The 144,179-nt window shown below is 25.6% G+C and overlaps 4 protein-coding genes across 11 annotated transcripts; 2 read left to right on the top strand and 2 right to left on the bottom strand.

Annotated features, from left to right (window-relative positions):
• Nucleotides 1-6,580: 6,580 nt before the first annotated feature.
• On the bottom strand, nt 6,581-20,532 carry LOC145831379 (secretin receptor-like). Its single transcript, XM_082938622.1, has 10 exons — nt 20,283-20,532; nt 19,983-20,088; nt 19,836-19,925; nt 16,217-16,374; nt 15,868-15,965; nt 13,447-13,621; nt 12,801-12,951; nt 11,041-11,171; nt 8,981-9,223; nt 6,581-7,540 (listed from the first exon to the last, which is right to left on the bottom strand). Exons 1-10 carry the CDS (start codon nt 20,448-20,450, stop codon nt 7,106-7,108), a joined length of 1,755 nt encoding a protein of 584 aa, XP_082794748.1. The 5' UTR covers nt 20,451-20,532; the 3' UTR covers nt 6,581-7,105.
• A 24,332-nt stretch (nt 20,533-44,864) lies between these two features.
• LOC145831489 (lysophospholipase D GDPD1-like) lies at nt 44,865-55,396 on the top strand. 2 transcript variants are annotated; one of them, XM_082938762.1, is made up of 10 exons: nt 44,865-45,011; nt 46,082-46,142; nt 46,925-47,065; nt 47,844-47,886; nt 49,111-49,246; nt 49,887-50,063; nt 51,947-52,036; nt 53,321-53,454; nt 54,209-54,314; nt 54,866-55,396. In XM_082938762.1, the coding sequence occupies exons 3-10, from the start codon at nt 46,933-46,935 to the stop codon at nt 55,049-55,051; spliced, it is 1,005 nt and encodes a 334-aa protein (XP_082794888.1). In that variant the 5' UTR covers nt 44,865-45,011; nt 46,082-46,142; nt 46,925-46,932; the 3' UTR covers nt 55,052-55,396. The 2 variants fall into 2 exon arrangements, with proteins under 2 accessions (XP_082794888.1, XP_082794887.1); XM_082938761.1 differs by lacking the exons at nt 44,865-45,011; nt 46,082-46,142 and having other exon boundaries at nt 46,912-47,065.
• Nucleotides 55,397-64,190: 8,794 nt separating this feature from the next.
• On the bottom strand, nt 64,191-82,814 carry LOC145831332 (dynamin-binding protein-like). The gene is made up of 20 exons (XM_082938552.1): nt 82,569-82,814; nt 81,836-81,961; nt 80,571-81,104; nt 79,662-79,845; nt 78,982-79,259; nt 76,801-77,156; nt 76,423-76,582; nt 73,577-73,658; nt 73,097-73,307; nt 70,597-70,728; nt 69,676-69,842; nt 69,013-69,215; nt 68,510-68,684; nt 67,502-67,691; nt 67,093-67,239; nt 66,535-66,678; nt 66,198-66,320; nt 65,846-65,941; nt 65,588-65,762; nt 64,191-65,396 (listed from the first exon to the last, which is right to left on the bottom strand). Exons 1-20 carry the CDS (start codon nt 82,744-82,746, stop codon nt 64,792-64,794), a joined length of 4,266 nt encoding a protein of 1,421 aa, XP_082794678.1. The 5' UTR covers nt 82,747-82,814; the 3' UTR covers nt 64,191-64,791.
• A 10,476-nt stretch (nt 82,815-93,290) lies between these two features.
• On the top strand, nt 93,291-138,018 carry LOC145832736 (uncharacterized). Of its 7 annotated transcripts, XM_082940064.1 has the most exons (24): nt 93,291-93,385; nt 94,975-95,099; nt 104,815-104,881; nt 110,769-110,839; nt 114,493-114,584; nt 122,251-122,416; nt 124,692-124,790; nt 125,317-125,459; nt 125,834-126,007; nt 127,411-127,657; nt 128,067-128,208; nt 128,510-128,657; nt 129,135-129,383; nt 129,578-129,785; nt 129,959-130,140; nt 130,262-130,421; nt 130,598-130,970; nt 131,043-131,270; nt 131,497-131,714; nt 132,020-132,170; nt 132,274-132,473; nt 134,361-134,501; nt 134,942-135,084; nt 137,012-138,017. In XM_082940064.1, the coding sequence occupies exons 1-24, from the start codon at nt 93,361-93,363 to the stop codon at nt 137,325-137,327; spliced, it is 4,068 nt and encodes a 1,355-aa protein (XP_082796190.1). In that variant the 5' UTR covers nt 93,291-93,360; the 3' UTR covers nt 137,328-138,017. The 7 variants fall into 7 exon arrangements, with proteins under 7 accessions (XP_082796190.1, XP_082796186.1, XP_082796185.1 ...); XM_082940060.1 differs by lacking the exons at nt 93,291-93,385; nt 94,975-95,099 and adding an exon at nt 99,752-100,119 and having other exon boundaries at nt 134,945-135,084; nt 137,012-138,018; XM_082940059.1 differs by lacking the exons at nt 93,291-93,385; nt 94,975-95,099 and adding an exon at nt 99,752-100,119 and having other exon boundaries at nt 137,012-138,018.
• The last annotated feature ends 6,161 nt before the right edge of the window (nt 138,019-144,179 follow it).

Below are 144,179 nucleotides of genomic sequence, written 5' to 3'. Positions count from 1 at the left end.
AGAGTTTTTATTAAAATTAGGACCTTAACTAATAACTCTATAACTTAGGAAAAGTTTATATTAATAACATTCATTAAATTATAAATAGTGATCTTTTTTCTAAGTGTAAAGTAACTATTTTTTTTAAAACTTAAGAAAAATAGGTTCTTTATAATATTAAAGGATAAAAGTTAAATTACAAACGTTTTTATACAATGTTAAACATAGCTGACAAAGTTTCAAATTTAAAAAAGTTCTAAAAAATGAATTAAAATTTATTTGTTTTAACTTAAAATATCATCTCCAAGTAATTTTTTGAAGCTTTTCTCATAGAAATCTGGCAGCTGTGTTGCTTAGTACAAACATTTCTTTAAATTAATATAGTCTTTTTTATTTTATCTCCATGTGTAAACAGAAAATTTCAAAGGTTTTAAATTTTTTAAGATTCTAATATTTTAATACTTAGTTGTTTTTAGTAGTACAGTCCTTTACACCGTACTGGAGCACCCAAATTGTCTCTTCAAATTAACTGGTTAAGAAAAGTTACTCGTTATGTTTAATTTAAATCAAACAAACTTTTAACAAAGTAATCAGTATAGCGAAATTTTTATTTATTACTACGGTTATCCCTAAAATAAAAAATATTAGTTTAAATAAACTTCAAGCATTGATTTATAATTTTTCAACTTCAATGCTAGACTTGCTTTTGCTTTATTTTTTTACCGTTAAAACTCCAAATTTTCGATTTTTTTAAGTATTCAGCTGATATTAAGTGCTGCACATGTTTAGATAGAATACAATTTCAAAAACTCTATTACACACGTTCCGAATATTTTTTTCATATACCCTACGTAAAGACAAAACAATTTTAATTTAAACTAAGATAAAGGATTATTTTTATAAATGTTAAGATATTTAGATAAGGCAGATGTGTGTTTTATTATTGATTTAAAGTTTATTTTGAAATTTTTACTCTGATAGCTTTTTAATTTTGTGATTAAACTTCCTTATACAAGCTTGATGTTTTAAGATATTGATAAAGTATTTTAAACTGGTTTAAACCCATATTTATCTTTTTTTTGAATAAAAATATTAATGTCGATCTTATCTACAATTTTTTTCCCGAAGATCAAGCAAGTAAGTATTTTCAATGTTGTTCATCTATCTATTCAATCTAAAAACATTCAATCAACACAAAGTATCTATTTAAAAATTTCTGAATGCTTTAACTTGGTTTAATAAGCTCAAATTCCTTCAGTTTTATCTACAGTACAAGCTAAATGCAACACTAACTACCTCATTATGTGATTGCTTCCACCAAAGTAAGCTTACAATCAACAGTTTCAAAAAGTTTTTTATTTATACAACATGTACGTGTGTCCATTTTAAGAAGCTTTATTTTAAAACTTTGATAAATATATCCCGATTTTAACTTGTAGTACAGTGCTTATTCACTTATCAGTAAAAAAGTTTCAAAAAATTTCAATAACAAACACAAACATTTTTGTGTTATAAAAATGTGTAAGCTATCATGTCCTGGACAACACCTTAAAAGGTATCCGTGGTGTGCGACTCGATAACCGAAAGGTTTTTTCGTGCACCAGGCCCTAGGACCAAATATTTTGAGCATATTTTTTCTCGTTCAATAAACTATATATATGTTGTAAGATAATTTAAGTACTCTACATTATAAACTCTACATTTTATTTCATTGTCATGACTTAATAGTACTACTATAGCTTATATTTAAACTTTGTTCAAAACAATGTTATTTAAAATAAGACTTGAAGTTTTTTATTCAAAACTTTAAAGTTTTTTTGATAGTTAATTAGATTCTAAGTGTAAAAAAAATTAATAAATAATAGTTCTTTTATGTTTGATTTTTAATTCAAATTATTTTATAGAATTTGTTAATTTAAATACTTTTTGTTTAAGATGTGGTGCATGACAATTTTTTCATTTTTAAGTTGTATAAGTTTGACACACTCAACATACCAGATTTTAAAAATGAATAAGACATCAAAAAATAAAATAAAACGAGTTGCACTACTGATTGAAAATAAACTATAAGTTTTAAAATGATTAAAAATATTATGCCAAAGTCTGTTAAAATGGAGCCGTTTAGCATGGGGAGGTCGAATGTGTACGACATTTTGAAAAGTGGAGCTGAGTTTTTATTATTTATTATGCATTGCACAATATACAACAGTTTTTAGGGTTTATGAAAAAAAAAAAAATTTCTACTTATCCGGACATGTTTACACAAAAATCTTGCCCAACATGTCCGGATAAGTGAATAAGTATTGTATATGTAAAAATTAAAACGTTAAAAGCGACCCCGAATTAAATATACTATGTATTAGATTTTTAAGGAAAACTTTAAATTACGTCACGAAATGATAGTAAAGCATTGTAATTTAATCTAGTGTGATACTTATAAGAGTTTTGTTTGTTCACAAATTTTACAAGCCTACTAAATGTAAGTATGTTGAATCGTTTGTGATATTATTAAGTAACTTATATTTTTCTAACCTTAGGATGAATCCACCTGTTAATATTATGATTTTGTTAAATTGATAGTTTTGAATTATAAACGTAATTCTTTTTGACTTTTTACACATAAATGTCAGTTTTATTTCAAGTTTAGCTTAATGTCTTCTAGCGTGTTTACATAAAAAAATTACAGATATTTTTATTAAACTGAGGGTCTCGTTTGAACTTATTCAAACGAATGAAACATTATTTTGACAATAAAATCCAAACATTTAAGTTCGTACTACAATATACATATCCTGTTGACCAAAAACAAAATAAGAAAATTTTTAAGGATTTTTAGAACTTAAACCAGGAATTGGAGGCATTTTATAGATAGTAGGCCAGATTATTTAGATTAAGTCTTTTGTGGATTACGGTAATAATGAAAAATATAAAAAAGAGCACAGAAAACTGTACAAAAGCAAATCTTTTAAGACAATTGTTATTTAATAGTTGCCTACTTACAATTTCATTTAGAGCAAGTTTAAAAATCACTATAAATTATAAAATTTTAAATAAAATTTTTAAATAAACGTAGAGTGCTGTAGAATCATACTTGATGAGTTGTAGTTTGTCAACCCCTGACTTATACTTAGCCTATACGTACGTAAACCTTACGTTAATAAGTCAATGCTGATTGAGGAATAGAACTGTAATATAAGAATCATAAGTGCAATGATTAAAACAAGTTCATACACTATTTACAAAACATTCAATAAACTTTAGCGTTTTTGTTTAAATACTTTCCTGTTAAGAGGCTCTAGACTGGTTTCCTGGAGCATGTACAACCATTAAAAAAAAAACAAAGTTTAGATTTTTTTACTGAAAACGTTTCGAATCAGACCTTGTACATATGTTAGTAATTTATTTTTTATGCTTTAGAAGTATTTTTATTTTGTTAATGCTAAGTGGCACAAGAATGAAATGCATAGCTTTGAAACAGCTGTAACTATTTCAAAAGTTTAAAATTATTATGACACTATTATAAATTTAAACTTGTTTAGAGCCTATATAAAAAAAGAAACGTTTCAATAATTTGCATAATACATTTATTTTAAAATGCAAGCTAGCATATGTAAATAAGTTTATATAATGCACTATTACTAAACTAGATACTTCAAACTTATTTTTTAAATGTTTAAAACTATGTTTTTAAAAGTGATAAGTTAATTCTTTGAAGAAAACAAATTTATGTTATATATAGTTATTTAAAATTGGGCTAATTTAAAGCAGTTTCCCGTACTCTTTTTAGTACAATATTTTTGCAGTAATACTTGATATGTTTTAGTTTTTGATTTTTGTAGTTCATTAAAAACTGACGATGACGTTTAAACTTCTTGACCACATCATTAGTAAAGTGACACTTCAACGTTTTCATACATAGCTACTTTAAAAAGTTTATATTAAATTTATTTGGTATTTTTCTTTTTTTGCCCGATTATTACTGAATTTACGTGTATGTATATAGAGAAAAATTAACCTTAATGACGTAAATAAAAAATTATAGTTTTTAAGTACTTTAAAAAAGTATTCTATTTAAGTGTTGTTTGTTTTTATAAACACACACTACAAAATAATCTTAAGCACTAAACAGAGTCGTAAATTACAGAAAAAACTCTGTTCAATAACATCTCTAGGAAAATATTTTATAGGATAAAAGCATTTGTATGATTTAAAAGTTCTAAATTTTTAACAATAATACATTTAGTACATTATTTAGTACATTATTTAGTACATTCTTAAACGTATAAAACTTAGACAAAGTTTATGAGTAAACAATTAACACTTTAAAGTAAAAAAAGGGTTCAGCTGATTAAACATTGAAAACCATTAGCAATTATTTTAATTTTAATAAACTTAAAATAGGCTTGGTTAGTAATGTACATTACTATGTAGTGTATATATTATGTAGTATTGTAAAATGGTAACCATTTTTAAGTTAACGTCACTAACAATCACTATGTGGTACTAGTTTACAAAAAAGTGGTTCAAAATCTACGTTTTATACAAAGTTCTAGCTCTAACTATATCACTCAATTAAGTAAAAATGTCTACATGTTAACCACAAATTATGGGTTTCGTAGAAAATAAATATAAATTTTTTGATTAATGTTATTCTGTGAAAATTAATTAAATATTCTATTTTATTAGGTATCTTTTTTACTAAAAAACATGTAAGTAAGTTATATATAAAGTTTTAATAAAGTGCAATAGTCTAGCTTTAAAAGTTAGACCTTTAAGCAAGTACATTTTAAACTTATTATAAATGCATTACTATAGAAATATAATACCTTAATAAGTTATAAAAATAGTTTAGTTTAATTTTTCTGCATATTTAAATAGAGTTACAAACATAAAATGTATCTTAATACTTTTAAAATGGTTTTTTCTCACCAAAAATTCTGAATAAATACCATATTTATCGAAAACGGTTTTATTGCTTACAAATCATTGAAAATAATCTAAATTCCTGTGAATCTTAAAAACTTATAAAAGTTTTGTTAGATCACATATAAAAACAGTTATATGAAACAAAGCTTTGATTGTAAAGTGGTTTGGAGACTAAAAAACTTTTGATTTAATTCATTTTGTGAAATAAAAAGTAATAGAATTCAGTACTTGAAATAAAAGTTTACACTTGTTTTTGAATCACATTTGATACACTACATCAATTAAAAAAACTCTTTTTTTTGTATTAACTGATTACCTAATGAAAGTTTAGTTTTATTAAATCGACTAGTATATAGGAGTTTTCTAGATTTTAAAATATAAAAACATAGCTGTATATTATTTGAAATTTTCAATTATGTAATGTAAGTTTCACTGTTTGTTAACAATTGGTGATAAAAAGCTTAGGTTTTTGAAAATGATTACATTTTAGTTATGAAATTACTTTATATTATAAAATCCCTAAAATTAAATTACATTTTTAACAAATTTCATAACTCAAACAAAAATTTATGACAACAGTGTTCATTTTCATTAAAACTAATTTAGTTTTAGCTACTTCGAACAAAGGCTGTTTTTCATTTAAACTTGGAATATTCCTTCAAAGTTATAAATCTATTTTTGATGCAAAGTTCGTGCAGAAACTTAAATTAACTTGCACTTATCAACAGTACAGATAGTTTAAACCAAGAAAACGTTCATTAATAACCAAACGAGCGCTATCTCACCAAGCATTGTATTCCAAATTATATATTGCTAATTGAGTGGTTGACCAGCTTTGCCATCGTTCGCTCACTTACTTTCTAACTTCACGCACATACTTTATCAGTACTAAATCAAAAAATTTTCAAAAATGATCAAATTTGTTCATTAAGCACTAATGTGATGTAGAAACTTTTTTAAAAGTAACTTAAGTCTTAAGCATCTTAAAACCTTTGTGATAGATATATATCTAAGCTGTCATCGATCAGTTAGGAAAATATATTGTATTTTAAAACTTATAAATTTTACATTGTATAAAGAAAATATTGTATTTTACTATTATTTAAAAGATTTTTTTTTCTGAACGTTTGAAAACTACATATATCATATGCATAATCACTTAACATATAATCATTTATATACCGTGTGCCTTTAGTGTTAAAATCTTACTAGAAGTTAAATATTACTACACATGTTAACAGCTTTATACATGAGATTAGGTAATACTTAAAACAATCTATTAGTAGCTTATAAAGTATTAGTACTTTTCTTCTCAAGTTGTGAGCTGTTTTCAAAATAACCATTAGTACTTTACACTACTAATGAATACCACATAAGTTTATTTTGTAACCACAGTATTCACAAAAATGTACGTTAGTATTTTGATTGTTTTTAAAATATCGATGTTGTATCAAAAAATTTTAAGCCTATTTTTATCTGCTTATTATAGTTTATATAAAAGTTCAACTTATATTTTGTAAACTTTTTATATTTTTAATATATAAAACTAAATATCAATACAATTCAAAAGTTTGGTAAAAACTTAATTTTAAAACACAGTTATATTGTAAAAAAAAAGTAATATATTTTAACAACGTTCTCACGTTAGTTTAAAACAATTTACCTAAAATAAAGTATTATAAGTTTATTCAATTTGATTTTTTGTAAACGTATGATATACAAAATTAGCTTTCAATAAAATAAGTAGCAAAGTTTAAAAGTAAAAAAAGCTTTAAACTTTTTATAAAACAAAGTTTATTGCAAATTAAGAAAAATATGGATTAAAAACTTTTATTTTTTAAGAACTTGACATAAAACATAATTTAAACTTAAAGAAAGAACTTTTAGAAGAGTTTCTGAAACATAAATTATATTTTTTATTAATATACTTACAGCGCAGCTCATACATCAACAAAATTAAACCAGGCTACAAATTAAATCTAAAAAATAGTAAATAAATAAATAAATTTAAATTAATTCTTTACCTGTTTAAAATATAAGGCAAAGTTTTATTGTAATGTGTCTTACATCTATAAAAAAATATTTGAAATTTTTAAACTATTTAGATAGTATAATCAAATAGCATATAAAAATTTAACAAACACTCTAATAAAAAAAATGATTAGCGTTGCCACAGTTTCAACGTTGAACATAAAGGCATTTAAGATTCGTGAATGTTCTTTAAACCCGTAGTCCGATCAAGAGATGACTTCTTAATAAACGGTTGTCCGACGTTTGAGTCAAAAATACTATCGCCACTAGAAGCGCTGTCGCCTTGATAAAACGACTTTTTGTTTTCGCTCAAAACAACGTTCGTCCTGCTCGGAGTGAAGCTGTTCTTACGAGTAACTTCGTTGAAGACCGTCGTCTGCTTGTTGCCGGATGAGGAGGGGGTGAGGCCGCCGCTGATCGAAGGGCGACTGCTGGTGGCCGACATGGTGAACTGGGTCTGTCCGGTCTGGTTGTTTGAAAACTTGCGGTTGTTTCCGTTGAACTTGGGCAGTTCCTGACGCCTGCGATAGTTTCTCAGAAGCTTTCGCACTTCGTTCTGAACTTCCGACGTCATAAAGCAATACAAAATTGCAACCATCGCTCCCTAAAATTTTACATAGATAATAAAAAAATGTTTTTAGTTGACCGTTTCACTCGTAGTAACATTAAAATCAAAAAAGTGAAACTGCTTTATATCAACGAAAATACAGTTTTAAAGACTAAAAAACTCTGAGAACACGATTTACGCAATAAAACTTTAGTTTATAATTTATCAATAAATATTAAGTCAAAATAATTACCTTAAGGTTATATTTTTCATATTTTATTAAACTACACTTGCGTAAAATCCGAGATTAATACTTTGATATTCTATTTTTTTGATAGTTTCAGTTTAAGGTGTTTTAGTTGTAGAGTTTGAAGCTTTACTATAAGTTAGGTTTAAGTATTATCAGTTTGTAGAAACTTATACAGAGTAGATATATATAACTTAATTTATTCATTAACAACTAAACAGGGTTTTTATTACCAAAAAAATTATTAAGTTTAAACTTGAAATACGAGCATAAAGTTAATTTTATAGGCAAATTTATTAATTTTTCAAAAAACATAAAACTTTAATGTGAATTATTTTCCTTATCTTAAAAGCTATCTAAAAACTTTTTTTTTTTTAGAGAACGCACCTTTGTCTTTAATTAGAAAAAAAATATTTGGTTTGGGTTTGGAATTATTTCATGGGGTCCCTCCAAAAATAAAGTTTTTTTTTTGTTTTTTTTCATCATATGGTATTAAAACCAAAATTAGATATTTTTTATTTTTATTTTAATTTCTTTTTCCTTTAGTTTGCATGTTATTTAAAATCTTAAATGTTTATTTTATAAATAATGTTAATATATTTTACGATTTGGCCCCAAATCAAAATGTAGTGTATTACACTATTATTTGCCTTGGCCATTTCCTAGATAAAAAATTGATAAAAGATAAAAAAAAGTTAATAAGAATGTGAATTTTATCAAATTTAATTAAAATAAAATAATTTAATTAAATTTGTTGTAACTCACATTATTATTAATTATTTTTTTCCTTTTATCAATTTTTTATCTAGGAAATGGCCAAGGCAAATGATAGTGTAGTATACATCATTTTGATTTGGGGCCAAATCGTAAAATATATTAACATTAATTATAAAATAAACATTTAAGAGTTTAAATAACATGCAAACTAAGGGAAAAAGAAAATAAAATAAAAATAAAAAATATCTACTTTTGGTTTTAATACCATATGTTGAAAAAAAACAAAAAAAAAACCTTTATTTTTGGAGGGGCCCCATGAAATAATTCCAACCCCAAACCAAACATTTTTTTTAAATTAAAGAAAAAGGTGCGTTCTCTAAAATAAAATAAAAAATTTTAAGATAGCTTTTAAGATAAGAAAAATAATTCACATTAAAGTTTTATGTTTTTTGAAAAATTAATAAACTTGCCTATAAAATTAACTTTATGCTCGTCTAAAAACCACCCAAAATTATACTTTTTAAAATATTAACCTGGAATGATGTAAATAGAGTTTCAAATGCCATTTTCACGTAAATATGTGGTGTTTTTTTATTGATATACTTTGTATCTTGATCATTGACAAATACAAAAACTATGTAATGAATTCCAAGTAGAGGTATAAGAGCTAAAGTTGATCTGGCCAGTCTGTATTTATAGTCACTTCTTGCCATATGATTTGCCCGCAACTTCTTAATGATTATTCGCAAAATGTTAATAAAAATTGCAAAGTTCACCTGTTAAAAATATGTTAAAAAGTTTTGTAATAAAATTTAGTTAAAACTACAAAGAAATCTTAAACGATTATATACAAAGCTCTTAAAATTTGAAACTTTTGTGAATAAACTTAATTTATTTGAAAAAAATAACTTAAATTAAAGCTAAATTTAAATGCATATCAAGTAATTTTCAGTTTCATATGCATTTAGAACTAATAAGTAAATTAAAACTATTAATAGATTAAATGTTTTATGTTTTACAATAAATATATTACAATAAAAGTATATTTATAAAGCTTTATACATTGATACACAAGCATAAGTTTTAAAACTTTTCTAAGGCCGGTCGGAAACTCTGTAAGGTTATCTATCAAAAATAAGCTGTGAACAACTAGGAGATTACATAAAAAACGTTTTTATTACAATTTTCAGTATTTAAACACAGTAGTAAACAAGAATAAAAAAAAAACTTATATACCGACCTGAAACTTTGTTAAGCTTACCGTCAAAAAAGTTGTTAACACATAAGAGATTACGTTAAAAAACGTTTTGGTGAAAATCTTTGACATTAAAGCTTAATAAATTTTAGCGTATATATAAAACTATCTTAACTAAAACTCTGTTAGGTTTGCCGTAAAAATAAGTTGTAAAAATATAGGAAATTTTGTATTTAAGTGATGTTTTGAAATTTATATAAATAACTTTATATAGTTATTTGTTTTAACTAAAAAAGATTGCTCAATTTACTGAGTTGTAAATAGCTTATTTAAGTAGAAATATGCAAATTAGATATTTTATTTACAACCAGGCTTCAGTGACAAAAAAATTGCGATCTTTTCAAGTAATATAAAATAGTAAACTGCACATAACAATGTTGCTTATCTATAATGTTATTTAACAACGTTATAAATAAGCAACATTGTTATGTGCAGTTTACTATTTTATTTTACTTGAAAAGGTCGCAATTTTTTTGTCACCGAAACCTGGTTGTAAATAAAATATTTAATTTGCACATCTCTATATAAATAATGTTTAAAAAGTTTAATTAATTATCTCTTTTTTTTCAACTTGTATGTTTAAGACGAAATAGTTTAATGTTTTTTCTATGCACATTAACTAGGGCATTTAGAAATACACATTGTTTTTTAAAAATAATCTTATTTTGTAGAGCTTTATTTTTTCTATTAACCACTTTTAATCTCAAAACGATCCGAAGCAACTTATAAAATATAAACGAGCAATTTAGGTAAGTTAGAGCAGTTCATTATAGAAGACGCTAACTAAAATATCAAAAAATAAATTCACTAAAAAGCTTCTTAACTTTTTAAGTAAATTTTTTTTAAATAGTACTTTATTATTATTAAATCACTTTTTGTAAAAGAACTATTTTAAATGTTGTTTATTTTCAATATAACAATCTTATTTCGTAATGTTAGAAATAAATAAATTCCTAGACAATTAAAATAAACATTTTAGATAAAAATACATTAGAAAGTTTGAGGTTACTAGGTCAAAAAAAAGTAGACAAATTTTATGGTAATTCAAAATTTCCTAAAAAGTTTACCATTAGAAAATTGCGGTTATTACGTTTGTATCGAAAACATTTTACAAAAACCACTACATCTCAAAAGTTAATAAAAATGTTTACATTCTCTAACTACTGACTTATAGTTTATAATTAAAGATTTTGTATAAGTTTTTTATTTTGTAGAAATAAATTTATGTATGCTCCTAATCCGCTTTTCAGCACTCAAGTTACTCAAAGTCTATTACAAACTTACAATAAATTTACCAAAAAATCTAACTTCAGAAAAATACAAAAACAAAAAACATACAAGTATAGTAATCAGAACTGGTCCTTCTATTGTCCACCATACTGCTTTATTATTTAAATATTCCCAGCATCCTACATTTTCTAAATGACATCTAAGAATTACCCACGTGAGAGTAGGTAGTAGTGGTCCACCTAAGAAAAAAAAGTTTTAGTAAATAAAGATAAAACTTTTTAAGTGCTACATTTAAAGTTCTGAATAAATTGCATTAATAAATGGGTAATTAAAAAAAAGTTCTTCATAACCTATTTTTTCTTCTTAAATGCGTTTAAAAACTGTAACATTAAAACCAAATACTGAGAAAAAAATTCATTTAGTTTAAGAAAATACATCATTCCTCAATTACATACTACAAACTATCTCATTCAGCAGAATATCTTTTAAGGTTAAGAAGAGTAATGCCTGCTAACAAAAGTAGTACAGTTCTTCCTCACTTATCCGGTCATGTTTGGCAAGCTATTTTTCTAAATAAGGCCGGATAAGAACAAAGTGTCGTTGTTTTAAATAATCTACCTCTTATTACTAAGTAATGCATACAATAAAACGTAACCTTAACTAGCTGTGAATTTAGTTTACTTTAATTTTCTTCAACGAATCAAAAAACTTAAACAGACAAAAACTTAAAGGAACAAAACTTTTTAAAGTTTAAATTTAATTTATAATAGTCTAATTATATTGTAAACAGTTTAACTTACATCGGAACTCTTTCTTGAAAAAGAAAGAGTGGAAGTTTGTTTGTCATAACTTTTTTGTTTAACTTACGAAATCAGATAAGTTGTGAAGCACTTTTTGGTGTTGTTTCAGTTTTTTGCTTCACCCGGCCGGTTGTGTACTAATTAAAATGTATGTCCTAGCAACGTTCTTAAATACAACATGGTTTCAAAGCAATTAAAAATTTGATGTTTGGAGTAGCCCTAGGTTTAATATTCTTATATTTGTATAGCGCGAAAAGTATGATTTATAACATCTAGTTTTTTTTTTAAGAACTATCACATTACTATAAAATGCTTGCTTACTTATTGATATAAAGTAAAAAATGTATTTATAAGTAAAGCATTAATTTTAGCAGAGTTAAATAAATCTAATTTCCATTAAAACCGACCAGATACGCGAGGAACCGGATAAGCGAGGACCGGATAAGTGAAGAAGCACTGTACCACAAAAGTCAGTAAGGTTTTAAACTAGTTAGTATTTGGTAGTAAAATGTAGCGTATGTTTTAAAAGATAAAAAAGTTTTAAGATTTTTCTGATATTTTAAATGACTTAAAATTTGTGTGCTTGTTAATAACTATTGAAAAACTATTAAATTTTATGTAGCAAACAAATGAGATAATGTTTAACAAAATTAATAAAAATTTTTAATATACTTGATTCTTTAGAAAAGTTTATTTATTTAGTAGTTATTTTTAATAATAATATACTCTCATGTTAAAACTGCAAAAAATAAATATTTGCTTACTTAAACTTATTCAAAAATAAAATAATTAAGAGTAATTAGGATAAAATGGACAAAATTTTCTTACTTCAAACGTATGAAAACTATTTCACTTGGCTTATTTTTTACCAGATCTTAATAAACATTAATCAAATAATAGTAGAAGATTTAATTCATTGGAAAAAAAAATTAAGTATAAAAAGAGTTCATGTTTCTTTTTAAAGTTATTAAATTTGCTGTTATGCCGGTCAATCGTATATTTAGTTGATAGTTTTAAATAAACTTTTTTTTTTTAGTTACAGCACAAACTATCATATTCTAAACGTACCCCATCCGATAGCCATGTAGTGGGAGAAATTTTCTTGGTCGGTCATTGCAAATGATAGTATTGACTGAAGATAAACAGCCTCGATTAAAAGCCAGAAATAGTTGCATAAAACTGCATAATGCATGATAGCGATCATCAAACGACATAATACCTTTACCATACTTAACTATTAGAATATTTTTTTTGCAAATCATACAGGAAACTTATAGAAATAAAAGTTAGATTATAATGCAACCTTTAATTAATTTTTAAGTTTATTTTTGACTTAGTTCGTTTTTTAAATTTATAAAAATAAAACTAATTCCAAGAAGTGAACTTTGTATGAATAAGGTATGTTTAAAACTTATTAAAATTTTTAATAAAGTCAAAACATTTACATTTCTTAGTTTTAATTTTTTTTAAGGCAATACTTATTTAAATATTCGTAAGATTCAGTATATATTTTTTTAGTTTTAAAAAGCTTAAAAGCACTTGCTTACTTTTATTAACTAGTTTACTTTCCAAATTCAACATATTAAACAACGAATTTATAAAACATATTATTTAATAGGCGTTTTCCTTAGGATCTTAAAAAATAGCTGTTACTTGAGTGTTTTTAAAACTAAAAGTTGAGACCAAGCTATAACTAGCTAATTTTAAAACTAACATTAGGGGAACAGTAAAAGTTCAGCTCTGCGTCCGAAAATTCTCTCGGATCAGCAGATGCCGGAAGCTTCATCGGATCTACTAAAAGTTTGTCTTTCACCAGCACGACGCAATAGCGCAGAATGAAGGAAATCATCAAATTCATGTGGACGTAATTTCTTGTGCAATGCAGTTTCCTAAACAAGTGGTTATAAAATTTAAAAAATAATAAAAGTATTGCAAATAAATACGAACGCACCAATGCAACGTATCAAGTAAAGTTTATTCACGTTACTCTAAAAAATGGCTTTGTTGAAACTGTTTAACTACTTTAACAGCGTTATTTACTATTTATGTTCGTCTTAAATATAAGATTAAAATTCCAATTCGGTCAGTTTTAAACCTATAAGAATTTTAACAAGCTTAAATCGGTCAATTATAATCTGTTACCTGTATAATCTTTAAGCTTTAAAAATATCAAACACTTCATAATTTGTAAAAATGGATTATAAATAGAGAGAAAATCAAGCTTACAGTATTTTTGAGTTTCACACTTAACTACTACTCTAAAACAATAGTAAAATATTTTCAGTGTCTAAATACCAATACTCTTATTTTTAAATTTTATTGTACTTATATTATTTGTATTTTTATTTACTATTTTATCTCAGGCACGTTTTTCATTACTTTGATTCGTCTAAATTTTTTTGATCTAATAAGTATACTAAGAAAACATTTTTTTTATTGGTAATAAAATAATTTTAAAAATACTAAACTTTTCTTACTCTATTTAAAAAATTTTAAGTTTTCAATAGTTTTTTTTTTTTCTGTTTTGTTAAACTTTCCAAGTTAAAATAATTCATGGTATATATTTTTTTGGCAGTGCAAAACTACCTCTCATTTATTTTAAATAGAAAAAGTTAAGTAGTATGAAAACTAGTATATCTGTAAAATTATTTATTATCATATCTAGTATATTAACTACTATTTTGGTGTACGACTCGATAGCCGAAAGGTTTTTTTCGTACACTAGGTCCTTAGACGAGCGCTTTTCTTATCGTTCAATAAACAATGCAGGGGCGTGTTTTAACTGGTTTCCTGTTTCCTGTGAACCCCCTAAAAAAAGATAAAAAAAGAAGATTCTTAGAATATCACTAAAAACGTTGTTTATTAACTTTGTTTTGGTTATTTGATAAACTTTGAATAATGAATGTTGAATTTGAATATAATTTGAAAGATTATAAGTTTCCTTAACAAAAAATGCTCGTTTTTGCCCAGCTGAAATAGATTTCAAATAAAACTTTAATTGTGACGTGATAATAGGTAAAAGTTTTAAAGTAGCATTTTATAGCTGGGAAACTTTTTACTAAGATGCTCTTAGTTCTCATTATAAATTGTTACTTAAAATAAATAACTTTTGATTAAGTATTGTTTTTCAACAACAATGCGAACTTAACTGGCAGTGCATACCTAAGAAATGCGTACTTAAGCGGAAAATTAAGAACAACAAAAAAATTGTGAACCCCCTTTGAAAAAAGTCTTGACACGCCCCTGAAACAATGTATAGCATAGTAACTATCTTATTTTTTGCTTAAGTAGTAATCAAATTAGTCTCTCTTTTATAACTACTTAACGGTAAACTTAAAACTTTAAAAATATAAATAGTTCTACAACTAAGGGTCGCAGCCGTACAGGTGAAGGTCAAAGTTTACTTAAAATATTTTTCAAGGCTCACTAATTCTTAAAAAAGCTTAGATTAAAAAAAAATGTATAAAAACAAATGTGTAATGAAATAATCTTAAAATAGGATGTATAGTTTACAAACAAAAAATAAATAAATTTTAGAATTTTATTATGAAAAAGCATAAAATTGCTTAATTAGTTTTTTCCTTGCTATAAAGCACGTCGCAAATCATAATTTTTTGTCTGGCAGGCCACATTTGGACCGCAGGCCGCAATTACTGACCCCTTCATTTAAATAAGCTTATCTTGTTCGTTTGGTCGAAACCCTTTTTTTTCTTTTTTAAGCAATCGGATTTTAACACCTAAGTCAACTCGCTTACAAAAAGTAAGTAATAATATTTAGAAAACACGTTTTTGTCTATTAATTATTGTTTTTTATTTAAAAGAATTTTATAGTTAAAAATTAAATTTTAAAATCTGTTAATAATATTTTTATTATTTAAAAGGAATACAATTATTTGCATACTCATAGTTCAATCATTAATTTATTTTATCAGCAAAAGTAAATGTTATATTGTTTAAATTCTTTATGAAATTTGATTGTACATCAAACATTTATACAAAAGATTACTTCAAAGTTATTTGAGTTTAATATTTTTTTGCTTTACATTTTTATTTCAATTTCATCTAAGAATAATTGAATACTTATACGTAAGTATTTTTTTTTAAAAGCTGATTGTCAACTAAAAAATTTTTCTACCTGAAAAAAGTTAAAATGAGCAGAGCGGACAGTAAAAGAGTAAGTGAGAACGCACACCCGATTTCGTAAACAAGCATTATTCTTTCCAACAAAGTACTCTGTACAAAAGTTTTCATTTTTAATAAGACGATCCAAGAAAAGTTTATAAATTTCTTTATTTTGAATAAAAGCATTGAGTTTTTAGCATTGAATAAAAATTTATAGTTCTTTACAAACTATCGACTTGATCATATTATTATTCTTAAAAACTGTAAACTTTTGATGACACTTTAATTTAGTTTGTAAGAAAAACTCAAAGGCTTATTGTACTTTTAAATATTTAGACAAAATGAAAATAAGCAATACTTACGTCATCGGATGCGTCATAGTCGAATTCGCTTGTTGTTTCGCGTTTTACCCTCAGATGGGAAGGGAAACACGAGCTGTACGTTTTTATGAGTCCAGAACTCCAGTCCACTTGCCAGGTTCCGTTATCCATGCAAAGTCTTTGAATAGAACCGTTTGATGCTAAATAGTTATTGTTTTTTTTTTTCAAAATTGCTAAACAAATTTTTGAAGTCAATATTAGGTTTTAACGGATAATAGTTTAACTAAAAAGCGTTTTAAGTACGTTTGATTACAGAAAAAACAACAGTGTCTACAATTTTGATAGAAACAACTTTTTAGCGATGTACCGTATTAACACTTGACATGAAGATATGTAAAAAGTAATCGTTATATAAGCTGTGCATTACCTGTTTTATGTCTATAATAAATAATGAACTTTACCACACAACCATCAACAACAGTATCCGAGACTTTAACTGTTTTATGTCAATAGTGTTTAAAATGTTATTTTCTTAAAATTTTCTCTTTTTATTCAAAAAAAAAGAACTCAATTATTGTAGGTTTCAGTACTTTTTTAAAACCTCTTAAATCTTTGAGAATAATGTTCTTTTATTATTTTATTAAAGAAAATCTGAAAACTTTTATAGTATAAAATTCAGGTATTAAATTTTAGCTAATGAACTTTTTTTTTTAGATAAATTGCATAAATCATAAAATGCTTACTTTTTATATATTACGAGACAATAAGCTAAACTTAAAATGTGTCTTAAACAATATAATATATAAGAAGAGTTAAACATTTTATTTAAACTTTAAAACACAAACATTTATTGTTGTACTTCTTTATTACTTAATATTGTTTAACTTATCTTTATTTTTAATTAAAGTTATTAAGTACCCTAATGTTTTATAACATTTGTTGATTTTTTTTTTAATCATCTTTTTCTCCGTATTTATAAAAAAGTTGTTTAGTTTATTACCCCGGAAAAAAAAAGTATATGAGTACGAGCTTGTTTTTACTACAGAATTCTCGTATATGTCCAGCTAACTTAGTATAATAATTATACAAGTGTTTCAAACTTATAGTTTTAGTTAATAATATGAATGTGGTTTTATCATTTTTCTATAAGTTCTAATACATTTTGTATTTATTTTTTTCTTAAAAATTCAGTATTTCAAATATTTCAAGATGCGATGTATTAATAAACATTCACTGTGATTTCTCAACTGTATCAATTGAAAACTTTCAGACAGTTGTATATTTTCATAATAAATTTTAAAAATATTCTACTTTTTACAGTTTTAATAATCTTTTTAATGTTTTGGTTTTAAATGTAAACATAATCGGTAATTAAAAACTTAAAATTAAACTAAATTAATGTTTTTGTAAAATTATTCTATTTAAACGGTCAACAGTTTTATATTTTACTAATCTAACAAATCTAACAAAATTATATTACCCTCAACTATATAAACAAACTAATACTAAATTACTTTATAGCGAAATTGATTACGAAATAAAAACAATTTAAACAAAATTTTTAAAAAATTATAGTTGAGGGTAATTGGAAAAGATCATAAAAGTATTACTTTACATATACTTTACTTGAAAAAAACTCTAAAGAAAATTCTATTAGAAGTTTGGCTGATAAACTTTTGATTAAATTTTTCACAATACAAACTTTTTATTTTAACAATATTAAAAATTTATTGAAAAAAATCTATTTTTTATTAAAAATATTTAATTAGAACTAAAAATTTAAAAACTTGATATACTTTAAAATGAGTAACAAAATATACTTTTAATCTTTTACTACTTCAAACACTTAAATTTTTAAAAAATTATTAAATATAACAAGAAAATTAAACATTTTATTAGCTACAAATTTGTTATTTTTCCAAGAAAACAAAAAATTAAAATCAAAACATAACTAAATAAAATGATTAACTATAAAAACAATTCAATAATTCAAATAAACTAGCTCTATAAAAAAAGTTTGTAAAAAATTAATAATTTTGTATACTTTATACTAATCAAAACTTTTATACAGTTTATTCTAAGATTAAAAACACCTTTTGTACATTTAAAAGTTTACTTAGAGTAAATCAGCGTTTAAATATTTTGTTAACAACTTGTTTAAAAGTACATAAAAATCCTTAAAGTATTTTTTAGCCTTTAACTATTATTTGTAGACAAAAAGTTTTTTTTTAAATTCGTTCTTTTTAATGTAATGCAAAAAATTTTTACTAAAATTTTTTTTTTTGTAAAACTTAATATATTTTTAACCAAAAAGTGGCATGTACAATATATGACAAATTAAAATCTAAAATTTTAAATTTTATCAAAAATAAAATTGTTCACACTAAGCTACCTATTTCTTATGTTTAATGTCCTGGACAAGACGTTAAACTGTACTTAAGTTGTGTGCGACTCAATAACCGAAAGGTTTTTTCGTACACCAGGTCTTAGGACCAAATATTTTGTGCGCTTTTTTTTGTCGGTAAATAAACAATATAAATGTAAATACAGACATTAAACTACATGACAATTAAAATTCAAATATTTTAAACTCCGGCAGTTCAGTTTCTCGATAGAATATTTAATAGAACATATCTCAAAAAGAAATATATATTTAAAACGATTAAAAAAAATAAGTATGTTGGTCTTTTGAATATCTACAAGCCAATTTTTTTTTTACAAAATTTCAAAATTTTTTGAGATATTTAAAAAATTAATAAAAATTACAATATTTAAAAAAACTTATTTAGCCATATCTAAAAAATATTTGTAATAATAAATAAAACAAAAAATGACTAGTAGGTATTAATAAGACCTAATAATTATTTTTAGCTTTTTTCAAATAAACATTACTTTTTGAGTTGTGGTCCTTTAATTTTTTTTTAAAACTTGAGTTGTCCGAATTTGAATAGTCGTTCACCCAAACAGAATAAAATTTTTTTAATAATAGTAAGTTCAAGTTATAATAAGCTCTTTCAATTAAAAAATGCAAAAAAAAGAGAGATTATTTAAGAAATATTTTTTCACGTTATCTTTTTTGTGCAAAGTAAAACTACTTCTTTGCAAACTACCATGCAAAATTTCACACCGTGAGAACGTAGTCGCACACTTGTCTAACTATAGATTAAATCAGGTTTCACTTAAAAAACATTAATACTTTTTTTGATTGGAATTATATCAAAAAGTTATTTGAAAAGTAAAGCTCAACGATGCTAAATATATTTTTTCAAATATTATATTTCTCGTATTAACATACTGTTTAAAGTTTAAGTAACTTAGTATTTTCTCATTACAAAGATGATAAGTATTTAATAAAAGTAAAAGATTTATTCTATATTTCATAAATGTAAATAAATTTAATCCTATAGAAATAGATAATAATAAAATTGATTTTGTTGTAACTTTTTTCATGAAATTCTTTTATTAATAAAAAATAGTTTTAAGTTAAACTTTAAAAATTTTAAGATAGTTTATATAAGACTACGTAAAAGTGTTTGATTAGTTTGGACAGAGAAATGCGCTAATTTAAATGTTTTTCTAAATCTTGATTGCAATTACAACTTTTACAATAAGTAAATTATATTTTTTTACCCCTAAGTTTTAACAGCAAAGTAAAACTTACGGAAAAACTTAGGGCATTTATGATCTACCATACCGGCATGAGAATTTTCCCAACAAAATAGTCCGTCATTTTCACCTTCGCAATAAGCTTCTAAAAATGTGAAACTTATAATTTATCAATGGTTTCTATTTATTCTAAAGCACAAACTCGATGTGTTGTAAAAGTGTTTTCTTGTTTCTTGAATTTTCTGATTGCAATCTTTTCGGATGTCATAAAATTTACACAGGAACCCATGAAGCTGCTTTGCTTCTGCCTGCAAGCAAAAAAAAAAGCTATTAAAAGTTAAAAGACTTAAAGAAATCATTAAAAGATATTAAAAATGTTTCAGTACATTCTGTTTTAATTCAACAGTTAGTATTTACGATACTTTGCATTTCTAATTTTTTTATGAATATTTGTTCTAACAATTAGCATTTTTATTTTTGTAAAGATACTTATAAAACTTACTTGTGGTTGACCGATTGTAATAACTAAACAAATAAAAAAATGAATAAGTTTGAAGTTGATAGTTTCGGTTGATTTTAATTTTGCCTTCTGAGAAAGATTTTTTACAAAGCTTTTACAGTCGCGTTCCAACTCTTTGTTAGTGACATAACAATAATTTTTCTGAGACATTACAACAACTTTGACAAACTTGTTTGTGAAGTTACTACGTTTTCAAAGAAATTTTTTCATATGTAATGTAAATAAATGTTAAACAGTTCTGGAAAAATGTATAAATATGAAAACAATTTAACTAAGAATCTTAAGTTGTAGTGTATAAGATATTTATTATTAGAAAAAACACGAAAAGTTTATAAAATAAAGTTCAATTTTCATAAAAATTAAAAATTGTGATTGAAAATAAGTTAGTCAACTAGATTTGCATCTAATAAATTCAGATAAAATCCGTTATATTTATTTTCAAACAATAAACACCTTTTTAGGGACTATTACAAAAATACTAAACGGTATTCTGAAGAACTTAATAAGCTGGACCAGTTCTAACTTTAAGAGTATTGGTACGTTTTATAAATACAAAATATACGATTTAAAAACTATGCTATACCATTTATCAATTTTGTTGCGCGCAGAAAGTATCATTTGTATATTTATACTTAATAAGAAAGTTTAGTCTGGACAAGACATTAAAAGGTTCCCGTGTTGTGCGACTCGATAACCGAAAGGTTTTTTGTGTACCAGGTCCTATAACCAAATATTTTGCCGTTGAATAAACTATATATATATACAGTACACTACCGCTTAAGTACGCAAATTGAACCCGACCAAAAAAAGCGTACTTAGCACGGGTAGTGCGTACTTTTTGACGATATAGTATAATATGAAATTTAGTTGTTTGTTTTCTTTCTTACAACTAGCCACCAAATAATTAAGCCAAATAAACAAGTCATTTATTTTAAATAACATTTAAAACATAATTCTAATTTGCAAATTTTTTTAATAGATTTTAAAATGATTTATTTTTTCTATAAAAAGCTTCTACATAATTAATACATACATTTAATATAGAAAGTCAATGTCAGTCAATGATTTAAAAAAAAATATTAAGCTACATTTTGTTTTGTTAGAGGGAAAGTAACAAACTACTTTGTGTTTACCAAACATTTTCAAAACATCAATGTATGTACATTTAAATTAAATTATGACTTAACTATTTTGTATAAGCAGGTTTTTTTAACTTTGTCATCTAGATTTATTTATTTTATAGCATTACAGCTCAAATATCATTATTATTTTTACTTTTCTGCAACCACTACATAAGTATTTAGTTTGTTAACATTTAATAACAGGACAGTCTCAATCTCAGGCCACTTGGCCTACTCAGGATTACTTACCCTAGTTTAAAAGTTGTGAAAGTATCAGGCTAACTCAGCAGGTTGGCAATTCTACCTGGTAACATAAAATAATCTGGAAAAACTTGATGATTGAAAATTTAGGCAAAAAAACTGGAATTTCTTGAAGTTCTAGTATAACATCCTTTACTTTGTCTTTCTGGATAAGTGTGTACTTAAGGCGTGATGCGTACCAAAAAAAGTGCGTACTTAAGCGGTAGTATACTGTATACATAGTACATATCATTCGCGTCTACAACCTTTCCAAATATCTGTTTCCTACTACTTGTGTGTTATATTAAAAGAAGTAAACTTATTTTAATTTAAAATATTATTATTATTATCATATGGTCTTTTTTTTACTACGATTATTATTTGCTATATTGTAATACAAATTTATGACGTAAATTAGTTTTTTGACCCTTTTTTTATATAAGAGGAAACTGTAGGTTGTTGAAATTCGTTCAGTTTAAATTGTACTTTTCTAAGTATGTTTTTTGCAGTTCTTTTTTACTTTTCAAATTATTCTACTTTGAACGGAGCTTTTTTAAGAACAAATAAAAAATCAACATCATATCAGTCATTATTTTTTTAAAAATTGTTAGCAACCCGTGGTATTTGAAATAAAAACAACGCAGTATTTTATTTCAAACCTCATTACGTATAAAACAGTATCTTTTTAGCGTCTGTAAACACAATCTAAAACAATTTTTTAATTAACTCTCCTTAAAAAAAAAATACATATTTAGGTAGAATATTAATCAAATTATGTCAAGAAGCGTATAATTAGTGTTGTGTTTACACTTAATTAATCTAATTTCAATTAAGTTTTAAGTTTTGAGTATCATATGTTTTACAGTAGGGATGATTAAAGTTTACGTTTTTGTAGATTTTTGAAATAGCTTTTACACTGTTAAACGACTATAAAACTTCTGTTTTGAGAAAACTAAAAATTAAGTTTTACAAAAGGCACAATATAAATATTTTTATATCAATCAAAAACGTTGTTAAAAACCTTTAAAGTAGTTTAAACATTCTAATGTAAACTTGCAAGTTTAAGTTTTTCAAATCTGTTTGTAAGTACCAATAAAAAGTAACTTCATGTAGTCCGGAAACGACTTGGAAACGTATTTTGAACTATAAATAAAATTTGCACAAACCTAAATTACGCATCACAATAAATTAAATTATTTTATAATTTAAAAAGATAAAAACAAACAACTTCTTACAAAGTGGTTTATACTTAAACCAAACAAAAAATTGATTCAAATTATTCTTGATGCTATCATTTTAGATCTTAAAAAACATAACATTTAATTATATTACAAACAAGTTTGTACTAAACTTAAAAAATTGTTGCAGACAAAGTAAATTATAACTAACTTTTAACGCGTGTATTAAGAAAAATAATTAATAAATAAAACTCTAAAAAATCTAGATTTTTAGTTTCATTTGGTCTGTTTATACTGCTAACCGAATACAAGAACTTATCTATCACGTCAAAATACCATTAGTTTAAAATAGTAAACAGATACTTAAAATGTTTTGAACTCAACCACCTAAATTACTTTAAAAAACCTTAGAATAGCTGCTTTTAAGAATACATTATTTGTAGATTGCTAACGATATTTTAGTTACTTTATCATAAAAAAATTTAATATTTTTAGCTTTGACATTAAGATTTTAGTTGAAATTCTAAGCTTTGTAAGTATTCGTTTAATGTAAAATCTTTAAATTAAACCTCATTCTAAAAAATTGTTTTTTTTTTAAATTGTATGTATGTTTAATTTTTAAAACATCAAACTTAAATTGCAACGCAAAACAAGATGTATAAATAGTAAAATTTACAAAAAAAAACTTTAAAGAAACTAACTTTCAAGTTTTGTTAGAATTGATACTCATAAAAATAGTAAAATGGAAGTATCACTTTAGTATTAAAAAATTGTACAAGGTTATGCAACTTATAAAACTAAGAAAGTAATAAATTAACAAAACTTTTGAAATGGTACTTTTTAGCTTTAAAGTATGTAGAAATAACAATGCTTATGAGTTAAAATACGTTTAGAGTAAACTTTAGTCAAAATTTTAATATAACTTATGATTAATAAATTAATAACAGTAAAAAAAAGGTTACCTCTGATAAAAACTTATTTTAAACAAAAGTATATTAAAACACATACTGTTTTGGACAAATTAGATCACATTATGTAACGTTTAACTAGCTTACTTCCTACCTATTAAGTTTGTAACTAAAGGAAACGTCTACAATTAGTAATAAAGTTCAAACTATTAAGTTCATGTTTCAGTTACTTCTTTTATTTTACAGCTTAGAGACCTTTTCGTATAAGCACAAACTTATAATAATGAATTTTTAATTGCTTTGGGTCATAATTTGATATTTTTATAAAAACATAGTTGATTTTAAAACTGCCTAATGTTTTGTATGGCGTGTTAACCATTTAATTAAATAATTTTTAAAATTTATACCTTTTAATTAGAGAAGCTAAGTTTTTACAGTCTTTATCGTATTATTTTGTTTTTACTTTTCAAATTTATTACCAAATAACATTTATGTTCATCTCTTAAACTAAAATATACAACTTACTTTAAATAAAATGTTTGCTTAATATTTTTAACAATTCTGACTGTTATTTTAACTTAATATGTATTTTAGTAACTACATATTGAAAAAACAACATAGTAAACAAACAGTAAATAACATTAACATAATATTTTATTAAATACAAACTAATTTTCGTATTTACACTAAGTTATTTAACTATGTTTTGTTAACTTACAATGAAAACTAGTTTAACTGCTTTTAACATTTAAATATCCAGTTAATAAATAATTGTTTCTCTGTACTAAATTAATAAAATCTTTTTATTTGTTTTAAAAGCATATAAAAAACAGACTAGTACTATAACTACACTTGCTTTATTTTTTTAATCTGTATTTAGAGTAACACAAATATTTACCTAACCTTCTTGAATTTGCTCGATGGTTTATTAATCTCTTAATAAAGTTATATCCTAAAGTCTAAGGTTTCTTAATGTTATTACTCGAGACAAAAAATGAGTAATTATAACATTCTTCTTATAAAAACTACGTTTACAAATTCTTTTGAAATAATTTTTTGTAAATACTTAAAAATACTTGAATGGGCATTGTAATACTTTTTAGAGTTAAGTAAAACCTAAACTTGTCAAACGTAGATTTATAAAAAGTAGAAATTACTTTAGTAAACCTTTATAACAGTGCGGTTTATTAAAAAAAAACTTTCTTTTAATTTGATGTTAGTGTATTATATCTTTATGGTCATAAACTACAAAAGTTTTTGTCCATCATCACTTAATTTGTTTATCATAGTCGTATTTTCGCAACTCCACTTTTTACATGACTAAACGGTGTAACAGAAATTTGTGTTGCTATAGTAAAAACATTTTTATAACTTTTCTAAAATAGTTTAAAATTTGTCAATATGAAAATCAATAAAACGTTTGTGCTGTACATCATTAAGAGACTAGTACTTACAAATAAACAAAACTTGTTAAAAACTTTATCATTTTTGCTAAAAAAAATAATCTAAAAAATAATTTTACTTTTAAACTGTAAAACTGGCTTGTTTAGTCTAACAAACTAATATGGCTTTCAAAAGCATAAAAAAAGTTTCAAATCGTAAACACATAAAATTTTAATGAAGTACAATTAGCTATCTATTGAATTTGCATTTGCTATCATTCGCTGGGTATTCATCTATCTTCTTCTAAATGTGCCTTAGTCGCTACTCTCTTATTGTTTCTTCACTCGCTTACTCATTTTCTTTCACAACGCAAAATTAACTGTAGCAACTTGAACTTGAGAACGATTACTAATTTTCCTACACCTTGAGGTTCTGATTACTTAAAACACCACCTTAGTTGTACCAAGTGAAACAATTGCTAAAAATGGCTTACTACTTATTATCTACCAATTTAGAATGTTTATTCGTTGTTCATTCATTTTTAGACCAAAAAGCTTATTTAATCTCTCGTTTCTTTTTTACCAAGTCATTAGTAACAACTCTCGGCAAAAACTAAGTTACCTTTTCATGTTTTTGTCTATTTACTAAATCACAAATACTTTTGTTGTTTTTAAAAGGATTTGTATACTTATTTTTTGAAAGCTTGTCTTTAAATCTTAATACTTTTTGTACACAAAACCTCTTTTATTTTCTACAAGTCAAAATCTTGTTTAAAAAAAGTTATTTAATTTCCCAAACCTTTTATGCAAAAATGTTTTTGTTTGATTCGTGACTTACAAACTGTGCTTAATTTTTAGGCTAAAGAGCTATATCAATTAAAAAATATAACTCTTTTCTGTTTTTAGTTGACCGGTTTCGCTTAGGCAGGCCAACGCTAAAAATAAAAAATAGTACTAAATTAAATTTGAATCAGCGTTTTAAATGTAAATTAGAAACAACTACAATAATTGTTCCTATTGCTGCAGAAAATTTAAAAATACCAATATTTAACGCTTTATATTTGGTTTAGTTTTGATTTTGCGCTGTTACTTTATATGGCAATTAGTTAAAAAATTAAAAGGACAGCTGCATCACAGTTCAAGCGTTTTTAGTTGCTAGTTTTTGCTGCAAATATTAAAAAAATCAAATATTCTTGACTTTTTTTTTAATATTTGAGTATGTAAAAGTGCTGTTTCATACATTTCAGTATGTACTGTTCTAAAAATTAAGATACTACTTGGTAAAGCTGTACATACTTAATGAGTTTTTATAATTTATAATAGCATAATTAAAAATAAATACCTTTTATTTTTTTTGTTTGTTACTAAACAGTATTCTCTTCTTCAACTCTTAATTCAAGTAAATTGTGACAAGTACAAGTTAAACTTAAAACTTACTTTATTAATTAACCCTGTAATCTGCATGAAGAATTATTTTTTTGGAGTAAATATGAAGTCGATGGTTATACCTTAAATTTCCTTCTGAAACTTTGTCTAAAATGAACGAAGTAAGTCAAAAAATTTCTTACACAAAATTACTAAGCAATAAATTAGAATCAATCTGTTCAGATTATTTCATCAGCAGATACTAGTTACAAATTTTTTTGTGAAGTCATTGGCCAACTTAATAATAAATACCATAAGTAATCAAAATGTTTTGCAAATATAATATTTCCAAAAAAGATGAGATTGATAACTTTGTACAAAAGAGATTATTAGTTTAAAAAATATTATTAATTAAATCGAAGTCCAGAGCCAATGTAGTGGATTTTTTACTTAGTAGTAGCCATTCCTTCTAAAATAGCGGCGAATTAAATTTCAAAATACTTACGTTGAGGAATCATTTAAAATTTAAACTTGGAGGAAATTTATAACAAAATACTTAAGATAAAAACAAAGCAACAAAAAAGAACAATAAACCACCAAGCTTCAAGTAATTCAGTGATGTAACATTTATACTACGTATTAAACATTTACTGGATACAAATGCATTGACAATGAATAGAAGGAGAAACATGTAAAAGAACAAAATAGTTACAATTAACTTTAAAAACTCCACAGATGAATTTAGTTTTAATAATATTGCAATAAAATAAGTGTTTGATAATCGCCTTTCTTAAAAAAAGCAAAAAACTATGTCTAGGAAAATTCTACTACAATTATTACCCTGAAAAGGTTCCTTTTAACAATAATACCTATGCACATAAATTCATTTTAGAAAATTAATTCTATTTCATCGATAAATGCTGAGCTGAAGTTGTGGTTACATATTTTTTTTAAACTTCAGATTTTTCAGTAAACAAAACTAATTTTCTCAATAATGAAGATATTATGGAAAATTTAATAAGTTATGACGCCACTAAAAAAACTCAAGCTTCTCTATACTACATTTATTTAACAATTCATCAAGTTTCTGAAGAATCTGTCAGATTGGTATTCAATAGTGAATTTCAGAAAATTGACTAGACATAGGTGAGTATTTGACAAACGTCAGTACAATTCATCAAGTTTTAGAAGTAATTTTGTTATTCACAATATATTTGAGAAATATATTGTTGCGGTTTTTGTCCTGACTTTGTATTTTTCTTTTTTTTGACTAATTGTACTGTTTTTTTTTTAAGTTTTTTCGGCAGTTTCAATTTCTTATTTTTGAATGCAATTAGTGTAAGAAAAATATTCTATTGTTTTAGTTTCTCTCGGTAAAGATAATCTCATTTATAGTTTTATAACAGAAAAGTAGTTTTTACAGTAATTTGATAGTAAGTCTAGTACTAGCGCTACACACGGTTTGGAATATGTTAAAGCAAATTAAAAAAGTAATAAAAACGTAAACACCAAGAAAACTGATAAAACATTTAATAGATATCCTTTTTATCTAATATATTTTCGAGTTATATAAACTTATGTTACTAAACAAGATTCATAGTACATTACTTAACACAAAATTTAGTTAACTTTTGTTCAGTTTTATTTTCTTTCATTTTTCATTTTGTTTAACTGATTGTTTTATTAGTAAAGATTTGTATATTTAAATGATAAAAAAACTATGTGTAATAGCTCGTAAGAAACTTTATAAGCATGTGGTGTACGACTCGATAACCGAAAGGTTCCTATGTACACAAGGTCATTAGACCAAACTTTTTGAGCGCTTTTTTTATAGTTCAATAAACAATTTAACTACTGCAATTTTTTTTTGCAAAATTAGCAACTTATAAAGCAATAAAAGAAATATTAGAGTCATGAATCATTGCTAGAAATAGAGTTAACAGTCGTGGTAAAAATGCTCCTAACTGCATATAAGTTAATCTAGTTTCTTTGAAATAAATATGTAAGATAACAATTCGTCTTACAACTTTAGAACAGTTCTAACTAGTTTAAAGAAAGAAGATAATAAATGATCTATTAGTTTTAGTTTATTTCGTTAGAATGTTTTAGTGCAATCGTTTTAACTAGTTTCTTAAACTTAAAAAAACCTGTGCTTATTAAAAAAAAAATTCTTTATTAATACTGCTGGCTATTCAAATAAACTATAATAATAGGTAGAAGAAAACTACAGTAAAAATTTTGAAATTATTAAAGCAAAAACTAACCTATGAAAACAGTTTATCGTTCAAAACAATAATTACATGCATGTAGCTTGACCTAATCTGTAACGTTTTAATTTTATGAAACCTTATTTTGATATCTAACACTTAAGAAAAGATCTTCTTAAACTTAAAGTATAAAGAAAACATACTTCTTTTAAGGGTTTGAAAGGTTACAGTTTTGTTTAACCTACGTTGTTACTGCAAGGAAATTTAGAAAAAAAAGTATCTTAAGATAGAATTGTTTAAATCTTACAATTCAAAAATAACATGCTTAAATTATTTTTTTTTAATTAACTCTAATTTACTTTTTACTATTTTTAAATGTACTTTACATGGTTAGAAACCTTATAATATACGTTTTTATGATAGATGCAGTTTTGACAGTTCTTTGCAAAATAAACTCTTAAAATGGTATGATATGCGTAACTTTTAAACGTTTATAAATTACTGGGTTAAACATACTTATTCCAAGTTTCAATGAACAATTAGTCAAAATGACAAGTGCAAAAGTAAGTATTGATAAGCACAATTGACAAATTAGCTTGAAGCGTATAGCCACACAATTATTCAAACATGACATTTAATTTTTTCAAAAATGTTTAGGTACATGTTAAGATAGTTTTAAACTTGAGAACTATTAGATTCTGGTAACCCTGCTAAAAGCTATGAAATCAAAGTAGTTACTAATTTAAAGCTTTAAAGTTATTTATAACAATGTAATAAAAACAATGAGGTTAAACATTAAATACACTTTTTGTCATCAAAAATAGTTTGTAAAATATTTTTTATTACGTTTATAATCATTAGTTGTTAATATCGTTAAAAATGAAAAACAATTTCTACGTTCGGTTCAATTAGTACAAAATAGAAAAATGTTAGTCTAAAAGTGAGGTTGGTAAAACTGCGGTTTGCGATGTACTTTTTGGCTTAAAAGTTTTAAGTTGAAACATACTTTTAAAAACGATGAAAATAATATTTTATAAACTTTTTTTAAATTAATAAAAACTGAAAACTAAGCTCTTAATTATATAACTAGAAATTACTAAAGCAGGGTTTCCCAAAGTGGGCGATATCGCCCCCCTGGGGGCGATTTTAGTAAGTCGGGGGGCGATAATTAGTAAGGGGGCGAAAGGGTGGGCGATAACTAGTAAGGGGGCGAAAAGGGGGCGATTTTAAAGTTTTGGGCTGTCATAAAATTTTTACTTTTTATATTGCTATTTTACTAATTTTAGCTTTCTATTAAATATTTGACCCTGAGGTAAAACTTAAACATAAAAAAGTTTATTTTGTTTATGTAAAATAAAGGGAAAAAAATCAGGTACTTATAACTCCTACTTTTAAGTAAATTACATATTTTCGTTCATATGTTTTCTTATTTAACAATTACATAGATCATAGACGATCGGAATCCCTCTCACCATTTTATAACCTGACATAAATGCTATTTGGGATCATAAAGTGTTTGTAAAAATCTATGTTATATATTATTAAATTTCTAGGTAAACTGGCAACCCTGTATACTTTTATTTCCAATTGTTTTTTTGAAAAGTCACTAAGTTAGACTAAGAAATAAAACTATACAGGGTTGCTTATTTACCTAGAAACCTGGAAAAACCTGAAATTTGACAGTTTAGGCAAAAAAAAAACCTAAAAAATCTGGAATCTTTAACAATTTAACATATTAAGAAGTAAAATTTCGATTTGACACAAAAAAGCTATCATATAGATAAAAATATAGATCTCTTCGAGGCAGATCGTTTTGAAGTAAACGACTTACAGGAAACTTTCTCAGACTTACAAACTGACCTTGAACTTAAAGTAAATTTTTCCAAATAACGATATAAAAGCTTTTGGACTCAACAAAAATTAAGGCAAAAGTATCCAATCATTTGAGAGGAATTTAGATTGCTGTTTATAGTTTTTCCTTCTAGCTATGTTGTTGAGAAAGCTTTCAGTTTAGTTATCAACATCTTGAGCAAAAGATCTAATCTAGACATTTGTAAAGGAGACTTTATTTTACAGATTATGAATCAGATTAGAAAAACTTGCAAGCTGTCTTAAAACTCATCCTTCACATTATATTAGACCAGGGTTTCCCAAAGTGGGCGATATCGCCCCCCTGGGGGCGATTTTAGTAAGTCGGGGGGCGATAACTAGTAAGGGGGCGAAAAGGGGGCGATTTTAAAGTTTTGGGCTGTCATAAAATTTTTACTTTTTATATTGCTATTTTACTAATTTTAGCTTTCTATTAAATATTTGACCCTGAGGTAAAACTTAAACATAAAAAAGTTTATTTTGTTTATGTAAAATAAAGGGAAAAAAATCAGGTACTTATAACTCCTACTTTTAAGTAAATTACATATTTTCGTTCATATGTTTTCTTATTTAACAATTACATAGATCATAGACGATCGGAATCCCTCTCACCATTTTATAACCTGACATAAATGCTATTTGGGATCATAAAGTGTTTGTAAAAATCTATGTTATATATTATTAAATTTCTAGGTAAACTGGCAACCCTGTATACTTTTATTTCCAATTGTTTTTTTGAAAAGTCACTAAGTTAGACTAAGAAATAAAACTATACAGGGTTGCTTATTTACCTAGAAACCTGGAAAAACCTGAAATTTGACAGTTTAGGCAAAAAAAAAACCTAAAAAATCTGGAATCTTTAACAATTTAACATATTAAGAAGTAAAATTTCGATTTGACACAAAAAAGCTATCATATAGATAAAAATATAGATCTCTTCGAGGCAGATCGTTTTGAAGTAAACGACTTACAGGAAACTTTCTCAGACTTACAAACTGACCTTGAACTTAAAGTAAATTTTTCCAAATAACGATATAAAAGCTTTTGGACTCAACAAAAATTAAGGCAAAAGTATCCAATCATTTGAGAGGAATTTAGATTGCTGTTTATAGTTTTTCCTTCTAGCTATGTTGTTGAGAAAGCTTTCAGTTTAGTTATCAACATCTTGAGCAAAAGATCTAATCTAGACATTTGTAAAGGAGACTTTATTTTACAGATTATGAATCAGATTAGAAAAACTTGCAAGCTGTCTTAAAACTCATCCTTCACATTATATTAGACCAGGGTTTCCCAAAGTGGGCGATATCGCCCCCCTGGGGGCGATTTTAGTAAGTCGGGGGGCGATAACTAGTAAGGGGGCGAAAAGGGGGCGATTTTAAAGTTTTGGGCTGTCATAAAATTTTTACTTTTTATATTGCTATTTTACTAATTTTAGCTTTCTATTAAATATTTGACCCTGAGGTAAAACTTAAACATAAAAAAGTTTATTTTGTTTATGTAAAATAAAGGGAAAAAAATCAGGTACTTATAACTCCTACTTTTAAGTAAATTACATATTTTCGTTCATATGTTTTCTTATTTAACAATTACATAGATCATAGACGATCGGAATCCCTCTCACCATTTTATAACCTGACATAAATGCTATTTGGGATCATAAAGTGTTTGTAAAAATCTATGTTATATATTATTAAATTTCTAGGTAAACTGGCAACCCTGTATACTTTTATTTCCAATTGTTTTTTTGAAAAGTCACTAAGTTAGACTAAGAAATAAAACTATACAGGGTTGCTTATTTACCTAGAAACCTGGAAAAACCTGAAATTTGACAGTTTAGGCAAAAAAAAAACCTAAAAAATCTGGAATCTTTAACAATTTAACATATTAAGAAGTAAAATTTCGATTTGACACAAAAAAGCTATCATATAGATAAAAATATAGATCTCTTCGAGGCAGATCGTTTTGAAGTAAACGACTTACAGGAAACTTTCTCAGACTTACAAACTGACCTTGAACTTAAAGTAAATTTTTCCAAATAACGATATATAAGCTTTTGGACTCAACAAAAATTAAGGCAAAAGTATCCAATCATTTGAGAGGAATTTAGATTGCTGTTTATAGTTTTTCCTTCTAGCTATGTTGTTGAGAAAGCTTTCAGTTTAGTTATCAACATCTTGAGCAAAAGATCTAATCTAGACATTTGTAAAGGAGACTTTATTTTACAGATTAAGAATCAGATTAGAAAAACTTGCAAGCTGTCTTAAAACTCATCCTTCACATTATATTAGACTTTAGTAGCAGACATTATTTTTGGAAAGTTTATTTTGTTTTATTCGATCTTTTAAAATACTTCTTATTTAACCTGGTTTGTATTGTATTTAAGTAGTCTTTTTATAATAAAAATTTTATTAAGTTATTTATTTTACAACAGGTTTGCATAATGCCTTATAAATATTAATTACGGTAGAGTTCCTCTTGAGTTCGCACTTTTTACCCAAAAAAAAGTGAAATTTATATTTTCTAAAATTTAACTTAAATAAAGTCTATTACTAACTAAGTATTAACAAAACAAAAAATACATAATATTTAATAGCTTATATAGATCTGTTTTTTAATGAATGTTTCTTTTATGTTTTAGTTGATTTCATGTTTATGCATAACGTTATTTCATATAACATATTTAAAATAAACATTTTGTAAAAAAAATGGTAATAATTTTTGAGTTTGCACTTTTTGATTTTGTTCAAAGTGTGAACTCAAGCGGAAGTCTACTGTATTTATTAAATGGTTTATGTTTTAAATCTGTTAATAGTTTTATTTTGACCTGTATAACTTTTTAGTTTATATTTGTCGTTAAACATTACACTAAAATTTTTATAGCATAGTAATTAAAGTATTTGTTTTAAATAAATTTATTTGACATATTTTTTTATTACTTGTTTAATCTGTATAAATAAAGAAAAATGATAACTATTAAAGTTTTTATTTCAAAATTTTAGTTTTTGGTTTTAAAAGAGTATAGATTTGAGGTCTCTGTTTGAAATGACTTCAAATTTTTCATTTAAAAGATTCTTAAACGCAATTTTATTTTCTTACTTGATTTTTTATTGTTAAAAAATCTATATATTAAGGAATTTTAAACTATTAATACAACTGTTTTTTGTTTTATCTTAATTTTTAATATATTAACAATTAGATTGTGTTGTTTATTTTAATAGTTCTAAACTAGCTTTTAGTTTTTCACTATTTTCTTCTGGTAAATTATTATTGGCTAATAACTAGAGAAAAAATAAATTTAAACAGTATTAAATAAGCCATCAAAAAGAATGCTACAGTTACAAAAAAAATGTTAACCTAATTAAAAGATTTTTTTAATCGATTACTTTCTGTTCACAGAATTAACTGTAAAACTTTTGATTTTTTTTTTGAATTTAAGTTAAAAAAAAAGAAATTGTTAAAATTAAGGTTTAGTTTCCTAAAGGTTATTCCAAGTCAAATACTGTTTAATGGTATTCTACTACAAAACATATAGTTTAAAAACTTTAAAATTAAGTTTTTAATTTTACAACTAACTTGCTTATAATATATCTTAGCATTGAAATTAATAATTTTACTGCATTAACTGAAGCTGTTGATGAAATCACTTTTCATGTGAGATAATCAACCAGTCGGTCAAACTTCCTCAAACTAGATTAGAAATTATATTTTAATATTTATTTTATTATATGTAAAATAAACTGTTCATTCTTTTATAGTTTTTTAATCTCTGGTATAGTAATTTTAGAGTATACCTATTTATAAAATAATTTAAGTATATTGTGCGGCTTAAATAAGTTACTTAGTATTAACTTCTAATTGTCCAAATATGAGAGATTATTATAATGTCAAGTTTAAGTTAAGATTTCAGATAGGTAACTTACGGTTAAGATCCAGTCAAATTTCGAGCCACTAAATAACTTGAAAACTACTTGTGCAAAATAAACAAAATTTAGTTTTTTGATACTTAGTATTTTGAAATACACTTTCAATTTGGTTTCCAGTTCACAATAGTATTTCCTAGATCACAATAATACTAAATAATTTTATTACAATTCTGCTCGAGTTTTTTAATTTTCATATACGTTATTTTTTTTTTAAATTATGCAGCTCGCAATTACATTTTTTTAACAAGTTAAAACTAGAAAAGATTTTATAGTAAATAAGAATTGCTGACTACAAAAGTTGTCCAATACTATCCTAAAAGTTTCATTAGTTTCAAAACATTTCATATTTAAACAGGATTGATTACAGAATACACAAGGCTTTTTTATAATTAAGTATTTTAATACATTTTATTGGGCTAATAAGAAAACAAATGTAACTTATTTTCTCAAGCCCTATAAACTACTTTGAACACAGCCCAAAAAGGCGTGCATAAGAAGTACCAGACTAAATTACATTTCGAACACAACTTTTTCGGCTCAAAAATTTGTACTCAATAGAAAAACTACTTTGTAAAATCGTGGGGGGCGATTATTTTTTAAATTTCTAAAAAGGGGGCGATTTAGAAAATGAGTTTGGGAAACCCTGTACTAAAGTTTTATTATGGCTTATTTTATCACAAAACAATATTGTTTTATTCATTAATTCTACATTCATCTTTGATAACTACAGCCTGCGGAGGCTATACCAGCATCTTTTTAGTCAATTTAAACTAAGTAATTAATAAAAGGTTTCCAATCCTTGGTCTCAAAAACTACAGTAGGTATTTTTTTAAACAAACAGACTTTTCATTTGTTCAACTAATATTTAATGATTATATGTGTGCATTCTTTTTAAGTTTCATATAGAGCATACATATAGTATCTATTTATAAATATTTCTTGCAGTACTTCAAGTGGTTTAAATGATTTGTTGTATACTCAGTTTCATAGGTGTACTTATTAACGAAATAAGTTAAAGAAAAGAAATCAGTTATCTACAAAACAGGTTTATACATAAACTACTAGCTATCTAGCTACGTTGTATTTTGGCATATTTGTTATTAGTAAGATTACCTGGTTTGTTAGTCTTTTGGTTGTTTTTAACATATCATTTTTTTTAGATTGAGTACTTGATGGGACAGTTCGCTGTAAAATAGTTTTTCAAGTAAAGTTTTAATAAAGTTTTATAACAACAATTTACTCTATAACTAATAAAACTGATTTAAAAAATAAACTTTAAATATTGTCACTGTAAACACCTCTAGAATTTTTAAAGGTGTTAAAGAAAACCCTTACTGTGTGTTGTTATAGTAAGAAAGTTTAAAAAAAATATATTATAATTTAGTTTATTTTTAGTTTTAAAGTTTATTTATTATAAGTTGATTTATGTGCCTTTGGTCACAGCTGCTAATGTAGAGATGAACCTAGAGACAAAAATAACTACATCTATTTAAGATAAAACAAAAAAAAAAATTATTTTCTAAATTTAGTATTATTGGTATTATTGTAACTATATATAGTCTTTCTTAGTCTTTTCTTAATTAGCCTTTAATTAGTCTTTCTAATATATTACATACAAATATTTTTAAGCATAATCATAAAATATTTTTCATTAAGTAGATTTTTTTTTTCGAAAAATATAGATCTAAATATATAGGTTTTTGTTGTTCTTAGTAAAATGATATTACAAGTTTAGACTTAAAAATTAATTTTCAAATTTGTATTACAATTTCACTTTGTATAGTTTTATTATTTTACATACAAAAACTATGAAAGTACTAATATGATGTTCAGTTGTACTCTTGTTTTGTATATATCTTTTTGGTGATAGTGTATATGTATATGGTAATAAGTTTTATTTTACACACCACTAGTTTATATCACTAATTCCTATTTCTGCAAAGTAAAACTTTATATAACTAAGTTGCTGTTATATCTTAAATGAAAAGCTCTATTGTGTCATTTTTAACGATTTTTTAACATTTGTGTATATTGATTACTGGTTTATACAGTTATGAGAATATAAAAGGTTTTTAAAGTATTGTAAAGTAAACTATTAAGTGATTTTTTTTTTGTTGTACCAGTTTTAATAAAATTAGGAGCCATTCGTATAGATAGGTAATTTAAAGTTTTACCGAAGTAGTTTGCGTAATAAGTACTAAATTTAACCTATATATAATTAAATATACTTTAATCTAAACAAAAAAAAGATTTCTCTCAAAGCATAAGTTTTAATATATTTACAAGTCCTTACTACAATCAAATCTAACCCGCACAGTTCCCACCCGCGAACAATTCCCATCAAAAGTTTTTTTTTACTTTCTTAACTTCTTTTTTCATTTTGTTCACTTTAATACTTGTATTATTACCCCTATCCCTTTATCAATCGGTAAATAGTTTTCAGATTTGATCGCAGGTTAGAACTGAGCGCTTACCTAAGTTTTAACGAACAGTTTTCATTCTATTTTATAAAATGTTAAACATGTTGACGCTTAAAATTATGATCATAGGACCTTATATAGTAAGACCTTCCGGTCATCGAGCTATACAAAACTTATTAACATACTTTAATTTTTTAGACTTTCAAGATTTAGAATTAAAAAAGATTTTGTTTAAAAAATACATACATAAAAGAATTTTTTTATTAATTTAGCATAAAATAGAGATGGTATTCAAATAATATTTATGTTTTTTCAAGAATAAAATAAACTTAGGCCGAATTAACTTATTTCAAATTGTAAAAATAAAAAAAATCGTTAAAGTTAAAGCCTATGAGTATTCAGTAAAAAGATTATTCTTTTTATCTTTTATAAAACACTTCTTATGTTTTGACAAAAAAACATAGGTATTAATTTAAGTAAAACTAGATAAACTACGCAGAAAACAAAAAAATACTTAAACTGTTTGTATAAAAGGTTCTTCATGTATAGTTTATTAAACGACAAAAAAACGCTCAAAATACTTGGTCCTTAAGACCTGGTGCACGAAGAAGCTTACGGTAGTCGAGTCGCACACCACGGATACCTTTTAATGTCTTGTCCAGGACTAAGAAGAAAATAAATAAAAACTTAGCTAAGACATTTTTTGATTTTTTTATTTTGACAATAAAGTTCTGTTATTTAATAGTGTGACTTAAAAAAAAATAAATATATCAAAATCTAAGAAAAAATACTTGCAGAAAATTAAAAAAAAATATTAATAATATTAACATAATAAAAACTTTATAAAAATTTCAACTAACGGCGTTTCACTGCTCTCAAATAAATTTTAGAACAGATCTACGGAGTCTCAAAAAGCTCTAAGAATGAGACTCCGTAGATCTGTTCTTAAATTTATTTGAGAGCAGTGAAACGCCGTTAGTTGAAATAAAGTTTTAGCACAAGAACATCTGTGGTATACATTCCGATAAGCTTAGCTTATCAGGATCTCCAGGATTTAACGCCTTATAACGTTACATCTTACATATATGTATATGTATTTTTATTAATAAAGCCCTTAAGGTGGGCTCAGTGTGAAAGACTTGATTTATCAAGTTAAATAACTTAATTCTATATATATATATATATATATATATATATATAGAATCAAGTTATTTAACTTGATAAATCAAGGAGAAGAAAAATTTTATATTTCAATGCTCAATTCTGCAAAAGTGTGGCAACACGGGTTGGGAAGCGCTTCCTAGAGATTGTGGACAAAAACTTTACTGAAGACCATCCATATTGTAAAGTAATTTTAAGATGAAATTAAAATTTGTTAAACTTTAAAAGCGACTTTTAAAGTTTAACAAGTTTTAATTTCATCTTAAAATAACCTAAATTTCAATTTGCATCTTAATTTTATCTTTATCTCTTTCAATTATCTGTCCTAATATATAGTTACTCACTGAAGTTATATGAATTTTTGCTAGTTTATTGTCTGTTGGTAGATTAATTTTTGCACAAGCCGTTTTGCATGATTTTTGATAGTTTCAAAATTACGTCATAATCTATTTATGCAAATATTTTTTTACTTTTATTAGTGATTTTGTTTTGTGCTTTATTTTAAACTAGTTTTGAAGCTGATGAGTGAATAGTCACGAAACTCGAGTCCTTTGAGTTTCGCATCTTTAAATAAACCTTTTTATTAATAAAGCCTTCAAGGTGGACTCAGTGTGAAAAATTTAATTTATTAAGTTAAATAACTTAATTCTATATATATATATATATATAAAATAAGGTTAATGTTCAAACTTAAACACCTTCTACTGAGCCCACTTGAAGGGCTTTTAAATAATTTATTGAAATGGCGATTTTAAAATTTCTGGTACATACGTTTCATAAAGCTTTAATTTTTCATAAAGCTTTAATCATCAGCCAGTTAAATTCAAAATAAAAAGCACTGTACTAAACAAAGATACAAAAGTTATGCAAAAAAACAAAAAACAGTATGACGTAATATTGTACATTACAATTATTCAGTACAAAAATCGATCTACCATCTAACTCAGGGGTCGGCAGGCAGTTGGTGGTCGCGGGCCAAATTTCAAGTTTCAAAAAACTTCGCGGGCCGCAGTTTTAGTTTTAGTTACATTTAAATAATCTTCTGGTTTTAGTTTTAGTCACACTTTTAGTTAACTTTTGTAAAGTTTATTATTTGGATTTGCTTTTATTTTTACATAGACTATTTATTAAAAAAAAAAAGGATTTACATTTACATTGTCTAATCTATTTAATTCTTAATAAACTATGTACTATTTTTTTCAGTTAATAGTTTAACTTAATATTTACTTAACTTTTTATAAAAACCAAGCTTGAATTACTTTATGAGTGACTTTTATACATTCTTTTATGTTATCAACTAATTTTTCATATAAAAAACTGTTATTTATTGAAAATAAATTTAAAGTTTTTAAAAATTTGCACTCTTTTAAAAATTCAGTAATTAGTTTACATAGAAATAAAACCTACTTGTATTGAAGAAACCTAAAACTTTTTTTTTACATAATTATTGCTCGAATTCTTTATTACTAGTTAACTAGTCTTTTACATAGTTGGCACTTTAACAACTAAAATGTTTGAGTAATATAAAACCAGTCTAAGTTTACTAAAAGTTAAAAAAGCTTAAAAATTGCTGTTAATCAAGCTTAAATAACTAAAATATTATCATTATTAAAAATTCAAAATGTGTACGTAGCCTAGAATAAATTACAATAAATAAATTACACTACAATCATAAAACTATTATGAGTATCGATAGATTTACTTAAAGAACTTGAAAAATAAATTTCCTACAGACCTGAGTTTTCAATAATGTCTTAAACAGGTTTAATTTAGTCTGAGTACACAAATTTCTAAACTAGGCATTTTTTTTTGCAATCCTGTTTATAACAAAGTTTACAAAAAAAACGAAGTTTATTAACAGATTAAATATAAACAAAAAAATAAACGTTATAAGTCAGCTTGAATGCATATTTAAGTTTTTTAAGTATTTATAACGAAAAAATGAAAAATTATTAACCCTTTAATAAAAAGAAGTTTTTTTTTCAGCATTATAACAAATCTTTATCGCAATAAAAATTTTGCATTTATAAATAGTAAATGTGAAATATAAGACGAACTATAAAAATATAAAAACGTTGGTTAGGAGTTATTGCAAGAAACGAAAAAATGCTTACGTCAGTTTTAACAAAGCGCATGATTATCTTCAGTAACTACAGACTGATCAGAAAATTTTTTCAAGGCATTTATAAAGTAGCAAAAGTAATTAAGAAAAAGGAGATACCGTTTGAACTGAAAACATTTCAAAACATTTGTCTTAGCAACTTAACTTGGTACCACAAAAAAAACAAGTTATCTATGAAATGTGGTGCCATATAATGACACTTGAAACAAAGTCAAAACTTTTGGAGTTTCAGATAAACGAACCTTTGAAACATACAACTAATAACAGATTTTGACTTTTTAGATGCAAATAAAACCCACAGACAATTTTTTTTCTACAATTTTTTGACCTTCAATAGTTATGAATTAAATTTAGATTCTAAAAAACTTACACAAAAAAATTAAGTTAAAGTCTAACGCACATTTACAATCAAAGTTTTCTGCGTGCAATAGCTTGATTGAAGTTGTTATTTTTTTGTAAATTAAGTTGTATCCTAAGTTATCAAATAACGCAAAAAATGGCAAAAGAATTAATAATGAAATTAATGAAGGGAAGGATCATTTGAATCACATACGAAAAAATTATATTGTTCATTTCTGCATCTGTAGCTTTAAAAGAAAAAAACGTTTAAAACCCTTTTTTTAATCTCAATTTCCAGGTTTTTGTAAGCAAATTGTCAAATTCAAGGTATTACGTCAACACTGATTGTTCACACTTATGAATTAATATAAATAATATTTCAAAGTATAGCAGCTGCAAGACTTAAAATATATTATAATCATAATCACAACTGTGAGTATAACAAAACATAAATCATAAGTTTGTTTGCCACTCTTCAAAGCAAAAAAGTTTTGAATGAGTGCCAAAAACTAGCCTGATAACTTAGATTTAAATTTTAGAACAAAAAAAGCAATTCAAGGTAAATACTAAAAAAATGTCTAAATTAGCCTGAAATTTGAAAAATATTCAATGACTGACTTAGTCCAATATTGTGGCAAAGTTAAGTTGCTTAATTGCTTGAATTTGAACTATTTTGATTAACAACTTTTAAATTTATTAAATTTACCATCACTAAATATAATATATCTTAAATACGTAGTTACAAAAAATAGCATATATGTATATTAGGGTGGAAAGCAAAGAAATAAATTCGTTCTACCAAAAACTTTTGTTTGAAAAATGAAACTGTATACCTAACAATTTACATAACAAATAAATTTTTATTTCTGCATATATACTGTTTTAAAAGTGTTTGTAAACACTAAGATTTTCAAGTAGAAAAAAAATTATATATATGATTAAACTTCACTTAATCTAACTTAAGTATTTAAAAAAATGGTTTAAAAAATGGTTCTAAACATCTGTGTACATTGGTATTTATAGCAATTAATTTAAATTGCAAACAATCCTTCTAAAATTTAATATGTTTTAAATGGAAAATAAAATAAACCTATTTATTATCATGCTATTTCAAATGTTTTTGTGCACACTTAGATATAAATTACTGTGATAAAACATTTATAAAAGAATTTAGGTACTAATTACATGTTAAACAAAATACATGAACTATACAGAAAGACATTTTAGTTAAGTACTGTGCATTACATGGAAAGCATTTGCGTTTAGTTTGTTATATAAATAACTAAATAAATTTTATATAAACAACCTACTGCATCCAAGCACTTCTCTTTTCAGCTAAAAATTTACAGATGCAATAAGAAAGTTATTGTGAAACTGATAGAAAATCACTTGTCAAATGCTTATCTGTCTTTTTAACAATTTCAAGTCAAAGCAATATAGTTTTTTAGTTGTTTTAAAATGTTATTCAGGGACTTAAAACAATATTAATCAATCTAAACCAAATTCCCGAAAAAAAATTCACCAAAATTTATTTTTGCTCAGCGGGCAACATTTAGTAGCTCGCGGGCCGCAGAAATTTCTCTCGCGGGCCGCATTCCATTCAAAAAAAAAATGTGCTCGCGGGCCGCAGATTTACCCTTCGCGGGCCGCATTTGGCCCGCGGGCCGCAGTTTGCCGACCCCTGATCTAACTAATCAAACAATCAAAATTAACGAAAACAACAGTTAATTGACTATAAAATGCTTCAAAATTTATTGTATTTTAAGAGAGGCTTTTTCATATGTCGACAAGACGATATAAATTTGCTCCTCTTATTTAAACAACCTTCCTTTTTTAACGCATACATAACGGCTGTTGATTCTTTTAAGCACAGCCTACAAACAGGGTTGTTACCATCTGCTATTGGCTGTGCTCTTTTTATCACCTCCCAAGTTAATTTAAAATCAATGTTTTTGCGCTTAAGGCCGCAAACATACTTCGAAAGCTCAGTTTCATTTTCGTATACACCACCTTTAAAGGATTTTTTATGGTTGGCACACCGAAATCTGAATTGAGTGGAGCATAAGCCGATGTAGAACTTCTTTTCAAGGTCAGAGTTAAGTGTTGCCTTGTAAATAATGTTCTCTGACCGGCAATTGCCCCCTTCAAATTATATTTACAGCCACCGGCGCAATTACACTGATTTTTGATTAAATTACTTTTGTTTAAAATACTTTGATTATGTGACTTAATTAATCTCTCCAAATTCGCCATACATGAATAACTGATTCGCATATTATGTTTGTTAAATATCTTTGATAATGGGTTATTTTTGTTGAAATGTTTTTTTACTAGATTTATAAATTCTCTGCCGATTTTTGTTTTAACTGAAGTACAGAATGGGGGATTATACCAAATTATATTTCGCTTTCTTTTACTTTTATTGGTCGTTTTGTTTTTTTGCTCCGTTGTTTCAAAATTAAGTTTATCATTGTAACCGCATTTTTTCATTATTAGTTTGTAATCTTGCTTTGTCTTTAAAAAGTTTTCTTCGTTGCTTGAACTTTTATTTAAACGTTGATTAATTATTTTTGGTATTTGGTTTATAATATTTTTTGGGTGGCTAGAACATTTATTTATATACATAATTTTTGCATTTTGCTTTTTATAAGCCATATAGGAGAGATCATACAAGTTGATCATACAAGTAGTTTTTTGTTTTTTTGCATAACTTTTGTATCTTTGTTTAGTACAGTGCTTTTTATTTTGAATTTAACTGGCTGATGATTAAAGCTTTATGAAAAATTAAAGCTTTATGAAACATATGTACTAGAATTTTTAAAATCGCCATTTCAATAAATTTTATATATATATATATATAATTTATTCAAATGGCGATTTTAAAATTTCTGGAACATATGTTTCACAAAGCTTTTATTTTTCATAAAGCTTTGATCATCAGATGGTAGATCGATTTTTGTACTGAATATTTGTAATGTACAATATTACGTCATACTGTTTTTTGTTTTTTTGCATAACTTTTGTATCTTTGTTTAGTACAGTGCTTTTTATTTTGAATTTAACTGGCTGATGATCAAAGCTTTATGAAAAATTAAAGCTTTATGAAACGTATGTACCAGAAATTTTAAAATCGCCATTTGAATAAATTATTTAAAAGCCCTTCAAGTGGGCTCAGTTGAAAGTGTTTAAGTTTAAACATTAACCTTATTTTATATATATATATATGTATGTATATAAGATGTAACGTTAAAAGGCGTTAAATCTTGGAGATCCTGATAAGCTAAGCTTATCGGAATACATACCACAGATGTTTTCTTCATTCTAAGAGCTTTTTTGAGACTCCGTAGATCTGTTCTTAAATTTATTTGAGAGCAGTGAAACGCCGTTAGTCGGAATAAAGTTTTAACACAAAAACATCTGTGGTATGTATTCCGGTAAGCTTAGCTTATCAGGATCTCTAGGATTAAACGCCTTTTAAAGTTACGTCTTATATATATATACATCTATATTTATATATCTATCAGTTCTATAAATATCATTTTAACAACATAAGCTATGTAAATTTAAACTGATACGCAAAACTAAAAACACTTAAAATGTTTAAATTTTTATATAAGAATTAAAAAAAAATCGCCAAAGTTTTAGTAAATTAATATTTTATCAATAGCTTAAGTTTTAAAAACGACGTAACAATAATGTTCATCAAAATAAAACACTGTTTTACAAATCACTGTATACCTAAAACTATTTTGTTGTTTTGCTTTGATAGATTTTTAGAAGAGTTTATTATTTTTATACATTATGTTTCACAGTGTTATTTAATGTTATTTTTATTCTAATTGATTTAATTACATTCGTTTAATATTTTATTATTCTATGATAGTTTTAAGAATCATATGAAAGAATAAATTATCTTATAATAATACATTTTATGTTGTATATAAAACTATATATAAACTAATATATTCTTACAAGGAAATTTTAGTTTTAATATTTTATTAAAACGTATTTTAAAAGTTATAAAGAAAAATGTAAAGAGGTTATTTCCAAAAAAGTACAGGTTATAGAATTATATAATTTCTACAACACAAACAAATATGGATGTAGTAAATAAAGTAGTATAAATTTGCTCTTTAATGTTGAATGAAGAAGGTCACATAGAAACATGTAGCATCAAATTTAAAAATGATATGTACTATGTGAGATTTTTACAGACACCACAATAATAGAATTAACTTTGACATTTCAATGTAATTTCATTATTTTATTATATTTAGTTAATAAATGAAACCTTATAAAATTTATTATTTATTGTATTAGACAATTATGTACAAGCTGAGTTTTTCTTTGTAACATTTGGCTGGGCAGTTTATTTCAGTGGTTAGGACAGTGGATTGCAGTCCAGACGTCACAGGTTCAAATCACTGTCTCACTGACTGTTTCTGGATCTTCAGTCTATAGTCATCTGATTTTAAGGTTACAAAGAAAACAAGCATCTAAAATTGAAACTTAAAAATCATCAACAAAATAATGAAATAATAATTAAACATTTGGGTCTTAGTGACAAATTTAAAAACTCTTTGACAAAATTGCAAGAATAAAACTCAGTGTTAAACACATATGAAAATAATACATACTTACAAGAAAAGTAATAAAAAGTATAAGTTGTTGTCAATATGATTGTATTACACTATTTATTGTCTATGCTTTTTGATAAAGATTTCAAGTTAAAGTAAATTGTAAAAGAGCTCAGGTTGTGATAGAACATATTTTAAACATTTTATTTATGTTTTCTATGGTATAAAAATATTGTTTACAAACTTATTGCAATAATAAACGTTTTCTGGGGAAAAGCAAGTGTGTTAAGTCATGTGTAATTTTACCTTCACCATTAATATTTAACTTTTATACATGAAATAAACAAAAATCTATTTTTAAACAAATAAAAAAGCCTTAATGACACACCATTTGGAGAACCCTCACAAAGCTAAAATCTCAACTCTAAAAGTGTGGGTAATCCATAAAGCTCAAATCCCCAAGGTTTACAGGCGCTAAAACTAAAAATAACAAAAATTAAGCCAACAATCCAACCAAGTGATCAATGTCACCAGAGTGAACTCACAATCACTTGTTTAAGAAACACATTAAACTAGTATTATAATTAATACCTTATCATACTCTCTTATAACCTATTCAACAACTGTTTTACTGTAATGTTACTGAGAAATAAACTAAAAACTATCAAGGAAAAATGTAGTTTCTAAAACTTGTATAGGTAGAATAAAATCTAGTCTAATCTATAAAATTTGATTCTTTTTATTTTTTGTTTTGCACTCTTATCAAAAGTGCATTATTTCCAATTGTAAAGATAGTAGTTTTAGAAGATTACTGAAGCATAAATGAAGCATGCTTAGTTTTATTTTTAATTTTATACAAAAATTTTAATAATTGTACATAAAACACAATCAAAACAAAATTATAATTTTATATTATGCTTACTTTTATGCATGCTTAGAGAGTCTTGTTAAAGAATACTATTTCAACAGAATTTTGACTGCTGCTATTATTACTTATGAATTGAAACCTTATTGCTGCTAATTAAAAAAGGTCAGTTAATTTTGTATGATACTTAAAAGCTAGGAGAATAATATAATTTTAGTGTAGAAAAATGTTAAATTCTTGAACCTTATTTATAATCACTTTGGTACAAATAAGTAATCATCATGCAAAATGACTAACTTTTGTTGTAGACATAGTCATAACTCAATTTACTTAAAAAATAAAACTTCATACTTATGTTTATATTATATACTTTTGTCAAAAATAACTTATTGATTGATTCATTATAAATTATTATTAATAATTATAAACTATTATTAATCTGTTTATTTGTCATTTAACTCAAAATAAACAACTTTAAAACCTATAAATATTTTTAGATATTTCTTAATATCTGCAACAATTACTAGAACTTTAAATAGGACACCTTAAGGTTTTATACATTGTTGTTTAATTCTAAAAAAGTTTGTAATTTAAGTTATTTTTAAAGATATATATGTTAAGTATGTAAGTTATTTTTTAAGACTTAAGGTTAAGTTAAAATTTTTTACTCTTAAAGTGGATTGAAATACAAGCTTACAATTATTTTTTATAAATGAAATCTTTTTTTAGTAAGAAAAAAAAATTGCATGATAAATAATGTATAAAATTGTACTATTATACTATTTCAACTTAGCACTAAATATTTAAATAATGGTATGTTTTTGAAGTTTGTGGTGTTTTGAAATTTTACCATGATATTTTTGAATTAAGAAAAATGAGTTATAATTTTGAATGTTTAGTTTTTAATAATAACTATAAACAAACAAATAATTGAATGGCCTTGACAGTCGGACAAATGATTGGATACTCGGTATTAGGCTCAGTAGGAGCTTACGTAATTACTTCTTTAGTATTTCTTAAATTTCCTCTTCTTCTGCACAAAAAGAAAAAACGTCATTTTTACTGCTCACACATCAGTCATCGTGGAGGTAATTTTGAAATATATTTTGAATAAAAAAACAATTTACATTTATTTTTGAAATTGGACTTATTTTTGCTAGGCTTATATAAACTTGAAGTAGTTGTTCAAGTAGATTTACAAAGTTTACATTGGATACCATTTATAATCTTTAAGTATGACCTATAATTCACTTTTTAAGAGATTAAAAACTGTTATTAAATTTTTGATAAATAGTCTATTTAAAAAAACAGGTTTTTAGACTAACAATAAAACCATTTTCAATTTTCTTAAAATTTTAAAAGTTGACCAAAATTCTATCTTAATGCTTTTTTTTTGAGCTGGACACACCAATTTTCCCAAAGTATTCATTTTATATAAAAACTCACAAGATTAATAAAAGAAAAAAAAAGTTGAATTCTAGGACTAAGATTTGCAAAACAAAAATTCCTATTAAAGGAAACTAAAAGATTTTTCCCAAATTTACTAACTTTTCTAGTAAAAGTCACAAAAGAATTGTTAAAATTTAACAAAGATGTGTAAAAAATCGTAGGAGAAAAGTATTTTAACTATTAATATTTAAACAATGAAACTTTTTTGACCAAGATTTAAAGTTAAGTTACTTTTGTAAAAAGTTCATATTTTAAAATGACTTATAAGTTATTAAAAAAATAGTTTAAATTTTAAAGAACAGTTTTTTGAATGTTGAAATACAGTTTTTAATTAATATCATTGTTATATTAATGAATTATTATAGATTCAAAGTATTTCTCACATCAAATTAATTTTGAACCCAATACAATTTACAGGTGCTGCTGAGCAATGGGAAAACACTATGGATGCTTTTCGCAAGTACATATTTTGTTTGTTTTTTAATTTAAAGTAGTTGAAAAGTACTTAATTAAATATTAAAGTAGGTCTAAATATCAGACTTTATAAATTTTTCTAAAATCTTTATCAATGAGCCAAATTTAAATTCAGAGTTTATTAATTAACACAGTGCATAATGCACTTATATCTAAAATCGTTAACAATCTCTGCACAGTCAAATAGTGTAAAAACCTAAGCAAACTAGATATTTACTCCAATTTTATCATGTTAAGATGTTTTAATAATAATGCTATTGTTATTGTATATATAAAAAATGTATGAAAAATATTATGAGTAAGAACAAGTAGAGTTAAATATACTATAGAGCATAACAATAGTTCTCTTAAACAAAACGAGACATTTTAAAATGTATGCCTTGAATCTTTTAAGTAGTTTTTTACATAGAAGTAAAACAATATTAAAGTAGATGTTAGCCAGTTTCAGATTTAATCTAGTTAAACATTTTAGTTTAGAATATGTTTAAAGCTAAGCTTTGACCCAAAAACTGAAAATTTAAGTTTATTAAGTAAGTATAAACTCCAATCAATTCCCTTAACACCAATAAAACTATTTATAAATAAAGATTCTTTAAAGAAGTTTAATTATTCATACTCTATTTTCATCTAAAGTTTATTTTTAATGAAAACAGAAAAATTTAATTGTTGATAAAATCCCATTAAAATTTTGTAGCTTCCAATGGGTTATTGTAATTGTTCATTACAAAAGTTTTGCAAATGATATTTTTTTTATTATTAAAGATTACAACTTTCAGTTTGTTAGCCAGAGGTTTAAAAAATTTTCAAATTTTTTTTATGATAAAATTAAGTAGTAGTTAAAATGTGTATAGAATCATGATTACAGTTTATTAGGTATAACACTTTTTTTTTTGACATGAAAGGATTAATATTAGTATCTACTTGAATTAAAAAATAATGTTTCTCATCATGTTGCATAAAAATCAAAATGTACACATAAAAGCCTTCAGAAATCAAAGTCAAGCTGACAGTTTTAAGCATCAAAAGGGCTGTCAGCAATGTTGTATTTTTATGCAAAATAAGTATTTATGTCTACAGAAAAAGTTGCATAGAAAACTGACAATTTTCAGTTGAACAAAAACAATTCCAAATAAAAGTTTATATGAACTTTCTATAACCAAGAGCATTATTTGTTGACTACTTAAATTTAAACAATAAATTTTTGATACAGTGCTGCAGCAAAGAAAACTGACATGTTTGAACTGGACGTACACATAACAAAAGACAAGAAAGTGGTAGTTGCACACGATAAAAACCTAGAAAGAGTTACTGAATGCGAAGGGGTGATATGTGAATATCTGTATGATGTATGTTAGATTTTATCAAATCCATTTAAAGCATGACTTAACATTAATGTTTGTACATTAAGTGCGAAGGTCACCTTTGCACAAATAGTTATTTTGCACGAATTAAAAAGGAAAAAAAAAAAGAAAATAAAAAAAGTAATAAAAAATAAATTATTAAAAAACAAGTTGACCAAGGGCAAGGGTTAGGGGTAATAATAACAATAGTAATAAAATTAAAGGAAAAAAAAACAATTCTCAACCCGTGCAAAAGTGACCTTTTGTGCATATTAGATTCCTACCCACATTAAGTATATTACATAATAAAACAGTTTTCAAATCAAAATGGAATATTTAAGTAGACTGCTTATATATTTAATTAGTAGTAGTTTTTAGTAGCTTTACTTTTGTTATTGTAATTACGTAATTTTTAATAATGGTTATTTTATCTTTTTTATACTTTAAGTTTTAACCTATTAACAAACACATCAACTTCAATAGTAGTAGCTATTTTACAAAGTGCTATAACTATACTTTTAAAATATTTTTAAAACCATTTTTATTTTTGAAATTATAACAAAATTTAATTGTTTATAGTTTTCAAACTTAAGCTATTGAATTGCTAATCTATTTTGAATATACATGTATTAATTATGTATTTTAGGAATTGCCTCCACTTAAAAACAAACTTGATGTAACTTTTTCAAAAAATATGCTTTTTGAGTCGTCAGACGAAAATGAAAGAAAAAGTTTTGCTTTGTTAGAAGATGTATTCAAAGAGTTTCCTGATATGCCAGTTAACCTTGATGTTAAAGATCATGACCTAGATTTGATTGATTGCGTAAGTATCTCATAATTTGTTTTCAAAAAAAAGAATACTTGTGTTGTTTTTATTTTGTATAAATGGCTGCTGCTTTGTCTTAAAAGTTAAAAAAAATATTTTTTTTTAATTGGTTGGTGAATTTAGCTTTTTAATGAATCATCAGCTTTTTTAGCAAATCAATTAGTTAGGTCTTTATAGTATAACCAAACTTAAACAATTTTTATTATTACATGTAATATTTGATTATTAGTTTTAAGAATTTCTTAGGTTTAACGATTTTTTGTTCTTAAATTACATTACTAAAAGTTTTTTTTAATGATAGTGTTCTTTAAACTTAATACAGTCAATGATATTTTGAAGCAACTAACATTACATATAAGACACATTTTTACATATTAATCTTATTTTAAAGGTCTTTTACTTAGCCAACAGTTGCTTAGTACCGTTTTGTAAAACTTATAATTTTTTTTTTCTATATGAGGGTACAAAGTTAGAGAGCTCATTAGGTTCCTTATGGAAGGACCAAAGTAAAAAGGCAAAAAATTACATTTCATTAAAAATCTATCTTCTACAGTTTTTAAGCGATCGTTCAAAACTTTATCAGTTTATTCTTAACTTAGTAATAAAAATTCCTGTTGTTGGATTTTTTAAAGTTTTTTGTAAAATCTTTTTTTTTGTTTTGTAATCAAAAAATTGATTATGTTTTTCACTTTGATCATAAATTTTTTAAATTTTATCATTATTTTTTAATTCTTACCATAGGATTTTTTTATTAATGCAAGGAACATTTCCAGAAAGTTTGAAAACAAAAAGTTAATGAGATGATACATGTTTAGTGCATTTTTCTAAGTTGAAATATATAGAAAATTTTCTAGACAAGTGACAATATCTCAATATTAATAAATAGTTTTAGTTCTGTGAAAAGTATCTTATAGTATATAGTTATAGCTATCATATAAGGTCTCATGCTAATTTTTGCAAAAAAATGTTGGACCCCAACCCCAATGGCTTTAACTTTATCTAATAAAGTTGATGCTTTTGTTTTACTAGAGTAAATAAATATGTTTTAAGTACTATTAAAGTCCAAAATAAAGTTATTTTTAATGACAATGACTTAGAGGGAGAGATTTAACTAAGGCATAAAGTGAGTGTGCGAAGCAAGAAATATTTTTATTAATTTATTAATCTAAAGTTAAATACTTTTTGTGTCATTTAATCATTATTTTATAACGTCTGTTAGCAACTGTATTTATTATTTTATAAATGTTTTTTTTTCTAATTTATGCAGAAATTAACTTTGTATGTGCTTACTTTTTGTTACTTTTTTAATTATTATTTTTAACAAGAATAAAGATTTAAATAAGTATTTATTTTAAACACATATGTTTATAATAACATGTCTAACGTTATTAAGAAATATTTTGTACTTTTATAGTGTTCACACAGTTTTACATTCTTATGTTATTTTTAAAACACAATTTATAAATTCATAATTCTGTTTCTTTTACTTATCTATACTTGTATTAGTTACTATAAGTTTCTTTTTTTGTAATAAACTTGTTTTTTTCAGCAATTTTAAGTTTTTATGAGTAAAATCTATGAAATTTAAAAAATTAATTTTTTTTTACAGTGCCATTAGTTTTTTTATCTGATAGTACATATATTTTCTTAAGCCAAAACAAATTTATAAAAATTTATTTAAGTTGATTAAGTTGTATGTAATTTCACTAATGTGCATACTTTTAATGTAAAACTTTAATTATTAATTTTTTTTTTCTAAAGTTGAGTCTTCGTTTAAGTTTAACATATATTTGTATTATTATTAGTCATCTTAAACGTAAAATATTAGTTTTAGTTCATAATTTGTACCGAAAAAGTCTTAATCTAACTTTCGATTGTAGGTTAATGATCTGATTGTCAAATACAAAAAAGAAAAGACTGTTGTGTGGGGTAGCAGTAACAAGAAAACTGCTGATATTTTGTATGAGAAAGTTAGTTTCTGTATTACTTAAGGAAGTTAGAAAAAGTTTTTTTTAGATGTGTATAACACATTTTTTTAAAGATCAATCATATATTTTTTTTTATCACAGCTCATATTTTGTGTAAACACAACAGTTTTTCAATGCAGTTCAAAACTAAATTTTCGGACATTCTTAATTATATAAAAAACCTTAAAGAAAAAGTTAAAATAATACTATATTATTAAATACAACCTATTTTTCATATTTTTGCTTACATTCATAATTTAAAATAATCAGTAATATCATTGTCAATAATTTCACTTAACTAAGTCAGTGTGGTTTTTGTAAAATAATGACGTGTTATAATTGGTTCGCTTGTAAACATATTGACGAATATTAATCTGTTTTTGCTTATAAGCCATTGAATAAAATTCAATGAGTCATAACTGTGATGAAATAATAGTTAAATAAAACAGATAAGTTAAAAATTGTGAACATGTAGGATTTTTTCAAAAGTTAATTATAAAGTTATGAACAATGAACAAAACTTGAACTATGAACAAAATTTTGAATATAAAGATTAAGGAAGGTATTTTAAAATAAATATATATTTTTTGTTTAACCTACACGGGACTTTTTGATTCATTATTTAAAATATTACATCATTTAAAATTGGTTTTTACCGTTTTATGATTACAATTAGAGGTTTTCTTTTATATGAGGCTAAATATTAAGTTTTCACTGTTTTTTTTATTGTTGAAAATAAAGTCTTATCTAAGTTTACTACTTAAGTAAGGTATTCATTGACTTAATATATAGAGTCATTAAAACTAAAATTTTGTTTACTTATTGAGTAAAGCAATAGTTTTAATCAAATAATAAAATACTATTTTTGTTAAATTAATTTATGAAGTTTTAATGAGACTAATAAGTAACTAAAACTGATGTATTATTGTTTGTATACAAAACTAAAGCTCTTTTTACACATTATAACAATGGTTTTCATAAGCATAAAATTACTCTGAAGAAAAATCCTGTTCACACTTAATTATGTAGTGTATACTTTTTATTAATAAAAACAATCCTATACAGTTCTATTTTATTTTTTTTAGTATCCTAATAAAGCAAAATATTAGCTTTTAATTTTTTTTTTAATAAGTTAAGAAAGAGTAAATAAATAAAGTACAATAAAATAAAATTTATTTTATTGTCAAATTTTCTGTGCACACTAAATTTATTATTTCACTGAAATAAACACAGCATTAGATATACTTAGCTCTGCAGTGAATAATTTTTAAATGAGTTTCACTACAGAACAAAGACATTGCACTATTTTTCTCTGGAAAAAATGCGTTGGTTCTGTACTTTTATTTTATTATCGGACTTTTACCCTTCATTTCAATTAAAGAGCAATTTTTGGACATTCCCGCCCCCGGATGCTGGAAAAAGTGAGCTTTTTTTGAAACTTTAAAGATAAAATTTTGAAAATCAGTTAAAATTTGTTTTATTTAAGTTTAAGAGTTTTTTAAGTTAAAAAAAAAAACAGCTGTTGATTTATATGATGAGTAACACCTATTTTACTACGTAACATTAAACATTTTATTTTTAAGTTGTAAATTTCAGTTTAGTCAAAATATTTATACTAGAATTTTTGTGATTTAATAATGAATTTTATTTAGTCACCATGACTAATTATTTTCTTCTGTTTATTTATTTTTGTAAACCTTTTCTCTATGTTGGTGTGAGTTTGCTTTTCAATATGTGTATTGTTATTGTTCTTGTGCTAGAAATATGTATTTAATAATACTTTATTTGTATTGGAAAATTCAATTTTTTATTTAATTAAACCTTTTAAAGAAGTTTAAACCTTTTTTGATTGTTTTAAAGTTCTAGAATTTTCGTTATAAACAGAAGCTAATAAAACTTGCAAAAAGTTAAATTTAACTATTTTCTATAAATGTTTATATTTAGCTAACTTATATTGTATAATTAAAAGTTGAAAAAAATTGTATGTTGTCTAGTATTTTTATATAACTTTTTGTAATCTAAATCTTTTCAGTTTTCAAAAAATGTTTTGAATATCTATTATAAAGGATTCAGCAACTAATAGTTGAACAAAAATAATTTAAATTTATTTTGTAAAATTCCTCAATTTATTTTTATGAGCTTGTGTCATATGAAATATTTTATAATTTATTTTAGCACGAAATTGGAAGTGACTGGATTAAAAAGAATTGTTCTTGCATTTTTGGACTTTTTGTTGAGCAGAAAAAGCCTAGTAAAACACCTTCATGAAAGAGGAATACCTGTTAGTTTTCCATCGTAAACAAAGATTATTGAAATTTTGTTTATTATTCAGTTTTAAAACACCAGGAAATTTATGATGAATTTTTCAAAGTTTATAGCTATTACTATTTAAACACAATTAATCGTTTAAGTTAATTTAAAGTTCAGTGTGGTTATATAGAAGATGATATAAAGCCTTTTTGAAATGTAAACACTTAAATTTTATAACTTAGATCTTCTCGGGGTAGTTTGAATATCAATTAGGAAAACTATGGCTAACTTTAACCGATTAATTTTTTAAAAACTATTTTAATTTTCTATTAGTTTACAGCTTTTGAATTATGTTTTAATTGTTATTTGTACTATTAATTTAAATATCATTTATGCAGGTATAAAGTATTTTTTTTTAACTTTTAAAATTTGTTTAATCAAAACTATAGCTATATTAGACTGTTTTGTTCATTCTTTTTTTCAGTTTTGCTAATAAGACTTAATAATACATGTTAAGTATGCAAATAGTTCATTATTACTACCGTAAGGCTAACAAAATATCCACACTAATTTTTGCAACAGACGTACTACTGGGTTTTAAACGACGAAGCCGACTTCAAGCGAGCGTTTGAAATCGGGTGCGAAGGCGTCATGACGGATTGCCCCGAAAAACTGCGCAAGTTTCTCGATGAAAATCCTCGCTACGACGTCAGAATAACCCAAGATGCATCTTTATGCAAAAACAAAGCCGTTGCAGTCGAGAACTAGATATAAAATTGAACAAACCATGTTTTCTTAAAAGTTTTTTTTTAAGCGCAGTAAGAGTAGAGATATTGTAAATGGTTATTAAAGTTTTGTGTTGTTGTATTTTGATATTTACATTTTCATGTGCAATTTTTTTTAGCTGTGATGTTGTTTGTCAAAAGTTTCATGGACAACACCTGATGAAGTTAATATTTTTTTGCTGAAGTACTACGTTACCTTTTTCATAACTTATTGTTGTGTGTACTTATTTTTTGCATGTCCGTATCGTATTGTTACTCGAACCTTCTGAAAATATTCGATTTTAAATAAGCTTTGTCTTTTTAATACAATATAAACATGTTAGTTTAAGTTCGGCTTCTCGTTTAGTTATCAAGTTATTAAATGAATATAGTCAAGTAAGAACAAAAAACAAACTTACCAGGAGTCTAGGGATTAAATTTGTTGAATTTCAAGTTTATTAAATAACAAGTTACAATCCAAAAATATTTTAAATTCTGATTTCAATCACTCCCATTGTCGATAAGAAATTTTTTTTTTTACACTAACTAGCTGCATTTGCTCAATTGAATCTACTTAGTTTTATTTATTAAGCAACATATAGCTAAGTAGAATCATATTAAAAAAAAATTTAGTCAATTTTTGAAATTGTGCTATAACAAGAAAAAACAACAACAACAAGACTGTGTTTTATTGCTTTGCAAGATTAAATTGTGCACGAGTCGAAGAAACTAGAATATATTTATAAAGTAATGCGTTTTTGTTAAAAGGTGTATTTACCAAAAAAAAACGTTATATATGCCTTTAAAATTGTTAATTATTATGTTACTGTAAAAAATAATTTCAGTTTTTAATTATCGGTTTTTGTGCACATATTAAGGAGCTTAAAGTTTATAGATTTGCAATGCGAGACATTTTCAGGGTTGCCACATGGCCAGGAAAAACTAAAAAAAATGACAAAAGTCAGGAAAAAGTGGGGGTTTTTGAAAAAAAGTCATGGAATTTGACAAAATTAAAAAAAAAAGGTCAGATTAATTTACAAAGTTCCGCATTTAACAAAGCCTTCAAATAGTAAAAACTATTTAAAAATCCGACTAAAATTGTAAAATTTTCCTACAAATTTACAAAATTATTTAATTTCTAATGTCTACATGTGGTATAAATTAATAAAATATTCTTTGTAAAACTGCAATTTTTTTGTTAACATATTGAACAACTACCCTACTTGAACAAGCAATTTTTTTAACACTCTTTAGTATTGATGATCTGTGGCAAGAACAATTCCATAGTGAAACTGTGATACATACACAAACATTTTCTTGCATTTCTTTAGTTATGTGATATCTCTTATGCAGCCTTTTTTGACATTGTACCAGAGTACCCTATTGTTGCCTTTATACATGAGAACATTTCGTGCTTGGTAATTAAATTGCTGTGCATCATTATGAAAGACGTGATAGTTATGAACCTCAGCTTAACCAGTCATTAGGTTGAATTAAATGGTCAAGCTTCCGTAAACTTGATCTTTGTTGTGCTGCAACCAATTTGCTTGCAAATTAGAGAGAAAAAGACCTAGTTGAGGAACAAAAGGTCTTAAATTCAACAAAAAAAAGATATTATTTGTTAAAAAAGCGGTTGAAAATCTTCGGAGCAGAATGGCTATTCGAAGTATATATGTAAAAAACATGTCATGCCTAAATCCGCATAGCCTTGAAAAAAATAGGAGTCTCAATTTTTGTTAAGCGTTTTTGCCAAAATTGTGTACTCCTTAACATAGTAAAAAATGTGCTACAACTCTGAAGGTGATACTAGCATTGAACAATTTAGAACTTTGGTAAATTGTCCAATGAATGCAGTAAAGTTAAAGAGCTTCAAACAAATGAAAGATTGTTTGGACTAGTTCTTTTTTAAATTATAAAAATTTATGTTTTTATGTATGCATACAAACTAGAACTGTATCAAGTTAGAATGTACTAATGTTTTGCTGATAGAGCTGTTTATTGCAAATACATCAATCATACACAAATGGTTCAAGTGATGTAATGGAAGTTAGATAATTAAATTTATCAAAAAAACTGTTGTTTTAACCTGTATTAAAAAAGATTGGAAAATTTATATAGTTTCAAATTTTTGATTATGTTTTTTAGAATAAGTTTAACTCAAGAGTTTAGATTTATAAAAGTCAGGAAAATTATAGTTAAAAGTCAGGAAATTTTTCTCAGCTTGGTCTATGGCAACCATGCATATCTCTTCTAACTCAATTTTAATACTCGATTTGATTCGTTATTTAGATTTCTTTTTTTCCTGTTGATAGTTCGACGATTCAGGAACCATGTCTGTAAAAAAAATAAATAAAGTTGTTCTTAATTAAATAAATTTTATTTTTAAGTACATTTATTAAAAAAAAAGAGTGTTGCTGTTAAACATATAAAGAACCAAAACATTACGCAGTAACTGCGAGTAATGATTTTTCGTTTTAAAAGTTACCTTAATTTCTATTAGCACGATATCAGTATACTTTATAAGATTCCCTATCTCAGTGTTACGAACCAGCCATAACATTCACTGTTTCGTTTTATTAAAACATTACAAAGAGTTAAAGTGGGAAGATTTATAGCCTTATGTGACGTCATATCATTCTGTCGTATTGAAAACAGAAAGTTGGAAAAAACAAGCATGAAGTAATTTTGAGAGAAAGAGTTTTAAAGTTGTCTTGCTGACGCACGAGGGGGAGAAGCAAGACCGGGCAGACGTGCACAACGACGCAGAGACTAGTGGAGTCGGCAATGCGATTGAAGCAAATTTAAGAAGGGGCGTTTTTTCGTCAAAAAAGAATAGGTAATTTACATCATCGATTTTATTACTTGGCTATGATAATATACAATCAAAAGAATGTTTAGTGCTTAGTTATCGTGCATACAAAACTCAATTCAGCAGTTGTTGGTAACACTTTTATTGTATTTTGTTTTCTATCACTTATTTCACAATTAATAGCATTAAGTTACTTTCTTGGATTTGTTGAAGTTACAGAATTATACTGACTTTCTTTTTCTGTAGAATATTAATAGTAATAAAATCAGTTGCAAAACAAGTAAAAATAAATAAATATTTAAAAACCCTTTTTTTTAGACTTTTTTAATTCTTTGCCCTCAGATTTCGCTTCTCTGCGTATGTTATGAGACCAAACATAAGAAAATTAACTTTATCCTAGTCAACTTAATAAAATAAAATTTAGTTTATTTTCAATTAAACTAACGTATCTCAAATCTTGGAAATCTTTTTTATCAAAAACATTAACTTACAATTACTTTTTTCTCAGTAAACCCAATCTTATTAACCACAGTAACTATTTATATGTTTCTGATAGACTAATTGTTATTTTGTAAAGTTCTGGTTGTTACCGTCTTGCTATTGAGTACAATATAATGGTCAGATAAACCCTTACTTTTATTTGAAAGTCAGTTGAAGACGTCACGATTTTGACGACTTACGAGGTCTTATGTCTTCTGTACTAGACAAGACATTAAACTGTTCTGGTGTACGACTCGATAAGCAAAAGGTTTTTTCGTACACCAAGTCTTTGGACCAAACTTTTTTAGGGTGTTTTTTGTCGTTCAATAAACAATACTATGTCTGGTAACGTCGTTATTATATAGGTAATTTTCTTGCTGGTAATCAGTAGAACCTTTCTGATGGCCGTTGTAACTTTGTGGATATTGAATATTGTGTGGGAACATTGAAAATTGATTAATTTGTAGTAGGCAATCTTGGTTGCCGGTGACTTCCATGATCATAATCTACTGATAGGTATGTGTTAAAACGAAGGTTTTTATTAAACTAAATTTACTAATAAAACAAACCATGTGTGTTTTATACTAGATTTTGGAAAACTAAACTATATTTGTTTGAATTAAGGTTGTTTTGGTCGGAATAAGTACTCATGTCGCGTTGGAGATATAAACTTTAGTAATTTATATGTTTTAGGGTGCATAAAAAACTATTATAGAATTTAAAACTTACACTAAATATTCTGGAGTTATTGATGAAGAGCAGAACAAAATTTTTTTTTTTTAAGCATACTTTTGAAACTTACAAAAGACAATCTTGATGAAGAGCACGTTTGAGTGGTACACAAATTTTTTATTTTGCTACTCGGGTACACAAACTTTTTATTAGCTCGATACCCACTGATCTAGTCAGAATTAACTGAGTTGCCTGTATTTTTATGTAATTAAGATTTCTTAGTCAAAATAAATACAGTCTTTCTTTAATATTAAGTTGATGTTAGTTGTTTTCAAGAAATTAACTTGCATTATAGTTTTACTAGCAAAAATAAATTTCAATAAACTTTTACTATTAATTAAATAATAATAAAACAATGCATGCTAAAAACTTATAATCTCACAATATCATAAATGTTAAGTTTATATAAAGTTAATTTTTCTAAATATTTAAATATTTTTTTTAGAAAAATACTTCATAAAAATTAGATTTTCGAACTACTATAATTCAACTACTTTATTTTAACACACTATATTAACAAAAAAATAAAAAGCGGTTACCTTTAGCTACAAATTCAATGAAAATGAATAAACAAACACAAATACTATTGTATAGACTTATAACTTAAAACAAAAAAATATCTATGTAAAAATCTCGGTATACTATCAGTGGAGTCGCGTGGTATTTTGTTAGGGGATGCTGCAGATTGACATTGTCAAATTAAAAAATTCCCTAGTTTAGAACATTTATATTAAAATCATAAAGGTAATATGAAGAACTAGCAATTTTTTTTAGAAAAAAATAAAACATATTCGTTTAATTAATTAATATATAAAACATAAAAAAAATTAATATTAAAAAAAAAACTTATATTATGCCTTTGTACATCATCACCCTTTCCTAACGACTATGGCTACTTTAATTTTTATTAATGTACATGTAAGTTTCTGTATTTGTACAATAATAAATTTACTAACTTGGTTTTATGACTTGTCTAACTATTAATAAAAACAAAATCATGCTAGTAACTTCAAAAAACGAGGTTGCCCTGCTCGAAATTTCCCTGCTCGAATTCCTCCTGCTCAAGTTTTTCCTGCTCAAGTTGCTCCTGCTCGAGTTGTCCCTGCTCGAGTTTTTCCTGCTCGAGTTTTCCCTGCTCGAAATGTCCCTGCTCGAAATGCTCCTGCTCGATTTTTTCCTGTTCGAGTTATTCCTGCTCGAGCTTTCTCTGCTCAATTTTTTCCTGCTCGAGTTTTTCTAACTCGAGTTGCTCCTGCTCTAGTCTTTCCTGCTCGAGTTTTCCCTGTCTGAGTTGCCTCTGCTTGAGTTCAACTTGTCTAATTGTTCACGCGTTGTAGTAAATTTTAAACAACAATCATGATTTAATTCACATGGTGCTGAAAGAATTAGCTCCAGAATTAAATTCTTCAACATTTTTTGTATGGAAAGCTTGTAAACATTTAAGATGCAGCCGACACAGATTGAGCTTGCAACTCCAATTTGACGAACATTTTGAACATCCAATATAAAAGTTTGAAAAAAAAAAAAAGTATCGAATTAACGACGTTTATACACACATTTGGCTGCATTTTTTGTACAACTTCATGATAACATAACTTTTTTATTTTTTCAGCTAATAAGAAAAGTTTTATATCATTTTAAAGCTCAACTCCTTAACTTTAAAATTCCTTAACTTTGACGTAGTTTGTGGTTGTACAGCAGAAGCGAGAACTCATTTAAAATAGCGTGTTTCAAGGCTTAAACTCTAAAAATTAAAAAATAATTAGCACAATTTTTCATTTTTAGTTCCATCGTTCCACCCTACGCGACGTCCCTGTATACTATCAAAATCCACCCGCGTTCTAAATCCGCCCGATTTATTTATTTATTTTATATATATTTTGCATTTTTTTATTGTTATTTTTCACTATCACTGTAACCCTTAACCTCGATCGGTAAGCGTTTCTCGAACTTGACTGGGTGGATTTTGAACGTGTCCCAAAAATCTCACAGAAAATTATATAAATAAAATGTTTAAAGAATAAACTGTTTCTAGAAATAGAATTCTCTTGGTAGATCTACAAGATGGGTAAGTGTCAAATATGCGGGAAGGTACATTTTTGCCCGAAGAGTCACTTTTGCACGAAGGATAACTTTCGCACGAAGGGTCACTTTTGCACGAGTTGGATTTTTGTCAATTTTTGTTTATAACAGTAACCTCTCGCTTATTTACGCACATTTTGTCCACAGAAAAAACTCGTAAAGATATGAGAGGTACCAAATATACTTACTATAATGGCTGTGTTTTATATTGCTTCTAGTTACAAGCAGACTGGGGACTTTCCCACTTTTAACAGTTTGTTTACTTTAGTTATAAATATGAAAACAAAAGATAAAACTATACATATATTAAAAAAAAAGAATTTAAATTTATATAAAATAATAATACTTGTAGAAAAAATTTACTAATTTTAATAATAAGTAGATTTTGTCTTTATCTTTATTTATATGTGACTTATTTGACACTTAACATTTATATTCTATTCTACTTAGCAAATTCAATTTATAATTAAGCATTTGTTTACAATTAAAAAATGGTGTGGTGTCTATATTAGAATTTGTTTCTATAGCCTTTTACAAAAATATGGATTTGGTGCTGTAATGGATTTCTTCTTTTGTTCAAAAAATTTATAAAATATAAGTGAATGTTTAATAAAAATTGTTTATGTTGTTACTACAACTTTTTACAAACTTAACAAAGTCTAAAGATATAGAGCGGTGAGTAAGCATTTAAAAACATATTTTAAATTAAAAATATACAATAAACCTAATTTGTGCAGTATTAAAAATTTTTTTTATTTTTTGAACTTTTTAGACTTTTAAAATGCGTAACTAAACGAGAGTGCGTAACGTCACGAGTGCGTAAATATGCGAGAGGTTACTGTAGTTTATTTTTTAATCTTGTGCAAAAAAGACCCTTATGCAAAAGTTTATTCGTGCAAAATTGACACTTCGTGCATATTTGACCCGACTCCCTACAAGATGGACCTAATTATTTTACTTATTAAGCTTAAGTTAATCAATTAATAGTTCAAGTTAATCAGTTACGTTTAAAGCTTCTAACGTGAACTTTTTGCTCTAAGTTCAACGTGAAAACCTTTATTGTTGTTAGTATTTAATAACAAAGTACTTTATTTGTTTCTAAAAAAACTTTTATAATTTAATCACTGATTATATAAAACTTTTTTCGTGATCTGCACAAAATTGGAAACAATAATTGGTTAAATAAATTTTCTAGATAAAACATGCTTTAAAATTCTCAAAGAAAACATTAAACTAATTAATCAAAATATGTTTTTGTTGTTTATATGACCTGTTTAAAATTAACCTTTTTTTGTATGAATGATCCTTGTTATTGTAATACTTAATTTTATTTTAAAAACATAAGAAAAACTTTCATTACACTTTCAAAAAACTTGACAGTAAGTTCACCTAACTTAATAAAAATAAAAACTATTATAAATAAACTACGATTTTAACAACATTTTAACTTATCATAGTGATGGACAAAAACTTAGATATCAATTCTTTATAAATAAAATTGTATTGATATTGTATAATTTATCGTTTAAGATAGAAAAAGTTAATACATGCTCTAGTGTATACTTACTTATTACGAACTTAAATATGTCAAATAAATCTTTTTAATCTTCTTATTTAGAGGTAAATTTCCTTTTAATACTAAGATTTTTTTAGTCTATGAGTAATAATCTCAATAAGAATATTTGTGTTAAAGTTAGGGATTACCACAAGTTAAACATATTTAAGGATTTTATTTATATAGTTATATTTAGCTTAACCCAAACGAAATCTTTCCGTGCACAAACTTAGAGTTAAAAATAAATAAATTGTTTTAATTTATTCTACAAAACTTTTCCCTTTATGGTTCGGAGACTTATTTGGCACCAGCTCTGCAAAACCATCGCCTACCTTCACTGCCTCGTGGATGCTTCTGTTTATTGAAAGAAAAAAAGCGCTCAAAATTTGGTCCAATGAACTGGTTTACGAAAAAACTTATCGGTTATCGAGTCATACACCAGGATACAGTTTAATGTCATATCATTCAAATTTTGACCTTCAAACTTGCTTTGAAAATTAATTTCTCACTGTTATTCTAGCCAAGCTAAATTTTTAGTATGTTCAAAATTCGTTAAAGATAACTTAATGAATTCAAAAAAAAGTGGTGTTTAGTAGGTATAATTTCAATAACCGTAACACTATTCTATTACCGTATAAAAATTAGAACAATTTTATAAAATTACTAGTTGCCTAACTTGGAAAAAAAACCGTTAATATAAAGTTAAAATTACACATCGTACAGTTGTAAATACACAAGTTTTTGAGTTCAACCTACAAGGTCAAAAATTATCAAACATTTAACAAATAGTTAAATATAAAACTTTTTTTTTCAAAAATGAATGACCGTTGTTAAAGCTTTTTGTTATTAACAACCAAATATTCTATTCACACAATTAGAAACATTTTTGACAGCATATTTTATTTATTTTATCATATTATACTTGTACATACTTTGTAAAACTAAAATGTGTAAGTTTAATTCTAAATAATAATGAATAAATTTTTATAAGTTAGAATAATACAAAAAATCATTAAACTTTTCTGATTATGGATTGAGTCATTATTAAAACCATATATATATTTACTCAAGAAGTAAACTGCACTTTATGTTTTTGTATAACCTTGTGTATTTTTTGTGTGAGATACATTAATTCGATCAATTTAATAAGGCTGCAAGTGATTAATTGGCAAGGGATGAATGATAAAACAAAACATCAAAAAAAAAATCAATAAAACATGATTGATATTATGTGCAACAAATGCTAGGAAAAGTTTAAAACAGATTTTAAAAAGTTACAATCATAACTATATTGATTTGATAAAAAGTTAAATTATTTTGAAGTATCATTTAAACAGTATAACTTGATTCAAAAATGTTAAAACATTAAACAATAAAACTGCATTTAATAAAACTATATCTAAAATATTTGAAATAATCAACACAATGATCTCAACTTTCTTAAATGTTTGAAACTGATTCTCAAACTTTTGAACAAATGAAGAGTAAAAATACATCATAAAAGGAACAATATTAGTAAGGGTTGTTATTTGAAAATAATTAATTAGGTTGTATGAATTTTTAATAAATCTCATGTTTGTTTTTTTTTGACAAAAAAAAGAACTTGGATATTAAAATGCAAGTTTTGAGAAATTATAGTTTTAAGATTTAATCCGTTAAAAACAGTTCATTAGGTGAAAATATATTTCAAATTCTTAGAAAAATTTTTGCTAACAAAGGAAATCCAAATACAAGCAGATTATTAAGAAATTTTTAAAACAGTTCACAAAGAAACAAATATGAAGGCATAATTTATAAGTTGATTTAAGTATAATCACGTTAATCAACAGACCCAACAACCCATACTACGTTTAATTTTGAAAAAAAACATGTATTACAGAAAAATATTAACTGCAAACAAGTTGAATTGATAGGATCTATAATAACTAGCAAACATAAAATTAATGTTTTGACATTTTAACAAAAACAATTATGCTAATAAGAGATCACTTGAAATCGGACAACTCAAACACCGCTTTGTTATTCTAATGTTAGTTAGTCTGCATCAAGTAGCACTATCGCTCGTAATTCAAGCAAAACTAACGAGTCACGTGACTTTGGCCAGATAATTGGCGGGCACGTAACCCTGCTTGGAGCTATCGACGGTTTCGACCAACCACCACTCGGCGTTTCCCTCGATGTCATGGCAACACACAACGCGCACTCGTTCGCCTTCCGCCACTGACAGCTCCAAGCTGTTGGACGCTTGGAACGAGTACTCTGCACGGTATGTTGGTTTCAACTCAGTAGAACTTGCACTTCTCGAAACAGGAACTTTTGAAGTGTCAACGGCAACACTACCCAACGTCTCATATTCATCAAACGACACGTTAAAATTTTCCAACTCGTCCGCATTAGCAGCTAGTTTTTTATTTGTTCGATCGGAGTTGCTTGACATTTTGAACTTACTTTTCTGATTTGTTTCCCCGTAAGCGTTTGAATTGTTGTTGTTGTTGTTTACTTGTTGGTGTTGCCCGTAAACACCTACTTCTTCACTCAAGTTACGGGCACCAAACGCAATAGGCCCGTACACTTTGTTGTCGTTGTGGTAGTTTTTGTAAAAGTTTGGAGAGTGCTGCTCTTTCGTGGACTTGAAGTCGAATTCCGGGTCGAAATGTCGAAGTATGTTGGATGGCAGGACCGTTTGTAAAACTGTTGAAGTGGTTATTAGTAAATGTTTTCAAAAGAGCACAGTTAAAAGAAAGAGTAAAAAACTACTAATTTAAAAGTTTGTAACACTGTTTATATAGATATATATTACAAATTAGTGTTAAATCAAAATTTAAAATAATTTGTTAGAGCACAAACAATACTGTTTAAAATAAATTATAAACACAACATACCACCATTATCAACCAACAACTTTTCCTTGCTCTTTACCGAAACAACTGCAAATAAATTTCCAGGTTGGCAATTGATTACGCCATTACTGTAACTTTTCGTTGCAACACGAAGGTTTATGACGTCATACTTCATCATCAAGTTTTCCTTCATTTCCATTGTTTGAATGAGTGTGTCCTGTGTGAAGAAGTAAAAAAAGTAGTAGCATAAAACAAACAATAAAAACAGAAACAATTTACGCATTCTATTTTAAGTTATACCTTTTGGCTTGTAATGCTTTTACGACGTTGTGACATTGGACTTTCGATTGTAAACGACTTCGGAATAAATGAATATTTTGCAAGTTCGTTTTCAACCTGAAAATATAAATAAAATACAATTGAACAGCAGGTTTATTTAATGTTTTATATAAACTAAACGAATTATTTCTGACTAAAATATTCTCTCAATAAGAAATATCATTCATAATTTCAGGGCAAATATTCCATTTTCAAAACGTTATTAAGCCTTGAAAAACAAACTCGCTAAAAAATTGTAATATTATATAGTTTTGACTAAAGATTAAGTTTTTAAATAATCATCTAATAGACAATATGTTGAACAAAATCTAACCAAAGCGGAACGAGCTCTGTAATTCTGCATTATTTTGTATATAGATTCCACTGTGTTATTGTAGTTCATATTGTGATTTTGTAATGGGTGGTTGCTGAATTCATAACGAAACTGCGCCAATTCCTAAATATATGTAAAATATTACAATCTATCAAAAAACAACTTGATAGAAACAAATTCACTTTACTTTAACTATAATGTTTTGAAGTAAAACTTCTTGAAAAGTTGATAAACAATGAGCATTTGATGAACTTTTATCAAAATAAAAAACATTTAAAACGATTCTTATAAATTATAATATTTAATAAAAAATTTAAAGATCTCATTCTACACTAACTTTAATGCATGACTGGACAAAATCATAGTGATGCTTGTTAAAAGTTTTGATGCATTTGTTTAGCAAACTGATTGATAGATTACACAACTTGGGTAACTCATCACACAGTTGGTTGTTTAGCGCTAAGTAGTCGTTTTTATTTGCCTGTAAATTAATTACTTTTCTTGAAGTTAAAACTTTCGAATCATATATGGAAGTATATATTTAGCTTAATTATCGCTACTCAATAATAAAATAAACAAAAAAAAAGATTAAAACATATTTACTTTTTACATACATACAAAACAAAACTACAAAAAAATAAGTTTTAGACGAGTTTTTTATAGTTTAACTAATTAAGTTATTTTATATTTAGTCAGTGCTAAAAAAAAACTTCAAGTTTTCTTTTAATAAAAAAATGGTTAATCTTTACCGCTAAATTCAATAAGTTAAAAACTTAATTTATAAACACAGCATCTTTAAATATAAAACATTATTTCAAAGAGTTAAAACAAATAAAAGCATCACTTAAATTTTTACAACCTTCACACAAAGTGATAACTTTATTCACAAACGCACCTGCATGACTTGGCCGTTGTCCCCTCTCATTGAGACTTCGTAGTCGAGCAACTTGTCGTTGCGCTTTTCAATCAGCTTCCACGGAGACTTGTACATTTGAGTCAGTGCGACGAGCGGTGATATCACTTCCAACTGGACTTTAGTGTGCTGTGGAAAAAAAAATATTTTGATTCACAAAGCTACAATACATAGGCTATTTTAATTCAAAGCTATACATTATAGTCATATATTTAAAAAAAGCTCACAATTATTTTTATGTTGTTGTTTTAATAACCTATTTCTATGAAATAAAACATTTAACAATTGTTACTTAACTCTTAACTTAAAATATCTATGGTAGCAATTTAAGCTACAAAACAGTATAGAAGTTAAACACAAACATAGTTTGATCAGTTCAAAAGTAACTAACAAACTGCCGAAATATATGCTCGGATATTCTGCCGGAGGACTGAACGTACAAATCAACCGAGTTGTCGTCGTGAAACCGGTTGATGGTTGCGGACAGGTTTGCGTGGTTGTGCAGCACGTCCCTCAGTTTGCACAGGTACTCGTCTATGTTGTGGTCAAACTGCTTCACTTTGTTGTCCACTTGCTTGAATCTGCGTTTTAGAGATTATGAGTATTTGAAATTAAGTTTGTTTAAACAATTTTAAGTACAGTCGAAGTTAAACATTTAGTTGAAAATACTTTTTGATTAAATAATTTGAAAAGCTTTAAGTAAGATTATTTAAGCTTGTGAAAAAGTGCACAGAATGAATATGAAATAACACTAGATAAAATTTAAGTTAACCATTTAAGTTAACAACAAATAATTTTAAAAAAGGTTGCAAAAACTCATTCTCAATTATCAACATTGTTACTATTATTTTTTTAGTTGTTAAAAGCTAACTGATAAGTAGACAGTGATTTTCATAACTAATCCAACAATTTACAAAAATAAAAACTGAAAAAAAAACTCTCTGTCAAAATTACGGTTCACGAAGTAATAAAGAGGAAATGGTGAACTAAATGAAAATATTTAATTGGCACTTTGGCACTATTAAGTATTTCACTCGAAAGATGTGAAGCATTATTGAGATAATAACAAGTGCGTCCAGTAACTTAACTGTTGTCACCACAAGAATTCAAAAGTTGTAAAGAACTCGCAATTAAAATTCATAAAGGTCAACAAAAAAGCTAACTACCAAAAGTAGCATTTAAAATGAGCTTGACCACATGAAACAACCGGTATTTTCAAAAACTGCTCAAAAGTAAAACAACTAACACTACAGTATCTAGATCTTTATTTTTTAATATCTATTGAGGTAAACCAGTGTTTGTTCGAAGTACGCAAGCAACACAACTTAACAACATTCATCACGCAAACGTGTTTTATTTAATATTTAACACAAAATCAAATAATATCATTACAACGAACCTGTTCTCGACGGCCACAAACACGGGGTCATCGTGGTCGGCATCGATCATGCCCGCCGCTTTCCTGATCGACTGCGCCGCTCTCGAGTACTTCTTCTTCACCGTTCCGAAGCTCAGCTTGCGCAGCTTGTCCGATATCTTTATGTCCAACGAATTTTGCTCTTTGTAATGGCGAACTGTTATGGCGTAGAAAAGATAATATTCAACAGACTATGAATGTATTAAACAAAAAGATCATCAGAAATTTTTTCAATAAAATTCAAACTTTATAGTGCTTTAAAAGAAAATAAAAATTATGAAAAAGTTACAAAACCACAGAGTACAAATACAGTAATGTGTAAACTATTCTTTAAAGTAAATACTTTTTTTTTAATTTAATACCATTATATTAAAAACTAAACATTCCCTAACAATTATACATTTATAAATGAAAAAAATCCTATGATTAGTAAAAGAAATTTCAAACACAGTTATATTTATACTCATCATTAGTTTGGTACTGACCAAGCTCCTTTTTCCTCCGCTCTTCGTTGATCTTGTTGGCGACGTCGTGTATCTTCTTGCTGCACCTGGCCACGTCGTAGCACAGCTGCCCCTCCTCGATCAGGCACTTCTTCATCACGTTGTCCACCAGCAGCGGGTACTTGAGCACCCTCTGCACCGGCTTGATCAGGAAGCTGTCCAGCGTGAACACCGTCGCTTTCTTCCTGTGTGGCAGCGACTTGTGTTGAAATGAAAAGTTTTAAGAGGATGAACAGTTTGTTATATTTGAAAAAAAAATACCTGTTTACGATTTGGGAGACTAAATTTTTATAAGATTTCGTTCAATTAAAACATTATTTCTCATACTTAGAAAATACTTACTACCTTAATTTGTAACAGTATACATTTAAATACAAATATTAATAAAGAAAAAATAACACTTATAGTTCAAGTTTTGATGAATTACTGTAGAGTTATTTTAAACATTTACTATAATTAAACAATATTGTTACTACACGTACAATAAATCTAAATTATAAATTATTTTTCTAACTAATCAAAAAATAAATTTAAAAAAATAAGTATTATTTCAAAAAATAATTATTAAGAATTCTAAACCTTAAAACAATCAAAAAAATAGAGTGAAGCTTCATCTTAGAAAATACAACCAACATTGTTATTTACCTTAAGTCTTGTAAAATATCAGAAAAAGCACTGTTAAATGTTCCTTTGTTTTTTAGATTTTCAATTTGCATCACCGATTCGTCATAATTTCTGCAGTATATTTTGTAAACAGCTTCTAAAGAGCTCATGTGTTGAAGGAAAACAGTGGCGACATTTGTATTTTCATTCTGTGTTTAGAATGTTATTTGAACTCAGTGCATAAGTGGTATGGTGTTTTGTCTAAACTTTTTTTAACTAGAGCTAGATAAGATTACTTTTGTGTTCGGATTTTGTTACAAAAAGTAAAGCTAATCAAGGTTAAAGTAGCTTTTAATGCTGACTTTAACAACAAATCACAAGTCAAAATTTAAGACAGTTTACAAATGGAAACAAATGTGAATATATGATAAGAAATTTTTGTTTTGTTTAAAATATTTTGTCAAAATTAAAAAAAAAAGTTAAAACAAATATTGTTTATAAAGTACGAAACAACTTAATTATTAAAAAAAAGGTCATATTTTGCATTATATTTTAAATTTATACATTACTTTCAAAATAATGTGGATAACAAATTGTAGAAAAACTAAAAAATAAGGTAAAGTGGTAAAATTTTTCAAAAAAATACTCTTTAAATTTCACTAAATTTAATAACCCTTTAAAACTTATAAAGAAAATACTTCAACAAAAGTGAGCAATAATCTTTTAATTTGGAAGCAAACAAGTGAAAAACAACAATGCCTACCTCATAGGAGAAAAGCTGTTTGTGATCATTGTCTGACAAACAAGACAAATAACTTCAACAAAATCACTTTAAAAAAGTTTTTCATTCTTTGTGAATACAAAAATATACTTAACAAAACACTAACAGTTTTGAAATTAAAGCACCCTTACTAACTAGTTTTTTAACTTTGTGGGTTTTAAAAATAAAAACATATTTAAAACCTCTACAACACTTTTTTTTCCGTTTTCATCGACGATAATCAATTGGTTGAGATCTTCAGAAAACCTGCTTGTGAACTCTAGAACATCTTCTATGTTGCTAAAAATTTTCTTTGCACTCACTTCTTCTTCAAGCTGTAAAAATTAGCATTAAACACGATACCAGTTTACGCAAATAAACATAATTGATATAACGACAAACTTTTACTGAATAACCTTTTTTTTACTACCAAGTTGTTATACAGTGTTGGTTAGATGTATGCATTACATATTGTATTTATATTTTAGTCACTTCTTAGCAAGTTAAAACTTATGAAATTAAATTAGTTATAACAACCTTGTTAATCATTAAAACAGATTTCACAGTATAATAACAACTCTTTCAACTAATTTTTATTAATTTTATAGTAGTTTTATAACTATAAAAACATTTTTACTTATAATAATATTTCTTACTTCACATAAAATTTTCATTTAATTAGTTTTAAATTAGCTTAGAAATATTTATCATAATATAAACTACTTAAGTTGCAGCGTATTGAATAAGTGCTAAGTTTTCAAACATTTTATATATATGTTTTATAATAAAATTCTTACAATAGGTTCTTTTTGCACAAGATGCAAAATAAAACTTTTAAAGCCAGAATATTCACTTATCCGGACATGTTGTGCAAGATTTTTCTGTAAACACGTCTGGGTAAGCATTTTTCCGGATAAGTTTATTTTTTTTTATTTTCGTAAAATAATATAACTGCCGTCTATTATGCAATGCATAACAAATAATAGAAGCTCAGCTCCACTTTTTCTGCTAGTTTATTTTCAATGATTAATGCAACTCGTTTTATTTTTATGATGTCTTGTCCAGCTCTAAAACCTAGTATGTTGAGTATGTCAAACTTATTTGACTTTAAATAAATGCTGCCGTGCACCTCATCTTAAACAAAAAGTGTTAGAATTAACAACTTTTATGATATACATGGTTGCCACTGATCAAGCTGAGAAAAATTTCCTGACTTTTTTCCTGACTTTTTACCAAAATTTTCCTGACTTTTCTGAATCAAACTCTTAAACTAAACTTATTCTAAAATACATAATCTAGCACTTCAAACTATATAAAGCTTTCAATCTAATTTTTCTACAGTAAAAACAACAGTCTTTTGCTGAATTCTATCATCAAACTTCCAGTACATCTATTAAACCATCTGTGTATGATTGATGTTTGTAATAAACAGCTCTATCAGCAAAATACTTGTATTACTCCCTTATAAACACAGCTTGTCTGAAAAAAGACACAATTTTTTAGCACTTCCTAGCATAAATGTATCTAGATAAACAAACGACACATAAGGAACATTTACAATTAAAAGTTTAAATCAATAAGGAAATTTCACAACTCAATCCTTAAAACAATAACAAACTTTTACAGTTAAAACATTAAAACAATAAAGAACTTAATCAAATACTGTTTTTTCAAATGTATGTACTAAAAATTTTTTTCTCCGTTTTTTATTATCACTTCAACCTCTTTATCTAATGAAGGTATGGTTTGATAACTTTGGTTCTAAAACTATGCTAGATAATTTTTTGTGTATATATCACAGTTTCACTATGGAAGTGTCCTTGCTAGAGATCATCAAAACTAAAGAGTTTTAAAAATCTGCTAGTTCAAGTATTGTTCAATGTGTTAATAGAAAATTTTTGTAGTTTCATAAAGGATATTTTACTAATTTATACTAGATGAAGGCATTGGAAATAAAATATTTTTGTAAACTTAAAGAAAATTTTGGAATTTTTTTCTAACTGTAAAGGACTTCTAATTAATTTTTACCATTTGAAGGCTTTGGAAAACAAGGAATTTTGTAAATTTAAACTGACAAAATCTGACTTTTTTTTTAATTTTATAAAATTTCCTGACTTTTTTTCAAAACCCCCCATATTTTCCTGACTTTTGTCATTTTTTTGAATTTTTCCTGACTTTTCCTGACCGATTGGCAACCCTGGATATAGTTGGAATTAAAAATCAAACATGAATGAACTGTTATACATTCATTTTCTACAAAAATTAGAATTTAATCAACTATCAAAAAAAAACTTTAAAGTCATATTTTAAATATCATTGTTTAAAAATAAATTTAAACCAACTTACTAATACAAAGGTTTATCACAACTAAACTAATTTTGAATAAAGCTTTAGCAGTATTATTACGTCATAACAATGAACTAAATTGAAGAACTTATAACATCACCTTAAATTTTCTTACAGCTTTTCTTACAACCTTAAATATTTGTATCACACAAAAATGTTTGTGTTTAACATTAAATTTTTTTTTGCATTTTTTTTTCTCAAATGAAACTTCCTGAATAAGTGAGCGTCCAGATAAGTCAAGTTCAGATAATTGAATAAGCACTGTACTAGCTTTACAGCAGAAAAGATTTTAACAGGTTAGTTTATTTTATTAATTATAACTCATTCTTAAACTTGAAGATACAACAACATTCAAACATTTTTTCTCAAAATCGGATAAAGTAAGTCTTCAACGATAATCTGAACGTCTTTCAAATACTGCTTTTCGGTTTCGATCAACTCGATAACAATGTGGTTTCTCTGCGTTTTGCGCATCTCATCACACGATGTGGGGTCGGCAACATAATGTTCCTCGCCAGTGCTCGCATCTTTGTGTGCTGATGTGCCTTCGTCGGTGTGCTCGGAATTTCTGTTTATAGTTAAAATTTTATTTACACTTAACCAGTTGATACTAATAATAACAACAAATAATTGGTAAAAAAAAACTAAAGAGTTTGAAATTTTTTGTTTGAATATTGAATACAAAAAACATCTTTATAAAAATATGTTGGTTTAAATTATTAAAATAACAATTTTCTTTATTTATACTGTTACATTTTGTTTAAACTTTTAATCCTTTAAAACTTTGGCATGACTAGAGCTTAACTTTTGTTTTGAATGTTTAAAAGTAAGACCAACTCTTTTGGCAGTTTTTCCTGCGATTCATCGATTTTGAAATCGTCAATTGTTTGGTAAATATTTTCGCTGTTGTCAGAATTACCTTGAAAAAAGATTATTCAAAATAAATATAGTTTACTTTTTTGTGTACTACTGTTATTTAATTAATAAAACTTACATTTATTTTTATAACTTCTACATTCGACAAAACTAAATAAAAAAATAATCAAAATGTGTATATTTAAAGTAAAACATATGTAAACCATGCGTAACTCAGTAATTGTTTTATATTAAACATATTCTGCTCTACTTTATCTATAAAGTATCAATCACTTTAAGCAAAATTTAAACAAAACAAAATATTACTTAAAAATACTTATATAATAAAGACAAAAAACATGCTAAGTAAAACTTTAGTTTTGCTTTATTATAAGTAAATTAAAAACGTTAGAAACCAATAAATTTTGGTATATGTTATAACTAAAATAAAAATTGCTTCTATTCAATATTTGATAATTAAAAAAATAAGTTTAATTTATTTTCCATTTATATATAAAATACTGTAAGGTCTTTTACTTTGGTCATCATCAAAAATGATATATTCATTTGAAGTAGGAAGTAAATATTCATTTTCATCTAACAAAATATTACTTTCCAATGTAGGGTAATCATTTACATTATTGTCTTTAGGATTGTTTTCACTCATGTTTTAATTAAATTACAACTTGATTTTTACGGGTCTAAATAACTTATAAATATAGATTTTTTTTACAATGCATAATTTGTATAACTGTGTAACCTACTATGCAGTATAAACTTTTTCAAACAACGTTAGTATACATGTTAGATAATTTACTTAAATGTTAGATGATAAGTTTAAAACAATATGGCTCTACTTTATAGACTTCCTGTTTTCGGTAAAAACATATAAATTTTATCATAAGTACAATAAGTAGCTAAAACAGTTGTACTTTGCTAAAATATAGTTTTAGTTATAACCTATAACAGCATATGCATTTTCTACTTATACTTTATACAATTTGTTTATTTAATTATGATTTGAGTTATTGATGAACGTAACAGTTTGTAGAAGTTTTAACTTGCACAAAAACATAAATCAAACATAAAAATTGACGCTTTTAAAACAACAACTAGTTAAAGAAAATATTAAATTTATTATTGGCAAAAAAACTAATTGAGTTTCAATCTTGTTTAACTAATTTATAGCTTTACACTCAAACTAAGGTTAATGCCTAATAATATTATTATAATGAAGTTTAATAAAATTCACAATTAATTAAATAAAAAAAAAACAAAAAACATAACACAAACCAGGACTTAAAAAAACAATTAAGCAGTCTTAATTCTAAAACTATACCTTTGAGGTATAACCATTTTATTACTTTTATTATTATTATTATTATTATTATTATTATAACTGCTTAAATCTATATATATAAACATATGATATGAAAAATTCTTGTTTTTATAGCTTTTATATTTGTTCTACTACAATCTAATTAAAAAAATTTAACGTGTTTATCATAAGTTCACTTTTAATTGCATTAAACATGTATGAATTGAAAACTACTTACAACAAAAAAACATACTCTTGTCTAATAACCTAACTCATTGTGTTATACTACAATAAAGTATGTTTTTAATTTTATGATTTTATTATTTAATGGTTTTTAGTTATACCTCAAAATAATAAAGCAACATAGTTCGCACTAACCAAAAATAGTCAAAACAAAAATACAAAATGAAAGCTGTATAAAAATAAACATCTCTTTATTAATAAAAAAACAGAACTAACTGACCTAAGAGAACAATTATACACTGAAAACATAACTACTTAAATATGTAATAGTTGAAATTAAAAAAAAAAGATCGGAGATAATGAACTTCTGTTAAGTTAATCAACCATGAAACAAAGTAAGGCTGAAAATTCACATAATAACATGGTGAATTCCATGGTCTATCAGCTGAAACTAAAAGTATAAATGCAAAGTTTTGTTCTGCCAGTACAAAGCTATACTTTTCATAACTATTTGGAGTGTTCAGCTATCATTGTGTTAAGTAAATGTAACGAAATAACCTTAAGCAAGTTCTTAAAATTTTAATTTTAAATTATACTACATTTTTTTAGTATATTAAAAGTAAAATTTAAATTATATAAATAAAATAAAAAGTAATAAATGAATTATATTTTAGCCTCAGGGAGTATAGACGGCATTAATTTTAGAATTAAAAAAATTGCATGTGGTAAAACTGCAGATTTTCTCACAGTAATATTGAAACGTAACTTTAACTTAAACACTAAGTTAATATACCAAACAACTAATATTAAATGTTCTCAAAAATTCTAATTTTTTATTAAAATTTACTAAGAACAAGAATGTATTGAATTATTCTAAACTATTTAAAACAATTGAATATGATTTTTTTAATCACATACTTTTTAATTCAGTCAAACTAGACTCTTCTTAATATTAATAAAAATATAAAAAGTATATAAATTAAGCTATTGCATTCAGAGCAAACAAACTTCGTTCTTTCTATCTAAACAAGCTAGTACTTGAGCGTAGTATACCATAATTAAACTTCTTAATAAAACAAAAACGTAGCTTATAAGTACTAGTTCTATTTCAAGCTAGTTGACTTGTATAAATCACATGCATAAACTTAAACCAAAGTATTTTTATTGTTTTACTAATTGTTTCAACTTGTTTTCTCAGCAACTAAGCCAAAAATATGTCGATACAAACTACAGCTTGAAAGTATAAATTCTAAATAAAGATTTTTTTCAAAACTTTTGTAAAATAAAACTACATAAAGGCATAATTTAATTTCACTCATATACTAACTGATAGTTTGCTCCAGAGCGGTTTGCATTCTTTTTAGCTTAATGTAGGCGAACTGCAACTTATTAGTAAAGTCTTTTTGCTCCTTGCCTGTAGTTGAGCAATCGATCATTCGCTTGTAATGCTGAATTTCTTTGGTGATATCTTCTATGTGCTGTCGGGTCTGTCAAACATTAACTTGTTATTTGAGCATAAAAATAAAATGTTTTTATATTTATTGGCAATTAAATAAAATAAACAGTAAAAAGTTTTTTTTTTCACTCAAACGTTATAAGGTTAAGTAGCGAAAAATATTTTACACTAATTAAATACTCTTTTTTTGACTGAAACGACCAAAAACTATCAACTTTTCCAAGTTGAAATAAGAACTTAAAATTTTACTTTTTCAATTTTAATTTTGTTCATTTTTATTTTCTTGTAAGAAGTGCGCACACTCAAGCTTCGCTGCAAATGGGGTCTCACTGACGACATCATTTCAACGTTTTCAGTGACAGATGAGCCTGAAGACGATGACGTCATGGTCTGTGACTCCAATGACGTCACTGTGATGTTGTCTTCTGCTCGCGTTCTCCTGCGAAGCGACTTTGTTCTTCCATGTAGTAAACTTTTGTTTTGTCGCGTTTTTTGTGAATTTTCATCAAAATTCACACTCATACTATAATGATTTAGCGGTGATTTTTTAGGAGAACTGAATGCGTTTCGACGAATTATGGTAGTTGTATTTCTTCGATTGTTTCCTAATTAAGTACAACAAATTTCAATATCTTAGTTAATTATATATTAAAGTGTTTACTTAGTTGTTTAAATAAAATTTAAGGTATGATTAAACTTTTTTTTTATTCACAAAGTATTTAAATATGTAGTCATAAAAAACATATGGATTTCTGATTTTAATCTTGGATTAAAAATATCATATTTTACTTATGTCAACATTTGCATTAAAATAAAAGATGTAAATACTATAGTAGCCAATCGAATACTTCATACAATATCACGTGTTCGTTAAAATAAATAAAAGTAAACAAAATTTGTAGTGTGTCCTCTCTAAGCCTTTTATTTGAATAGCTATTAAATTTCAAGTGTTATTTGATCAAGTTGGGTCTAAAATAATATTCTTAGTCTTGACTTATGTATGTTAAAATTTCTATTTTTTTTTAAAGTGTTACAGATAAAAAAAAAAGTTAAAGTTAAACGATCAAATATGTATAACAAAACTACTAGTAATGCTATAGACTAGGGGTGGGCAACGTACGGCCCGCGGGCCGGATCCGGCCCGCAGAGTGAAAATGACCGGCCCCCGACCGTTTTTTAAACTTTAATGGGATCCGGCCCGCAAATGAAAATGACCGGCCCGCGAGCAAAGTTACAGGCCTGCGGAGGGTCAATACTACAAAATTTTCATAAAACTTTTTATAATACTTTTACAAAACAAAACTGTGAGAATTTGACTTTAAGATATGCTAAAATAAGACTTTATAAACTAATGTGTACTAATAAATACACTATTTTGTCCTAATATTTTGTGTTGTTTTAACTTAGTTGGTATATTTTCATGCCAAATTAGCCCAAGCAAAGTGTTTTTTTAAGTACGGTATTTGTCAATTCTATTTATAGACATAATTTAAACATTTGACACGTCTTAATCTACATCTTAAGTTGTCAGACTTGAGAAAGTTTTTTGAATTTGAAGGATTCAAAAAAGTGATCAACTTTATCCATAAAATTAGAATGCGGTTGGATCCAAAACTTTAAAAAAATTAAAATCCGAACGGATCCGGATCTTGACTTTAAATTAGTATCCAGACGGATTCGGATCTGAAAAGTTTCGGCTGGATTCAGATACTTGATCCGGTAAATCACATATTCGAAAAACTCCGGCCCGCAAAAGACTTAATTTTCCGGATCCGGCCCGTTGATTGAAAAACGTTGCCCATCCCTACTATAGACTAATACTATGACTTTAAAATTAATTAATTTCACAATAACTAGCAAATTAGAGAAGGTTAGCCGTCATATTGTCTTAATGTATCAAAACTTTACCTATTTTGAACAATATTTTTATGAAAAATTTTAAGACTTACAAAAATTAGAAAAGTTGTAGCCGCTGTTTAATTTTTTGAGCAACTTTTTTGTACATAAAAATTTAATACTGCAAAAAAAAACACCACAATAAACACAGCACCAATTAAAATTAAAGTATATCCAATTTTATTTTCTATATAGCGGTAAAAAAACTTATTTCAATTAATAATTTAAACAGTGACAAAAAAGAATTCTAAATTCATAATTATCTTTAATTAATCAACAGAAAAGGTTAAAAACCACAGGCTTTTTTGACACATAAGGTTTTTTCACAGCCCAAATTATTTAAAACTAAAAACAAAAATATTATTTATTGCATACTACCTAAGCTTGTCTGACACTGGCAACAATATTAAAAAATGTTTGCAGTATAAAATAACTATAACCAGTTATTTTTTACTATTAAATTTTATGAAAAATTTAAAGTTATTTACATTCTAATACCGATATATATATGTGCATTACAAATAATCAACTAACTAGTTTGTGTTTGCTGCTTGTTTAAATCGGCTTCCGTCCTCGATCGTAATAAAACTTTTTTCTGAGTAGTTAAGTTTTTGCAGTCAGAAACTTTATGGTTGTCTACTTGTGCGTTTTTCAACCCAATGCAGGCTAGTGGGACGAAGCCAATTTGATTTAACTGGTTTTGAGCTTCGCACCAATCTTCGTTAACTTTCTTTATCAAGTAAACTTGTTCGTTTTTTCTAACAGTTAGATCGAAATCTGTAACTGCTTTTACATCATAATTCACCTTGAACCTGAGAATTAATCTGATGTAACGACTAAAATTTTAAATATAAACAGCTTTTTTTTTTAAGTTATCAATAACAAAACTAACAATTTAAATCTATAAATGAAAACCTTAGTTCTTTATAAGACATTTTTAGTAGTTGCTAGTTTAAAAATATTATAATTAAAACTATATAAATATTGAAAATGTTTTAAAATACAAAAAAAATTAGTGTTTTACATAGAAGTTAGTATTAAATTAGTTTTAACAGAATACTTGTAAGCAAAACTCTTTTTTGTTAGATACTTGTTTTTGATGGTTAAATGTATAAGTTTAACCAAGCTCATTAGACCAACAAAAATTTTTACAAAATAAAATATTTTACAACCAAGTATTAAATATCAACAAAATTATTTTCAAAATGATAAACCAATTCTGTTGAAAGTTATTTTCGTAGTTGTTAGCAAATGTGAGCATCTTATCAACGGCTTTTGTAAGTTTTGTTGATTGTGATTGATTATTGCGCATGCTTGTTTCTTTTGATTGATCAACAGGGCTAATAAGCGAGTTCGAGCTATTTGAGTTTTGTTCACTCGAAGCAGAGATTCTTTGCACTGTGATTTACAACTTAAGTTTTACTTTTACATAGTGATATTTTACTTTTAACAAATGTTACAGTATTTAAAAAACTTCACAGTTTTAAGCTTAAACAAATTAAAATGTAATTTGTATATTTAATATTATAAGAAATTAATACATGGTTATTTATTTTAATATCTAATTAGGGCTCAAACTTTAATATAGTTGTAACAAACTTTATGACTTTTAAGATAAACTCGAAAAAATTTAACTATAACAAAAAGCTGTATTGTTTGCACCTCAAACACAATAGAACTGCTTTATTTTCACACAAATAAATAACTAACTTTAAAACACTAAGTGTGAAAGTTAAAACAGTATACAATGGCAGCTTAGTATAAATTTCTAAATCCTTAAATTGTATTTTAATTACTTATGGAAATTTGTAAAAATTTTTTTTGTATAATAAGTATCTCTTTAAACTAACAAAAACTTTACAAATAAACACTGAAATACTTTACTTATAACTCATATGTCTAAATTATTACGGCTTGAAAAACAAATATGAAGATCAAAAACAGCATACATGCCTTGAAGCTTTATAAGCGATTGAAAATTATTTACTTAAACTTTTTAAAATTTATAGCTGAAACTACTTGTGCTTTATTAACTTTTGTTTATAAAGCACATAGTTTACTTCCAATAAATTATGGTGGTTTAACAAATAGAATTACTAAAACAATATCACAACTTATTTCACCTGTAGATGTTTGGTGATCACTGTATGTATTTAAACTTTGAAGGTTAGCTGCATCATTAACTTTGCTTAAGTCTGTTCTGTCATATGTACTAGACGAATAAGCAAAAAAATTATTGACATTGCTTTTACTATCTGAAGTGTCCTTATTGTTTCCACTTTGCTCCATTGTTTTATTTTTAACAATACCAGTAGCTTGTTTTGTCGTACACCTAACAGCGCTATCTTGTGTTTGCTTTATTTGAAAAGGTTTTGTAAAGGCCAACGGAAACTCTCCTGATTCAAAATTACTTCCAGTTTTAAACCCTTTCGCCCACCCGTCATTTAGTTTTGAAGTTACAGTAACAACATCATGCACAGCTAAATTCAGCTCACCAGGTACATTTGTGATAAAATTATCAATACAGATGATGGAACTTAATTTTTCACAGCTAAGCTGGCAAGTGTAGTTGAAAGGAAACATTCCACTACTGTTTAAACAATTCCTTCCCCATCCCCAGCTTTCATCCACAAATTTTTCGCATGATATTATTTCTCCTAATTAATTTGTTAAAAAATTATAAATTAAAAAAAACACAAAAGAGTAAATACATAACAAGTATATAACATTCTCTAAAGTTTTTTGTGACAGATTAATACGCATTTCTCTACTTCTCATCAGAAACTTACAGTAGAACAGAACATAAAATTATGAATAATTTTTTCCCTTAAAATAAAAAAGTTAAAACTAACAATTTAATTAGCGCAATAAATAATCAGTGTAGAGTAATCATTAATTAAACTAAAATATTACTAACGGAAATAAAATAGATAATTTAAGTAAATAAAGACACTTGGTTATCAAATTCTTTTTGTTTGTACAATTCTGGTTTCTTTAAAAATATAAAGATAGCCTCTAACTTAACGAGAGCAAAAACACTATTACAATGATGAACTATTTTAAATCTATATACCTCATATTTCCTAGCACAATCTCTATTATCTATTAAATGTTTTGCAACTTAAGATCTTTTAGCTGCGCTATTGGTTACCGTTGTCTAACTTCAGGTTCTTCTTTGATAAATTTTAATACGCAAGCAGGTAAATGTAAATTTATTGAAAAAAAACAAAAAGAACTTGATTAATAATAATAATAATAATAAGAAAATTAATAATTTTTTAAACTAAATAACTGTCATATGTTTATATATAAAACTTAAAACATAACGTTTTACGTGTATAATACTCGAAAATAATATTAACTAAAAGCAATTTAAAACATTACAAACCTTTTTTAAAACTTAAATCATTATCCACATCAGAAATGTAGTCCTCTATTCCAAACAGCAAGCTTTTAGTATTTTTATTTTGTGAAGGTAAAGTAACTTCTTTTACAAAACTTTTTGGAAGCTCTCCTGAAATTAAAATATATTAAAACTTTTCTAGAAAAATATTGATTTTATTAAATTTGATTTTTGTTTGTTATAAGTATGCTTCATTAGCAGCAGTCACTTCTAAAACTTTAGGTTAAATTATAAAAAAGCTTGTGAAAACAAATGTAGAGAATGAGAAAAGAAAGAAATTTTATTAAAATGAAATTTCAAGTTTTTTTAGTTTTAACAAATGCAAAATTAAAATTTCTTTGTTATCAAAATATCATAAAGTAATAAAAAAGTAATGAAAAATGTAATTTAAACACTCGAGCAAAGCTTTACAGTTTGTACAACTTAGTTTTGCATAAAAATATAAAACAGTAGTTTGAAAAACTTTTAAATACATACTTTCAGATACAAAGATTACCCTAAACAAGTCTTAACGAATAATTGCATTTAAGTTAATATGTTTGTATAAAAGTTAAAATACGTTTTGAATTGATAAACTTTCTTAAAATTTCCTTAAAAATTATACAAACTAAATAAGTCGTTTTTTTTAATAGTTGTTTCATAGGTAGTTTTGATAATTAAATAAAAATTAAAATATAAATAAATTAAACAACACTTATATGACTTGTTCAACACAAACCTTCATTATTATTTATTAGATTTTTTCCATACAACCAAAAGTTATCAATTTCACAGTAGATTCTGACTAAATCACCAGAAGATAACGAAATTTCAGCTGCTGACTTACTACTGTAGTCTGAATAGGCAACTACAAATGAATCAGAGCCATTTTGCACAAATTGACAAGAATAATTCATTTGTAATATAACCTTCAGTTCTGAGCTTTTCAAAGAACTTTTATTATGCTTAAATATTTAATTGTATGTATATCTATAATACAAATAAAGTTAATAAATAAGTAGTTTTTGTTTCATAGAAGATTTTTCTTAAATATCTTTTTTAATACATATTTTTTAAATCTAATACAAAAAACTATAAAAACTATTGTAAAAAGATTACAAAATAACCATAAAACTTTGAATTTATTTATATATAAAATAAAAAACATGTAATCTAAATTTTGATATTGTGAACCTGAAAATAAGATCAATGTCATTCATTTTAAAAAGTATTGATATGTAATTGAAAACTTCTGCTACTTTCTAAGTGAAAAAAAATTATGTTTTTGTTAAAACTAAAATAATTGTAAGTTTAACTTAATTGTATTTTAATACTAAAAATTTATACACTGAACTTTTGTTTTAATTACTTCTTTGTATTGTTCGAATCATAAGTTTTCTCAAGTTCTGAAAGCATGTTCAAAAAGTTATTAACTGCTTCAGATACTTGATTTTAAATTTACAAAATCAATTTTTACTTTGTATGTTGAACCAATAAATTTATTTGATTTTCCTAATCCCTTTTTTTCAACTATATGAAATTAATTTGAAGATTTACTCTATTTCAAATAAAAACTATAATATATAAACGCTTTACAACAAACACAAGTTATAAAACATTAAAAAAAAAAACCTGTTTAAAATTTACAAAAGGTTAAAAGAAAATGACAGCTTTCTCTAAAAGTCCAACAGATTCACTAATAGTTTTTATGGTGTATTTTTATATAAATGATTCAAAAAGATAAACTTTTCTACCTTGATTTATAATTAAAACAAGTAGCATACTAGAAAAAAAGAATTTAATAGAAAATACTTAGTTTATTAATATTTCTAAGTTTGGGATGAAGAACTAAGTCTTAATTTGTTAGTAATGAGTTTTGGAACATGTGACCAGTAATTATACAATAATTTACACAAGACACACAATTTCAAAAACACTAAATATATTTCAAGCAATTCTCATCAGTAGAGTACAAAGCTAACAAGTAATAAGATTTAACAAACTTATATAGTAACCAAGAAATGAAGTAATCATAAAGTAATCAAGAGATTAATAGAAGACAAAAACAATTAGTAACAGTTAAAATCAAATAAGTTCACCTACATTTTAATTGATCTACAGTAAAACTAAACATAAACAAAATGAAAACAATCCTTATAAAGTGTTACAAAAATAAAGAAACAATATAGTCAAAATCTTTTTGATTACATTAAACAGGTTTCTTTAACAAAATACAAATGGCTTCTAATTTAATCAAATTGAAAACATTACTACAAGTTTTAATAGTTTTAAATCTATTTATATTATAACTATTTGCACAAGTTGAATTATCAACTGAATGTTCTGCTATTAACTAAATTAATAGATGAACACTTAGATGTGTTTATAACCTTATATAGTTTACTAAAGAAGATCATAAATCTTAAACAGTTTAATTATAATAGATGTAAATAAATTGAAAATGAGTCAAATTTTTGAAGTTAACTTTAAATTAAGTTTTGCAAAATAAAAAAATAAACTTACAAGTTAAATTAAACTATAAAACAGTAATAAATTCATAATCATACTAATAAGCCAACACAAATTAAATTTCCTTGTCAACAAATCAAAACTAGCTAAACATGTACTAAAATTAACACATGATAAATACCAACTAAACATAATTAGAAGATATCCACATGCAGACAAATCACAAATATAAAGCTTTCTCAATTTACTCATTATAATATCTAAAAAAGTTTTTTTTTCTACAATACTAAAACTTAACATCATTTAATTTTAAAGGTTTTCTGGAATGCTTGACAATACCTTTGGACTAAAATACTTGAATGAGTTTGGTCAAACCCTGTGCTAGGTCTTTAGAACACTTTTTTTAATGTCTAATGTCTTTGTAAAAACCATAAAAACTTATGTAAATCAGCTGTGGTCAACCTCAAAATTTCTATAAGTATCAAAATCAACTTACAAACTTGAAAACTGAAAACTTGAAACTCTAACATCTTGTTAACTTTCAGAATATCAGTTTTAACAAACAAGGAGTTTGTTGGAGTCAGTGCAGGCATGTAATAAACATATCTTACAATTCTTTTTTGCATACTAAAAATTGCTTAGAAAACTAGAAGCAGCATCATGGTACATATACAATATTGAGTATGCTGATAAAATAAACTGTAATACATTATTTTTATGGTAGAAAATCATCAGTCTTACTCTTTCCTCTACTTACCTTTTTCAAAGTACTACTGTAGTAACTAAGTCACAATTTTTACAAAACAACTTTGGAGAGCTTAGATTTAAGGCACTTTAAATGTGCCTTCTTATCTAACTTGTAATCTAACACCTCACATAGATATTTAGTATTATATATCTGCTCAAATTAAAACCATTTATTTACACCAAATTCACTCTTTTTTGCAGTTCTATTAAACAGTAAAAATGTTGCCTTTGAATAGTTGATTAACTATTTAATTTTACTCTTTAACATATTATAATTATATTTTGGGCATAAAACATTGCATCAGACGTTTTTGATTTTCTTTTGCTCTTAATTTTCTCTTAATTAAAAACTATTCTTGTAGCATCATAAATAGTTTTTTGTTGACTGACTCTACATACTTGACAGTTAAAACTATGAAAAAAATGTAAAAAAAAAAAATCTATTTTTTCAGTAATAATCTATATAATAACTTATCATTTACATATTAAAAGCTTGTAATACTTATCAATATATAAAAACTGTTGAGAAATATTTTCGTTTTAATTCCAGGTTTTTCAACTACTCTTTCTTTCTACAAATTTCAGGTTTTGTAGCAGCCCTGTTTCTCAACTCCATATTTGTAACAACATTCACATGGTCCAGTGTTGATAACTCAGCAAGCATCAGCTGCAAAAATCTCAATTGAATCTTAATAGCTATAAATATGCCATTTAATAAACAACAAAAAAGCAACACAAGAACCCTGAAGTACCCAGCAGTCACAATTCTAAACTAAAAAGCATTAGTATTTATAACAGTAGACTAACTTTAACTTATAAATAACTTTCAATAATTTAATTTAGCATTGAGCATTTTTTACTGCAACCTTTGATAGACTTCTTATCAAAAGACAATTGTGTTTGATAAAGTTACTACATGTATGGAAATGAAAGTTTGTCTAGTCACTAATGATGAACTGAATAGCAGCACTTTTCAATTTTAAGGCAATCTGTTGAGTAACTATGACATCACAGCAAAATCTTGTTTTTAGCATTTAATTATTGAATAAATCTCATTTGACAAAGTTACTGAATGTAGAGAAGTGAAAATTTGTAAACTCACTAATGAAAACCTGAATTTTGTCACTTTTTATTTACACTTTGCTAAACAATTTGATTTAAAAAACATTTTTTAATATGGGGTCATAATTACTCAACAAAAACTAAAAAGTGACAAAATTCAGGTCGTCATTAGTGAGTATACAAATTTTCACTTCTTTACATGCAGTAACTTTGTCAAATGATATTAATTCAATAATTCACAACTTTCCTTCAAGTACTCTTTGATAAGAAGTGAATCAACCTTTGACTTTGTTAATAACAGTATTTAAAAGTCTTTCCAAAAACAACCGATCCGAAAACACATAACAACTTACCTTTGTTTTAACTATCTTTAGTTATATTATTCTTGTATAAGTGTTAACCAATTGGTTTTGAAATATAGCAACAATCAGCTTAAATAGTTTTTAAAGCCATCATCAGGACCCCTACCATACCAGACCACCAAATCCTAAACAATCAAATTTACTGCTGACTCAACCATACAATTTTTGATAATTACCTAGATGATGTCACACCAATATTAAGCTGAAATTTGTTATATTTGATATCTTTCTTAACCATAATTTTGAGATAAAAACTTATATTTTATACATACATAAATCAAACTTAACTTATTTATCACAAACTAACAAAACTAAATTATTTAATTGTTTTTATTTGACAAAATAAAATAGTTATATCATTACAATTATCTAAATTGATTATGATATTGTAAACTAAAATCCATTAAATTATTTATAATAATTAAATTTAGTTCTGGCTATGTATTATTAAAGTTTGATTAAGGGCATAGGGGGGTTAAACACCCTTTTTTGGTTTTTGATCTTATTTTTTAACTTTTACTAAGCTACAAGATGCTTTTTACAGATTTTTAAAATTCAAAAAAAATTTTTGATATATAGCCGGTCAAAGTTGGAGGCAACAGTAGGATCCTTATGGGAGGTGCAAAATAAAACGACAAATAACTAGAAATCACTAAAAATCTATCTCCTCCTACATTTTTTGAGATAACTACCTCAAATTTTTAGGAAATGTTCCTTGTAATATTTGAAAAATTCTGTCGGAACAGAATTTAAGAAAATAAAAAAATAAAAAAGTTATAACAAAAAATCTAAAAAAACTGTTTTTTTTTGTTTGTTTTTGATATATAATTTTTTTATTTTTCAATTTTTAAAAAATTCCTTCTGACATAATTTTCTAAATATATCAAGGAACATTTCCTGAAAATTTGAGGTAGTTATCTCAGAAACGTAGGAGAAGATAAATTTTTAGTGAAATAGTCTATATTTGCCGTTTTAGTTTCCGCCTCCCATAAGAAACCTATTGTTGCCTCCGACTTTGACCGACTATATCTCAAAAATTATTTTGAATTGTTTAAATCTGTAAAAAGCATTTTGTAGCTTAGTAAAAACTATATAAAATAAGATCAAAAACCAAAAAAGGGTGTTTAACCCCCCTATGCCATTAAAACAAAGTATCTTTTTAGATTAAACAAATTAGACTTGAAACATTAATATTTGACATAAAATTATTGTTAAATAGACATTGATTAAAATATTATTTTGGCTTGATATTGGTGCAACATCATCCTAGGTAATTCCCCAATTTACTCTGTACCCATGTCTTTAAAATACAGTAAATTATTTGACAGAAAATAACCATTTAGTCTCATACATATCAATGAGTAAAATTTTCTAAAATTACTTTGAAGATTAGTTTATAGAGTTGCTATACTTTTGTAAATAAAACTGCTTATTAGCTAGGGAGTTAACCTATATCAGTAGTCTTAAAAACAGTGCTTAGTTTGTCTACTTGAAAATGATGAAATTGATTGAAACTCACTATTACTTATGATATACTATTATAATATACTATTGCTGTTAAATAATCTGTACTAGGTCTAAGTTTTAATAGGATAAAAATACGTCGCACTCGCAGGCCAGACATTTTTGTTAGCGGGCCGTACATTGTTCAGCTCACTTCTAAATTAAACTCTATACTTAAAACAAACTTCGAAAATTGTTGCTTCATTTTTTTAATCTTTTAAAGTATTTTTAATTACTTTAAATTATTTAAGACAGTTAAAACAAAACTTATTAATTTTTCTTTAAAGTATTTGATTCCGGTTTTTCAAATGTCAGTTTTAATAATTACAGTTTGCTGAGATTACAAAAGACGCTAAAAATATTTGGTTCTAGGACCTGGTGCACAAAGAACCTTTCGGTTGTAAACTATTTTTTGATTATAATTGAAGAAAAAATATTAATACTTAAAGTTAACTAAATATTTTTTATTGTTTATCTTTTAATTACATCGGTTTTTGATTTTAAAACAAAATAGCGTTAATATTTAAATTATACAAATTAAAATTATATTTGCAAAGAAAGTATGGTTGACTTTTATTGAACATAAAAAAATAGTTCAAACTATATTTTGCTTAGATTTTAATACGTATGAATAATCATATATTTAAATGATTTTAGATAAAAAAATATACATACTTTTAGCTTTAGTAGTTGTACTTGAAGATATAGTAAATAACTTTGACTTTAAAAATGTTGATTATAATAACAGTTTATTGAACGACAAAAATACGCTCAAGTTATTTGGTCCTAGGACCTGGTGCACAAAAAACCTTTCGGTTATCGAGTCGCACGTTACGGATACATTTTAGGTCTTGTCCAGGACAAATTAATAATCATTTATTATTTGTTTACAATATTGATTTATTTTAACGTTAGTCGCACTCACCACAACACAATTACTCAACCATTGATTAAATAAATTTTTAACAGTTTTTCGTCTTTCCTAATTTTAAATATTTTTAACTAAACTTTTAACATAACATAAAAGTTGTTGTGCAAATATCAAATATCATTTACTTAATATTCTGTTTTTATTTGTTGAAATAAACAAGCATAAACTTAATTTAATTTTTAAGTTTAATTACGTATTTTAACTTACATTTAAAAGAATTCCATTCGATACTAACTATGAAAAAACCATATTAAAATACTAAAATAACGATCCATATAATTTTATATAGAGTGCTTCAATACTTAACTATATTTTCTAAAATTTTTGTAACTCATACAGATTTGTTTAACATTTTTGGTTTTTTTTTTTGTGTCTGACCGATTAAAAAACAAATCTAGCCAACTTGTCATTAAGAAAAAAGGTATGCTAAAATTTCTAAACAATATAAAATATTTACGGTAATTATAGATTTTTAAAGCTTTATCACTTCTTTTGTAAATATCTTATCTTAAATTAAAGAATAAAATATACATTACATGCAATCTGGTTTTTAATTCTAAACCATTTCTATGGTTATTAAACTCGACATTTATAAGTATTTTAAGTATTTTTAGCAAATTTCTATATTTTAATAAAAATAAGATGTAAAATTAAGCTTTGTTACAAACTATTTTTTTGATGAACAAACAGAAATAATGTTATAAATTAAATGACCAAGGCAGATTAGATTGTTTTTACAACTAGTAGCTTTTAATAAACTTTTGGTATTTTAGTTAAATTTTACTTAAACATAAAACTATCCGCGAGAAACTTATAATGAAAGTAAAAAAATAAAATCTGGAGTATAGGAAATATTTTTTATAAAGATTATTAAAAAACTTTAAAAAAAGTGAAAATATATTGAGAAATAGAGAGTAAAAGGACTTAAAAATATATGAAGGAAAATAAAATAAAAACAAACTTAAACAGTTTAACATTTCGGTACATTTAAAAGCATTTAAGCAAAATAAACTTTAAACTATAGCTAAGAAAAATAACATTTTAAAACTAAAGTAGAGCTACTTTCAAACTTGTTTCGAAATTAAAAAATTCAAACACCAGTTTAGACTTGTAAAATAATTAAAATGAGCAGCGACGTATATTTAGTTTTTGAGAAAGTAGGAGCAGGCATAGAGAAAAGCGCATTTACGCATGAATGATTTTAGCAAAAGAATATGTTTGTAGAGGGAAGCAGCTGTAACTAGTAAGTTGGCAATGTGCTTTTTATTTTTTAGGTCTGAAACTTTCAGTGATTTTGTTCTTGTATAGATTTTATTCATTATTACATAGAACTGTATAAAATGCATTAATTTGTTTAAATTTTTGAAATACTAAATTATTATGTTATATTATTGTAATTGTTATTGAATTTTAAACATAGAAAAAGTTAAAAAGTTTGATTCATAGAAGTATTTTATAAAAGATCCTTATAAATAGCTTTATTTTTAACCCAACAGTTTTAATAATTTTTACCTGATTTTATAACGAAATATTTGGACTTAAAACTTAGAAAAATTAAAAAGAACTTAAAACCAAAGTAGTGAGAGGTATATTGTTTCAGATAGAAATAACTATATTTTATACAAATTACAATACAAATTTTTTTAACAATAACCAAAATAACGAAATCAATTATTCAAATAAAACTTTAATTCAAGTTTAGCTATTTTAAAGTTAGTATTAACTTTAAATTTTAAGTTCATCATCATTCTTACATTTTTTTAGCCAACTAAAGTTTTTTTTTATAAATACAACTTTATTAAATTGATCCACAAATTTAAACAGATTTTTAATGTATTTTGTCAATTTTTAAAATAACCATTGTATAATTCATACAAAAGTTTCTTAACTAGGTGAAATATTATTACTATATTTTAAATTTTTTATAATTAACACTTAAAAACATCAACATATATTGATAAAAACCTATTTCAAATTCACTAAACAAAGAAGACTAATAAAAGATAATTTAAAGTTTCAAACAATTAAAAACAGCTACATTAAATAATAAAAAATAATAGCTCATCAAAGCATAAAAGTTTAATATGTACTAGCTTTAATATAGTCTACCATTTAAAAAACAGCTAAAAAGGTGACATAGCTACAGCTAAACTAAAATAATTAAAAACACTACATAACTTTCGAAAAAACTATGATTAATTTTTGTTGTAAGCACTTTAGAAACTTTTATTAATCTTAATATTCCTTAATAAGTCTAGTAAAGTATGGAAACTAGACTAAAAAGGTGAGATTTTTAACACCTACAAGAAATTATAAACAATTAAACACTATAGGTTTTATAATTTTCTACATAAGTAGTGAAATTAAAATCACTGCAAATAGTACTTTTTTTTTCATAACTCAATAGTTTATTTAAGATACTTGTAAGCATAACTTTTTTCTAATTTATGACAAAGCAATAAAAGTGATTATAAGTTTTATTTTCCAGTGATTTAGTTTAAAAAGTCTTTTGATACTGGGTTAAAAAAAGTATAACACTTATGTGTTATTAAATGCTTTTATTTTGATAGCTTAAAGTTTATTGCTTTAACTTCGTGATTAAGTTTTGATATAGTAGTTTAGAACAATTTTTATTACAATTTTTAAAATTTAAACAGAAATTATCTATACTAAAATACTTAAAATCTATGTATTGTGTAAATTTAAAAAACTCTATCTACCTAAAAAATTTTCGATTCATTAAAGCCAATGCTCTTTTCTTAAACGACAAATTATTGCTGTTAATGAAAGATTTGATGTGTTTAATTTTTAAATTATATAAGAGAAAAATTAGTGCACTTTTTTGTTTAATTAATCTGTTTATGTAGAAAAGAAAACTAATTTAATTTAATATTATAACTAAATTGTTTTCTTAAACGCAGATTATGTTACTGAATAATGTAAGAAGATTAAATTAGAAGCTTAATTATATACAGCTACAGAAATTACAGTGTTACAATAGGTTTAAGCACATTGCCTTATTAAGTATTGTAATTGGTTGAATAAAACAATTTTAACTTTCTTAATAACGTTTATGTTTTTTTTTAAATAACAGCAGAAAAATTTGGTTGTGAAAAGTTCTATTTTCATTTAAAAATACCATCATACTGAGTTAAAGCTACAAGTAAACATGTCATCGACAGATATATGTTGTTTATGAATAAAAATAAACATAATAAAAAAACATGAACACTTAAGCGTTAGAAAAAAATAAATTTAAAATCAGTTTTAATGATTTTAAAAGTTTTGCGGCGGATAATTTGTTTACTCAAAAGTTTAGATTGATTATTTAGTATAGTAAACTAATATAAGAGATAACTTTTAAAGTTTAATTTGTTTGTTTATGACATTAAAAATAAGAAAAATCAGTAAATCAGTAAATCGCTATAAAACTTCATAATTGTAGATTTTTACAGAATTTATTTAAAAATATCTAAAAAACGATAGAAAACGAACCTAATTAAAACAATAAACTCCTTATCTATTTTTAACATTATAAGTAGCTGCTTTGTATATAACAGTCTAACCTTATAATTGTTTAATCTCTATTCACGTAAGATAAATTATTTAATGTATGATTAACTTTATATATATGTATATGTTTTGAACGGTTTCAATTTCTCTATATTTATAATATGTTGCATCATAGAGTTTAAGTACGCATTGTTTGTTTGCAAAATTAAGTAAAGCTGTTTTGTTTTTGAAAACTTTATGAATAATTTATCGATGTTTTAACTTTCCAAAAATATGTCATTAATTTTCTTACTATCAAAGCATAAAAGCTTAAGTAGCTCATTTTATGTTGAAAAGGTACTCGTAGAGGTAAGTTAAGCATAAGTTGTAAAAAAAATTTTAAAAACACTTTTGATTAGTTTTATGTTATTAAAGCAGCAAACTTTAATAACTTTATTGCAAGCTATAAAATAACTTCAATAAATTCGCCATCCAAAGTGACCAAAGTAACTGCATGCTTGCATAAAATAGTAATGAAAAGCTTCTCTCTTCTTTAATAATCAATTTTTGGTCATTATAAAAATAGAAAAAAGCTTTAATAAGAGTACAGACTTTAATAAGCTTAGGATAAAAAGAACAACAGTTTTGAAATTACTTCTTACGAAAATTAAAGTTACAAGAATTTTATAAAATTAAATTTTTCTGCGACTAATTATATGGTTTCAGGCAGTGTTTAAACAAAACAGTAAGTTTGATCATTATTTAAACATTATCAAAAATACGTAGCTTTGTGTCATTGATATTAAACTAATTATTTATAATACCAAGCTTTACAAGAAAATTGATAAGATTGTTTTTATAAAATTAACATCGCTTTTATTAAACTATGTTTCAGATTATTTTAAAATAGTTCGTTTTCGTACAATTGGACCAGATTTTTGAAATACATTTAGCTCTTTACCATTATGAATGGGGAGCTTGAACTTTATGGTTGGTTTGTTTTCTATTGATCGTAACTAAACACTTGTAGTGTTTAACTTTTATAGATTTATTTTAGAATGTTTTTTGAAAAGATATCTATTTGTAATAAATAAAATTATGTAGTCTTAGTTAAATTGTATTTTATTAGACAGTAATTGAGTTTTTAGTTTTGTAGCCTAAGAGTTAGGTTTTATTTTTTGAACTAATATAATGATGTAATTATTTGAAGATAGCTGTAATTTTTGAAAAAGAATTTAAATACTTTTGATGTAACTAAATTGTTAATGAGTTTTATTATCTACCAAATTTAAGCTGTTAGCCGTATATATTTAACAAATAAAAATGTACATAATAATGTAATATCATTTTCAAACGTACAATAGTCTCTTAGTATATTTCTTTTTATTAGCTTTAAAACGTCATAATAACTTGCTGCTTTATTTTCATGTTTCGCAAACGTGACCGTACATTTTTAGCTTGTTATACAAAAACATATGTCAAGCTGAAAAATAGAAAACTTATGTTTGTTTTCCCATCCGAATGGCAGGAGAAATTGTCAGAAAATCTTTATCGATTTTGAAATTGAAATAGTAGAATTTTGGACAATCACTTGCCAGTTCTAAAAATATAGCAAATAAAATCTAAGTGGGTTGATTAAGGGTTCTATTGTAGATTAGAAACTGAACAGCAAAAATCATAAATTACTTCAAGAGTCCTTTGCTTTGTTGTTGAAAGCCTTAAGCGCTTTAAGTTGGGCGTCTTTGTTTGAAGTAGTAAATATCGATTATTAACGTAAAAATGTAACCATTTAAAATTTGTCATATGCTTTATAGCTTTTGGAAGTCATGAAAGCTTTGATTGAATATTTCACTTTAATATTTGTACATACTAAAACAAGCTAAGCTAAAGTTCATCTGTCTTAATTAAAATTAAGTATTATCTTATACTTTATCAAGACATTGTAAATGTAAAACGTATTCTTATAGTTCATATTTCTATTAAACATATATTAATTTTAAGAGTGTTTTACGCTCAGAAGGTTTATGTGTATTTTATAATCTGTGTACAACCTAAAATCATAGCTGCCATTAATTTTGATTTTTTACTCTTTTTATTAAATATAATTGAGACATTTTTGTTTTTCACCTGTTTTTGATTACTGTGCGTAAAAAGCAGCTTTATAAAGTTCAAAAAATACGAATTTTTTAAATATGTAATCACTCAGGTTGTAAATTGTATTTTAATAACAGTTTATAAAATAGTATATGTACTAAACTGAATTTGAAAGAATTTTTTATTTATATTTATTTGACACAAATCTTTTAAAAATGATACGATAAACCCCATAATTTATACTCAAATTTTTATTCAGTATATAATATATATAGTTATACGCGTTTTAAATGCATCAAAAATTAGTTAAGTACTACCTTGACTTAGTTTAGTTTTAAAGATGATGTTTTATTACTTTGAATAGTTTTAATATAAAGTTATTAACTCAATGCCATAAAAACTAATTATACTATGCTTAAACACTAAAACATTTATATTATTATTAATTGCGATTTTTACTAATGAGGTTAACCTTCTAAATTCAGAGTGTGAAGGACTGCTAACACACGAGCAGTCACAAGGCTCTTCTGAGCTGCAGAAGAAATGGGTGAGGAAACTAGTTACTTTGGAAAGAAATATTATATGGATATACCCTCTTGTATCAACAACAGTAAGTAGTAGGCAGCTGTTCGAGTAATTTCTATTAAATATAAAAAATCAACATACTATTATACCTACATTTTTGAAAAGCAAATAACTATCCTATTCTTCTTTAGATTTAGAAAAAAAATATTTACTACTTATCAACACATTTTTTTAACTAAAAAAATAAGTAAAACGAATAATAATCTAATGTAAAATATAGTAATAGTATTTAATGATTCAAATAGAAAGAATTATCTACTAATTTATATAATACTACAAAAAAAAATTTAACAAACTTTTAATCAAACAGTGTACAAAGTATCAACTATATTACTTTAATAAAATATTAAGACTATCTTCAATAAAACAAACTTTAAAAACATTTTAATATCTTGTTTTTAGTTTGCTCGTTAATTATGATTAATATCTTTTGTAAGTATACTTTTAAAACAAATCTGGCATATCAAAATTAGTTATGCTTATTACTTCTACAACTTTTTTTAATGAAATAAAACCAATAAAAAATTACAATAACTTTATTGACAACCAATATTTTATATACTTTTATAACTAGTGCTAGACTCGGAATTAATTTTCGTAAAATATAAACAACAAGGAAATAAAACTTTTCCCGTGAAACATCTACAATTGGTTATTGTAAGCTAGTTAAGTTAGTATTATATCTTTTTGCTCTAAAGAGTTGTTCACCTTCCGTCTTTTACTCAAGTATTCAATACAACGAACTATATTTTCTTAATTATAAATTTAATCTTAAATATTATTATTTTTTTACTGCTTATTCAGTAAGTTATACTATAGAGTTTAGTCTTTTTTTAAATTTGACAAACAGTAGATGGAAACTTATAACTGATTTAAACTGTTGGTTTTAATTTTTTGATCTTTGAATAATATTTACTATAAAATTGTTGAGTCTGCCTTAAAAACAATACTAGTATTACTCAGGTCCAGTAACAAACAAAATAAGTTATTCAACTATAAATTATTGCACTACTTACTAGTTGTTAATGCTACCAGCAATACAACCTCAAGTTGAGTAAAGCAAAAATCATTATTTTTTTAACGGATAAAAGTATTTATGAAATATATACAATATATCCTTGAAAAGATTATAGTTATATTTTTGTTTGAAACCCAGAACTTATATTCTAACTTTGTTAATTATTTGCGTGTTTAATAATATAAATATATCTTTAGTAGAAAAAAAACCTTGTGGTGTAATTTTTAAATTATCTTTACTTTAATATCTAAATATAAAGAAAAGTATAAAAATAGTTAAAAAAATATGTTTTACTAAAGACTGTTGAGTATGGAAAATATGTCCTGAAAAGATTTATTCAAAAAAAAACTTCAATTTGCACTTAATAAGGAAGTAATAAAAAACTTATCAAAAATTAAAAGTCTTATTAAACTGTAAAAACTGTTTTAATCCTTAAAAATACTTTTAGTTTTGTTTTGTTTTTGATAAAGAAAAAAAAAGTAAAGAAATGTTTTTAGACCTCATTTTTAAAACAAATTAAAAAAGTTTTAGTCAAAAAAATACATCACAATAGTTATGAAATAAAAAACCTAATGATGTTTTATTAAAATTTTTGATAGTATACTTCTTTAAAAAATTACAAATTAAAAGTAGAATAAGTGTCTAACAAAACTTGTCATACATACTTTTTATTAAAAGTGATAGAGAATTATTTAAATAAAAATTAAATTAAAGAAGACTTTTAGTAAAACTTTGTAAACTTAATTTTATCATTTATTCAAAAAATATTGTATAAATGAAATAGTTCAAAGAGTTGTTCTATGTTTTGTTTCTTATCAATGTGAACTGATTGGTTAAATATAGCTTAGTGGAAAACATAATTTTTTTAAACAAGTATCTGATATAAAATAAGTTTTATATACTTTAAATTTTTCATTAATTTATTTGAAATTATACTAATAAAATGATTGCAGATATAAAATTAGTTACCTAAAACTATATTAAGTTCTGCGCAGTATCTTCTTACAGAAAGTGTTTTCTTGAAATAAAAATAACCGCTATACGGTTCAAAGAGTAAAAGCAAGTTCCATTTTTTTTTTACCTTTAATTACATATAGATTAATTAATTTCATATAAACACTTGGTCTAACTCAACGGAAAATTTTTAAGGTATTAGTAAAACTAAAAAAATGTTTTTTAAAGAAATTTATTGTTTTGCCTTCTTATTAGATAAACACAACCTTGTTTCATATTATTTTAGCAAAAATAGACCTAAAAGTCGTGTGTTGTAAATAGTTAAATGCTTATGAATCGATTTTCAAACTAGTAAAGAAATTCATAATACAAAATAAGCATGTGCTTATAATTATTTTGTTTACATTTTTCACTCAATTAAAAAAAAAAGTTAGAAATTGGAAAAATTTTAAAAAAATTATACTAACTATTCTAAAAGTTTTGATATATAAATGAAAACTTGTTTAGCTTTTGAAAATGGGAGTTACATAGTTTACTTATAAAAAAGAACTGTTTTTATTTTTGTCTAAAAGCATTTAAAAAATTGATACTCATTTCCTATCACATTAATTACATTTTACAAAACCACTAACTTTTCAAAAAAATAATTAAATAAAAAGTTTAAAAAGGTTAGCTTGTATTTAAATCAACATAATTAAACACTGATATTTTTTACAAAAAAAAATGTGCGTAAATAAGGCTACATTACGCAATGTGGTTATGTTTGTATTTTTTTAAGCTAAATAATTTATAAGCTTTTCTTTATGGTTGGAACTTTCTTCTTAAAGTTTATTTTTTTTCCATTCAGCGTGAGCTCTAATAGGCACCAAACCCACACTCGAGTGCAAAGCTCAAGAGCAGGACTTGTACATTCTTACTGATTGAGTCGTTTCATTTAGACTGAGTTTAAAACTATTAATAGAAGCTAATTTATACAAAATTAAAATAACTACATGATGAATGCAAATGTAGAATATATTGGTTACAAATAAAAGTTCAGAGTAAAACTTACCGAAAGCTGTTGTTTTATAATATTTCACTTAACTATTTTAGTTTTTGAAAATATCACTTAAAGAAGTTAAAACATACTTCGCGAGGTTTATATCCAATTTAAGGACAAATAGCTAAGCTAATTCGAAAAAAAAAGAGAGTTAATAGTTTTATTTCGATAAAGACCGGAAGTAGTTTGAAATATAAGGTGCAAGTTAGCTAGATTACAAACGTGAAATAAAACTTTCTCAATCTATTAGCAGTTGGTTACGTCATACACCGGAAGTTAAGTAGCAAACTGTTATTACTTAGTATTACAATAAAATTCAAGTGTGTAAGCTTTTAATTCTAGTTTGTATATACTGCATTTAAAGTTTACTACATTTTTTGATAGAGCTTGTTTAAAAGTATGATAGTATTTTCTTTATATTTGTATAAACTTCGTTTCGATTTTACTGAGCTGCAGTTAGCTGTTACTTTTAATTCGAAAAGATTAGTAAAACTTCTGAAATTGTTCTAGATCAAATCGTTTCAATATCTTTCATTTAAAAAACAAACTTGTAGTTTTTCTAAAGCATTTAGCTAAAAAGATAATTTTTTGGTTGTTAATTTAAAATATTTAAAAAGCTTAATTATTATTTTGTTTGTAAAATTCTTTTTTTTCAAATAAAAAACTGAAATTTTGCTTTTCAAAAGACTTAATTGTAGAAGCTAAAGTTATCAGATTACTTATAGTAAATTAAATGTTGTTAAAGTAACGCGAAAGTCATTGTTAGATAGATTTAGTCTATGTAAGAAAATTCGAAACACTTAAAAAAATGAATGAAAGATATACAAACTCACGTTAAGCATCGATATTTGAAATCAAAGGTGTCTGTCGATTTTCAAATATTGATAAGAGAATCGACTACCTTTTACTTTTTCGTACTTAAGTGTGGGTATGTTTAACAGCCGGCCTTTTGATATTTATCAACTTACACACTTGCATTTATTTTTCTTTTGAGATAACCATCTGGAAAATTGAGTTTTCTTTCGGCTGTTTTTCGCAAAGTCTCTCTCAACTTTCATGCGACTTATCTTGAATTAAACAGACATAAAGTGTAATTTATCGACAGTTAGTTGCTGTGGCTTTTTTTTTTTGCACTTTTATTAGAGCGTCAGTTAGTTGTTAAGGGTTTCTAAGAAAATAGTTTGTAAAACTAGTTTGTTTATAAACACATGAAAATAATAAGTATTCTTGTTGTATAAAAGTTATCTAGTTTTTTTTTACTAATAACTGCAGCTGTATGTTTACTGAACTTAGTTTTTTTTTAAATTGTTTTTAAGTGTTTCTCTTAAAAATTTTTAATTTATAAATTCTAAACTATTTTCTCAACTTACATGTCGACATATTTTTATGTATAAAAAACTTTGAGAAATGTTACACTTTTTATTGCATAGCAGTTTTACAATAAGAATCAGTTATTTGTTATTTTAAAGCTCTAATGACTAGCTATACAAAGATTAAAAAATAAATTTTTTATAAGTATTTCTAACATTTTAATCTAACATTTATAAGCTTTAGTATCAAAAGTCTAACTAAACCTACAGTTGGTAACATCTCAGCAATTATACACTAAATAATCAAATTGTTACAAAAAAATAGCATTGACATTCCTTACTTGTTTTAGAAAGTAACTAATATATAAAATGAAGGCGAAATTTTTATACAAGGCGACTTGAGAACCAAACATAAGCTTTCATCCCGATGTTGGTACTCATTAAAAAACACAACTGACCTTAACATCACCAAAAAATGCCCCGGACCAGGCTCCAGACCTGTCCGGAACACGGCTCTCGTCACAACACGCTGAGCATGAGCCACAGCATGACCATAGAGGAAGACGACGTCCTCAGCAACCGTTCCAGTTTCAGTTCGGCCGTCGTCAACTACAGAGCTGCCATGAAGTCTCCTCGCAGGCACACGGTCGACAACACGGCAAATGCCGCCCGCAAACGGGAGGATTTCGAGGGAATAAAAAAGTTTAAGAGGAGATTCATAAAGGTTTTTCTAGTCTCTTAAGATAATCTTTGCCGGCTTAAGATGCAATTTAAGGCATGTTACTTGTACAAAATTTAAAAAGGGTTTAAGCATTTTTAGATGCCGTTTGAAAAACGTTTATTTAGAAATTATATAGTCTCTGACTTCACCTTAAAAATTTCTTTCATATTTATAAACAAATATTTATTTGTAAAACTAAGTTTCACCCTTTAAGGAATCTTCAGTTAAAATTTAAATCTTATTCAAATAGATAGATCCTCAAATATAAATCTACAAATATTTAATTACTTAATATTAGAGTTCTAAAAAAGGTCTTACAATAAATATAACATTAAAGCTAAGGTTTTTTTCTGAAAACCTCAAGTGAAGTTTACAAAAAAGTTCATAGTATAAAATATTGCTCTTAATGACTTTAATTTTTAAATGACATAAAAGAAAAATTTATATTAAAAACTGATAAAATCTCTCAATATTTATCTATAAAGTTATGTAACAAACAAAGTAATTAAATGATAATTTTTATAATAGCAGTACAATAAACTATGAAAAACTTCGAAATAAGTTTTTGATCAACCTTACTTAAAAAAACTAAAATAGTTTAAAACAAAAATTACATAGCTAAAAATATGTAATTAAAAAACAAAATACAACTAAAAAAATCTAAAAAGAAAAGAAAAGTTTTAAGTAGTTAAGATAACAGCAAAGTCAAATTATTTTTATCTGCACAGTTATGGTTTTCCAGAAGTTCAAAATTAGATACAAACTGCTTTAAGCTAACCAAAAAACATTTCGCTTGAACTTTTAAATATCTTAAACAGTTATAAACTGTAATAATTTAACATTTTTAAGTTGTTGAATAAGTACTCTGCTATAGTTAAAAGTTTATTTTAGCAATTATAACGTGAGATGTGCTTAAACTCTTTCTTTATCACCTGAAACATTTTTTTCATGTTTTTGAATATATTTTTTGCTCTTGTCTTAAAGTTTCCTGATGTTAACCCTATATATCTGATCTAGCCATGCCAACTAAATTGGAATGTAACCTTACTTTTCTCAAAATTTTGTATCGGATCTTTACCTTTAGGTGTTACTAGTGGAGTTGAAGTATAAATTACTCTAAGTTTAACCGCAGAATATGAACTCTTAATTGCTTGTCTGAAGTTTCTCTCTAAAAGTGCACATGTAGTTTTTATAAACGAAACGTTTAACGCACTTACACACTTTTTAAGACTAAAATTCTCTTTTACTTCTGTTTAAAATTAAAAATATGATTGTTCAGTTAACTAATTCTTGAGGTATCTATTTTCGTTTAACGTTACTTTTGTGAATCTTTATTTTTATTAAGCTTTTCTTAGTATATGTTTATTATTTATTTTTATTTATCTTAAATATTTTAAAGTTTATATTGTTTTCTTTGATCATGATTGATTCTTGACTTGTTTTAGAAAAAAAAACTTTTATAGATTATTATATTGCTATAATACATTAATTAAGAAGTTTGTTTGATGTGTAACTGCTAATACGAATAGTACAAACTTTTTTCAGTTGTAAAATTTTAGTTTCTATATATAACTTAAATACCATGTTATACTATTTATAACTGAAGTATTATGGATAATTTAAATTGAAATGATACAAAATCTCAATAAGTCCTTCAAAAATTGTAATGCAATAATAAACGTTCACAGTTTCTAAAATTATAAAAAATCACTGATTTATTGGGTTCTAAGGTTATGCGATCTAAATATGCCTTAGTATCACTATCTTATTATGATTTTTTCACAGATCTCTAGTTTATTAATAAAGCAAAAACATTTTAACTTTTTTGTTTTATAATTTAGGTTTGTGACTAAAATCAAATATTTACTGTAAATTATTTCTATATACGTTTTCTTTTTATTTTTCTTAGGTCTTCTGTGATTAGTTGTATCCGTGAAACTTCTTTAAATAGCCGCTAATAAATTTGTTTTTAATCTTTCTTAGCCATATGCTTATTCGATTGATTTTCCATACAAGTATGCTGGTCAGGACTTTACTTTGATATTTCGTTAATCGATAAAATTTACAGATCTGCTTGAAAAATTAATCAAAACATTATTGGAAGTATTTTATTCTACTAAATTTACTGCTGCGTCAATTTTTACAAATTGTTCGTATTTTAATGAAAATGGGCAAAATTAGTTAAAAGTATTGTATGAAAACTCTTTAATTATTCAAGATTACGAACTTAAAGTATATTTTCATATACAGAACCTTATTTTATAGCATACATAGTTTTAATTCTACTAATTTAGTTTTAACTTAATTAACGTTGTGTTAAAAATGCAAATAGTAGAGCACTGCTAAAATTAAAACACTTGTTAATGAATCGTGCCTAAAGTAAACTCAAAACCACTAGGTACCAATAAATAATTCCTAATAATAAGTTTATTTGTATTTATTTTTCTAAGAATAAACGTCAAAGTAATCAGCAATATAATGTATAAAACTTATACTAGAATTTAACAAATGGTTATCAAGTCTTGTCTTTAAACCTTTTGGTAGTTTACATTTAATATATTTGTATAATTCTACTCGTTCAGTTGACATCGCTAAGGCTATTATGCGTGATACTTTGTCAAAAATTTGTACGGTTTTAGTACATTCTTTTTCAGATTATGAAGCAGCATATTGAAAGTTTCAGTTATAATCTTGTAATTTATAATAAGCGTAACAGGAACCTTGCGTTTTTGTTTCTTGAACATTGTTTGCTAACTATGTGTAGACTGTTTATATTTTAATGCTACTGTGTTCATTTATCTTCATTTCAAACAAATGAAACAATAACTATTGAGTATGTAAGTATGATTTAAGCTTGTACGTCTTGTAATTTTTGAAATCAAGTGTTTCTTATGTTTCCAAAGGTTAGATTATACTATTAAATATCAAGTGCAGTAAATAAAAGTATTGCTAAAGAGACCTAAATTCTTTAATTATCAGAGAAACGAAAAAACGGTAAACATTGTTCTAACAGCTTGGTGTTCTACTTAATCTCTTTTTTTATTTTAACCGTATAATTATTATAAACAAAATAAAATCATATGAGCAGTTCATGTTGTTTACGTTAGTTTAATATAAAAACTGAACGTTTTTTAGCTGTGCCTGAGTAATTGACCGCGAAGAAAAAGTAATAACATTACAAATTGTTTATTTTGTTAGCTTTTTGGCTTAAATTAACATAAAAGCTAATCAAATTTTAAAGATATCTAATTTCAGTAAAAACTGTAATAATTAAAATTTACTTTCTCTTGAGAGTCATTTTTATTTAGAAAATTTTGTAATTTTGTTTAAATATTAAGTTGTAATATAACTTTATTAATTTAAACATGTAAACTATGATTTAGTTTAGTAAAACAAACAATTAAAAATTTTAATGCTTAATAAATTCAATACTTAATTTATTATTTATTTGAAAGTTTAATCACTAATTAATAATTTAAAAAATATAATCAATATTTTAGAATTATTTAGGAGATTTAGTTTATTTAGGCAATAAATAAATAAGTTGAACAAAATTTTTAACAAGTTGCTTTAATTTATATATATCATAATTAGTTCCTTGCATAAAAATAGGTTAAATTTAATATACACTGTTTTTTATCTGCGCAATAGTTTCTTTAAACAAAATAATGTGTATACTAGATTAAAATCATCTATTTGACTTTTCTAAGACACGAAAGGATTTTATTTTGTTTCTCTAGCGCCGTTTACTGCATAAAAAAATATGTAAAAAAGCTACACTATTATGTATGATAAAAAATAAATAATAGGTGTTTAAAATATTTTATAGCTGTAATTTTTCAAATAAATTTAGAAAAATTCAATGTAAATTAAAAATTTAAGTTTCTCGTATTTTAAATCTAGCAAACTACGTTCTAATGAAACTAATATAATTTTAATAAGAGTTTTCAACGAATAATATATTATTATATGATATATGTAATAGCTGTAGTCAGCTATTTAATAAAGTATGAATAAACTTAAAACATTATAGTATCGTTTTGAGATTCTTTTTCGAAGTTTGCACAGAAATTGTTTTACTGAGCACAGAAACTTTACTAACGAGTAAAATTTAATTTTTAACTTTTACAATATTCTTTTATTTCATTTTAAAAGACATTTTTAGTACACAATAAAATATTTAATAACTGAACAACATAATTGTAAAAATAAAGTTTTATGATATAAAAGTTACTATATAAGATAGTTACACAATTTTTTTCATTGCATACAGTGCACAGTTTCTAACATTTAGGGAATCATTGTAAATGATATAAGAAATGTTAAAAAAATATATACAAACTTAAAATAGCTGCTTTGTTTTTAAACTCTGCCTCAGTTGTATACTTACATTAGGGTTTAGATTTAGGTTTAGAAATATAGCTTCTAATTAAGTAATTTTTTATGTATTTTCTTTATTGTAAATAATATTATTATTTTTTATATTAGTTACTTAGATTGGTTTTTAAGATTAAACTTGTTTTTGAAACTAAAATTAAGCTCGAATTTAAGTTTATATTTACGAGGTTTACCTTGCTTTGTGAATTTCAACTTAAATGTTAAAAAAAAATAAAATAAACAAATAACTGATAGCATATAAATAGTAGTGTTGTCTATGCAATTTTTATAATTTAAAAATTAAAAATTTAACTTTTACAGTTTTTTCAAGAGTCAAGCAACAAAACACCTGAAACGGAAGAGGTTTTTACTTTTGAACTAAGTTCAGGTAAATAAAAAATTCTTGTAAAGTATATGTTTAGTAGAAAACATTGTAATAAATTTTATTTGTAAACATTAAACTTTAAATATTCCAAAGGGAGTAAATAAAACACACTGTTGTTTACCTTCAATGTTTACTATCTGACAAAATATGATTGCATTGTTGCAAAGAGTTATAAAACAACCATATGAAGCTTTTTATTTAAGTTTTTCATATTTTTACTTTAAAGCTTTTTCTTCTTAAAATTCTTATGTTCAATGCGTGATAATAGTAAATTTTGTTGTTTTGATTATATATCATTTACAACTATTTGAAAAATAAGAAGAACGTAATATATGTAGTATATAGTTACAGTATGTATAAAATAGTGTTCTAAACTTTCAATGTACGAAAGTAAGATAAAAAAATAAACAGATGTACTTTATTTTGTGTATGACATAGCTAAATTTGGGCACAATACATTAAAATACGTTATAAACGATAAACGAATGGTTCCTTTGTACACCAGGTCCTTAGACCAAAAATTTTGAGCACTTTTTTTATTGTAAAACAAACAATATAGTAGTAAAACAAAAAAAAACTGCAAAACTTTTTGGTTTCTATCATAAAAGATAAATCAACTAATTTGAATTAGGTATATTTGGTGAATGTATTGTAAAACTGTAATCTATTTAAATAAGTTTAACACAAAACTGTGCTAATATTTATTTTATTTTACAAACATCATCTTAGTTATCTAACTGTAAAAAAAAAACTTAAGCTATCAAGTTTGCCACTAATTATGGCTGTTATCGATGCTAATCCTGCAGGCTGATATAAAAATAAAATGTTTAAAAACTATGATAAAGTAGTTTATTGCAAAATAAAAGTAGGTTGTTTTCTATTTGAAATTGTAAAAAATTTCTAGTTTTTAACACAGGTTTAAAATTTCTTTAATTACTTAAAACTAGTTTACGTTGTCCTATGTAAAAAAAAATATTTTAAATAAAGTTTTTTAGTGACAATTATGGTTTAAAAATTTTAAAACATATAATTACACTTAAAAATATTAAATTAATGTAAACTTGATGACTAATAACTCATATTTGTAGACTGTAAAAAAATACGATTAGGCGAATAGGTTAGGCAAACCTTACGTACTATAGAATTTAACCAATGGTTACAGTAACTATCTGAAATAGTTTTTCAAAAAAGTTGTAGATCACCATTTTTTTGTTTAAAAGCTTCAATTTTTATGTGTTGTTGTAAAAAATCATTTTTGATATGATAAACAATATTTTATTATACGACACTGTATTTGAAAACTTGTCGTTAAATAATCTTTTTTTCTTACTGAAAATCCAGAAAAGACACAATTTATCATCTGACGATGACATCACAAAATTTTTATTGCACACTGACTGTTATCAGTAAGCAAAAGGCTTTTTCTCTTTACTTTGCGCCGAACCAATTAGTGTAAAGTTTAGAAGACGCAAAGAGCAAGTGGCTAGCAAAAGCAAACATTTAGAATTGTTTAAGAGAGACAAGGCTGGAGCTGACGGCAAACATTCGAATGGCAAAAAAGAAAAGTTTATGCCTGACTGGCGATCAAACTCAGTTGGTTACTCTGTTTCTCATTCTTTTGAATGACTAGAGCTGCTGTGTTTTAGAAAAAGTGTTTGTGTTATAACAGTAAATACTACTAGTGTAGCAAGTAGCAAGCTGATGATTTAGTTTTGAGTTAATAAATGAAACTTGTACGTAAACGATGAAATACAAAGTAGAAATTAATAAAGCATTGCTAGTCAGTTAAAATTTTTTTTTTATTAATTAAGAAACTTGTGAGTTAAGATTTTTTTTTAAATTTCAGCTGTTAGATGAATTTTATTAGTCGATATTGTTAGTAAATTATTTGACTATAGTTTTATTTATTTTTTAAGTATAGCTAAACTAAATAAAAAGTATGTTTTTTAAACTACATTTAATTGTGTTGTAGTTTAATTGAAGAGAAAAATTAGAAACTAATCTTTTCTTCTATTTGTTTGCTGAGAAATATTAAGAAACTTCAACTAAAATTTAAATTTTTAACAGTTTATTATTAGTTTTCAAGTTTTAGCGTTAAGGTTACAAAATAAAAGTTTTCAAAAAATTTAAATTGTTGCATTAGTTTTTAATTTTTTTGTACATTTTGAAGTTTTTAAACAAAATAATGTCTTAAATATAATTTTTGTAGAGATAAAGACGTTTTCGATTTAAATTTGACTTGGTGTTCACTAATATTTTTATAAATTGTTTTAGTCTTAATAAAACATAGTTTATACTTACTTGATTGGTCAAAATATTTGTTAAGTACAACTTATTTTTATGAGTAAGAGGAAACAACTTTTAATTTAAAGATTAAAACAAAAAAACTATAGTAGTTTAAAGCTTTGATAAAAAAAGATGTTCCTATTTATTAGATAGTTTGTTAAACAAACAGATCTACTTTGTTAGTTTTTACCAAATATAAATTTCAGAACTAATTTTAAAACATAACAGTTTTATATATCGTTTTTATAAAGTACAGAGCAAAGTTGGTTGAATACTAAAAATTTGTAAACATTATATACTTATAAACTAAAATAGATTAAAAAACAGAGTCATCAAATACTAAAGTGGAAGTTTCTAAACTGAAATTTTTAATATTTTTGATAATATTAAAGTTGTAAGACTAATTTACATAAGTCTTACTGATAGTTTTCGTTTAAAATATGTTTGAGTATGTAAAAAACAGTTGGCTAAACTTCTTGTTGTTATTGAGTGTTTACTATGAGCCTTAACTAATCAAAATACACCTGAATAACACAGTATAAAACAAATTAAATTTAAAAGTGATTAGCTTATTGAGTATTGTATAAAAGATCTTTCCATATAGTTTAGAACCTTTTATGTAATTTTGTTTAGCTTATATTTGTTTATTATACATTTGATAAGTTTTGTTATAAAAAGAGTTAAGAGGTTAAAATGTTATTTAAAGTAGTTTGGTTTTTTTTGTGGTTCTTTGTTTAAAAAACAGGTTTTAAACATAGTTTGAAAGATAAGTTAAAACTTTTTATAGGTGTCAAATTATTAAGCTATTTTCATCTTAAAACACTTTTTTATGTATCTATTCTATACTAACCAAAAAATTTTCGATTAAACATGAGAATAGGGAAAGGTAAAATCTATTATCAAAATTATATGTATATTAACTAGTGTTTTTATGAATAAATGTTGATAATATATCATAAAATATGTGATTACAGCTAATGAGAAGTTTTTGTTACTAAATTAAAACTAATTATAAAATCTTTAGTTTGATTACAAGTAAAGTAAACTTTTATGGTATTAACTAGTATAATAAAAAAAAATAAACATAAAAAAAATATAAAAACTGAAGTTCATAATTTTTACAATAAAAAACTAGTCTGTTGAAAAAAAGTTTACTTTTGAAAAAGGAAAAAAAATACATTTGTGCTTTGACTTTAAAATTTTAATCAAAAACTTACATTTGTTTTAAGTTTAGAGTTTTTTTAAAATTTATTATAAAGTTTTTGTTTAGTTCCGGTGCTTTATAGACACATAAAACATTAAAAGTTTTTTATGAGTTTAAATTTTGCGACAAATAGGAAATAATTTACTTGTATTGTGCCAAATTTATCAAAAGTGTCAATTAATCACTTCTTTTATTAGCCCTATTGTGTGAAATTAGCATTAAACCGATGCTTATCTAAACAAATATGTTTAAAGTTTCCTAACATTTTTAAGCCTTATGTTATGTACTTAAAATTGTTTTGAAATAGTGTGTGGTTAACTGTTCGATTAGATTAAAAAAAACAATTCTTACTGCTATATTAATTACTGGAATTAATATAAATGCTATCTAAACTGTTTAGTACGTCTTACATGTAAATCCTAACCATCTAGATTATTTACAGTTTTACAGCATTTAAGTTTAATGAATAAGATCAAAAAACACAAATACAAGTGTTTGTTGAAAAGCTGTAACATTGTTTTGATTTAGTTAAAAGAAATTTAATTTTAATAACTTAAACAGCTTAACAACAAGCCATTATAAATTTTTACATTTATATATTTGCGTTCAATATTCCCATCAAAAAAAAGTAACCGTTAGGTGATGTTCTTTGTTAAACTTGATCTTGAATTAACTTAACAGTTAGAAGTTTCTATTTTCAACTGATTGTAAGTTACAAAAACTGTAAAGTATTAAAAAGTTGATTAACTTGTACAAAGCTTTTAAAAAAGTAAATAATTAAAGCTTTTGAATTAAATTGAAAACTTATTTAAACTTTTGATTGTAAAAAAAAAAAGGTTTTTAAAATACCTTTTTGATTAATTTTTTTTTTAATATATATAAATTTCAAATAAATCTAATGTTTTAAATATTTGATGTTTTATATTTCTTGCTTTGGATTATGATATTCTATGGCTGAAGTAAAGATTGTATAAATGATTAAAAGTAAAATAAGACCTTCTAGTTTATTCGTAAGCATACTGATGTTGCATTAGTTTTAGAATTGTATTTCTAATAAAAAAGTCATTTTAAGTCGTTTTCACTTATATTGATTATCAACTAAGAAATTAATAAACTCTAAAACTCAATAAAGAACATTAGTCATATACGAAAATACGTCAACACAAAACAAACTACATATAAAATAAATCAAGAATAAAAATTTTGTGTCATATACTGTTATCCATATAAAATTAAGATCTTTTTATGCCAGTATAAAATATTGTTGTTTCAAAATTTCAAAGTAAAGTAAACACAAATAACTTACAACCAACGTTAACTAAACTACTTTTATACTTGAAACGTATAAACTTTCAGAGTATTAATCAAAGTAACTAAAAAAAGGGCTTTAAATCATACCCAAAAGTGTATTCTAAAAAAAAAACTACCAAAAAATCTTGCAAAACACGAATAACATGCTGTCAAACAAACTGAAGCACTATGAGTCATCGGATGAGGACTATGTTGAGATCGTAGATCCTTACGCTCCTCCGACCAGAAGCCGAAATTTGAGCACATCTTCCAGAAAATCTCGCAGTTTGAAAAAAAGTAAGAAGAAAAAGTCATTTTTTGGCATCGGCTACTCTGGAGGTTACAAAAGGAGCTCTTCCAAAAGGAGGAGGACTCAGTCGAGAAATAACTCTTTAAAAAGGAATCACACTAAAATAAGTAAATTCGAGCAAGTAAATAAAATAAAGGCTAAATAGTGATACAGATTATATTTTACTAAAATAAAATTGTGTTTGTAACTTCATTAGTTTTAAAACTACAATAGACACCAGTAACTATTTTGTTATGCATGTATTTTTACTAATTCACGGAAAACTTACTTTACCTGTTCATATTATTTTGTGTAACAATTTTATGACTCAACAAGTAACGAAAGTTTAAAACATGTTTTGACAATCTGTTTTTCCACTCGTGACATATGCTATTAGCTCACTACATTCCGTTGGATTAACTTAAGATTGTTTAATTTTTTATTGGATTTTACCACTTTCACATTACGTCATAAAAAAGTGAAATCATAGTTTTAAGATACACCTGTTTTAATAGTTTTTAAATTTAGTATTATTTTTAGAAAATTAATTTTTGTGTTTTTTATGATAAAAGAAAAGTTAAATGAGTTTAAAATGTATAAAAAAAAACTGTTACTTAAGATAAACTATTAGTGTCATAACTTGTAAATATAGCTTTTAGGTTTAGAGCATCATAATGACAAAAATTGTTAACAAAAATAATTATACAAACAACATGTTAAGTCACGAAGATAATTTAAGCGTCATAAGAGATATACTTAAAGGAATCAATATTAAACTTACATAACCTAAACATTTATCCTGATTTATTTTTTCTAAACAGAATCAGCATCTTCAGGAAGACACAAAATGACTGGATCTTCTTCCTCTCAGCCACAGTCTGCAAACATGCAAGTTTGTGTGCTTTTATACTTAATATACGCTTTTGTTGTTTTTTTTTTCGGTGCTTTAATTTAAATGTTAAAATTACACAAATCTAAACTAGCGTGTGTAACCAAATAACCAACATTAAAAATGTAATTTGTAAAAAAAATTGTTAAGTAGTATTAGTGTCATTACTTTTTTGATCAAGTGCAATATTTTCTTTGCTTATAATACGTTATACTGCAAAGTATTCTTATTTTTTCAGAAGCGACATTGTGTTCTTTGTTTAATAAAAAACAAAATTTTATAAACCTACATTAAATTGTTAGTAGTTCTCAACTAACTTACTTTTCTGTCTTAAAATATTTAGTAGATGTTATTACAACAATTTTAATAAAACAATAACTAAAAGTTTTATTTCTAATACTCTCTTAAATTTCTTGTTAAAGCTTCATCAATACTTTTTACTTTTTGACTTTTTTTTCTACTGACTAGTATTTAATTCTTAGTCTAACTCATAAACTTTAGTTTTAAATGCACACACACACTGAACTTAAATTTGAATTAGTGTGTAATTGAACTATATTAACAAGGTTTTTATATGTAGTCTTATCTGACAATTAAACATCAGAATTTTTACATTATATAAAAATTTTAACTAAGTTTAGCTTAGATTGAAGACAAATAATAGAATTAGTATGACTTTTCGAAGCTTTGGAAATTAAACCAGAAAAACATTGTATAAGTAAAAAGTATAGTGAGTCATTTAAGCTTTTTATGTTTTAGTACATACCTTCAAAAAATTATATTTTTTAAGTTAAATTACAAATTGGTTTCAAACTTAATTTTATTGTAAACATGTAATTTAGTATAATATATACTACTAATTAATTTTGACAACTAATACCTAATATGATAACATTTTACCCAACAAGACTAAAGTACAAAACTATATACTTAAATTTTTAGCATAAACAAAATGCTACAAAAAAGAGTAAATTTGTATTTCTATCTACTGAGTAGTAGGTGACGCACTTCCTATGACGTAACAAAATCGTTACGACGATAAATCTGTTGCAAGTACTATAAATTAAAATGACAGTAAACCTTTGATATTAAAGTACTTATTGTTTTTATCGCAAAAGTATTTGTGCACTAGTTCATTTCAGATAAAGCTGTAGGCTCGCGTAAAAATTGCAGTAATAAAATCCTTTCTTTTTTTTGTAATTTTTTTACAATGCCTATTGCTAAAAAAAACAACTAGTTTTATTCAATTTTTAATGCGACGTGCTGTAGAATTGCTTCCTATTGTGCAGAGCAACGAATTTATAGTTTTTAAGTTGTTTATTTCATTCATTGTAGTTTTTAGTTCAAGGAATTAAATGGAGTTTAAAGATCTGAATGCGATCTCTTACTTTTACACTTTAAGTTGATTGATATATGAATTTTTATTGATACTACATCAATTAAGTTTTTTTTTTGTTTTTCTAGCTTTTATTGAAACTCTTTACACACAAAACTAACTTGTATTTTTGCTTCAGTATATGTGTTAATTATTTTTGTGATGAACAACAAGTCTTTTAATCAGTAACACTTTCAAACTCAGCATAAATGCATAACAGTTTTAAAATAAAAAATTTGCAATGTTTCAGTGTTTAAACTGGTAAAAAACCAAAAAAACATTTTCAATAAGTTTCATTGTTTTTTGTTTGCGTATCATAAGCATGTTCATAAATTCTATAGAGTTCAACTGTAAAACAGGTCTAAACGGCTGTTAAATTATAGTTTGTTTTTTACAAAATTATACAGCATGCTTTCAATAAACTAGCATAACTAACGAGCTATTTTGAACTTGCTTAAATAAACTTTTCAATAGCAAACAGCTCCACCTTTTATTTATTTTCCAACTACGCAACTTCCTCACTTTCAATTTTATTCATACGGAAATGTTTGCCTCTTTCATGCTACTCTGCTGTCAATTTGAATTTAATGTTGAGAAAAAAGTGCTTTAAAAAAGTAAAGAAAAACTTAGATATTTATTTTTTTCTAAACAGCATATGTTCGTTTTTTGGATAGGAAGATTTAAATTATACCCTAAAATTTACGTACAAAACGTTGCAGAAATGTGGTGTGAGTGTAGTTTTCAAAATGTTCCAGTTTTTCTAAAGAAAAAAAATTGTAGATAAAAGAAACTTCTTTTTAAAAAGCTTTAAAAACTAGATTTGAAAAATCGTGCAATATAATCAAAAGAGGAAAAAGAAAAGGCAAAATGAGAAACTGTTTTTAATTGCTTATTAGCGTTCACTTGTTAATATGTCAAATAAAGTCACAGAATTAGCTGCAAGAAAGTTTTTTTAAACTTGTAGTATTATAGAAATCTATAAAAAGTGTCTATTTCTTTTAGTTTTAATATTTTTTGGAGATTTCTCCAAAATAATTAGTTGTATAGGTGTAGACAAAATTGTTTGTTATAGATAAGTTGATCGAGACGTGTAGCTATTACTTCTAAATACATTTGTAGAAAGTAAAAAAATAGATGTTTTAAAATTTTTTTAATTTTATTCAAGATACTTTTTTTTATAATTAAAAAAAAATAAATTAAAAGGTATTACACTGTACTCCTAAAGTTTAATATACATTATAATTTGAACTAACTAACCGTGGAAAAATTTTGTACGCCACAAAGTAAGCACATTAAATAAATACTTTTTACAACCCGTGTGGCTAGCTTTCAGCTTACATAGAAGTCTTTTGAAAAATATCATTAAAACATATTAACAAAAGATGTTAAAGTTTCTTGAAAAAGTTCTTTTCTACAAAAAACAATTTCGTAGAATTTTATAAACTTTAAATGAGGAGTACTGCTACTCCACACCCACCAACAGCGTTTGCAGGCCACCGCCTCGGAAGAAGCTTCATTCATTCCAAATCCAGAATTCCAAAGGAGCTGCGCAAAAAGAGCTTCGAGGCCGAAGACGGACCGGCGTTGATGAGAAGCTATTCGTCTTCCTCGACAAACAAGTACAGGTTGAGCTACAACACTCCGTGCTCAAGCTCCCCGCTGCCGAGAAGCAGTCCTCCATCGTATTTAGACCGTCGTTTGCTTTCTCTGGGCGACGAAGCCTACCAAAGAAAGCAACCCGACAGTTTTTTCGAATATTCGTCGCCTTTCCCTTCTTTCTATCAGGCTCAGACCGTTGAGGTAAAACGGAACCACTCTTTGAAAGTAAGGAGACTGCAGCCTTGTTGGGCTGTTAAAAGTGTTTTTGGTATACAAATATGATTTGATTTAAATTAAAGAAAATGTTTTGCGTCATATCCGATTTTGAAAGTTTTGTTTGTTTGTAGTAGAATGACAGAAATATAAGTAACACTACTACAAATTTTATTTTAGTTTACACTAAAAGCACTTGACATTATTTTATGGTATAATGCTTACTTAATTAAAAGACTTTCTAAAGTTAGTTATTGTTTGTACAAATAGGTCTAGAATTAGGAGCCAATCAAATTACGAAGTAAATTTCTAAGAGTATAAAAAGCTCCATTATGTTTAGTACAGTTTGTAATAATGAACATTGCCTTGTGCATTAAGCACTGTGCTTTTACTCAACTGTAATTTTTAATTTGTTAATTAACAATAACTTAATCTAAAAATTAAATATTAACTATAAATATTATAACAGAGTTTTATACAAAAGAAGATCCAGCCTAATGTAAGAAGAAGCAAAAGTACAAAGATAGGGAACGGAAAAGAAAACCGCCCTTTGGATAAAAAGTTTGTATTTTTTAGTAAACTTTAAATAAAAATAGTCAACATTAGTTACAAGTATCGTAAGTTGAATAATTCATTTATTTACTTCAGTATATAGTTGAAATTTCGAAAAAACGTACTAAAGAATAATATTCTATTCTATGACAAACTATCTATTTAATTAATTATCTAATTTATTAATCTGATAGTTTTATAGTCGTTAATTACCTGTCAATCTCAAAACTTTTAAAGTAGTTACTACATATTTATTAATGAAGCTCAGTAATATCAGCAACACATTACCTTTTTTAAGTAAATTAATTATTTAAAGCACAAAATCTTACAACAACGTTTTAGAATTAGATAGCACGATAAGCTAGTTTGCACTTGTTAGTGGAAGTAATTTCACTGTGTCTTAGTTTTTCATTAAAGAATAGTCTGACTCTACTGAGAAATTAAAGCTAACTAAACATCATTATATTATAAAGCTAAATATTAGACCCTACAATTGATGTAAAGCGAGCAACACAACAGAGCGATTTAACTTGCAAACTATAGGTTTTAATTTTTCTTTAAATGTATAATAAGCATTAGTTTTTCACCATTTTTAGAACACTGTTTTTGAAAAAATCTCTTGCTTATGTATATAAAAACCTTTGTTAACAACGAAGTATGAAAAATTTAACATGAGCGCTTTAAAAGAATATAAATTATACGCTTAAATATTTAGTCTTATATTCTTTTAGTTCTAGTATGTAACAAACAATGTAAAATATTATTTTATAAAAAATTAAAAGTCGTATATCTTTTAACTAGTTTCAGAATTTTTGTTCTAAGTTTTATTAGATAGAGTATTTTAAAACTGTCAAAAGTATAACTTTTCAGCATAAATAAACTCGTACAGAACTACCGTAAACTAATTTAGATGGACGATTTTTATATACAGTGTACCAATTTTGAACTAAATAATGTACAAAAGTTTTTGAACTGCTAGTTTATTAAAAAAAATTAAAGTATATAAATTAAAAAAAAAGTCTTTTAAAACTTAAGTTCTAAATTTTAGCTTAAGTCTACAATTTTTAATGAATTGAAAAAACAATATATATAGGCTAATTTAATTATGCGTTATAAACTGTTAAAAAATATTGTATCACTTTAAGAAGAAAATAATAAAATTAAAACTTTTACCAGTACTTTGTTTTAAACTAAACACGTTTTATATATACAAGATAGTACTTACTAGTAGATAGGTAAAAAAAAAACTAGTTTTTTAACATTTATATATCTTACTTTTTAAATCTACCGTTTTTTTAGAATATATTTATTTTAAAAGTCTTTAGTTTATTATCTTAAATGTACTTTGTAACTGTTTTTTGCTTTTTTTCAAGTGTAGATCTAAACTTACAAAAGTGTATACAAAACGTAATAGTTCATATTTTTTATAGAGTTTTAAGTTGCTCAGTCTACTGTACATTTGTTGTTATAATTTATCCAAATTTATATGTATTAATAATTAGTATACTTAAATCGATACATTGTAAAAATTTATACTACTTAATAAGCAATTTTTTGACTAGAGTGATGATATATGTTTTAGCTTATTTTTTTACTTACTTGAAAACTTTAAAATGAGGTAAAAAACTTATGGATTTGTTTAAACTGTTATTCTTATTTAGAATTTTCAAACACAAATTCATTAACATTCTTTTAACTGTTTAGTATTCTTGTTTAGATAGTTAGACAATCTTAAAGCACAACATATCAAAAAAAATTAACAATACTGTTTTTAAACAAAACGATTTTCTAATATTTTGCAAACTACTAATAAAATACTTTGATAATATTGATATATCTAAGTACAACAACAACAACATTTAACGTTCAAACTAACAACTAAAAACTGAACTTCTTTATGTAAACAATATTATTTGTCAATTTAAGCAACTCAACTAATACTAATAATAACTAGTAATAACGCTAAAACGTATAAAAGATGTTTTCGTTTGATTTAAAATACTAAGCGTAGTCAAAACATGTAATGTTTTTTTTTTGAGTTTATTTCGTTTACATATTTTTTTTTATTAATTTATTTGAGTATTTTAATTTTTAAGTACTAGAAGGCTACTAAGCTTTTACTTCTTGAGGCTTTGAAAATTCTCGTTATTAAGCTTTTGTACAATTTAATACTTGATTAGTTTTAAATGTAAAACTTTTTTTATTTTTAGGAATTATTCTTGTCAATTATTTTGCATTACTGCTCAGTCAAGCAACTTAAAAAGTCGTTTTATTTCGAAGATGTTCTTTAATCTAATATAATAATTTCATTGTAGTAAATTATTATTTTTAAATCTTTCACATGAGCACACCGTGAAGACCACTGGCTTATGGTACAACTAAAACTTTAAATATTTTTCTGCTTTGTGTAACTTATTACTTAAAAAAATTTAAATTACTATAACTACAACTTTTAAACTCTAAAAACACAGTTAGTCTTAATTTAAGTATACAAAAAATTATTTAGTTTATCAAGTTATAGTTTAATATATATGTAGCTGTTGAAAATTCAAAGTAAGAATTTTGAAAAAAAAGTAACAAAAAATATCTATAGAGCAATTAATAATACTGATTTAGTTTAAAGTTGTTAAATCTTTATCAGGTTGAACATTAGTAAATTTTTATATATTAATACATAGCACGTTGTATTCCTCAGCAGTAAATAAAGAACCCAGTAAAAAATTTGTTTTGAGCTTTTTTTGTTTGAAAAGACATGCATTAAGAAAAAATAAAACATGACAAGAAAATTGAAGTTTTTCTTATGGTAAACCAAACATTTTCATTTAAAATATGTGTAAAGGTGTAAATTACTAATGCAGAATAAAATTTTAATTAAACTAGCTGAAAACTTTATTATAACAAGTAAAAATATTTTCAAAGAAATTAGGCTTAAATGTTTAAAAAACTGTTTTTGTTTTCAAATTATAATTTATTTCAACATTTCTCAAGTGTGATGATAATGTTTTTAAGCTATTATTTCTAATGACTTATTTAGCTTTTTTTTTTCCTAGAATCGTTGTTATAACTAAAATTATAAAAACAAAAAGTTAAAATAAAGGTATGTTTTAAAACTTTTGAACTTAGTTTTGGATACAAAATAAGAAGTAAACTAGTAAATTAAGGAAAGATAAAAACAACTAGCTTATCATTTTAAAGTTATATTTTTTTTAAACTTCATCATGTTAAACTTTCCATCCTACTTTTAATTCTTTACATAAAAGTTAATATTTTAAATAATTAATGAGTAGCAGTTTGTTAAGCTTGTAATATGGCTGAAAATTGAAAAATAAAGTCTTAGATTTATATATTCTTTAATATTTTTGTTGTGTTAATATGATATTTAATTATTGTTAAGTACTACTTGTTTTAAATATACTGTTAACTGTATATAACTATATACTTTTTAATGAATAAGATAACGCCAAAACATGATTTTATTAGCTCAATTGACAATTTAAAGAACTATCGTGAATTTATTTTAAACAGTTTTAAAAAATTATCCAGGAAAATAAATTTTGATGTCGTTTAATTAAATATTTATGTATATTTTGTAAATACTACCACAACTATAACTTTTCTTTCGTTAATTTTATGGTTATCCACTAGGTAGCGATATACAGTAAAGTTAACTATAAGTTTTGTTTAAGGGAAAGACCCATTCTATTTTTAATTTGCATTGTTTTAACACCAGTAGCAGTTATATAGCTTGTTAACATAATTTAAAGCAATTTAAATAGTTGCACCTAGTTATTTAAAAGTTTAAGTACCTTAAGGTATCAAATAGTTCAATAAAGTGTTATTAATTAGTGTTTTTAATCAATTTTTTAAATAAGTTTAACACAAAAAAAAAGGTTTTTATGGCTAGTTTATAAACATTTAGAAAAGTTACAGAACGTTTAATTAAATTTTAAACTTATTCTATAAATAGAGATACTCTTAGTAGCACTTTAATTTATTATATTTAAGTCACAGCTTATGATTTTTATTCTGAAATTTTTTGTTAAAAGTTTATGTTGTATTTATGCATTTTAGTTTTTTCTCAAAAGCTTTATTCTGCTAATGTTAGAGATCTTTTTATAGTTAAAAAAAATAGTATGGTTAGTTATTTTTCTTTTAATTTTTCATTTATTTCAATAAAAGTTAGTTATATAAAATGAGTTTTAAAAACAAAACGTTTTTAATAATTAAAGTAATTTGATTCTTCTTGCGAGATATCGAAAATCTAGCTATTTGAACAGTTTTATTTACCAAATTTACCTTTAGTATTAATAAAATTTATTTACTTTATCTTATTTTATAATAAACAAGCTACTGAAAAATTACAAGTTGAGTTTAAAAGCAATCTTAAATCTATTGTTAAAGATTGTAAATGACAACAATGTCTGAAAAAATACACTAAAACGAAACCCTACGAGCCTTTTAAAAATAAGGGAGACAGTAAACTTTAAGTTAACTTGCATTTAAAAAATAATAATTATAAAACTACAATAAAACATAAGTTAGAACATGAATCTTATTTTTTTAAAGAGCTAAGCAGACAAAAGTGTTGTTAGAATATTTTTGCTTTGCTAAAAAAATTGTGTGAGTAATGATTTTTGTTTCATTTTAAGAATTTATCTTATCCTAAACAAAGTACATTAAATTTTGTACTTTTCCCTGGTAAAAAGCAACTAAGTAACTTTGAAATAGGTAGAGTAACAAATTTGATTAATCCTACAAATTAAAAAAACTACTATTAATTTGTATACAGACTTTGTTATTTGGTGTGTACATAAAAATCAAAATCCTGTATTACAAACTTTCACTTTTTTAGTCTTTTTTTTTTATTCATGTAGTTTAACTTCTACAATAAAAAGTTTTTGTTGACTAATAAAAGTAGTAACAATAAGCTACAATTGTTTTAAATCATCATATTAGGACTTTTTCAACTAAGTATTAAGAAGTTAAGCGAAGGTTAACAAAACTTATTCATTTAAATTTGATGCTGTAATTACTAGTAAATTATGATGTTACAATTACAAAGTCAGGTGCCCAATTGTTCTCTGGAAAATTTAATTATCTTTTTAAGTATTTCTCGTTTTGAATAGTTTAATATAAATCAGTTTTAATAAATAAATTGCAACTAGGTTGGTTTTCACATTAGTCTCAAAAGTACTTAACTGATAAAAAAACAAAATATTATAAATGGCTTAAAGTTTTTTCATCTGTATTACCTTTTTTCTTTTACTTCTTGATAAGTTAAAAACAACTTAGTTCACAATACATACTCTTTAATGTAAAAAGTTATAATGTCAACTATACTTACTTTATATCGTAGTGTTAACAATCCAAAAAAATGTTGTTTTATATAATTTTTAAATTGCAGCATAGAAAACTTAGCATGTAACGCGTCGTTTCACGTCTTTGATGAAGTTTATAAGAGCTTCCTGTTTTTAGTGTTGCCTTTTGTGTAAATTAAAAGTAGCTTAGTTTAGTTAAGTTTTGAGTTTTTGTTTTGGGTTAACATATTTACAATTTTTGTTCAACTAAAACCAGCTAGTTTAACTTTAGTTAAAAGTTTACCCTTTTTAAGTTTTGTTTTCTAAAACTTACTTTGTGTTATAAAGCTTTTAAAGTTGCTCACTTATTTTCTCGTTAATTCAAAACATTTGTTACTGTTACTTTAATCTTTTAAGGAGTATAAGTCTAAGACTAACTACTATCATTCTTTAAGGAACCTATCGAGTTAATACAAAAGTAAAGCTTTTTTTCACTATAATTGCATCTAAAACAAAATATTATTTTTAAACTTAAACTACATTTACGAACGGTGTAGTCTAACTTGTTAAACGTAATTTGAAAATTAGAATTTTTTTAAACATTAATATAAGTTATTTCCAACTAACAGGAAATTTAAACAACTGAAAATAAGATAATAATAACTAAATAAAGAAAAAATAAAACGAAATAAACTACTATAAAAACCTTCGAACAAAAAGGTTTAAATTTATTATAACTGAAAGATTCCATTTTTTAGATAAAAATGTGTTTTGTATAGTCATTATAAATGCAAGTTGCTTTCAATACTGTTGAAAAAATTACTTAGTTCAAGTCGTCTCCGATGAGCACATCGCATTCTAATCATTTCACCTTTGAATTAATTACAAATTGTCTAATGGGCTGTTTTAAACCTGATACTCGTTCTAATACTAACAGTTTTATTCAAAAAAATACATGTAATCAAAGAATTCTCGAAGATGATGATAATGATGATAAGTCAGTTCATAAACTTTGAAAAATTTGTTAACTTTCGTTAAAGAATTATTTTTTCAGTTTTAATTATGTATAAAATTAAACTGCTTTATTACTATAGTAATTGTAAATTTATAAACCATTAACTGTTAGTGGTTTTTTTAGCAGTTAAACATCTTATATTATTTTTAGAACAAAAGCTCTAGAAAAAGATTTTTTTACAAAACTATCTTGCATGTAATAAATGAATTTTTTGTCCCCAATTTAATCTTAAGCTGAAAAGTATTCAAACATGTCAAGAAGAAAATTTACTACATTAATTTTTAATACTTGGTTAAAGAAATAAGTTTTAACAAATAAAAATGGTTTGAAGTATTAGACTTCAAACAGTTTTCAAAAAATCTCATTGCTTTTTTTTAACTTTTTCTTAAAACTTTGCATTACTAAGCTAACTTGGTACAATTGTACTAAAGTGTTTAAAGATATATAATTTGTTTTGCAATATCTATTTATCTTGATATAACTATTGCAACATGCAAAAAAAAAAACAAATCCTTGCTAAATCTTATAAAATACTGCTGACCATTTGTTTTTTAGTACTTCGAATTTTTAAGTTAAAAGATTAGTATCAAACTAAATTTAAAGTTATTTTATCTAAAAAGCTTTGTACAACTAAAATTAATAAATCTAAAAGTCGTTCAACTATTTTATTTTGTAATAATAGTAATACAAACAGGTATTACTTTTTTGTAATAAAAAAATTGTATAACATTTTATTTGTTCAATTAAAATACAGTAATTAATTTTATTAAAATATGCATGATTTAATTGCCTTCATTTAGTATGTCTCGATTAAGGTAAATAAATAAATAATTATGCTCAAAAATAAAGTTAACTATTTTTACCGCAAGTATAAACTTGTAAAAATTTATTAATGATTTGAGGAAACTTGTTGAAATAAATATAATAGTTTTCTTAATAGAGATGTTTATGAATCTAACTTGTTATAGTCCTGTTATTTGATCACATATGTTTACTTAATTAAAAATGATGATAAATTATTATATTCTGGATGCATAAGAAACTTCATAGCTTTACTATTTTCCGGCCAAAATACGATAAACTACTATGTAAATTAAGAAAAAGAGTCAAAACATAAAGTTTGTGCATAAACTATGAAGTTTATATGTTAATTCGAACTTATTCACTACGTATATCTACATAACTTACACAAACAGCTGTGGTTTTTTTCTAACAGGTTTTAATGGTATTCAATCGAACTTATCAACGAGAGTCAAATAAAAAGAAAATAACTAAGTGTGAATTATATAACTATAAAAAAATAAAGTGGTATCTTATTAAAAAAAAAACTACAACTAGCTTATTGTAAACAAAATTCTTACAGTGCATTCTACGCGCCCGCTAGAAACGCGTCTGAACCCGACTTGCCCTTCTTTATGCCCGCCATTGAGGATGCAGACTGCTTGGACCTCTCGTCTGAACACTACGACCAATCAACAACAGTGCGCTCCCTCCATAGATCCATACTTAAGAAGGATTACTGCTTTGAAGTTAGTTGTTTTAAAGGTACAAAACTTTGCAATCTTTTTATTTTTTAAGCCACGCTGTTAAACTTTAATTACAGCTGTAATGATTGCATTAAAAAAAATATTTTTTTTAATTTTAATTTTATATTAATCATTGTTAAATAAAAGTATGAAGTTGTGTAGTACAACTATATTAACAAGATGAATGAAATTGAACACTTATTAAAGTAGTTCTAAATAATAAAATAAAATTTATATTTAAAAGATAAATACAACTTTGAAAGTTTAAAACTGTAAAGAAGGTTGTAAGAACATTAACGCATATCAAAATTTAAAGATGTATAAAAATTTTATCAATTTTAGTGTAATACAAATGACGTTTTGTAAAGTTTTTTTTTTATATCAAAACATTTTTTTTTTAAATAAAAATACATCCATAAAAAACCATCAAACTTTACCTCACGTGTTTTTATTTAAGTTTTTAGAGTGAGTACAACTTTTACTTTTACTATAATGTTTAGATCATTTCGTAAATATTATTAGTGATTTTTAAAGATGATAGTGTTGGTATCTTTAGCCGAAGATTAGTATCTTCTTAAAACTTTTAAAAGCGCTTACTTAAATCTAATTTCTATTAACAACCATATAAGTTCAAAACAAAAACATGTTAGGGAAGGTTTCTATTTTTTATCTTTTTGTAAAGTGTTCAAACTCTTGTAAAGGTCTAATATTAAACAAAATGTTTTAAATTACTTTTTAAAAACACATTTACTTTTTACAAACTTACAGTATAACTATAAGGTCATAAACTGTGTTCAAGTATTTCTTAAAAAGCAGTTTTATGTATAGCAATTATAGAAATGTGATGTTACAAAATTTTAAACTAAATTTAAACAAACCTTACCATAAGCGCATGAGATTTTTATCTCATGGTAGGTTTGCTAAAATGTCTTTTTATTTGTTATTTACGTAGACAATGCTATGAAGGAAAAGTACTACATATATAGATAAACATAATACAGTACTTCCTCACTTATCCGGTTCCTCGGTAATCCAGTCGGTTTAAGTCAGGAAGTAGATTTATCTAAATCAGCTAAAATCATTGCTTTACTACAAATAGACATTTAATTTAATTTCAATATCTAAGCAAGTAGTTTATAGTAACGTGATAATTTTTGATAAATTAAAATTTATGTTATACTTCACATTTTTGCGCTATACAGGTATTAAAGTAGTATACCGAGTTGTATTTAAGAATTTTGCCTGGACATACCTTAGCATTAATACACAGCCGGCTTAATGAAAACATAAACAGAAACTTATCTAGAAAATGTTTCACAACTTATCTGATTCCATTAGTTTTTTGCTAAGAAACATGAAAGCCCTGTTAAACAAACCTCCAATCTATATTTTACGAAAGAGTTCCGGTATTAGTTAAACTGTTTACGATGTAAACTGTTTTCTTTAAATTAATTTTTAACTTTTCAAAGTTTTTTGTTTGTTTTTTGACTGCTTTAATTCGTTTGTTCATTAAAGAAATAAAAAATAGAAATGAACGTTTTATTATATGCATTAAATAATGTTAAGGAGAAAAAAAAAATTGTCTTTATCCGACCTTATTTACGAAAATTCTTGCCCAACATGGCCTGATAAGCGAGGAAGCACTGTTCTATATTGTTTGTGTATTAGTTACACTTAAGAGTTTTCACAAAAACTTAATAATTATTGTTTTTATATAAAAAATTAACCCATGCAATCTGAGTACCAGCGTGAAAAAAGTTAATCTACGTCATAATAGCATTTCACCATTAGTCACTAGTATTCTCATACACGTATATGTATGTTACATGAGTCATTAATGCAAAATCGTCATAAAATAACCACCAACAGTGTGTTTTCTAATAAAGTTATTTTTCTAATGTTCTGAATCAAAACTTACACTTTACGTGTGATGAAAATCTGACTCAACATGTTTTGATTGAAAGGTATTATAGGTACATAACACTAAGGTATTGAAACAAACAACTGATTTACCCCAATAAAGTAAAAAACAATTAGTCACCCTTAAAGTATGTTTTGTAGTTAACTAAGTCTTTTATTATTTTTTTCTTTTGTTAAAAAATCAAAACTATTATACAAGCTGATTTCAATTTCTTATTAAGTATTAACAAACGTCAATAAAACTTGTTTCTCTCACTTATTTAGGATCGTGAAATTCGCTTTTGTTTTAAAAAGTCTTTCTTGAAGTTTACTTTAATTAAACGTTCTTCAACAACTCAAGCAATTGAAAACTTTTCAGGTGCTAACTGCTACTCAGACAAGGTGCTTCAAATGCGGTTCAGCGGGAGAAAGGGAAAGGTGGATTGAGAAAATAAAACGAGCAATCAATCCAAATTTAGTATGTTTGTTTTATTAGTTATCAAATACAATATTTTTTTTAAGTGTTTAACACTCATCAAGTTTGAAAGAGTGCGTTATTTCGAATTTATTAATGTAACACCTTTACTTGTATTAAAAATTCTCAATAAAGTATTACTAGCACGAATTGAGTTTTAACTATTTACTTTTAGTTTTTGTTAAAATAATAAAACAAATATAATCTCATATAACTTTTCATGTATTATTTTTATTACAACTATTTTAAGTTTAGGGTATCAAAAAGTTCTGTAAAGGTTTGCAAAAGGTAGTTATTTCTAAACTAACAATTAACTTTCTATTAAGTAAAACAGTGTTGTATTAGCATATTTTTGCAAACTTACACCTTAACTAAGCAAGTACTAAAAAAATTCATGACCGTATCAATAAACTTTCTCATAGCTTTTCAGCTTTCTTGCTAAAATCGTGACTTTTGTTCGCAACAAGCATGACATTTTAAAATGAGAAATTGAAAACTTATTGAAACTAGTTTCATGCAAAAATTTAAGGACAACATCCGGAGAACAGAGCACAAGCTGTCGTTGTATGTTCAAGAAGCAAAGTGTTTACCGTCCAAAAAGAAATATTTTTCCGAAGTTTGTCTCGACCGGAAGCTGTGTGCCAGAACAACATCTAAATGGAAAAATGATAGGTGGTTTTTTTTAGCTAGTTATAACCGTTTTTTATACAGCTTTTATACATTTTTTGTATGTTGCAACTATTTGATTAATTACCTTTCTTCTTTTGGTAGACCTATGTATAACTGTAAGTTGAGTGGGCAGTCCTAGCTTTAAAGTACGTGCTTCAATACTGGAGTATTTTTTGATGTCTTATATTTAAATCTATTTTCTCTATATGCTTAAAAAACTACCCCTACGTTACACTCGAAACGTATTAAACTGATGATTTTTCTTAATTTTGGAGATTGCATAAACTTTTAAACGAATTAAATTCTACCAATATAAAAATCATTAATGAAGACAAACACACAACTTTTAACTCATATCTTTTATGTTTCTTTTTTAGCTCGATAATGTGGGGCGAGGGCTTCGAGTTTTCATCTCAGCCAATACACGACGACATAACCGTTCACTTGTTCAAAGACTCGGACAAAAAGAAGAAGAAGGATAAAGACTACGTTGGTTTGGTTAACTTGTCAGTAGACAAGCTTCTTCACACCCACAAATACGTTGAAGCTTGGTAAGTTTACACGAAAAAGCTAGTTTTTCTGCAATTTTTTTTTAATATACTGATAAAGCTATTGATATTTTTTATGTTTTATTTTTAATTTATACCAAGCGTTTAAGTTTAATACTAAACTTAGCTTAAAAATATTTTCTATGCAAAACGCAAAAAAGTTTTGAAATTTTTTGATAGTATAATTTAATTCAAGACTATTTATGACTCAACAAATTCACTTTTGACTCTTTTAATAAATCTACGAACACAATTATAGTTTATACTAAAAAAAAATGAATATCTCCATGTTGTTAACAATATTTTAGTTCTAAATGTTTGTCGGCAAAATTTCGTAAATTCCTCGTGAGCAATAAGTTCAATATGTATTTCAAAAATAAACAGTTTAAAAAACTATTGATTTTAATCAAAAGTTTAGGTATAATACAAACATACAGGTTTAAAATGTATAAGTAATGATCGTTTAACTTACATTCATTTTTAATAAATAAAATTTCGGTATTTTTATGTTACCAAAATTTTATATTAATATTTGTGTAAAATGTAGTCTGTAAAATATAATTGAGCTTTATATAGAATAAAGCTTTTTGAATTTGATAAAATTTTAAATGTAAAATAGATGCAACATATCGTAAAAGAAAGAAAAACATAAATGTAAATTATTCTCAAGCTATATTTAGTAACTGTAATTTCCATTTTTCGCTTAGTAAAAATCGTATTTTTATTTAAAATCGATTGATTTAGTGCATTTAAAATATAAGTGACATTTGTTTGTTTTTTACAAAATTTTGTTTTTTGTTTTTTTATCTAAAACAATAAAATACTAAACAAAAAGTTTTTTTTTAGCTCGGTATGTAAAGTTTTAATGTTTTATTAAAGGCCTTGTTTTATTTTACCTTTGTACAACTTTTAACTTTTAAACATTAACAACTTATGTGTGTTTTAGCTTTTGTTGTTAGTTTGTCAACAAACTGTTGTATTTAGATAACTTAAATTTGATTTATTTAATTTTAAATAACAAAATGCGTTTCTTCTTTTTTTACTCGAAGTTTAAACATTTATTGAATGCGTAAATTTATAATAAATAGCTATAACTAACTACTTAAAATAAATTGATAAATAAAAATTTCTTATAAAAAATTTATTTTTTTATAATTAAGTAAATACAAGCTTTGCAGTTGGTAAAATATGATAAAAAACACTAAAATTACAAAAATTAACAAGATCAAGAAAATGTTTTCAAAGTTTTTATGAAGCCAACTTGGTCGTCAACCCTTTGCTAAAAAAATGCTAGAATCTTAGTTTTTCATTAGTAAAAAAACAAGAAAATAAACAAAAATAAACACTATAAAAATTTATAAAACTTTTACCACTTGTACTACGATACACAAAAGCTGTTTGTAAAGGTATCCGCTGTCAACTCACAACGGCAACAACAAGAACAAGCACGGCGAGCAAATGGCAATACGGTTGAAAGCGAGGTTTCTCAGCATAGACGTGTTGCCGAGTGAGCACTACAAGCAACTTGCAGAATATCTAAACTGCAACTATTTGCACGTGTGCCGCACCATAGGGGGAGTCCTGAACGCTTCTCAGAAAGATGAACTTGCAAAAATCATGGTTAAGATCATGTATGCGACCGGTAACATCAAGGTAAACACTTTTTTGTAACTTGTTTATAAAGTACTAAAATACTTTATCTAAAAATTTATTTAGCAGCAATCGATTGCAAACACATATTTATTTTTATAGAGTTGGAGCAACTAAAATACTTTTAATATAACAAACTTTTAAATATGCAAAGATCAAAGTACTTATTTTTATAAGTCTATAATCAAATAATTTTGCAACCTACTTAAAATCATAAACTTAAATATTTATTTTTAATAACTTACAGCTATTGAAATACATTTTTACTCTAATTTGCAAAAACTGTTTTATTCTTAAATATATTTATTCTAACTGTTAATATTAATAAAGTGATCAAAAAACTATTTTATAAGCTATTATGTAATTTAAAATTTGTCAAAACAAACAAAACTAAATGTTAACAATTATAAAGGCTTACATGGTTGATCTTGTTATGGATGAAACAGAAAAAGTTACTGAAGAGTCTCTAGTTTTCCGAGAAAACACAATCGGAACAAAATCTGTTGAAGCTTTTATAAGATTAGTTGGAATGAGATATCTGCATCAAACTTTCGGTGCGCGTTACTTTTTTAAAACTCATTTTTTAAGAACTAAATAAATCTAGAGTACTTTAAAACTTTGAACTTAAAAGTTTAAGTTTTGGATATTAATTTATAATAAAAAAAAAGATTTTTATACAATTTATTTACTTCTTAGAATGTTTTAAACCGATAAATGTAACATCAAGTGTTATACTAATAATTTAATAGAACTAGTTGTTTAATAAACTAATACTTTAAAAGTTGTTTAATTTTAGCGTTAAATTGTAAAACGAAGCTTACCAAGTCTTTATCATTGACGCTTTCTCTCTTAAAGGTGATTTTATAAACACACTGTTCACGATGACTGAAGATTGTGAGTGTGATGGCAGTAGACTTCCACCCACAGCTGATCTTGAAATAAACCGTAAGAATCTCACTATGTGCTGTAGCATCGCGTTTGAAAAGATCAAAAATTCGACCAGGTTAAACTTTAGTTTTGTCACTTCTTGATACTTCTTTTCTGTAAATTTTCTTTAGTAAGCAGTTATTACTAAGTAATTTTAGATTTTGCAAATACTTTAATAGAATAGTAGTATATTTTCATACCTTTGATTTGTTATTAACAATAATAACTAAAATGTAGCAATGCAGTATTTGCAAAACAAACTACTTTAAAAATAGTTGTAATACTTTATAAAAATTTTATAATGTATACAAACTTACTTAAAATGTACACATCGTATCAGGATACTTAAAAGTTTTAAAAGTTGTTACTATAGATAAAACAATACCTCATCTACATTATATTTCTGAATATTTTTTTTTTCATTTAATTCAAGGCTTGTAAAACCTTTACAAGTAGAAAACAAATAGTAATATCAATTTAGTCTAACCATAACTTTTTATACTTTTATACTTTTAGCCAATACTATTTAATTAATTACCAACTATTTAAACAGTTATTTTCCGGTTGAGTTGAGAGAAGTGTTTTCGATTTGGAAGCAGCGCCTCGCTAATGAGGATCCCGATAATGACAAATCTCGCATCTCTTTCCGTCTCGTCACCGCTTCGCTCTTTCTCCGCCTTCTCTGTCCTGCGATTCTCAACCCTATACTGTTCGATTTGGCGCACGAAATTCCCGACGCTAAAACCACGCGAACGTTGACCCTTGTTGCGAAAGTGGTCCAAAATCTGGCTAACCGAACCCGGTTAGTTAAAGCATCTACAGCTTGATCAAATATCATTTTTGTTGTTACCTAGTTTTTATAAAACACCTTCTTTTGAGCTGTGCACATAGTTTTGAGTTTACGTAAAGCTGAATATTGTAACCTCACAACTAAGTAGGCTTATAATTTATTTAAAGCTGTTGTTTCAAGCAACTAAAAAAGTTTGTTTTCACAAGGTTCGGGTCGAAGGAGGACTACATGTCTCACATGGACGAGTTCATCCGGAAGAACTGGGACGCGATGACGGCGTTCGTCGATGACATCAGCAGTAGCACGTTCACCTCGTTCGACAGAGGCTTCGAAGGCTACATCGACCTCGGCAACGAGTTCGCTCGACTCCATCAGTTTTTCAAAGAACTGTTTCAATCTCCAGCTTTCAACAAGGTAATTTTAAAATAAGTGGGTTTAATTATAGGTTTTAATAAAAATACAACTTGAATGTTTTAGTAATTTGAACAGCACTAATTTAGTTTAAAAGAAATAATTGTTTTACAACATAACAAACTTTAATTAAAAACGCTGAAAATACTCTAAAATTTAAAGCTTATGTTTTATAGGATATACTTGGTAAACTTGAACCTCTGCCGTCTATATTAAACGAAATTTCTGACCTTCTTACAACTGACGCTGGAAAGAAAAGTGACAAAATAGGTCAAGATGTTTCTAGTAAGAGCTCAATGTCGCAAAAAGATGACAAACCACATATCAGCTCTCTTCTTGATGATGTACCTCAGTCTAGGTATTTTAACATGCCGTTCGGTTTAAAAAATACTGAAAATAAGTTAAGAAATTTAGTTTTTGTAATTCGATAAACCAAATTAGTTTGAGAAATAGGTTTAACGGCATAATTCTTTTGACAGTGCTACTGAAAAAATATTGCACCCTGCATTTTCTTCACAACAGCTTGATCCTTCTATGAATGATCATCATCCAGCCGAGTCATTTGCCGACCTGAAACAAATTACGAACGCTGGCTCTTTAGCACAAGCAGGCGGAAGCCAATATTCATTGCTATCTGGTGTAAGTTTGCTTGAAGCTTTTTTCAATCATTTACTTTACAATTAATTTTTTAAATGATTGTTATATATTCAAAATAATCGTTTTTTCATTTTGAAATAAATCAACATAATTTTTAATTTACTTTTTTTTTTCAAAATAACACATGCATGAAAAAATTGATTAAAAAAAAATTATAGAAAGGCAACAGCAATTCTAACAATTGTACAAATACTGGATCAACAAATAAATCAAACCTTTCTCTTCATCAGACTACAAACGACCAACAACAAGCAACTATTACGTCAAAGTCGTCCAACGATGATGTCATAGACAACAATGTTTTTCATCCCAGTCCACGCAAGGAGGACATTGATGCCTTGAAGAAAAAAAGAATGCACTTAGCTTTCAAGAATCACATGTTTGTCAACGGAGGTAACTTGAACAACCAAGGTCAAATTTCAAAAAGCTTTAACAATAACAACGTTAGAAACACACCTCAAAAAGCGCTAGTACCCGTTTCACAGCCAATCTACCAAAATTTACGATTGAACCAAAAAGTTCAAGCAAATAGTTAGTTATTTTAACATTAGTATATGTTAAACAAAAAAAAAAATTACAGAAGCTTATACCCTTTTCTTTCAGCTCAAAAGCAGTCCAACCAGGGTTTATCGTCTCAAGTGAAACCGCTTTCTTTTGCAAACCCCTTGCCAATGATGCAACAACAGCAGAAGTTCAAACCTGCGAAGCCTCAAAGAACAGTGAAAACGAGCAGCCAGGAAAATTCCAGCTTGGACAGCAGGGTGAACTCTTCGAACAACTCAAACAGCAAGAACAACAGCGCTGGACGAAAAAACCAAAAGCCGAAAACAAGTAAAGCTGTTCAACTAATACTTTTTCAATAAGTTGTTTAACTACTTTGAACAAAGTTTTTTTTCTTCAGAATAAACTGTTCTAAGATAAAATTATAATTTATGCGCTTTTTTTTTTTCAAAACATTCTAAACGTACTTCTTTAATAACTAAAACCAAACAAAAAGTGAAATAGTTAAATATAATTTATTTAGAAAATTTTAATAACTTGATATTTTAACTAACAGATGATCAATTTGCCAACTACGATGATGACGATGAGGAATGCTACCAGGCAATAGCTATTGAGCAGCCACCAGTGCAAATTTCTAACGCTCATCTCAAAACTGGCCTTTCGTCTTCTTTTGCAAAAGGTCGACCCACAACCAACAGTCAGCAAAACTACAGGCACAAAAAATCTACTCCAGAAGACGCAAGCGGGCCTTACCCAATCATGTCATTAAATGTAGGAAGTTAAACTTATTAAATAGTCACTCAGAGCATTATTTTTTATCTTGAAAATTAAAATTTGATATAATTAAATATTACTTAACTTTTTTTTTCTTATTTTTAGTGAATGTTAAAAAAAGCTTTAGATAGAAAATATTTTTCTTAGTTCTCACGAAAGGATCATATACAAGTTAATTTTAGTTTTAGTTTGCCAAACAGTTTTAGTTGCATAAGAACAAAGACCTATAATTAAAACTATGTTGTACTAAATTTTATTAAATAAAAAATTATACAAAAGCGTTATTTCAATTCTCTTTTTAGGCAAATGCAAATGGTGAACCAGTTTTGGAAGTGACTTCTCCAATTTCTAATGGAAAGCACCACAACAGCAACTTTAAACATCCCTTTAATCATCAGAGTAAACTACCAACTCCTAGTAAAAGAGAAAATCGAAACTTCAAACCTGAAACAAGTAGGAGATTTTGAAATAATTGGTAGTGGAAAATAATCAACTAAAAATATAATTTTAGTCGTTTAAAAATGTTCAGAGAAGTAAAAAGACTTTTTTTTTACAGTAACTGAGGTTAAGCATCATGAAGAAAATATGTTACAAAAAGACAATTCGGCAAATAATATGAACAGAGTATCGTCTAATGTAGCTTCCTCGCACGCCGCCAGGAGTAAAAACTCGAACCGAAATAAGGATCATAGGTCGCACCATGCTCTGAACAAACACCAATCATCAAGCAAAAACCATCATGTGTACCATCAAATTGTAAGCAAAATTTTTATTTGAATTGTAATCTACTTTATTAAAAACATAACTAGCTGTATGTCATGAACTATATTTTAATAAGTACAGAAAACTAGCTTTTAAACGTATTTGATTTTCTAAGAATTTTTTTTAATAATCTTAACTATCATTTAAAAATTAAGTTGACAGAAATTTAATTAAAATTTTATCAAAAGTTCTGTTATTTTATACTGTTTTTAAACTGAGCATCAAAAAAAGTATAAACATATAGGGTATTCAGACTAATTTGGTAGAATCAAAGTCATACGTTGTATTTCTTTTAAACATTTATTTAATCTATGTTACTAAACAAGTAAAACTTTATTGATCAAGTCTAGTCTGACCCAGCTTTTAAAAAACACTAAGCTAAATTTTGCTAAAAAAATAGGTAATATGTAATGAACAATAATTTAAAAATTTCTTTAAAGTGTATAGAGAAGTTTTTCGTGAACAACAGATGTACTACTAACAATTTTTTGATCGAACTAGTTTTTTTAAAGTAAACCCAAACTAATAATAAATATTTACGTTATTGAAACAAAAAATAAAGTTTTACTTTATTAAATGTTGTTTAAGTATTGAAGTACTAGTTTTGGTGTACTATAACCAAGAGTTGTCTATTTTTTAATCTTCTTATACATGAACATTTGTTAATCTTTTTTAATAACTTTTTTAATTTTGTAAACAAACATCCAAACCTTTTTATCAAAAGGTAATAAAATTTCTCTAATTGTTTTTAAAATAAGTTAGTACGTTGTTTAGTTGTAATATTTACAAAACCTTTGAGTAATACATTGATGCACTTGTTTAACCTTAACAATTAACGCAGTTTTATATACTTTAAAATATTTTTTTTGAATAACTATAAATTAATAACTTTAAAATAGTATTTTTTGTGAACTTATTAACGAAAACTACTAAGGTTGAACTTTTTATTTCATGAAATCAAACTGCATTATCGTGTGCAAAAACTTAAACTTATAAAATACAGGTTTATAATTTAATTAAACCACACAAAAACAATCACAAAGGGCATAAGTTCAACAACTACCGTTCGCTTAACGAACAAAAAAAATAAAAATACAAGTTTTGATTCAGATAGTTTAAAAACTAAAAAAAAGCTTAAGTTATTATTATTATTAAATTGTTTATTGTGCAATGTTGGACTCAGGCATCAAAATCTGAGCCACTTAAACAAGACACACAATGAGAAAAATGAAAATAAAAACATTTATATTCAACAAAAAATAAACATAAACAAAACATCAAACATAGTTGAAATTATAAAAACTCACCAACAGGTTTAAACTTATTTGATTGATATAAAAGTCTATAACTTAAGACTTACAAAACCATTTGTACAAAAATAATAAAACTAAATTAATATTCTGTCAGGGGGGAGGCATAGAGAAATAAAACTATTTAGTATTACAAATAGAAAAATGAAGAAATCACTTGTTAGTTTAGATGGGATAAATATTAAACAAATCTTTAATTTATTGTCTTTTTTGTATTTTTTTTGTGATAAGTTACTGAATTTTACTGATGTTTATACTATTTAAACTAAATCTTTTTAGTTTTAAGCAAAAATGTTCTACCCTTTTACACGATACTACATCCTGTGGTAATTTGTTCCATTTAGTCTTTGCTTTTTGAAAAAATAAACCTTGCCACTGACTGTTGTTAAAGACATTTTAACAATTTATTTGTTTACTTAAATTAAAATAACAGTTTAGTTTTTTTGGTATTTGATTTATACATTCTATACAAACTAATTTTTTTAGTTACTAAAAAATGAAACATTTCAGATTCTCTTTGTGTTTTTTAACTCAAATTATACTATACAAACTAAATGAAATAAAATTTCAGCAGCCAATTCAAAACTCGACTAGAAAGCCTGTGGTTTCACGTCAGATGTCGTCGGGAAAATCTGTCATATCGCAGTCTACTGAAGACAGGACAGCGCAGTGGGTAGCAAACATCCCTTCAGACTTTCCTATTAACAATGAAGTCAGTTTAGCAAGTATTGAGCGTATTTTAACAAAACCTAAGTTGTTTTTTTGATCTTTGAAATTACCTGTCTTGTCGTCATGTCTTGTTAAATACTTTTAAATTTACTTTATAAAATGAACTTTTGTTTGGCTTTAAAAAAAGTATAACATTGCATCCGCATAAGCTGTTATAAAACCTACTCTGGCACTTTGTAAAATATCTAAGAAACGCTGTGTTTTATTTTTTTTAATGAAAAATAGGAAAAAAAAATTCTAGGATGTTAAACTTTTTTTTTAGTAACTGACAATGGTTAACAAACTCTAACTGATCTCTACTTTTTAATACAACTAAGAATGTTGTCATGCACGATTACTGTCACAAACACACATTATTTAAACGATCATAACTTCATGACTTGAGTGTTTTTTGTTTTTACTACTTTATGTTATCATCCGCAGCAGTCCAGGGGCAGCTCGCGGCACCTCAGCAGCCAATCGTCGCAGCCGAAAACGAAGCAGATCGTCAAAATTATGTACCAGCTCGACGTGAAGCAAAAGGAGTTGAACAAAAAAGAACGCGAGCTGCAAGAAAAAGATTTCGAGTGAGTTTGACCATTTAAAGTTCATTTACAAATCATTAAACAACGTTTATTTGCTACAAACTTTATTTGATGAAGTATTAATATGTATATTCAATTCTTTATAGTTATTGTTTTAAAAAGTGTAATAAAAATGTGATATTTCAAACTAAATGTATTGTATGCTCGTAACTTTACGTATATTCACAATAAATATTTTTGTATGCTTGTTTGTGTATTGTAAGGTTCAGTTTTTATGGTGCTCGTTTTATATATTTTTAAATTTGTTTAGGTTTGTAAGATACTTGCACTTTTGTTTTTAATTTTTATAGTATGCTTCTCAACAAAAGATATGAAGTTCGGTCAATGTAATCGTATCTAGTTAAGATTTTGTTTAGTTTTTTGTCCCGTAATAAACGTAATCAAAAGTTCAAAAGTTTGTAAATTAAATGTCAAGTCTTCTATATAATTCTTTCAGCTAATCTTGTATACTTTAATTATGAATTTAAATCATAAAACAATAGTTATAAATTAGTTTTACTACTTGCATTGATATTTGTATATTTTTTGGATTAATAGTTTTGAATATATACATCTAAACTGATTTGTATTTTCAATATTACACCTGACGGTCTACTAGACCAGTTGAAAGTATATGTATACGAGCTTTAGATAAATATTCTATACAAAGTTTTAACAAAGTTAAAGCTACAGAAATACGGTGAAATATAAAACAAATTAAATCATTTGTTAATCTAGTTGTATTTTAGTGGCTAACTTAATCAATTTACTGTTTCTAAAACTATTTTGATAAAAAAAGGGGTTTTTTAAACTTTGTTCACTTAACAAACAAGTCTTAATATAAAAAATCTTAGAGAACTATTTTTATAGCAGATTGTTATATATAATATTCTACAAGCATAACTTATTAAACGTTGATATTTTGTAATACCTTAAGTAATTCGACTTAGTTAGAGATATACAAATTATTTTGAAACTTCTAAAATGCTATTGATTTTACTACTAATAAAAAAGTGTTTTTTATTTTTATGTACAAAAAGTTTCACACCACCACCTGCCTCTACAATAGTATTTTTAGACTTTTCAACTGCGCACATTATTTTATTATACAAAAACTTATTTTACTGTACACAAGCTATTTCTCGAAGAGTAATAAAAATACATAAGTTAATATTTTTTACAAATAAAAGATATGTTTTAAAGTATTAAATTTTTGTATTTACGACGTTTTGATGTGCTAATTTAACAATATGGAATTATGGAATAGTAAATTACTAGTTAGTTTAAAGTAAATATAATCAAAGCATTCCAGAAAACTGGTTTTGTTTTTATCTTTTTTTATGAAAGTTTTTCAATTGGTAATTATTATGTTTAAGTATATTTTATATCGTAGTAGAAAACTTAATAATAACAGTAATTTTTATCAACCTGAATAAAAAATTAATTGTTTAGTTTGCTTAGAACGTTTCATTTAATCATAAGCATTGTACAATTTATAAAAATAGTTAGTTAACAACAAGTGTTTATGTATTAATATTAATTAAAAGAATTGTATGATAAAGCATTATGCTTAGTTTTTATTATTATAAATTAAATGAAAAACCTTTATGATAAACTGTAATTATTATTAATAAAAAAGTTAAAAGATAAAAAAAATATTCTATTTTCTAGAATTTTGTAACGGTAATTTCTAAGCTTGCAATAATTTTTTTTTTTTTGAGCAAGTAATTTGTATATAACTAGTAATTAGCCGTTTTTTATACTCTAATTAATTCCAGCTAAGTTTAACTTTTAAGCTGCAGCAACGTATAATTTTGTAAAGCAGTAAGTGATTTTTTTATTATTTTTGCATTAAAACATATAATAAAACTAAAACTTAACTGGAAGATACTACAATTTTTTTTTTTTTTTAAGTTTATTTGTTCAACAGAAGATCTAAACTGATGGAAGAGAACGAAATGTTGCGGGTGAAGCTGAAGCACTCGGAGTCGGTCATCGAGCGCCTCTCCTCCCAGCTCGAAACCTCCGGAGTAAAGCCCTCCTTCGACTCCTCCCGCCAAAACGGAATTCACTTTATCGATGGGGAAGCCCCGAACGGCTCGAGAATCAACGCCAGACGTCTGCAGTCTCCTCAGGAAGACGATCTCCTGGACCACTCGTCGGCGGATGAGAGCGACGGGCAATCGTCGATGCGAACCGAGAACGGGGCTCGGACCGCTTCGAACAAGTTCGCCGCTAAAAGTTGATTTTTGACATTTTTATTGTAATTTGCTTTTCGTATACAGTATTGTGATTTTTTTTTCAGCTACTAAATGAAGCCGCTGTGGGCTAATATTATTTTATGTTATTAAAGCTTACTTTTGTTTTAAAATATTTATATACTATTTCTAGTCTAAAACCGTTTTTTTTTACTACTAGTTTAGATGACTAACATATTTATTTTGAAGCAAACCTAAGGTAGAATGCTGCTAAAAAGTATAAAAAAAGCTTTGAGTACTAAAAAATTTTTAGCAACGATAAGCCTTACTTACGATTCTTAACTATAAATATGATCTTATTTTTTAGACTTGTACAACTTTCTAAAATTATGATTCAATTTTTATGTGCATTCTCACTCGTATTTGCCACCTGTCATCCCTTTTAACATTAGAAAACAATCTGTAATGATGTAAAAATAACTAATATTGTTTCTGAGTTTTGTTTCAATTGTAACAAGTCGACATATTTTTTGTAGATGCTTTCTAGTTTGTGTTTGCTTTTGAGTCTACAAAGTAACTAGACAATCATTTTTTTTAATTAATTTTTTTTAAATCCCGGTTTATAATTAACTTTTTAACTTTGAGTACGACCAAACTAAAAGATTTCAATTTTAAAAATTATTAGTTTATTTTTACATATTTAACTATCTTTAATCAAGAATTAATAGTTAAGAAATTTGCGCTGGGCGCACAAAAAAGGTTGTTTTTCAGTATAAATTTAAATGAGTTATGTTGTTTTTTTTTATTTTTTTTTGATCGCAATAAATAAAGCGGTATATTATTTTTTGTAAACATATAAAGTTTTATTTTTTTAAATATAGTGTTGTTCTATACTTCATTAAAAAATTAAGTGTGTTTAAAAGACCTGTTTTTAAAATTATGTTAATTTATAAAAAAATTTAATAAACTAAAGCTAACATAGCTAAAAACTTACGAATTTAAATATTTTCATACACATTTTTTGATTTGGTGAATAAATTAGATGCTTTTGTTTGTTTTGGTATAAACTGGTTTATACCTTTCTTAAAGAAAATCTTTGTTAAAATCATTGCATTTATAAAATACAAGTGGAAATTTTATTCTTAAAACAGAACACCTACTGTTAGTATGCCAATAAATTAAAATTTAAAAATACTTGAAATAGTTGATTAATATGCAAAAACCTAACATGAATTTGCGCAAGCAATTCATTGACTCAATTATTTTTTTAAATTTTTTAATATCTTTTAATAAAAACAAATTTTTTTATTTACCTGTGCAGCGCATAGTACTTTGCATATAAATTAATATTTTTGACAACAACTTTAGTGGTAATAAACAAGTTAAAATTTGTTACGTATCAAACCTTAAATTGCTTGCAAAGATATTTTCTTAAAAAATCCGAAAATACTCTTATATATTATGTAGGAACGAGTAGAAAAAGGCAACAATTAAGTAACTTGTGTATAATAACTGTTAACTTAACTATAACGCACAAAATAGTTTTTTTCGTGATCTAATGTGTACAGCAGGGTTTCCAAAACTCGGTGATAAAGTTGCTTACTTTCAAGTTAAAATTTCAAAATTGCCTCTTAATTAATTATACTTTTAGTAAAATAATTCTTTTGTAATGGCATCTTGTAGAGATCTTTTATTAAAAATTTTAGTTGTGAACTATTTATTACCTGTGTTTAATACTTAAGTAACTTTAAATATGTTTAAATATTTTAAAAACTTTTATTTAACTCTAACAAAGTGTCACAACTGTATAAGTATTTACCTAGTTTTAATTATGTTTTGTATTAAAGACTTTATCATTCTTGTAATTAGTTTGTGAATAAATTCAACCAAGAAAGATATATTTATTTATGATAAAGTCTAGCTGAATTGAATCAACAATGCCTGTGATTAAATGCCCTCTTGAGAGTTGCACATATGAAACACCAGACGTCGATGCTTCCGTAGTTGCTTCTTTGCTCATCATCCACAACAATGTTCACATTAGTGCAAATTCTTCAAAACTAAAGCCTCCAAAGATGGACTGTCCTCGAATAGGGACAGACTGCAATGAAGGAGTTAGAACATATTTGTACAAAAGTGGACTATCTTTAAAGATAGCATGGAGATGACAGAGGTAGAAAAACGTCGTCAACTGTACCAGTGCTGTGAGGAAGATTTAGGCGATGCTATTCTGAAGGGACATGAAGATGTAATAAATTTAAATGAGCAAGAGCTTTTAAGGATGATCAAGCAGCTTGCAGTTATTCCTGTTTCAGTTGTCGTACGACGATCAGACTTTCTTAGTGCAAGACAGGATTTGACTGAAAACACTAGATTATTTGCTGCACGTTTAAAGGGAAAAGCCAGTACATGCTCGTACACATGTAAATGCCCAAAGGATGGCTGTAATCAAATGATAGATTTTACAGACATAATCCTAAAAGATGTCATGGTAACAGGTTTAGCCGATGAGGATATCAGTAAAGAGGTGCTAGGATGGGAAAATCTAGATGAGAAAAATGTCAATGAGACAATCGGTTTTATTGAAAGAAAAGAGATGAAATGTAAAACCCGCTGTTACAGCCTCAGTTTTCTCATAAAAATCCTCAAAAAAAACCACACAAAAACCAAGTGGTAAAATAACTTGTGGCATGTGTAATAAATCGACTGATAAATTTGTCTGGAGCAGTAAAATATGAGGTATATTGAGTGTTCTGCCTGTAAACAATGCTGGATAAATTCCTGTAAAAAAGTTTATCAAAGTCACCAAAATTATGCTGATGAGTCAAACGCACTTCTGGTTGGTGGATTGTCTACACAAAATTCTGATAGCTTTTGCATCCGAAGTCGAAGGAAAAATATGTTCGAGCGTAAAAACGTAAAAAAGAAAAAGGAGGTAAAGGGACAGAAAAATGTATTTCTACACACTGAATGGCGACGAAAACCGCACAAATCGAAAAGCAATCCTCACTTACCTCCAAAAGATAAGAAGTCATTATCTTACGTCAGAAAGAAATTTATGACTTCCAATAACCCGCAGATCTCAAAAATGTGGCGTGACGTTTGGAATAAAAAGGAAGAATCTCTCAGTATTCGTTTTGTTAAGTCTCTGGAAAATATAAGTGAGAACACAAAATCGTTGCCACCACTGAATTGCGGTGATCATGTCGTGATACTAAATCAAACAAGTAACTTTCCTAGCAAGTGGGGGAAAAGTGGAGTGGTGGTGGAAATAAAGGACTGCCATCAATGTGTTGTCAAGGTTGATGGATCAAATCGCTTAACTGTTCAAAACCGTAAGTTTCTAAGAAGATTTTCCCCTCCTGTTTGCAAATCTCTAAGAAGCATCCCTTATCTGAGAAAAACAAACATACCACTGTAAAAATTTGTCTTTTCTGGTAAAGTTGAGAAAAAAGATGTCAAGAAAAGTTTTAATGTTCTTTGTTTCCAGAAAGAAAGATTTTTTTTTGAGTAAGCATTGTGTAATTTCCCTCTGTACTAATGACTTTCTTCAAGATTGATGTTGAACTGTAATGGCTCGGATTTGTTTTGATCTACATTTTCTTGACTTGTATTTTCTACAGAAAAGCAAACAGACAGCCAAAGTTTACTGCGAACAACAATGTGTCCGGGATGAGTGTGTAAAATTATCGGATTATTTGCAGCGTTTCCGTGTAAGACTTTACGATGCTTTTCAAAAGTTTCGTGCCATTGATGTTGCTGATATTCATTTGTTGTCAAGTTGGAATGTTCACTGTAAATTAATGTTTTATGGTCTAATGAATGAGATTCAGTCCAATGGTGACGTCCTAAAGTTTGTAGTTGACTTTGCAGCAGACTAGTCTAACAGCCATCTGTTCAAAGTGATCTTGGATGAGTACGCAGAGATTGACTGTCAAAAATTCGAATTGTTTGTTGGTATCGAGTATTTAGAAAATAAGTGTAGTAGTATTTCTACAATGTTTAATGCTTGTATTCAGTAACTGAGTGAAGAAAAGTAAAGATTAAATCTCAAATTTTTTGTTACAGTTAGTTTGTTTAAGTTGTAGTTTGTTTTAACAAATCATTTAATATTGAACTAAGTTAATCGTAGTTTTTAAATGTTTTTGTCTTTTTGAGTTTAGTTTCGTTGAATTTTAGACCTTAAAATGTGTTTAAGTTGTAAAAAAATGTTTTAAAATAATTTTGTTTCGCTAGGTAAATTTATAGTTTTATCTCCTTTGTAGATAAAATCTGGGGGAGATGTATAAATATTTACCTAATTTTAGTTATGTTTTGTATTAGAGACTTTATCATTCTTGTAATTAGTTTGTGAATAAACTCAACCAAGAAAGATATATTTATTTAACAACATTTCTACTTTTCTTAATATGCATTAGAGCAGGGTTTCCCAAACTGGGCCAAAAGGGGCCATTGGGGGCATTGGGGGCATTTCAGATATTTAGGGGGCCATGAGCATTATTGGGGCTACAGGGAGCAAATTAGTTCATAAATTGAAAATTACACTAGGTATTCTAAAGTTGATGATGAAGAGAAAAAAAAAGATCCTAGGCGTTTTTAAACTTATACTAGATATTATGGAAAAAATTTAGGAAATTTAGGGGGTTACAAGCCATTAATTGGGGAGCTACAAGATCATAATTTGAAACTTAGACTAGATATTCTGGAGTTGATGATGAAGAGCAAAAAAAAAAAGGTCTGGGTCAGTCTTAATCATAGTTTTTCTTGAGAAATTTTGTTGGAGCGGGCCATAGCTATTTTAATTTCTTTAAAGGGGGTCTTTAAAATAAAAGTTTTGGAAACCCTGCATTAGAGACATAACAAATTCATATATTTTTTTTACCAAAAAAGTATTCTTTAAATGCACTTAAAGAAAAAATCACTAACTTATTCCAAAAGGATGATAAGAACACCCATAACTACAAAATTTACACATTTACTATTTTTTATATAAAAATTTATGCATTTACAAAGCAATAAGGCTAGTATTTTTTCAGCATGTACTTTTCTTTTTTTTTTTGAGTTGAAACTTAAGTTTTCATTTAATATAATTAGAAAATGTTTTAAACTTTACTCTTGAAAAAATATCAAAAATTGAGATAAGTATTTGGATACTACATAAGTCGCCCAAAAAATGATAATATCGCCACTTCTACATACCCTTGTTACTTCTACATACAATTAAAATGAGAATTTTTTTTTATAAAATGTGACATAAGTTTTTTCTTGCAAACTCTTGATTAGAAATTAAATTAAAACGAATTCATAATTTTATGTAGATCTACACACTATATGTTATTGTTCTATTGTCATAACAATTACAAAAAAAATAACAATAACAAAATTTTAGATAGTTCGAAGTTATAACTATTAAATTAAACTTACCCATTGTATTTATTATTTTTAGTATTTTGAAATTAGCAAATAATACACTGTTTTTTTTTTGTTTTTTTTTTCTTTTGATTTTTTTTTAGATTTCTCAATACAGTAACGAAAGCGATTAAAAAACTTGTGTTTGATTTATATATCTTTGAAGGTACTTAACGTAAATTAGTTACTTTTATGCTTAATGTAATGTACTGAATTTTGTTTTTACTTTTGTAGTGTTAACGTGTACCTTAAAAAGAACAGTAAAACTTAGTTAAATTTTTTTTTTTTTTTAATAAAACACAATTTATTATGTGAAAAATAAAACCATGACATAATACTAACAATTAAATGACCTTAAATATTTTATAGTTTTTAAGTTATTCAAACCTTTTATACAAAAAAAATGTAATGTATTTTTTATGGTATTGACAGTGTTTAGCTTTAAAAAAATTGTAAAACTGTTTTTTTTTCAAAAAACACAACAGACATTTTAATACTTCTACTCTTTTGAAAATTATCAAAGCCTTTTTTTAATTTTGTCTTATTATCAGTATGAAAAAACTTCTACTTTTTATTAAAAAGCTCTTTTTTTTAATACTACATAGCTTCAATACTTTTTTTTAAGCTTTCTATGTTTATAGTTAATGTTCTGCCAATTACTTTGTTTTGGTACATTTTTTTTACTAGATTATCGTTACAGACAGTAACTTATGTTTAACTTTTAAGGTAAAATCAGTTCTACTATTCATTCTAAATAATTAACCAAACAAATATTTCGGTTCTGTTCTTAGGTACTTTTTAGTGATCTCCGTATGGTTTTCTGTTACTCTATATACTCTATATATATATATATATATATATATCATTTAGCTTTGTATGTGGTAAAGAAAAAGTATTATAAACTAGATTTATAAAAATTGTTTTTTTTTATAAAAATCAAATTCATGAAACGTAAATCTAACTAGAATCAATTTATCTATAAATTTTCTATTTGGTTTTAAAAGAAAACCAACTACAATAACATATATTTAAAGCATTTACTTTTTGTCTAGTACTAAATCACAGTATGTAGTTTTTTAAAAGATTCTATAACAGCAATTAATAAAATATAAGCTAAATCAAAAACTCTTCGGTTGAATTGCAATAGAGTTAAACCTCAAGTAAAAAAAAACAAAAAGTGTAGAAAATTTCTAAAGCTTACATTACCAAGCGAGTGTTCATCGAAACATAAATTTATGCTTTACTTCAAAAACCCAACTATGTAATCACTGAACAAATCAAGCCAACAACCATTTTCTGTAAGTACATAAAAATTTGAACCGAAAAAGTATTAGAAATTGTTGAAAAATAATAAAACTAAATTGTAATTTTTGGTAGAAAAACAATAAGTTAAGCTTAAACTAAGTAACAACTTATAACTTATTTGCAAACGAAAATTATCTAAAATGTTGTATCTGAAACTAGTTGGATTAATATTATAAAAAGAACTTC

Source organism: Thalia democratica, chromosome 3 (genome assembly GCF_965202585.1).
Source record: "Thalia democratica chromosome 3, ktThaDemo2.hap1.1, whole genome shotgun sequence".
Taxonomy (NCBI): domain Eukaryota; kingdom Metazoa; phylum Chordata; class Thaliacea; order Salpida; family Salpidae; genus Thalia; species Thalia democratica.
Note: the sequence above shows the minus strand (reverse complement) of the source record. Positions and strands in the feature narration are given on the sequence as shown.

Bases quoted from the DNA above. Each gene is read 5' to 3' on its own strand.
- LOC145831379 (XM_082938622.1), bottom strand. From the start codon at position 20,450: ATGTCTCAGAAAAATTATTGTTATGTCACTAACAAAGAGTTGGAACGC. The intron at 19,926-19,982 runs GTTTGTGCTTTA...TCACATTTTTAG, and splicing joins ACACTTTTACAACACATCGA to AAGCTTATTGCGAAGGTGAA. The intron at 12,952-13,446 runs GTTAGTTTTAAA...AGTATGGTAAAG, and splicing joins ACTTTTACTGTTCCCCTAAT to GTATTATGTCGTTTGATGAT.
- LOC145832736 (XM_082940059.1), top strand. From the start codon at position 99,871: ATGCCCCGGACCAGGCTCCAGACCTGTCCGGAACACGGCTCTCGTCAC. The intron at 110,840-114,492 runs GTTTGTGTGCTT...ATATTATAACAG, and splicing joins CACAGTCTGCAAACATGCAA to AGTTTTATACAAAAGAAGAT. The intron at 127,658-128,066 runs GTAAACACTTTT...ACAATTATAAAG, and splicing joins ATGCGACCGGTAACATCAAG to GCTTACATGGTTGATCTTGT.
- LOC145831332 (XM_082938552.1), bottom strand. From the start codon at position 82,746: ATGAATTATTCTTGTCAATTTGTGCAAAATGGCTCTGATTCATTTGTA. The intron at 77,157-78,981 runs GTTAGTTGATTA...GTACTTAATTAG, and splicing joins CAAGCAGCAAACACAAACTA to GAAACAATCGAAGAAATACA. The intron at 65,942-66,197 runs GTTAGATTTTGT...TTATATTTTCAG, and splicing joins ACAGAGCTCGTTCCGCTTTG to GTTGAAAACGAACTTGCAAA.
- LOC145831489 (XM_082938761.1), top strand. From the start codon at position 46,912: ATGGCCTTGACAGTCGGACAAATGATTGGATACTCGGTATTAGGCTCA. The intron at 49,247-49,886 runs GTATGTTAGATT...TATGTATTTTAG, and splicing joins TATGTGAATATCTGTATGAT to GAATTGCCTCCACTTAAAAA. The intron at 52,037-53,320 runs GTTAGTTTCTGT...GTTTCACTACAG, and splicing joins CTGATATTTTGTATGAGAAA to AACAAAGACATTGCACTATT.